At 47.2% G+C, this 144,179-nt stretch overlaps 1 protein-coding gene and 1 pseudogene across 1 annotated transcript; both read right to left on the reverse strand.

Moving 5' to 3' along the window:
* Positions 1 to 27,002: 27,002 nt before the first annotated feature.
* Positions 27,003 to 96,122, reverse strand: LOC144167967 (sodium/nucleoside cotransporter 1-like). Its single transcript, XM_077697078.1, has 12 exons — positions 95,841 to 96,122; positions 94,354 to 94,830; positions 87,557 to 87,906; positions 83,079 to 83,336; positions 71,841 to 71,946; positions 68,616 to 68,777; positions 62,113 to 62,238; positions 51,706 to 51,833; positions 48,422 to 48,590; positions 41,077 to 41,235; positions 35,666 to 35,846; positions 27,003 to 27,073 (listed from the first exon to the last, which is right to left on the reverse strand). The coding sequence occupies exons 1-12, from the start codon at positions 96,120 to 96,122 to the stop codon at positions 27,003 to 27,005; spliced, it is 2,469 nt and encodes an 822-aa protein (XP_077553204.1).
* Positions 96,123 to 128,954: 32,832 nt separating this feature from the next.
* Positions 128,955 to 131,685, reverse strand: LOC144167968 (putative ubiquitin-conjugating enzyme E2 C pseudogene; annotated as a pseudogene).
* Positions 131,686 to 144,179: the final 12,494 nt, after the last annotated feature.

Below are 144,179 nucleotides of genomic sequence, written 5' to 3' on the forward strand. Positions count from 1 at the left end.
CGCGTCATTTATACCGTGGAGCTACAGTGGCGGCCCCAGCTGAGTATGCAGCGGCTGCCATCGCGTCTCTAACCCTAAGTTGCTTCGCATTATCGCACTCGGAGGCGCAGGTGTTGCATTCGTTGCGCGATCCCGGAGAGGAGAGGAGCTTCGGAGAAGAGAGGAGGAATGCCGGAGAGGAGAGGAGCGTCGGAGAGGAGAGGAGGAATGCCTCGCATACTACTCGGGGTTCCCCTACGTGAAGCTGACGACGGTGGTTAAACACGAAGGCATCTCGGGATGGATTCTTTGTTTGGCCAATCTCTAGGGGCATCCTGCCACAATCATCATCAGCGGTGCCTGGCCAGGCATGCGGAGTGGGGGTGTGGACACCGCACAACGGCGGAGGGAACAGGCTCGACCATAAGCTGCCTCGCATCTAAAAACCCTTCATGGAATTTTTTGTGCTAGTCTGACTTGTTTGTTCGCACGTCTTCCCAGATTCTTCTGCGCTCTTTTCCCCACCACCACTCTAACCTTCTCTTACTCTACTGCTGTCCAATTCACTTTTCCGTTGACCTAACAACCGAGGACTTCCGGAAGCTTGGTGTCTTCCTCAGTGAGGACGGGACGGATACTTTTTTACTCCGTTACAACATGGCGCATGGTTTATTTGTCAAGGATTGTATTCCCCCGCCACCCCCCGGCGTGATTTTAGCTATTTCTCGCCGCGCTGGCTCATGTAGGCGGCGGTTACGATGGGCAGGTTACTACAGCCATAGAGCAGGTCGTGCCTGCTGCAGAAAGAGGAAGCGTGCATTCCTTTCGTAGGTAGGAATAAAAACCAGACAAGGTCACGCGCACGTAAAAAACGCAAATAACACGTATCTCATGGCATAGTACATGGCAATATAGCGTGATTGGCCAGCAGCCATTAGGGCGGCACTCTAGCTGATCGCTGCAGACATGGCTAGAGTGCTGTCCTACGACATTAGAATATATAAGGCCAGGCAAGCTCTGGTTAAAGCGCCTGTCGTTGCAGTGTAGAGGATCTGTCTTTGCTTAATTGAAGAGACGGAGGTTCGATACCGGCTATTCTGTCGGTTGTTTTTTCATCTTTAAATTGAACTATACATTTTATGGCTTAGGTTAGTTTTGGTGTTTTAAATGATTTCTTTGTGTGCGTTAGGTCATGTTATGTTTAGGTTAGGTTGTCTAGCTCTACGTTATCTAGAGCGATGTAGTGCCAGACGCGGTAATTTTGTCATAAAACGCTAGTGGACGTCGATATAATGGAACGCTTGTAATACTACCTGACGGCACTCTAGACATGGCCAAAATGAAACATTTAATTTGGACTTGTTGCTAAGCATAGCGCTAAAATTCGAAAGGCAAAATACTACAGCGTGAATGAACAGATGACTCATATATTACCCTTCTATCAAAAGAGATGGATCCATAGACAAACGAATATATTGAAAGAGTCGGCATGAACGCTTGAGGTCCGCTTTATTTGCGAACGCCGGGCACGGCCACAAAAGAACAGCAACTGTTCCAGCAGCGGAGATGATCAACCGCGGAGAAGGAAGATGAAATGAGATGATGACGAACACGCACAATGTAGAAACGACAACGAAGCATAAAAGGGATATTGGCCGCTCACATTTCTAAGCCTCTCGTATGCCAAGTTCAGGCTCACAATATCAAAGTTGCTTCAGGTAAAGTGGTTGCTAACAGTGGAACCACCTTGCAATTTTATGGGTAATATCATTAGGCAAATAACGACGATTGTCTTATGCAACTTCTTCACTTAAATTCCAGTCACTTCTGACTCCAAAGACGTCATCTTCATCATTATCAACCAGGGTACACTACAATCGAGCGGTAGAAGCCGGCTGACTGGGCCACCCCGGGGAAGTATACGCGCAGCCACAACCAAGTTGGCCGTGGCTGCACTTACCTCTCGAATACAAGAGGCATGCAATCAAGACCAACTTGATGAATGAAAAAAAAAAATGTTTGTTAAAGTGTAAAGGAGGGAGAGTGAGGAAGCGGAGCAGAAAATGGCTGCGATTAGGTCAGATAACCCTGCATATGCAAAGCGATATCTTGACTTACCTGTAATTATTACCGTGCCATTATTATCATTATGACCACCCTCCTCGCCCGCCCCCATTTAGGCAGAGTCCCTGTACATTATGCAATTCTATCATTCCCTCTCTCATCCAAACCCTGTCTTTGTCTACAGGTTGCGAGCCCGCTTCCGCCGCTTTCGGAGCCGAACTGCTCGCCTGGCGATATCGCTGGGAGGTCAGACGCCGCTTGACGAAGACGGCTGAAAACCTCCATCTCTGGCGCAACGCTCAGAGAAGACGGCCCGGCCTCGCTCTCATTCACGGCCAAGCTCGCATGCAGGTGGCCAGTCGAGTGGTCAGGCGCGAACCAGCTTCGGAGAGCGCATGCCGGCAGCGGCGGAGGCAGTAGGGTGCCTAGATGCACGCGCTCTCCACGAGCGCGTCCATCCAGGCACTGTAGGCAGAAGCGACGAACGCTGCCGTCGGCGAAGCTCGGCCAGGCGAGACACGTGATGTACTGCCAAGGATACAGGTCACCTGCGGTCAAACGAAGGTCAAACCTCCCGCGACGGTGGCTCCACTGGGCGAGACTAGTAAAGCTTTGCCTTAATAACAGAGTTCATAGGTGGAATCCGAGTTCTGGGCCTCCAGATGCAACGGCTGCTGCCTTAGCCTTCTGGATCAGTGAGCACTGATCATAAAGGGATGAGCTGGCCAGGGCCGGCTCCCACGTCTCTGTTGAAGTGTTGTGTGTGGCGTTTGTGCCTCCGCACCATCTCCTTTCACGGTGCCTTCCTCTGAGGAGGAGTAGGTGAAATGTAGTCTTGATAAACGGTGGCTAAAATAATTCGTGACATAGGAGTTCACGCGCCAGAGAAAGTAACCGTAAGAGTGCGTTTCCGCGTGACCTTGAAATCTAAAAAAGATGGTTCTACTCTCTGCGGTAGTGTTGCAGTCATGGTCATCTCGTTCGTGAAGCCAAAGTCATCGCACCAATAACGCGAAGGAGGCAGGGTAGGGTTTTGTTATGTTAACGCACACGTGGCTTACGCAGACAAAAGCGGCTTGTGTTTGCTGCAGAGTCTAGCGGTGTCTCATGATTGCGAGTAGTCTTACGGCGCCAGTAAACGCGCAGCGTCTCACAAAAGAATGAAGGAATAAACAAATCAATTTTGTAATACTGGAGCTTCGATTAAAGGGGAGGTGGAAAAAACAAGAGTTGCACATTTCTATTCCCAGGGCTTTCACACAAGTTCCGCCTCCGTGGCCAGGGGCCACATCATGAGTAGCGTGTCTTCAAGTTGGCCATTTCGGCGTATCCACTTCTTGAGGCTTTGTATCCTCAAAGGCTTGTGCTTTTGTCACTGCGATCGGTCAGTCGCGGCGGACGTTTAAGGGATGCAAACTAACCAATCCCTCCTCATACGGGCAACAGGGATGCACGTGATGCTGGTCCAACCCCGCCACACCGTAACCGAATCCCTTGTGAAATCCCTCTCAAATCAAATTCCCAGCCCTGACCAACCTCAGATCAACTCTTGTCCTATCTGCCTTGAAGCGAGCGCCAATGCCCCGTGTTTGTGTTTCGGTATGTGTTGTTTTATGGGCCGAGGTTGTGGTTTGGTATGTGACGTCTGTGGCCGGTTTCGGCGATTATAAGTTCACTCACAGTGACCGGGCAGCCGGCGAGAAACGGCGCGTGCGGATAGAGCTGACCCTTGTGTCACTTCTCCGGAGGGAGGAAGCGTCTGCGATTGTCTGGGAGTATGGCGCGATCCGGCGCGCCAGTTGTGAGGGCGAAGGGTTTCCGGCCGGCAGCTGCGGGTGACGACGGAGACCTATCAAACGCCGGCGCAGGCGCAAGTCCAATCCACCACTTATAAACCGGTTTCTGCACCTGTGAACCCTATGAACACGACTTAGTTTTTTGGCAAACAGAAATACAGACGGCAACACAAGTTCGTAAACAGAAGCTTCGCCTGAAAGAAAAGAAAAAAAAGGGTGCTTGTAATGGCGTCATATTTGCTAAGGAAAATAGCGGGAGGAAGGACGCAGGGTGGCGGTACCCTGATATCAAGTGCTATGTGCGTACTCTAGGCCTCGGGTGTAGCCTTGTGTGCGGTGAAAAATGGTTCAATGCGTAGAAACAAACAGTACATGACAAAAACGCAAATCCAGGTTCAGGGGACAAAAATAATATTATATCCAAAGCACACACAAAGCCAATAGTAAAAATCACTTGCGACGCTTTTTCATTGTGGCTGCAGAATCGGGTGTTCGCGCTTTTTCTTAGGTTTTGAAGCTTTCCCCGCTTTGGAGAGTATATATTGTAGGTGTCAGCTGAGTCCAGCCGACTTAGGGCGCTTGAGGACCACTGGCCCTGTGCACCAACAGACCGAAATAAAGTGACAGCAATGCTGCGGCTCGCGAAAAACCGGTACTATATGGAAAAATTTTCCAATAACAAAAAAGCACAAAAAATACCTGGGGAGTAATAAAACACGTTATCGCTAAACAAAAGAAGAGGTCTATTGACGACACCATTATTAGTAACCTTATGAAAGGTATACGTCCGCTCCTTGAATGATACATTCAATCACCACTTCGCACAGGCTATTGAAGGCGTTAGGGGAAATAAGGAAGTACCATCTTCGGACGAAATAATTAGTCGGTCTACATGCTCCTAATCGGCTTATTTGCCGGAAATGACTGACGACGATCTTTGATATACTGTTTACCAAATACCAATATTTACCGGTTCATGCGGAACAGTTCGACCCTCCGTTGTTGATATTGCACAGTCAATGCAATTCAGGCCTTTTTTTCTTTCACGTACCACCAACTTCGTACTCGCTCGCACACTTTCAACTCCAGACAACTGAGCATTATCACTGTCAATGTAACAACAGGAGAATGTAACAACACGGCGGCGGCAGCAGTAGCGGCACACACGTAGAGGCTTGCCTCTTACACCCCATGTTTCTTCATTGACAGACGATTCATCGCCACGTGCCTTTGCTGCGCACGCCGCCCACTGGTAGCCCATCTGCAAGCTATCTCGCAGCATCAGCCCTGCGGCCACGTGAAACATGCGCACCGCAGCGCTACCAGAAGGGGAAGCAGTCTACAAGAGGACGGGCGGGAGGCTCGATGGATCACACGGCGGCGGCAGTAGTAGCGGCACACACGCAGAGGCTTGCCTCTTACACCCCATGTTTCTTCATTGACAGGTAGAAATGAAAAAAATCAAATCATATACAGTTCATTTTTTTATTGTTGTTACTACTACTACTGCTGCTGCTGCTGCTGCTGCTGCCGGTGTATTGGGTGCTGTGCTGGCGCTTGTTTATTTTGAAAAACGTGGTTATGTCAACGCGCCAAGGGAAACCCATGACGGCTCGTGAATTTTCGAAGATATGTGACGAGATGAAAAATGGTTTTCGTGAGGAATTTAAGGAATTCAGTCAAAAACTGAATAGCGAAATGCAGGAGCTTAAGGAAAGAGTGCAATTCATGAGTGATAAGCGCGACGAGGTTCTCGTCGAAATGAAGGCTCTCAGACACGAAAATACTGAGTTGAAAGCAGCGAACCAAGCGCTCGCTGATAGATTGCACCTACTGACAGCACAAGCAAGAGAGAATGATAAAAGAATAGTAGCTTTTGAACAGTGCACTAAAAACCGAAACGTAGAAATAAATGGCGTTCCACACAGTTCAAACGAAAACCTCCAAAGCTTGGTTGAAAAGATTGGAAAAGCGATTGCTGAACCGATCAAACCTGAGGATGTTGAAATATGTCACCATGTACCAACAAAAAATGTCACATCTGCCCCTAACATCGTCCTACAACTTAAACACCGATCCAAGTGCAACTCGATCTTGCAAAAAGCACGGGAAGCGCGGATCAGCACAGTTGACTCTGGATTCACCGAAACAGCCCCAGTATTCGTCAATGAACATCATTGCCCGCAGTTGAAACGGCTGATGGGCATGACAGTGTTCCAAAAAAAAAACAAGCTTGTTGGAAGCATGCCTGCTGTCGGGACGGTAAAAATTTTTCTAAAAAAGAAGATAATTCACACAAGGTCCGCATCGTAAACGAGCAAGACTTAGCGAAAATTGCCTAAAGTAGCGTAGAAGTAATGCGTATAAAGATTTTGCCATGGCGGAACCCTTACGACTTCCCGACACATGCTCTTTCTCAAATATAAGTCTGAATAACGCAGTAAAGATCGTTTCCCCGAAGTCCGGTGTCGATCAGGAACCCAATCGCCCAGGCTCCGGTTGATTTGGCAGGAGGCTGGCAGGGCGATGGTGTTGAAGTTCTTGGAGACGGCGGTCGAATTGACGAAGTCGAGGCGTTGAGGTTGATTAAATGAAACGGAAGTTTATATACAGCTATTTACAGTAGGAAAACTGGGTACATGAGTAATGAAAAGAAAAACTTCGAACTTCCGCTAGACGCTAGCTCCGAGTGCGCACAAATCACTCGAGCTTCTCAACTACGTCTAACTCTCCTATTCTCGGAGCGTACACAAACCACTCGAGAAACCACGGCCGAGACTCTGTCTGGCCGCAAGATCCGTCTAGTTGCCCGGTGCGCGCTGCACCCTAAACCTCCGACGCGATCTTAACCTCGACTAGGGGGCTCCCAAATCCCAACCTAGCTTTAATGGTCGAGACTCCTTGTCCGCCGGGAACTGCCAGCTCAGCGCTCAGAAAAGAACCATTTACCCGCCGCGGTGGCTCAGTGGCTAAGGCGTTGCGCTGCTGAGCACGAGGTCGCGGGTTCGATTCCCGGCCGCGGCGGCCGCTTTTCTGATGGAGGCGAAAAGCAAAAACGCCCGTGTGTACGAGATTTCGGCGCACGATAAAGATCCCCAGGTGGTCAAAATTAATCCGGAGCCCTCCACTACGGCGCGCCTCATCGCCTGCGTTGCGTCGGCGCGTTAAACCCTACAATCAATCAAGAAAAGAACCATTTCCAACGGCCAAGTTCGGCCTTATAAAACCTCGAGATCACCCTCTCTCGGGAACGCCCCTGTAGCCTTCGTACACGCGTATGGGAGTGCCCAAATTCACGTAGACAACTGTGACTGTCACTCAGCACGTCACGGAATATTCAATGAGGCGCCGCTATCTCGGTCCAACGGACCGCCCGCGGGCCAGCCCGCGCGTACGACCCCGAGGGATGACCGCGAAAGACGCTGGCGCAGTGCACTGCGCCGGCGGGGGCGCTTTAACAATAGTTTCTTGCACGGCGCGCGCTCGTCCCGACGCCGGTAATCCCTCCACCTCCGCTCGTCTAGCAGACGGTCCCGGAATCCGGCGGCGCTGTCTGCTCTCTCAATGGGGAATCATCCTTGTGGTATGCGGTGGGCAAGATAATCCGTCTCCCGTGCACGCCGTGACGAATTGGCGGCGGTTGCAGCGCAGTGTTGGAAGTGCTACGTCGCTAGATAGAGCGGCGGGTTCCCACGCGCAGCCCGGGCGCCCGGCCGCTAGTCTCATAAGTGGACCTTACAAACGCCTCGCTAACAATTTTTCAAGTTAATGCACAGTCAGCGCGGAACAAATACGAAGTATGGTTGACTTATTGCAGAGCTTTACACGCAACTTTGATATCATCATTCTTACTGAAACGTGGTACGCAAGTGATGCTGAAGAAGCTATCATATCGGGGTATAAATTCTTTTTTTCTAAATCGCTCAGGAAAGAGAGGTGGTGGTGTTTTTATTGCCATAAGTGACGTCCTTCCTGCCTATATTGTGCAAGAATTACCTTTAATAACGAAGGATTTCGAAGTACTCACAATCCAGCACGCAGCGTACTTGATATCTGTCGTATGCTGCCCGCCTCAGGGTAATGCTACTCCCTTTTTTTAATTTTTAGACCATTCTTTTCAGTATGCAACTAGATACAGATATGACATTATCTTGGGTATTGACTTCAATGTTAACCTACTCGCACCTTCTGCTAATAGAACCGAGGTCTTAAATTTATTGCGGGAGAATAATTTGAGCAATGTAATTCACTGTCCCACACATATAACAGCTTCGCACTCGTCTCTGCTTGATCTTTTTTAACCAATATTAAACTCGATAATGTATCGGCTGGAACAATAAATTGCGCTATCAGCGACTATTTACCTATATATTTCGCCCTCAAAAAAGCTCCCGTAAACCGTAAGCAAAGACATACTATGCCCTATCGAAATATTACCCAGGTAACGCTGACTCGCTTCCGGAACTTAGTAGCGAATGAAGTGTGGGAAGATGTTTACCACGCAAGTGACGTTAAAAGGGCCTATGACATATATTTCGCTAAATTAGAAGCCATTTACAACGAATGTTTCCCTGTAAAAATGTTTAAGCAAGGTTGTAAAGCACAGAAGCCTTGGGTAAGCGAAGAATGCGTAAAAATGATACAAGAAAAAAACGCCCTCTTTGCAAAATTTATGAAAAGAAGAGATATAGGCGATCTTAAACGATTCAGAAAATGTAGAAACAAACTAAACAAAGCCATCCGCCATTCCAAGAAACGCTGCGTAAGTGATAGTTTCTCCCCCACCACATTGTCTAGTCCCAACAAAACCTGGAAACATATAAATAGTTTGCTGGGTCGCTCAGTGCCGCACGGCATACAGATAATTCAGAATGGGGATGTGGTACCAGACGGGACTCTTGCCAACATGATTAACGAACACTTTATTAACTTGACACAACAAAGCAATAGCAAAACACCAAACAACTATCTTCCTGAACATAGCATGAAAAGTTTCCACCTCCATCCTGCCACTGAAGCAGAAGTGTTTGTAGCCTACCAAACTCTCCGAAACACGAATAGCAAAGATGTCGATGGCATTCAGCTACGACCGGTTAAATTTATGCTGGATATAATAACGCCCATTACAACGTATATATGCAACCTGTGTTTCGCCTCTGGAATTTTTCCAAAAAAGCTTCAGGTAGCTAAAGTCAGCGCGGTATTTAAAAGTGGTGGCAAAAACGACTTTACAAACTATAGACCCATATCAGTGTTGCCAACGTTCTCTGAAGGCATAGAAAAAATAATTTATTCGAGAATTACTTCCTTTCGTGATAAGTTTCTCATTTTTTCGGACGCACAGTATGGATTTCGACTAGGAAAGTCTACGACACATGCGCTACTTCAACAAAAAGAAATCGTAATGGATGGTTTTGATTCAAAGCTACTAACTCTTGGAATTTTTGTGGGTTTTTCGAAAGCGTTCGACGGACTTAATCATGCGACGTTACTAACCAAACTTGAACGATATGGTATCCGAGGGACGGCCTTAAATCTAATCAGAAGTTACTTGCAATTTCGTAGTCAGTGTGTCGTCATTAACAAAGCCCATTCCAATTTTCTTTCTATCAGTGCAGGGGTTCCACAGGGCAGCATTTTAGGGCCGTTATTATTTTTTCTCTACGCCAACGACATTATCAAAATCAACACTGATGCAAAATATGTAATATATGCGGATGACACCAGCCTTTTTCGCACTGCTAATATCACTGAAGAATTAACACGTGCAGCACATACTACCTTGGAAAAACTGTATGAATGGAGTAAGGCTAACTCCCTAGCTATCAACGCATTAAAAACTAAATCAGTTGTTTTCAGAACTAGAAATGCAATAATGCGCGGCCCTGTGAATTTATTCCTTGGTGGCTCTAAAATACCCTGTGTTCCGAATGTCAAAACCCTGGGTGTTGCAATTAGCGAGCATTTATTTTAGGACCCGCATATTGATCAAGTGAAAACTAATCTTTCGAAGTGGTGAGGGTTATCGGCAAGGTCCGGTACGTTCTTCCGCAAAATGTGAAATTGCTTATTTACAACTCATTGTTTTACAGTCAACTAACCTATGCTCTATTGGTGGGGACGACGACTGCACAAAGCCATCTAAACAAACTGCAAACATTGCAAATCAAGGTATTACGAAATGTAACAAACCGCTCTCGTGATTCGCCGTCTAAGGACCTATACCGCGATCTAAAAATGATTCCAATCAAACACCTATATTCATACATACTTGTACGACACTACATAAAGGAAATGAAGACTGGTAGTAGGTTCTTGGAGGATACTGCTAAATTAACAAAAAACACAATAAGTCGAACGCTCCGGCCCATCCCGCATTGGCTTATCCCCCTCTCCAGGACAAACTACGGAAAGCAAAGAGTGCAATATCAGCTACCTTACAACTTAAACCAACTACACTCTTAGGCAAAAACGACTAATACAGGGACTAAAATACAGCTGTTAGTCTTCGCGGGCAACAGTTCATCTTTACTTGGAGCGTCTGTCGCAAAGTGTGAGCCGTGTGCACAAATGCAGACTAACTGTTCGTCCCCGCCGATCTATAAGGAGTAACGGGAAGACGAAACGCATGCATTTAGTCTCTTGGCTGCGTCGTTAATCCCCTAATGGCGTCGTCGTTGCCAATTCGCGTATATGACTGTGGACAGTTCCAGATTTCGAAAACACAAGTCATTGCAGTCAGTGGGTCATTTACATGGTGCCACTGGAAAAAATATCGATGTTAATTATAAGAAAGGCGCCTAGGGTTAATAGAACGGCGGGTAATGGCAAGGAGCGGCGATGCCTTATCGACAGACGCTTCTCGGCGAGGTATTGTTCATACACTGTGTTGAATCCGATTCAAGCGAGGTAATAACGGCTAATGAAAGATTTCCAGCCCGTCAACAATAACACAAATATTAGTGGCAATAGCAAATGTTGATCCCCAAGCGTAGTGAATATGTATGTTTTACAGACGAGACAAAACTCATTAGTTGCTGATGACAACTCCAAAATAAAATTGCTCGCTACAGGTAAGCGTCTTGAAGTTATCTTTTACACTCGGTACATAACTGCCTTATGCACCAAAGCTATGACAATACTGCAACTGCTGTAAAACCCAGTTGCATCTCCCAGTCCCGATCGTCTAGCGACACTAACTTGAAGAACTCAGGCTAAGCAACACCAAATTTGATTTCGCCGATGCAGGAAATTATGGTCTCTTTCCTTATTGCGACACTCACACAGACGACCGCTTTCACGCACGATACCTAGAGCACTTAACGCATGTACCCAGCACTAAGAATACACTTAGCTTGCGCTAATTTGTGCGGAAACAAATCAGTCGTCCGATCACCCAGCCATCTACCTCAACAGGCGACGAGTTGATTGCTCTTTACGAGAAAAAACTGATTGTGATGCTGTACTTAGAATCGAAATGAGCAAAGGTCCCTCAGGTTAGCAAAGCGCTAAGCTCAAAGCGCAAATAGCGGTCACGGTCGCTTGCACGGATAGGAATTCCGGGACCAGTTGCAATGAAATCATCACCTGGCACAGCACTACACTCTCTACACTTGAGAAGTATCTGCCTGTCAATGCGTCCGGCGGCGTGGTGTCGTGGTAGCGCGCCGGGTTCAGATTTTGCGTACAATTGCGGGCGTCGGTGTGCCTGCTGGTGGACTAAAATTTTTTTTGCGACTCTCGCCAGTTCGTCCTTGGGGAGTATCGGAACGGACCAACCGAGTGGCAGACTAACCGTTCGTCCCCTCACATTTAGTCCCCAAAGGGACAAATGATTGTGGCAAAGGCCGTTAGTCCCCCAAAGGACGAACTTTTAGTCCTTTTTGCCTAAGAGTGTATACATATGTAAAATACAGTCAGAAAACCTAACGCTTAAATCGTGGAAGCAATACAATGTTGATTTGGCGCTCTTCGGCTAAATGTGCATACGTGTTATCTGATTTTTCATTCATGCTTGTTTTTATGTTGGACCATGGCGCAAGTTGTGAAATTCTGTAGGATGTAAATAAGGTACATATTTGTTTCGTATGAACTGTGCATTGTATACTGTACCATTTAGAAATTGTCCTGTTCATTTTTTTTCATGTTTTTATTTCGTTTTTCGCACTTGGTTAGTCGACTGAGGTTCTACTTGTTTCTGTTAATATTTTTAACGCATGACACTTGCTTTGTAATTAGAGAATGGCAGTGCTGGGCTGCCGTTGACGTGTGTACACGGGGTAGGGTCCTCGTCAAGCCAGCGCCTGTGCTGGCTTTTTGACCACTATCCTTGCAACGTGACATGTAAATACATAAATGAATAAATTTGAATTTGAATAAATTTGAATTTCAATTTGAAATGAATGAGCACAAATGTAGCAATGGTCTCTTGCTGCTGGAGGCCCGAGCGTAGTACAAGCTGACCGAACGAAATGTCATTCTCGGCAGCTTGCAGGAGATATAAAACGACTTTGCGCTTCCCTAGCTGGGACTTATTGGAGCAACCAGGCTGCAGGAGTGCTCCACTGCGCAACAGCGAAAGCCCAGACCCTATGTCTGCAACCTTTTTGCATTTCATAATTTGTTTAAAAGGTCGTACACCTGCAAATTATTAATACTTGACAAGTGTGACCGCAGGAGCTGCTCAGTGTCTAAGCCGTTTGCTGCTGACCAGAAGTAGCCTTGATCTCCTTTCCCCACGACCGTTTTCTGAAGTTGATGTAAATCGAGAACGTCCGTGTATCGCCATTTTGATCCACATTTAATATCACCAGCTGGGTAAAATAAGTCTGCCGGCCTGCAACATAAGCTGCGCCTCGGAGCAGAGATGTAGCACGGGGCATCAAATGCGCCAGTTTTTTATTGCGTTTATGCGGAAAGCAACAAAAAGAAAAGGCGAATCACGTTGTTTTAAAATATTACGCAAAATGTAAGTAAAACCGAATTAGTAAAAAAAAGTTATATAATTAGGAACAAAGAAGCGACAAAGAAGAAACACTAAATGAAAACATCCCCCTCGCGAGGGGCACGATCAAATGCAGAGCATTTCCGCGGGGGGTGCGCCTGCAAGTCGCATGGATTACGTATTGGTTGTTGTTGTAATTGTTGTCTTCCAGCGTAGACATTGTCGATGAAGTCGATGGTGAAACGTGCCGTGAACCCCCTGCCGCAGCTATGACGCAACGTGGAGCGGCTATGACGCAACACAATCCAACACAATCCACTTTAATCCAATCCAATCCAATCCAAGCCAAGCCAAGCCAAGCCAATCCAAGCCAATCCAATCGAATCCAATCCAATGCTCCTCGCGAGAGAGTGTTATAGCGCCAAAATCGCGCCACCACACGAACGCGTGATGTTGACGTCATGATCACGCCACAGATGTTTCCGACCGGAGCGCGCGCGAACGACATATGTGGTTTAAGCGCGAACCGACCGCGGCGAGAGAGCGCGATGCGAGCGCCCCCTCCTGTTCTTTCGGGCGAACCGACTGTTGCTCAGCGCGAACCCAACGCGGCGAGAGAGGATGTTGCGCACGTCCCCACCTGTTGTGCGCCCGAACCGAATGCGGCGAGAGAGGGCGTTGCGAGCGGAGAGAAGGCGAGGAGGACGCGGGGGAGAGGGCGCACCTGTGGCCGACGGTTGAATGAGTCAAGGATATAAGGCGTGTTCGTAACCTTCCATTCTGTGTCGGCTTTGTGGCGCAGTGGGTAGAGCACCATGTACCTTGCGTTCCGCCCGCAGAGTCGTGGGATCGAAACCTGGCGCCGGTAAGTATTATTTTTTTATATAGTGTAGGGGGAGCGATGCGGACTACGGACGTCAACGCGGGTGACATCGTGAGTTACTGAAATGCTCTACATTTAAAACAGCACCAAAACGTGGATATTGCTTTATACTTTTCTTTGCCTTGCTTTTCACAACCAAGCGTGTCATCAATGCGAATGAAATGAGTTCCCTGGTCAGTTTTTGAGAACAGGAGGAGGAGGAGGAGGAGGAAGTGGTAGTTGGGGGTGGGGGAAGGGGAGATAGAGGCCGGTAACTGTCTGGTGTTTCGCCGACACCTCAACCGGCCGAACGGAAGCGAGAGGGGGGACAGTAAAAAGAGTAGAGAAGGAGGGATGGAGGAAGGGAGGGAGAATAAAAATTCGGCACGCGACTCTTTTTTGTAGCACGCACCCGTCCCTGCAGACAGGGGAAACGCGCGGCACACAGCAACCCGCCCAGGGAACATCACCACGAAGCCAGGGGTGCGCCAGGAAGAGATCAGAACTCCGGTAAGTGGCAGTACAGTGGAAAAGTTCCGTTTTTCACAGATACAAATAGCAACTGATATGTCAGGGAAAACTGTTAGGGTGCGCACTAATCCCTTGGCAAAACAATGCAGCCCTCGACCTTGTCTTGGGAGCAGAAACAGTAATAAAGCAGATGACACGTGCAGAAAAGCAGGCCGGTACCTCACACTGCCCCATTCGCCCACCGGTCATCTTTTATGCTTGTTGTGCAGTTTTGTTTCTTTCAGATCTGCTTTTTTTCGAAGGCGCACATGCACTGACTGCCCAACTCGATACATTACTTCTACTGCAAGTCGTTCCGGAGGGGAGTACTGCTGTGGACGAATTAAAGAGCGTCTACCCAAAAAAGTCCCATCTCATGCTCCGCGCGTGAACTTTCCCTTTGATTTTGTAGCAGCATACATTCCGCAATGTAGCGCACGGAACGATGGCCGGGGGTCAGTCGGTACGATGACATACTGATTGTAATGCACACATCCATTATAGCTATCGCCAAAGGAATTGCAGTGTTCAGAGCAATAATGCAGGGACTGAGCGATAACTAAAGCTTGCTTTTAACAAAAGTGTGGCTAACACATTAGATGTAGTTACAGCTAACAAATTATTAAGGGTGACCAAATATTCTAATTCATTGGTAGTATTTATGCGGCTGTTGTAGGATTTTCTGTTTTGTTACAAATATAAAAATGTGCGCCATTGGTATTAGCGCTGGTATTTGAACGCTCCAGTACGCACGCCTAAATTTAAGGCTTCAAGGTTAGCGTGATGGGCGATTCCATAGCGACAATTGCGATTTCAACAAAAAGGAAATGGCAGAAAATATAGCCCACCGTCATATCTTCTGGCGGTGGCTTTGTGAATCGTCGGTGGGACAACATAAAGTCTGGGTGAGAAAGTAGGTAGTAAATCGTCGCCACTTCATCTGCTTTTCTAATATCTCGTAATTGTTTAAAGTGTGCTCTTCAATTGTACCACTGCCCTTGGAGAACAGCTGCATTTCGAATGTTTTTTTTTGTATTTTGATTTGATTGTCGTTTTAAACTTATAATTTCTTTTTTTCTTATTTCAGTGATAAGTCAACTCATCGAACCGGTTCGCAAACCGGTTCAAGCTCCGGAACCGGTTGGCGAACGGGTTCGGTACGTGATTTTGTCGAACAGGAACTGAACCGGAACGAAATGATTTCGCCTGAACCAGAACGGTAACCGAACCGGTATTTTTTACGGTTCGACACACTGCTGGAAACGATATGAAATGTAGTTGCTGCGTGTACTGGTTGTTTGTTTCAAAGTGTCTCGATGGAAAAACGTGAACTCTGTAGGGAAATGTTCACTTTGATTTTCGAGTTCAGTTTTTATGTTGTTAATACGAAAAGTATAATGAATTATCCGTACAAGTTTTTTTTTATGAACAAGTTTATCTCATGTACCCCCTGTGATATATTCTTCGTATTGTTGCTCACCGCTGTGGTTAATCTCGTCCAATGCCTATTTGGGTAGCGTTCTTTTGTATATGCGTTATACGAATATATTGAACTTTTGGTGCTTCCAAGTATTTATTTGTTGAAAAGTTTCAAAATTCATTATGTGCGTGAGTGGCCGTGTTTTCTTGCACTCCAGTTAACTATGCTGGCTGCCTGTGCCGCACTGAAGCACGCTGGTACTTAAAGGGACACTGAAGTGATACGTAAACATTGCGGGATTACTAGCGAAAATTGTAGTCCGGAGTCCCCAGGCCATGTTTCGACCACTCTGGGCGCGTTTACGCGATTTTATTTAGTAGAAAAATTGTTTCGAAAATGCTGTCCTCCTCTCTTTACGCTCGCCCATTTTCTGTCGCGTTTTCGTGTTACGTCGGAAGGAGCCGAGCTCGCAATTGGCTCCCCGGCCTTCAGACAGCGTCAGTCGGCCCAGCGTTTCGTCCACCGGCCGCCGACGGGTCGTCGCAATTCGTTCGCTGAGTTGAAACGAAGCCAGGACACGTTTGTGAATGGAAGAATGTGCCTTTCTTTACTTGGTTAGTTTGTACACTGTATCGAGCTCCAAGTCAAGGTCGCTTCACACAAGCGCTGCACAAGCGCACATGCGACGCCTCGCTGACTGGTACGCCAGTAGGAAAATATAAGGCCTCTCGAAGGCAAGCGAAGAGTAAGCGAAGTCAATATAGGTACTAAGGAAATAAAATCAACTGATATGTTTACCGTACAGCGTAAAACTAGGGTGCGGGAAGCACGTTTTTGCGCTGGGCGAACAAGCACAGCGGTCAGCAGCACGACTACGCATCTGCGAACGCTTCTCCGTCTAAGAAATGCAATTGGTAGACGTGAGATATTGTAGGAACTTTGGGGATGCGTACTGCACGAGCGCAAAACAATAAATAGTCACCTAAGCTGCTTGGAATGCTAAAACTGAATAAAAGTGTAAACAGGTTATACATTATACACCTTATATTTCCTGGTTCAGCCGCGCCCGCCTGTGGCCTTGTGGTTTGGAGCGCTAGGTATGTCATCGCGAGTGTTTTGCAAGTCACAAGTTCGAATCCCCGCGGGTACGCGTTTTTTTTTTATAATTTAACTTTTTCGTTTTCGGCCGATGTTTTCTATACTGAGTTCACCTTTTTTTGGGCCGCAACGTTCATTGCTCCACGAAGGAGTTCACAGAACGCGGTCAGGCTGGCACTGGCGCGCTAGCGAGTTCTGGTTGGCGTGCTGTTGCCATAAGCACCGACTGCTTGCGGGCAGTGGGCACAGGCCAGAATGAACAGACCCTTGGCCTTGTGCGAACACGCTTTTTACGATACAGGCATGAGTGAGGCAAGCTCCAAATATGGGGGAAAAGCGCATGGCATTTGAGCGTCTGTGGGGACGCGGAGGGCGTTCATGCACTGCGTAGGCCTCGGCTAGTGAATGCTACGATTCCAAGCCGTCCTGGGAGGCTTATCTTATGCATTTTACAGCCGACAACATGGCAGAAGGGCGGTACGATGATTACTGAGATATTGAGAATGCCCATCCAACAGCGCCATCGGTTATGTTTTACAGAACCGAAACCGAAACCGAAACTTGTTTGATTGCTAACCTTGGGTATCGTCCAATCACGGTGCCCCTCCTCCCAACGTCACAGCCTTAGTTGGTGCGGCCGCCGCAAACCGCGCATGGTAGTTTTTCTTATTTCGCGCTTTGTAAAATAATTACCGATTTGTCAACCGGATAAACGATGAAAAGTGTGCTAATTTGAGCCAGTCTACGCAATGCAAGCAAAAACGGGAGCTTGACAAATTCACTTCAGTGTCCCTTTAAGCGACGCAGAATTAGGAATGTCTGTGATGTACAGTGCACAAAACTTTACTTGCTTTCTTACTTGCTTACTTGTTTGCTTGCTTGCTTACTTACTTTACTCCCTTACTCGCTGACTCACTGGCTCGCTTGCTCTCTCACTCACTCACTCACTGACTTAGTCACTCAATCACTCACTCACTTTACTTACCCACTTGCTCGCTCGCTCACTCACTCACTCTTGCACTCACTCACCCCCTCATTTTAAATACTGACTTTCTCGCTCGCTCGCTCGGTCGCTCGCTCGCTCACTCACTCACTCACTCACTCACTCACTCACTCACTCACTCACTCACTCACTCACTCACTCACTCACACCTTCACTCACTCACTCACTTTACTTACTGAATTGCTCGCTCGCTCGGTCACTCACTCACTCCACTCACTTTACTACTGACTAGCTCACTCACTTGCTCACTCGCCGACTCACTCACTCACCCACACTCACTTTATTTACTGACTTGCTCGCTCGCTTGCACACTCGTTCACTCATTCAATCACTCAGTCTATTAACTGACTTTCTCACTCACTCACTCACTCACTCACTCACTCACTCACTCACTCACTCACTCACTCACTCACTCACTCACTCACTCACTCACTCACTCACTCAGCCACCCACTCACTTTACTTACTGACTTGCTCGCTCGCTCCCTCCCCCTCCCTGCCACCCTCTCTCCCTCCCTCCCTCCCTCCCTCCCTCCCTCCATCACTCACTCACTCACTTTACTTACTGAATTGCTCTCTCGCTCGCTCATTCAGTTGTTAATCTCAGAGTAAATATTTCTGCTACAGCACCCGCAATCAAAAATTTTGGCACATTCCATTCTGCCGTACAGATTACGGTCGTCAAATGCTGCTTATTACAGTCCCACACCTTAGAAATAAGTAGCGATCCCAAAATATAGACTTAGATAGCAGCAATTTTTATGTTATTAAGCAGTTATTCTTAATGTGAATACTGTTCACGCCTATGCTTACTTTTAGTTTTCTGTTTTTCCTATTTTTAAGTACATGATATTACATATTACTGCTGCTAGTGCCATGCTGTAAAAAAAAGCCTCCGAACTGATGTATATCCTTGTGTATGTTAACCTAACCATGTATAAAGTTTGGAGACCACACTGTATTTACACTTGACGGTTGGCCTGTATAGTTCTCATTGATTACATGTTTTTTCTGTTGTTTCTCTGTATTTGTTTCTTGTACTTATGTTGATTTTTTCTGCTGTGTTCGGGTGACTCCTGTGATTTAAACACATGATTGTATACAAATACGTACCCTGATTTGACGTATTAACGGAAACTACGCCAGAAACTCTGTATCGAAAAGGTTTCGTTTTTTTGCTTTTTTATACCTCACTGTTTTGTATTGAAGAAGCACTGTTTGCTGACGTTGCATGCCAGTAGGGGGGGCCCGGTCTTTCTTCAAGTGAAGCAGTTCACTTTTCGCCCGGGCCTACCGCATCGAAAGGATGCAAACAAATAAACTAAAACTGAAACTCACTGACTGACTGACTGACTCACTCACTCACTCACTTTATTACTTACTGACTTGCTCACTCACTCACTCACTCACTCACTCACTCACTCACTCACTCACTCACTCACTCACTCACTCACTCACTCACTCACTCACTCACTCACTCACTTTACTCACTGTCTTGCTCGCTCGGTAACTCACTCACACACGTACCACATCCACATTGTTTGTGTTGCACGTATTCTGCAGCGTACGCCTTCGTCCGCTAAGCAGATGACGGCATGTATGTCCGGGGCCACTCCATTTCGTGTACGGTTAAAAAGTGAGAGCTCCTAGCACCATGTACTCATTCGCTTTCAACACTAGGGACATTCCTTTGACCAAAGAAGGCCCGCAGTTTGATTTTCATCCGGAGAAGGTGATATGCCATTGATTCCTTTTTAGATGCAGAGCATCTGATTCACTCGCCTTGTCCCTCCGGCGTCGTCGTCGTCGGCGTTGTCCGCCCCTCCCCCATTCTCCTCGCCGCGCCAGCTGCGCTCTCCGCCGCTCACCCCCTCTCCTCTCCGATAGCGAACACTCTCTCGCCAGGGGCATTGGATTGGATTGGCTTGGATTGGATTAAATTGGCTTGGCTTGTCTTGGCTTGGCTTGGCTTGGCTTGGCTTGTCTTGGCTTGGATTGGATTTGGATTGGATTGTGTTGCGTCATAGCCGCGGCACGTCGCGTCATAGCCGCGGCAGACGCGCTGGGGCCGGCGCATGTGCAGTACTCTCTCTTCCGCGGTTTCCTCTCCTTCGGGCGCGCTGCGCATATAACCGGTGTGCCGTTCTAGGGCGAAGCAACATTCACGCCTGGCTCAAACACCTAGAGTCCACGCCGCTTTACAAGTACGCCAACGTCATCATCGACTGGGACCGGCTTACGCAGTCCCCTCAACGTTATGCGCGCTATAAAACGCGGTCCTTTCGCCGCTTCGCCTGCGTCGCATCTACACAGGGGTTCCCGCGAGGGGAGGTGGGAGGTTTTCGTAATAACTTTGCATAGCTTGTACGAAACAAGAAGGCTGGTTCAACGGGCTGAACTTGGGGTTTCTTGGAGATCTGACTTTTACCAAATGATTATTAACTTTAAAGTTGTCTACGACCAAAATGACTGCCGCCCTAACTGCTGTCCCCTTCTTAATGGGTGTTCACTGCTTTCCCCGTGTTAACCCAAGTGTACAGAAGTGCTAATTATGCTTAGTATTGCTCGTCATCTTGAATTCAAAAAATAACTTGGAAATATTTGTACATTTCTTGTAGAAGAATTGATGTTTTCTATTAAACGGCTACGCCCATCATGGCGCCGGCTGTAGGGCTCCCCACTGTTAGCCGCAGAAAAGATCCCGAAATTGCGCAACGTCAGGGGGGAGAGAGACTCCGTGCGTAGCGACTCAGAAAAGAGGTGGAGGGCAATATAAAGAGGGGCTGCGACTATGCATCCTTCACAGATGGCCATGCTTTACTCTGCAACACGCAATGTGGGAAAGGCAGCCCACAAAGTTCAAGATTACACCAATGCCGTCGAAGCAGGCTTCACCTTTCCGAATAAATGCAATCGTGAGAAGAAACTTGGTTGGAAGACAATGTGGGCAATTGTATATCAAAATATGGACGCCATTGGACCGTTTCTTATTTCGTATGGATTTTTACCAGAACCTAAAGCCATTTGGTCTACGCTCCGTTTCTCGCCGGAGACGATCTGCTTTCTCTTAGTGATAGACACCTCGCTGTTAAAAATTGCCCGCGCCTCTGCTCACTTTGCTGCGAATGTCGTCGCAAGAAGTCGTCCGTCACTGCCGCGTGAATGCCTCTCTTCTCTTTCCCGTTCACCTCTCACGCTCTCCCCCTCTCATCTCGCTCCAACCGCGGTTTTCGCTCGGGTTTCGCCGCGGTTTCGCTCGTGTGTGTCACCTTCTCCTTCTTGTGTTTTGTCTGAGTTTGCGCTGTTCCCCTCTCTGTAATCATGCACCAACTCGCCCAAGCCTTACCCCTTACTCTGGAGGCTTTTTCTCAAGTCAATTCAATTTTACCGCATTTCACTGTTCACGTGCCATTTACTGGAACGCTTCGTTACTGTTAGACTTCTTGCAATGAAGCCAAGAGGGCTGATGTCGCGCTCGAGCCCTTTTTGTATTTTCGGACCAAGCCACATTTTCAAGGTGCTTCTTTGTTTGCTATCACAAAAAATAGTGAGCCATGCATTCTTATTTAAAAGAACACTGCAATGATCACTCATGTATTGATTTTTTATCTCAAATACGCCTAATGTCTTCCGTGTGCTCAAGAACATTGACAAGTGCGAACATTGCCGCCCAGTGTATTGGTTTATAAATGTTTTGTCTGTATAAGCGTCTCATTCAAATACATGGCTAAGATACCAAAATTGCATGGGGTAGATGCGGTTTAAACCTCTGTGTTCTCAAGATGTTATTGATCATTACTTTAGTTGTCTGCATATTAATTTTCAGGCCCATGGTTCTACTCTGTTCGTTCAGTGCGGTAAGCATGCGTTGCAATTCGTCCCCCGAGTTACTTTGCAAGGCAACGTCATCGGCAAATCTGAGATTACTGAGGTATTCTCGATTAACCCTTAATCCCACCTATTCCCACTCCAATGCTCTGAATACTTCTTGCAAACATACAGTGAAAAACATTGGCGAGATTGTGTCTCTTTGTCTGACGCCCTTCCATATAGGCATTTTACTGCACTCTTTACGTTGGACGATGGTAGAATTGTAAATATCCTCTAGTATCCTTCCGTAATGCTCGTCTATACCCTGATTCCGAAATGCCTGAATGACTGCTGAGGTTTCGATCGAGTCAACTGGTTTCTCATAATCTATGAAGGCTATATATAGGGATTGAGTATATTCCGCGCATTTCTCTATCACCTGATTGATTGTGTGAATATGGTTCATCGTTGAAAACCATAACGAAACCCTGCTTGTTCATTAGGCTCCCTGAAACCTAAGGTGGAAGAAATTCTGTTAGCGATAACTTTGGTACCTTGTTGACGACTGACAGTAAGCTCATCCGGCTGTAATTTTTTAAGTCATTCATGTCACCTTTCTTATGAATTAGGATGATTTTCGCGTTCTTGCAAGATTCCGGTACACTTGCGGTCAATAAGCATTGCGTATACAAGTTTGCCAGTTTTCAAGTACAATTTTTCCGCCATACTTCAAAAGATAGGTTTGAGATAGGTGGGAAGGCAGTTGAAGTGGTAAGCGAATATGTCTACTTAGGCCAAGCTGTGACCCCGGATCCGAAACATGAGGCAGAGATCATTAGAAGGATGAGAATGGGGTGGAATGCCTTCAGCAGGTATTCTCAGATAATGAAGGGCAGCCTACCAAGAATGTGTATGAAAGATGCATCTTACCGGTATTCACATAAGGGGCAGCAACTTAGAGGCTCTCTAAAAGGGTTGAGGACGGCTCAGCGGACGACTCAATTGAGGACGACTCAGCGAGCAATGGAACGGAAGATGATAGGTGTAACATTAAAGGATAAGAAGACAACGGAGTGGATCAGGCAACAAACGCGTGTTAAGGACATATTACTAGAAAAAACGAAGAAATGGCTGTGGGCAGGGCATGTAATGCGAAGGCAAGACAACTGTCGGTCATTAAGGGCAACAGAGTGGATCCCTAAGAGAAGGCAATTGGGGCAGGGGGTGGCAGAAAGGTAGATGGGCAGATAAGACCCAGAAGTTTGCGGGAATAAATTGGCCGCAGTTCGCATAGGACCGGGATAATGGGAGATCTATGGGAGAGGCGTTTGCCCCGCAGTGGGCGTAGATAGGCTGGTGATGATGATCATGACGAGATGCGGTTCAGAAATATTTTGTGTGCGTATGTGTTTGTTTGGAGGCGTCGAAATATCACGCTGTCTTGTTGACATCGGGGCGTGGTGGGTGATATCTTCTCCGCTCGAGTCGGTAGTGCTACAATATGGCCCTATCACGTTTGTTGCTGCTGTTAAAATATGGCCTATAATATGGCCCTACAATAGTGCTACAAAGTGCTACAATATGGCCCTATACGTTTGTTGCTCCTGTTTCAGCACGCAATTTGGGTTGCCGGAATGCCGGCAGGTATGTTCTCGGGCTACAGGGTGCGATGCTTCGTTTTCCGCCATCGCTGGTTGCCCCGGGATACAGGTGACGAAAGTGTCAGGAAGTTGGGGGCACGTCTTTAAGATTTTAAGTGCCGTCGTGGATTCGCGTCCTTTTTGGTATTTCCGACATGCCGTTTGGTAGCTGTGAATATGAGGGCTCTGTCGCAGCAGGTGGTAATTGCCAAGGCGATGGTTGCTTCTTCCGCTGTTCCTGGGTTACCAACCAGTATTGTTGGCGACGTCAGTCCCCTGCCTCGTTAGTCCGTGACGCTTGTTGCGAAAGCAGCATTGTCTGGGTATCGAGCAGCGTCTGGTGTTTGGAACTTTTGCAAATTTTCAGAGGAGTGCCACCAGAATAAGAAAAAGACGCCGCGTAGACAGAAACCGTCATTGAGGCGCCTTTTCGGGAAACGCGTCAAGGCATTGAAAAGAGTCGGAAGGCAAAACTGATACTTAAATAAGTTTGTGATTACAGGGCTCAAGAAAGATGATCGTCTGTAAAAATTGGCAGCGTACCTGCTCGCTCCGGTGGCTGCGTATCTGCCACCGCATATCATCGCGGCATGCGCCCTGCGACAATTGGGTCTCAGCACACCGCATAGTCATGGTCGGCGAGAAAGCCCTAACCAGGGTCGCAAAACGAGAAGAGCGGGTGTATGGTGGCGGTTTCAAGCAATAAAAGCAGCCAAGCTTCTTGTCTTATCGACCTGAAGGGGTTTAGGCCAACCTTAGCGGATAATACTTGGTGACAGTTTTCACCACCGGAGCGAGTGGTGACTTCTGATGCGATTCTTGTCCATACTACTGATTCCACCCTAATCTGGAACTGTGTTTCCGCCGGTGTCGCCCATAGCTGCGGTGGTTACCTGCATTAGTTCTCGGTCACTGCCAGGGCTGTGTCACCGCCGTCCGAGTCACGTGGGTAAAGTGGCGTAAAGGATTCTGGCCTTGTGGCCTAGAGACTTAATGGTCTCTCCTTGTAGCATTGCCTTCATGGTGGCCTCGCCTTCAGAAAAAAAGCTGAGGAGAGGCGCCGTTCATCGTCTGGTGCTTTGAAAATGTGTGGCGGAAGTCCCGTGACTTTTCGTTGGTCTCAGGAGGTCACTGCACACGTGTCATAGCAACGGCGACCAAAGGCCGGCTCATGAAAACCCTACGTCAGGGCGCCATCCAACCGGTATCTAATGGTTTACAGACGCAAAAGTAGCCGACGCTAGGAGCAGCAAGTAAATGTGGAGGAGATGGCGATATGTGCTTAATACAAAGAAATTAGCCAACTACATTTACTTAACGGGAATGGATAGTGGACGTGTGTGTCCAATGACGCCTGCGGCTAACGTCGCTGCTTTTCTAGCAGTCAGTGTGAAATGTTAGAGTGTGTGTATAATATCTACAACCGTGGAGGCACAATTTCATACAGAAATAATAATTTTATAGAATAAAATTATACACTTTTCTAGTTTTTTCTAGGCTTAAGGTGCATTTACAAAAATGTTTTTACAGGCGCAGAGCTGAAATAGTTCCTATTCGTGTTTAATAGTTCAAGCTTATTTCTGAACTAGAATAATATTAGTGGCAATGACCATTGCTATAGAAAAATATATATATATATATTTAGATAACAAAAGCTCAAATTCTATTTTTGCATAGCAGAATCCCAAATTTTATTAATTTCTGATAGCAAAAAGGGTGAATAAAAATTGTCGCAGCTTGCACTAATGGTGCAAGGCTGGAGAAACAGCAGAGCTGGCGGCCCCTCTCCCTTCTTCGGGGGCCCGGGTGTTGCATCTCACATGGATCTCCGACATTGCCGCTGAAAGTTCTACATGACTGGAAGGCCCGGATAGTTTTGTCCGCTGGCTTTCACATCTCTCCCAAAGTGGGCCGTGTTGGCCTGAGCTAGAATCACGGCAGCCGGCTTAGCGAACTCGGTGTCTGTAGCGAGAATTCGGCGTCTGTGCTCCTACTCCAGGTGCGAACGCACGTGAACTGGCGAGCAGAAAATCTCGGGAGATCACGCCACGAACGCCTGGCAATGTATTCTTGAAGGTGCCGACGCCAGGCGGTCTTTACGGCACGTGGGTGAGCGCTCAGCGTTTTTGGTATTTTTATTTGCGAGCTCCTCACGTGGCGTAAGCCCGGACAGCTCCGGTCGCTGCTTGTGAGGTGCACGCTCACATTGCCTCAGTATCTTTTCTAGGTAGTTTTTTTCCGGTAGCGCTAGGCAGCGGCATTAAGAGTAAACAGCTCTGCTGTTAGAAAACAAATTGTTGTGACAACATAGTTATTTGGGTAAAGAGTGTGTAGCTAGTACTGAGAAAATCGCAAAAATGGTTTTGCGAACTTGAATAGTTGAAGAGAAATTGTTCCTTCTAAGAAGAAATGGTGTTTTGAAAAATCCCACTTCGATGTTTTGTTTCATTTTTTGAAATTGTCGCTTCTTGCGCAGATTTCGAGAAAGGCGAGGCAAGCTAGTAGTAGAGTGCGCTTCAGCCGTAAAAGGTCGCTCTGGTTTGTCAAAAACGAAACAAATTACGTGCAGACAAACAGAATTACAGACGGCTAACCAGACGCAAAGAAAACTTTCGCAATTCATGCTCAGTGCTATTTCAGCAACGCAAAAATGAAAGTAACTAGGCGATATATTTCTATGCAGTTATGAAAGTAAACGTTATTATGCCCTTTAAGATAAAAAATAAAGGAAATACGTCTGTGCATCACACATAGCATGCAGTGACTGAGCGGGGCTACATGGGGACGTTATTGGCACCATTTTGAAATGAATTGTGGTGCGCGTTGGAGGATGCCACTTCGTCTAGATATGTTAGAAGAATGCTAACATATTGTAGCACTATAATAAAATCATCCATTATTCGGTTTTGACCGTTATCCGCCAATAACGTCGCGAACGCTTATTTTAACGGCAAAGATGTCTTGAGTTTCTTAATTGCAAGGCTGAGCTTCATAGAACTTCTCAAAGCCTCCAGATCGGTTTCCGTTTCAGCTAATTCATTTGTTCCGTGTTCCACTGCTCTTATTCTACGTGTTATATTTGTTGAACGTTTTGTTACTTTTTAAGTTGGAACACCGCCTAGAGGGTGCACCGCGAGCGTTCTTGTTTTTTCACGGCGTATTTTTTATTTGATACTGACAAATTATTCTTCTAGTCAGCTCAAACACTCTTGGTCATGTGCCTACCAAGCCAAAATGTACACTTCATGGCGAGAAAAAAATGAAATAACCCCTCGCAGTGAACTACAAACGTCGTTTTCCAGACAGTCTTTCCAGATTGGGAAGCAGCAATCTTCCTTTTTGCAGCCGGAAGATTGGCGCTGTTTAAATTGGACAGAAGAAATTCACATTCACAACGCACAACCATTGCCCGATAGGGAAGTGAACACTGCAGCTAGCGTTTATTGTACTCCAGAGCGTCACTCCGTTGAAAAAATGCCTGCGAATTCCTCTAGATACGATGTTTGAGCAAAGTTTAGCCGATACCAAAGTTTCACTAGAGTGGTAGCACGAAAAGTAAATACTGGAGTCATACGCAGTTCAAGGAAGCAAATGAAATTTTATAAAAAGTGACAAACAGTACTCTTCAAGTGAATATTGTTTATACATCGTAAGCGACATGCATATTTATATCTAAATAAGAGAATAACAGCCATCATACACTGCTTAACAACATGGGGCCAGTGAACAGTGAGGTGTTCACAAACGCGAACAGTCTATCAAAATTGGCGATTGTAAAAAATTGCGTAAGCTAGGCGTAGAAAACATTTCGTGTGTCCTTTCTATAATAGTGTTGATTGCCGCATCACACTTGTATTCTTGGTTGTGCACAGTCTTCTCAACCATGGAGGAAGTCAGTGGCAATAAATCTTCCCAGGACTGGGTTCGCTGTGGCTGTTATTATGGTACCTGCAAAAACAGAAACGAAAGAGCACGTTTCAACTATTTTGTGTATTAGTGCAGGCCGTACAAAGGCAATGAAAATTAAATAAAAGTATCATATAAAAGGACTGCTTTGTCCCGAAAGCGATGGCACACATTTTATTACAAGCTTCCAGTGACTAAGCTAGATAATAATAAAAGAAAATTACCCCTGCACACTGCACAGCCACGGTTAGGAGATCCTTATGACGTCGCAGAACGATGTTTTATGATTAGCACTAGCGCACCAAAGCCACTGTCAAGAAACATTACTTGTGGCGCTGTATGGCCGCAGACGCTCTTCCGCCATTAGGATCAACATATTACAAGCATATTTAATTCGCGATCGCAGCGGGGCCTGACTTTTATTTGTGGGGTCACCTAAGGGCAAACGTGCAGGTAAAGTATTGATTCGTATTGTTTTTTTTCTGTTACCTCTATCTCTGCTGAGGACTTTGAAAAGTTTTCCAATTGTTTTTCCTTTGGCAAAAGTTTTTTTCTGACTGAAATAGAGCTGCGTGATTTACCGGAGGCTAGTTCTTTCAAAATAAAGAGTTGTATTTTATCATCGTAGCCTTTAAAGTGGCCTTTTATTACAACTACGATCCTTTCGTTGGTGAGTAGAAATTTTGTGCACGTAGGCATACATAGCTACCTTGGAAAGAGATTGTTGTATTGCTATAACCACGAAACAAGTGTTACGCTGTGCTGTGTTGCGCTGTGTTGCCCATGATAGCATCGAAGGCTATCATGCGCCAAAGAGAAGGTTTTGTGTTTTGTCTTCTCTATAATGACTCATTGCTTTAAACATAGTAGATCCTTTAGGAGCGCTGTTTCTTTAAAAAGCTATAAACAGTGGAAAATTTAACTATTGCCTTGTCCCTTCGGAGTAGGCTGGGGATAAATGGAATTCGTTGTAGAATAGCCTAAAATGTGTTTTTTTTTTCTCAGGAACTCAAAAATCCTATATAAGAGTGAGATAAGGTTTACTGTAAGCTCTTGGTCACATTCTTGACATGTCAGATTATCTTGTTCGTCAGAAAAAAATTGTGTCTCAGATGTGGATCTCCCATTCGGAGACGACATAAATTAACTTCTATGCGTCGTTATTTATATGTGCTTGATGCCCACTCTGCTAGAGTGGGTTTAACTATGAGAAGTTTGTTGTTAGTTTCTTGAACCCATGAGGACTGTCATTTTTCTGTCAGTTTGCTCCGTATCAATCTCATAAAGTCGCCCTGAGGAATCTGTACATGTTTTATTATGCAATTACCTGCCTGTGTGGCACAACATGCATCTGCTCGCTCATTTACAATTGTTCCAATACGGCTACAATCCCAGCACCACGTAATTTCCCGTCCTTGCGTTTTGTCTGTTACTAAACTGCGTATTGTTCCCGCTATCAAGGTTTTAGCTGCATTTTTGTAATGTAGTACTATGATTGCGCTGAGAGAGCCTGTGTAGATAACACTGTTTCTAGATTTAAAATATTCTTTCTGCAGCCACAGCAATGACGCAACATTCCGCTGTAAAAATTCAGGCGCATTGAGGAAGGCTGATCACCGTCTCCCATGTTTATTGCTCTAATGCACTCCCAACACAGCATGGTGTTCTGGAACCATCTGTGTAAAAGGCCTTGTGTTCTTTGTATTTTTCGTTTAGCGCCAAAAACTCCTGTACGATTTGTTCGCGTGGTGTCTGCTTTACTGAAGGTGGGTTAATGTGAAGTCACAGACATTTTTGATTGTAGGGTTTTAACGCGCCGACGCAACGCAGGCGATGAGGCGCGCCGTAGTGGAGGGCTCCGGATTAATTTTGACCACCTGGGGATCTTTAACGTGCGCCGAAATCTCGTACACACGGGCGTTTTTGCTTTTCGCCTCCATCAGAAAAGCGGCCGCCGCGGCCGGGAATCGAACCCGCGACCTCGTGCTCAGTAGCGCAACGCCTTAGCCACGAAGTCACAGACAGACGAAATGTATACAAACATTGCTGTCGGTCATATTTCTGAGTAAGTTGAGATAACGTGTCCAGCATACTGAGTTCTTGGCATTTTTCTTCAAACCGAAGGAGCAATGTTCTGGTAGCTTGAGGTTTATTATTAAACAGTGTCCTATACAGGAATTTTGTAACTATAAGGTAACACAGATGTTTTGGCAGTGAACAGGTCTTTAGGATGCATGAGCTTGTCAGCATCGTCCTTCGACCCGTGAGAGGTGGTTCATTAGTTTCGACGTAAAGACTGTTTATGGGTGACGTCCTATTTGCCCAAGACGAGAGACGCAAACCTAAATTGTGAAGTTGGTACAAGGTTGCAAGGAGGATTGTACGGCTGAAACATACATAAACAATGGTCTAAGCAGAAGCGTAAAGCTGAAGTATAAATTTGCAAAAAGCAGACCCTGCCGCAACCCCAATGTTTATGTGACAGGACTTTAAATATGCTTAGAGCTGTGTATACCTTCTTTTTAGCATATTCATTTGAGCAGCAAAGTAAATTTTCGTCAAACCTAATGCTGCGAAATTTTTGTTCTTTTTGTATGAGTAAGATGATTTCCTTGAGGTGTAGGGTGGGATTAGTCTGTAAGCCTCGTTTGAGTGAGAAAGGAGTAGGAACTGTTTTGTGTGGTGAAAACTGAAAACCATTTCGGTCTGCATACTTTGTTAGTCTGTTGATAGTAAACTGAACGTTCTCACAGCTCGCTTTATTGGAAGATGTGCAAGTTATCTAGGATCATCAACATAGAGGGAACATATAGACGCATTAGTTTTGATATGGAGTTAATTTTTATGATAAATAATGTTGTGCTTACAATACAGCTCTGAGGCACCCCATTCTGCTGTTCAAGTATCTTCCAGAGGGTTGAACTTAGGCGCCCTTAATGAACGGTTTGCCATGAAGTCCTTCAGGCAATTGAGCTTTCTTGTTCGGTTGCCTAATTCTGCTAGATCATGCATGATTCCAAACCTTCATGGTGTGTCGTAAGCCATGTCTAGGTTGAAGAATGTGGCAAGGCAGTGTTGTTTGTGTATGAATGCTTCTCGTACGGCATTTTTGAGGCTGAAAGATGTTGCAATGTTGACCACGTTTTTTCAAACCGCACTAGTGAACATGCATCAGTGCTTTTGATTGTAGGGCAAAGCGTAATCTGGTGTTCACGACAAGTTGACACGTTTTTGCTAGACAGCTGGTAAAGGTCTATAACTACTAGGAGCGGGTGGCAGCTTTTCAGGTTTCCAGAATGATACAATAAATGCTTTTTTTCCAAGCTTCCAGCATCTTTTCCGGTTCTCAAATTTTGTTGAAAGACTTCAGAAGTGCTTCAACAGAAGAAACCACGAGATGTGCGAGCATTTCGTAATGTATATATCTGGGCCGGGGGCGGTCAGCTCACCGGTCGATGAAGCTCTTTTCAGAATTTGCTGCGCAAACTGTTGTATGATTCGTCTGTGCACCACAAGTTGGCACTCTTTGTTTCTCTGTTGTGTTTCTGTACTTTAAGAACGATCCTGCGTAGTGTGGGAAAGTCGGAACTCTGGAGAAATGTTCACACATTATATCTGCCGGTTCTTCTATGCTTTTTTGTAGATGCAGTGGTAATAATAGGAAAAGTTTGGAGAGGGAGTGTGTCCCGTTCAGCTTATGAAGTGGCTCTCGTAATTTGTTTATGTGACTGATCTGTTTATGGACGAGACAATTTTACTATTGGGCTTTCTCGGTATTGCGGTAGTGGTACCTTGTTTTGTCTATTTTCTTTTTTAAATGTGTGAGGTTTTTTGCCTTGGGTACCTTCGAAAGACTGTCCATGGTTTATTTTGCTGCAGTTTCGCCTCCATAGATTCTCGGGTTCACCACACTTTGGGGTTTTGCGTTACCACTCCCGTGGACTGTGGAATAGTAAGCGTGCTGCATTAAGGATGCAGGACGTAAACACTTCATTAGGTTCTTCAATGCTTACAGTATCAGAAAATAGTTTGCCTAAATTCACTTCGGAAGTCCCCAGTCGGCAGACTGAAGTTTCCCGCGGCATGCTTTTGTTGTCACAATTGTTGGTTCTGATGTTACGTTGACGACCACAAGTATATAACTCCCATATGGATTGTCAATGATAGCCCAATTAAAATAGCCGCAGACAGAGGGCGAAATAAAGGGCAGATCTATAGTGATCATCTTATCTGAGCTTGGAGAGCAGTATGTTGGCTTGCCGGTGTTGAGAAGACAGGCATTACTGAAAAAAAAACCTATAAAATCTGGCCTTTACGTAAGTCTTTTCACGCCCCCAAAAAGAAGTCTGGTCATTAAAATGTCCAACTATTAAAAACGGCTCTTGAAATGGGATTAGTAGGCCTTCTAAGGCTTGTAGTGTTATTAAACTTGCATAAAGAAACCTAGCAAAAATGAGTGATAATACGAGTGTGGAGCTTTTGCTACTTAACTGCTCATTCCGTTTTCTTCCAACACACTATGTACTAAGTACAAGCCTCCTTAACCCACATTCATTTTATTTTGAGGCCTGTGCGAGGCTTCAGTTGGCTCTATATATAGTGCGAATGTAGTTTGCATATGTACCAACATCTTGTGTTTTGTATATGTGCAATGTATATTCTTTAAAAGCCCATGTTCTTGTATAGTCGGTGTATAAGCCTACCTCGCCTGTAATTATGTGTGTGAATATTTATGCCTGTGTGTATGTGCGTGTATAAATAAATAACATAACATAACATAACAAAACTTTATTTCAGAAGGTGGACGCGTCGGTCAGCATTGCGGGCATTTTTTCTCCGCTTTCTTTCTTTCTTTCCAAGTTCTTTATCTGTTTCAATGACCTATCACAACCTCCCCTTTGCTTTCCGAGGTTTTTCTTGACTGCCAACCCTTATTTCTGTGTTATTTCTACGAGCCCCTCATGGCCTATTCTGATTCGCTATATATATATATATATATATATATATATATATATATATATATATATATATATATATATATATAAATACTTGATGTTTGTTGAACACTAATTAGGAAGCTACGATTTCATGCGACCGAAGTGACACCATTGTATTTTGTTTGTGAACCTAAAACTAGCCTCTGGCTATTGGGTACAACACTGTTTTTGCGTATGTTGTTCTACAAAAAATGAATAAAGCTTCAATCAATTAATCAATTGTAAGGTGTGGTTCGAGGTAGAAGCAGCACATTGTTAATGTGGCCGCTTCTGCGCCTAACCTAGCAGTTCGTGTTCTCGCACTGCGATACCTTTTCTGGCAACTATTGCAGCGCCACCAGAGAGCCTGCTGGTCTGCTCTCGGTCGCAACGGAAGAGGTGGTACCCTTTTAGTAAGTTCTTGTGTTTAGGACCCAAGTTTCTTTCTTGAACAGTTAAGGCCACAGGTGAGTCAGTGGTGAATGTCTTTGACGTTATTTAATTTGTTTAACACTCCTCCGCAATTCCAGTGCACTAATTATGCCATTTGCTTTCTATGAAGTGATAATTAGGTTTTTGGTCCTGTTTTTCGATGCTTGTTTCTTTTTGCATTTTCTAGGAAGTTTCCTGCGCCCTTACAAAGTGCACGACCTATAACCTCCTTCACTTGTGCCCATGGTCTCGTCAAAGACTCTGGAGGTTCGTGCAGGACGCACGGGTCTTGAAGTGTTCGCCCTTGCCGTATGGGGTGAGTCCTTGGAGACTGCCGAACAGGAGGTCAGTGCAGCAAGCTTTGGAGGCGGTGGCGCAGCGCTAGCCTCTTTCACCGGGGCGCGGGGGGCTTTGCTTCAGCCTCACATTGTGTGGCCTCAGAAGGCGCCGAAGACCGCTGTGATGCCGCGCTGTGTAGCACCAAAATGGAGTTGGCGTGGTACTGCACCGGTGAAAGTCGTTTCTTTGCTTTTAGAAATGTCATGTTTTCTGACACTTTGAAAGTGAGTATTTTTTTTTCGTCTTTCATGCTGGGCAAACACGAGAATATGCTGCGTGGCTGCCCTCTCAGCCCACACAGAGGTATGGTGCCTTTTCACCATTTTCAGCAGGGTGCTCGCGGGAGGCCCATTTGGCGCATGTCCATTGGCCATGGCAGCTCTGCGAGCCGGGACCGTATTGTTGGCATTTCTAGCATAGGCGTGTATTTAGTGTGTAGTGTCTAAGTTTTATTGTAGGGTAGCCTACTTCCACAGATTCTGTAAGTATGCTTGATGCAAAGATTAGTACGACGTGCTTAGTCTCGATTTCTTTGGTTTCCTGTTTGATTTTGATTTGATAGACAATCCTGACGTACTGCTCTTCCTTCTGGACGTTCTAAGAGCTCCTTTTCAGTCAGATAATTTAAGTCGTCGTCTGAGATCACCCCACCGACTTTATTTAGTGACCGGTGTTTACTGACCGAAACGAGGATTTCTCCAAAAGACATTAGTTATGGCAGCTTGTCATGCTGATGTTTGTAGAGCACTTCCAGAAGGATGTCTCCGTTTGCAATCTTCTTAACCTTGTAGCCTTCACCAATGGTGATCATTAGTGTTTGCCACTACAAATGGCGTGACAGGTCGGGCGGTTTTCTCTGCGTCATTACTGTGTACCACGTGGGAGCGTGGAAAGTTGCTTACATTTTTAGTGAAAAACTTAGTGGTAACAACCGTGCCCCCTCTTTTGCGAGAGAGATCATTTGAACGAAAAAGGAAGCCGTGAAATGAAAAATTGGTTCCCCCATGCTCTCATCCACCAACCATGGAGCCCAACAAGGGGACGGGCCAGGAACTCGGGAGCAAGTAGCGCCCACGCCCGCACTACCCCATGACTATAACCGAATATGGCAGGACTAACGGTTGCTCACCACACAAGGTTAACCCTATCCTCCGGGAAAAATGGAAACTTAAAAGGAATGAGACGACAGAAAAGTTGTTAGAAAGAATATAGGAAAGTCAAAGATGAAGCGGGGGCAGGGAAAGGCGACGGCGATTCCTCCCGGACGGGTCAGACCAAAGGTGCCGCCTGCGAGAAGTGGAGGCCAGATTGGTGTGTTGCCTTCACCAAGGGGCATAAAAGGTCCAAGCACTCGGCGTTGGCTAAACCACCAGGATCTCTCTTTTCCCGGACATGGCGTTGCCTCGCACAGAAGTGGGTGCTCGGCGTCCGTGGTGTCGCACAGTACACGCAAACATCGGCTGTAACAGGTGCCTCGTGCTGGGTCCCAGAGGGAGCCCGAAAAGTCGGCTATCCTTTGCTTTACTGAATATGTATGTCAAAAACTGAGGCAGCTGAGAAAAGTCACGCGTGCAAAACAGATCGGGACCCGCAGGGAACAGTACAAAACCACGCGTCGCCCACGTGTCTGTTTTGCGCTCAGGCAGATTTTATACTTCCGTCTCTGTCACCAAATGAAGCCACATCATCGACTTTCACTTTGAGCGAACAGTTTCCACGTATTTAGAACTTGTGTTTGCTACCTCATTGCTGCCGCACCTCAAATAATTTATTCTGAGCCTATCATTCCGCTAATGTGCTTTGAAGGCCAACGCATAATGAATTTTTTTTGCGATGCGTATCGAGGAGTTCCACACTACTATACGGCGTCTGCGTATCTTTCTTCGCTCTTGTTTTTTTCTCTTTTGGCCCGAACTACATCGACAGACAGACTGGCTACACTTAATTTTACCGCTTCCCTAGAACCAGACAATGGGTGGGGAGCACTTGTAATAGTCGCGTGCTGTCACGTTCGGCCACGCGATATGACGTCATAGACGCACGTACCAGAATAACTCTCTTACCCCCCGCTCGCCACGTGCAGATGGTCACGTATGCAGTGCACTCGGATCTAACAATGGACACCCGTGTTCGATTCCCGTATGAACACCAATGTCACTCAATTTGCGTTCAGCCTAAACGATTTGTATATGAATATTGCCATGAACTAGGCATTGGGTTTGTTTGTTTATGTTTTGTTTTTAGTGCCGGGCCGCGCCCGGCTGCGTTATCTGTGGCCCAAGCGAAGCGCGTGTTCCATTCTTTATTTTTATGCCGCACGGGTTATCTCATTCCGATAAGGAGAGCGTTTCGTCCTACCTTCACTAGCCTCGAATAGTCTTCTTTGATCTACAATGTTCTAGATGTAAATCGACGCTTCGAGAAATACTCGCGCCGAAAGATAAAAGCTTGTAGAGCAGACGCCGCGGCAATCAGATTGCCGACGCTCGCTTGCGTACGTCACTTTGTCGACTGCTGCCTCGCCGCCTGTGTATTCTTTGAGTGATTAGGGGAGCACAAGCTCGCTCCAAGAAACTTGTTTTTCTTGAAGGCAACTGCGTCGTCTTTGGTATCGTGACAATATGTATCTACGTATGCTCTGGGACACCGATTCCTACATTTTCAGTTTGTCATTATTTACTGCCGTGGTAATTGTTCTACCTGACAACAACACCTCTTTTGCGCGCACATCTCGTCACTTAGGTCTTTCGCCTTAAGCAAACCTATTTCACATCCTGTTTCCGCCGAAATTGCTGCCCAGTATATCTATCCATGATCCCACAAGTCAACATGCAGTCAGAGTGTCTGAAGTGGAGAGGAAGAATTTCCGTGTCGTGGTTATACTTGCCGATGGTGCAGGCGGTAAGATAGTTTGCCACGCAGCCGGCGACCAGGGCACTGAAGCCGATACTAGCCAGGTCGGTGGACCGGTTGGGTGCAATGGTGCTGATCACGCCAAATGCCACCCCCAGTGAGCTGACGTTGGCGAATCCACACAGCGCGAATGTGATCACACGCCGGGTCCGCATCTGGGATGGCATGCACGAATTACTGGTCAACGGTAAATGTACTTCACGTAGGACTAAGTAACATAGTCTTCTCTCGCCGAATAAACACTTCTGTTTCCTCGTTTTATTCACTGACAGCAAATTTATGTCTTGCGATGTCTCGGTCCGGTGGCTTCGTACTGCCACTTTTAAAATGAGGAAACTATTTAAATTAAGCATCGTGTGGACGATTATAGATTACATCATGGTTGATGGCATCAGTTATGGTTACTTCCGCTGAGAGCTCGGTATCAGGGGCGGGAGGTTCCGTTCCGCTAACCTGACGGCACTTCTTTTGGTCCAAGCAAGCCGTCCTTCTTTTCATTGGCTTCAAAACAATTTAGGACAAGCTTATATATTACCAACCAGCTCAATTAAAAATTACTTCCCCCGCATCCAGACCGTCTGAAACAAGAAAATTTACACCATCTTCCCGCGAGGAGAACCATGGGTAGATGCGACGCATTGGGGGGTTTCCGTTGCGCTTCCGTTATGTTGTTTCCATTTAGCGTGTCAATTTGTTGTGGCTAGCAATTTGTTGTGCTAGCATTTCTGGTATCGGGTTGGCCGGTGCTTGTTACGGTTGCGCCGACCATCGCGATAGCAGGGCTGTTAGTCTCCATTGAAATCATCGGTGGTCATCGGATGTCATCGAAGCGGCGGAACGACTGAGCGGAGCGGCGCAGTTACCGCGTTTATATGTACCGCGCGTTAACGGCGAGGGGAATGAGAGAGAGCAGCGCACGCGCATGTGTTGGATGTTTAACCGAGCGCTAACGCGCTCTGACGCACAGCTGGCACGGCGACGGGAGCGAGCACTAACACGCAGCGCCATTTTCAATTGAATTGAATTGAAAATGGCGCTGCGGTGAGAGCGGCGTTAGCGCGCATTTGGCGCGGCGAGGAGAATGGGGGAGGGATGCGGACTACGCACTACGGAAGACGCCGGAGGGACAAGGCGAGTTAAAGAGATGCGTCGCATCTAACAAAAAGTGCCAGAAGCACCATAAAAAAGTGTGCGCTTTGATGTACTTTTGCCGCGCATGCGCTTAATATGCGTGGTGCCGGTCGAGGGAGAAGGAACGCATCGTTTTCAGTTTGACCGGCTCAAACCCACGCAGGTCTCGAAGCTAGCTGGATGTCAGAGCAGTTGTGCCGCAGAGTTCGGCGGCCTTCCAAACAGATGCAAGAATATCGATTTAGGATTGGTTCAAAGCGACATGTGGTGATCATAATCGGGGCAAGGCACCTTAAATCTTCATAAAGTGTGAAACGTCAGTGTCATTACGCCACAATTAATGCGCCTTTTTGCCCGTGTGCGTCCCCTGAAAAGAAGTGAGCGGAAATAGTTTCAAAGAAATTAAGAGGACTTGAAAGCCTGAGCTTGAACCCCCTTTACCAGTGCCTCAAAACGCCTTCATTGTATTCCTTTTTAGGAGCCAAAGAGCTACAAGGTTCTTCTTGAAGACTTTCTACAAAATTTGACAGTGTAATCGCAAGCTATAGCATCCATCATCATCATCCATGCCATCTATGCCTTAGCGTCGTCACCATAGCTGTAATAAGTTCCAGTGTTAAATAGTCGTGTAGAGCTAGTTCATACTCCTTGGTGCAGACCCTTAAGCGCGAAAAAATTAAAATTGTTGGTGGCAAGGACAAGGACAGGAGCCAACTTCCAACTAATTGCGTCTTCCAACACGAATTACATGTAGGCCAAAGCAATAGCACTTACAGGTAAATAAACAGTCTAACTGCGAAGTGTAAGGCGCAGACTCCAAACTTATCCAATTATGTTTTGCCTGTACCCCAATACCATCTGCTCTTTCACAGTCAAAGGTATGCAGGTCGTGCTAACGCAGTTGCTTCCCTCGCGCTGCATTTCATCGGCTTCCACAGTATCTCGTTAACGCTGATTCGTGTCATGGAACACAACACTGCATTCTTCAAAGTGCGGCGTGCACTCGCAATCGTGGCAATTGATGGCCAAATGCACATCTGTGCTCTTTTCTACTCGATTTTTATGCTCCCCTAGCCGTTGATTCATCCACCCAATCATTCAGTTACGACAATACAAGATCATGACCGGTCCGGATCCAGACCGGTCATGATAAGGCATATCACATGATGGCGACAGCTTATACTGGACTCCTCCATTGGAGTCTACGTGCTGGTTTTGGTGTTCATCATTGAAGTCCACTACGGGGACTAATATATGAACATACGTAAAGTGTTGGGAAATATTGTTTGCTCCAGCAAAATGTGTTATGAATGAATGAGTTGTGAATGTGGCCGAGATGTAAAGTGTCCATACTATATTTACGATATGTTAGAACATAAGCTGGCATCCTTGAATACTTGGCTGTGTGCAGTCGGGTAAACCGCTCTTTTGATGCCCCGCGCTTTGTCTTGTCGCCTGAAATCGGGCATGTGTCAGCGTAGAGCCCGGATAGTTTTTCAGGCTCAGATATGTTGAATTTAACACCGGCCCACTTACCAAATATTACAAATTTTGTGAAATGATAGGGGGCTGCAGCCGTCTGCTTAGATTTGTGGGCCACTTTGTGCGAATCGCGCCAGCTGGCCTACCTTAAAGACCGGCCTACCTTTGGAGAAACGCCTGGAATTCGGAACTGGTGTCAGTAAGGTGATTCCATGTTTTCTTCAGCGCACCACGGTGACCGCTTTTGGCAGTGGCTCTCTTAACCAGTTCTTGTGAGTGGAGCTAAACGGCAGTAGCGGTTTCCGGCTGGAAAGGTCGTATCTGACTGACGTGACAGTGAGAACGGAAGGTTTACGTCCGAGATGTTGAGACTACATTGCTAAAGCACTTTGTGCGAAACCTCCAGGAAGCTAATACCCCCTGATTACCTCCGATATTTGCGACGCATCCAGGAAAACGCCTCTTTATCTCTGCTACCCGAAACCAAAAAGTCATCAACATACAAAAAAAACCTAAATGCACACGGAAGCGATCTGTAAACATCGTGGAATTATTTTAGCAAATTGCGGTATGGATTCCTAGGCCATGTTTTGACCCCGTTCGGAGCATTTACGGGACTTTATTTAAATAAAAAGTAGTTCGAAAGTTCTGTCCTTGTCTCTGCATCCTCCCTACCAATTGTCTATGATGTTTCGTATGACTTTTACTCGGTGAGGCTCGGCTTCACTGCGCTACTGCTTGGTTTACCGACCCTCCGACAGAGTGAGTCGGCCGAACACCAGAGCGTCGTCGCAATTGGTTCGCTCGGTGGAAACTAAGCGCCTGAAAGAATGGGCCCTTAGTTTGTTACTTCGTATACTGCATCGAGCTTAGTAAAGTCTGTGCAGTCAAAGTAGCTCCACAAAAGTGCACGGGCTAGGGTTCGCGTAAAATATCTACGGCCAATTAAAGGCGGGAAAAGAGACAACAGAGTTAATATAGGTACTAATAAGTTAAACACAACCGAAACTTTTATTGTAAAGCCTAAAACCAATGTACAAGAGTATTTTTGTGTGCGGGTAACTAGTACAGCGGTCGCCGGCACGACGGCGCATTTGCGATTGCTTTTGCTGCCTAAGGAACACATTCACTTGAGAAAAGATATGCATAAAAATTTGGGGTACGGTTATGGCACAAGCGTTATTTAGAAATAGTCATTTAAGCTGCTAGAAATGCTGAAACCACAAAAATATCCAACAGGATATACGATATACACTTTATATTTCCATACCAAACATCGCTCAGACTATGCCGGAGGGGACTAAAGTACTAGGTGCACTATGTCGCGATTGGAAAGTTTGTATTCATGATAGGTCATGTTTTTAGTGTTTTTCTCTACTTAGGGAATGTGCTTTACTCGCAGTTTTGCGCTGGCACATTCATTGCTAAACAAAGTAGTTTGCAGACTGCGCGCAGAGTGACACTGACAAGCTGGCGAGTTCTCGTTGGCGTGGTGTTGAGATAACCAGCGATTGCTTGCGGGAACAGTACTAAATCAGCCTACTCTCAGCTTGGTGCCAAGAAGCCTCTTGCGACACATGGACGAACCAGGAAAGCTCCCAAAGTAGGGGCGAATTGCCTCGCAGTTCAGTGTTTGCGATGACGCGGAGAGCGTTCAACCATTGTACCCGCCTCAGCTATTGAACATTACTATACTAAGCGTTCCTCGCAGGCTTATCTGACCCATTCTACAGCCGACAACGTGTCATAAGCAGAATAGGCGGATTCCTGAGATGTCCAGATTGTCTAACCAAGGGTAATGTCGAATTCCAATAGTGTTGTTCACAGAACCGAAACCGAAGGTGGTTTGAATTACAATCTTCTACATTGTCCAATCACATCCGAACTCGAGTACGGGTTACTGCTGGACGTTGTTGCGGCCGTCACAGATGTCGCAGGGTACTTTGTTTCTACCAGGCTTTGTAAATAAATGCTGCTTTACCGAGTAGATAAACGTTGAAAAACGTGTTGATTTGAGCGATCGAGTCTATGCAACGGAAACAGAAATAGTTTGACAAATTCGATTCGCAATGTATGGCTTTGTATTTGTTCCTGTGTAGTGGCTTCTACATCACAACTAGATATGATGATATTTTAGCTGACAAAGTGGTTAGTCAGAAATTCATTTTATTCCTTAGTCGCAGAGAAAGTGGCCCTTGTCAGGCTTATGAAGACGCTGCTGGGAAGAAGGCAAAAATTTCATGTACAAAATGGTATTGCTGTTAAACCGGTCCACTGAAATTTGCGAATCTCAGATGGGAAGATTACCGTGAACAATGTTGCAACTTGCGCTTAGTGTAAAGTGATTGTGTAATAAAGATGTTTTTTTCTACTGTAACAAACAGTACTTTAAGAGGGGATGCTATATATACCTCTAGCCTCTACGTGCATCGCCCGCATTCCCGCCCAGGAGGTTCCCGAGATGGGAAATGTCGGCGAAACGAACGCGTCCATGTGCAGAAAATATCAATAAACACAACATTTTGACGTATACGTTCAGGTACGTCTATTGAAAGTCTTGTGGGATGCCTTAGCATGGAACATCACTGATCCATTATACAGCAGATACATTGTTACCTACATTCATGCATAGTGTTGTATGTGCATGTGTGCGATTGCATTATTTGAAGTCAAGAAATATGTACAAAAGCTATATCGCCATCCACTTTTATATGCATCGGCAAAAGGGGTTGCCAGCTGTCTATTGGCGGTGATACGAGGCTGACATCGTACCGACAAGGCTCCGTTGCCCACGTGCGACGTGAGGTCCCGGTACGCGACGACTTCGCTTGAGAGCAGCTCCGTCGCCAGCAGGCGGGCCCCGAAGTGTACCTCGTCCAGGCCCACGCCCATGAGCAGCACCATTGGCTCCAACAGCGTCGTCAGGATGGCCTGCATCAGCGGAGGTGGCTTCGATTGGCTTGCTTTGCCTACCATTCCGCCTCTGCTAAAGAAGCTCCGAGCATACAATAAAAGCATAGGAAACATGGGTTCAGCGACGTCATGGTTGGGGTTAGTGGCGGTGCCACATGCTAGATACTTGGACTTCGCCGTTTGTCTACTGCAGTAAAAATGGTTTATTGGTATAGCCGTACAATCAGTTGCTATAGTAACGCAAATAGCACCGCTATATCTATAGCATCAAAAATAGCACCGCTACTCATAATATTCGGGCATGGGTTTTTCTATATACAACAGGCAGCGTCATTCTTTCTCAATAATGTTATAGAAAAACGCTTTTAGTGTGTACGTCAGCATTATTCATTCATTTATACAATTTCTACTGTCAAAAGGTAAATTGAGTAGTTATCAACTCTTCATGTCAGAAGAATATGAAGCCAATATATCGGAAATATCGAAGAAATTCATGGGAGCAGTAAATTATGCGTACCTGCTTTGAAGGGGCAAATCAGTAGGGCATCGAAAGCTTCGCTTTAATGAACATCGTCAACGGCGCATTTATGAAAAGCGTTATGGCTGCCCGAGGCGATGCGTGTTGCTCAATCGTTGTTGCTCAATCGTTGGCGCTTTCCCTCGTCATTGTGCCAGCGCGGGTTCCAAATAAGGCGCATTTTGGGAGCGAAGCCCCTTAGGGAGTGACTGGAACTGTTGGCGTCTCTTGTCGTCGTCGTCGTAATCGTCGTTGCATGAAGTCACGGTACTACAACGTCGAGAAACGTGATCATCCAAGATAAGGTAATCATCCCAGGGCGGCAGCACATGATCGGACGCAAGGTCCAACGTTTATAGTTGCCAAGATCTCTCAAATTAAGGCCAACTTCTATTCAGTGAAATGTCGGCGGAGATGCAGCGAACGATGCCCGGCGGCAACGTAGTGAAAACGGCTGTTCGCCGACAACATACTTAGGCGGCGAACGCGACCGGAAGAGTCAAAGTGTATTGTAAAGCTTCAGCCAATCACAGCTACCTACGTTCTGTCTGCGCGGAGCGCCTGCGCATTCAGTAGCCGAAAAGAAGGCGCTCTTTTCGCTCTTCTTTTCCGTATTGGCGGTGAGCGCGACCACAGGCGGCGCTGCAAAGGGCGTCTTCGTGACGTCAACTTAGGGATTCACGCATTTGTCGTCTGCTTCACTCGGGCTCGCTCTACCTGCTGTTTCTTTGCGCTCGGTCGACTTTTGATGTTTGTCCGCACCAGATGTTTTGTATGCGCAACTTTTTATTACAATAAAAGACTTACAATCCCATACACTAGCTCAAGGCGTGATTTAGTGTATAGTTTTCGACAAGGCTTCGGAAGAAACATTGACGGTGTGGCCACATTCCTGTGAAGCCCGTGTTGTGCGGAGAGTCGGAGCTATAGGCGTCAGCTTCTGTATTTACAAATCTTTCGAACAAAGGGAACATCCAGAGTCTAAAAACCCACAACAGCGAAATGCAAGAGCAAAACAAACTTCAGGCCTTCGGGGCTCTCGGCTTTGGCAGAAGGCACTACGATTCCTGGTAATCGATAGTATGTAAGGTAAAACTGTTTTTGCAACCTGCCGAACGCTCGAAAGTATTGTATCACATCACTTTACGTTGTCATAGCATGAAAGTGTGACGACAAGCACTATGGGGCGCAAAAATGTAAGTTGAGTTCCAAATAACCTACGGTGTGTATAGGCGCGTGCTGGTGCAGCCTTCTAACCAGTATGGATGCTTTTTGATCAGAACGGGTAACAATTACAGTAAAAATACAGCAACAATATGTTTCTTCTGATCTTGACGGAGATTTCGGTTCATATTTCCGACAGCCATGCCTTCCCAATGTTCACATATGCGGTATAGTAACACTGCACTCAAGAGTACGAGGCGGAGGCGGAGGAGGAGAAAACGTTTGCAGTAAAATCGAGCTGGTTAGTGGGCGGGATCCTCAGTCCAGGACAGAGAGTAAGAGTAATTTTCTACAGTTCGTGGAACATCACCCCGAGTAGGCCAGCATTTGTTCTTTACGCCTGAAGGGGTTGGAAAACAATAAATAGCTGCTTGGAGATATTCATCGGTTATGCTTCTTTATGACACTGAAAACCGGCACGTACAATATTTCTTGCGTTTCTTAGAAAGTATATCAAGCATTCAACGCTGTAATCATGTCGTAACTGTTCGCTTTGAGATTCAGTTCATTAGTTACGATAGAAATTCGGGGCGGAAAAGTCGCCTTCGAGTACTCTGGACAACGTCGTCTGCGCCGTTTCGCGGAGACGTAGCACAAACCTTCTCATTGCATTTGCATGGGAATAAACGCACGCTGCGAATATGCACGTTGTACGCAGCCATACCGAAAGCCAATTTCTGAAGAAGGTAGTGCATGCCTTACAGCCTGAAGAAAATATCCACACAAACTATGTGCGCCTCTCAAACCTCCACAAACGTCCTAATAAGATATGTGTGACGGTGCAGGAAAATTAATTCGTTGGGCATAGAAAAAACATTTACCTGATACAAGTCAACAACAACGAAAGAAATAGACGACAACCGCTTTACCCGCCGCGGTGGCTCAGTGGCTAAGGCGTTGCGCTGCTGAGCACGAGGTCTCGGGCTCGATTCCCGGCCGCGGCGGCCGCTTTTCTGGTAGTGGCGAAAAGCAAAAACGCCCGTGTGTACGAGATTTCGGCGCACGTTAAAGATGCCCAGGTGGTCAAAATTAATCCGGAGCCCTCCACTACGGCGCGCCTCATCGCCTGCGTTGCGTCGCCGCGTTAAACCCTGCAATCATCAACAACCGCTTTGTTTCCTGCTTTGCGATGCGCATGTATGGACGCGCCGCTTGGTGAGTAGCATTACACTGTTGAGTCTTCATAAGAACATCTCGGAAATACTTTAGGGGAGCTTACACATTTTGTATACCTATCGAGGAGCTCTGAGCCCTGAACCTCGCAAATAAGGTAGAAAAGACGAGTTACGCACGATTATCTGACCGATGCTCTGAAGCAAGTTGGTCTCTGTAGTTATTAAGAGTTGTCAGAAGCTGGAATAATAACTGAATTACTGGAAATACGCTTTTTCATGCCCTAAAAGATCGAAGCGGGCGATATTTAGCTTATGCTTTGCTGTCCCTTACAAGCGCACCACAGCGGCGCAAGTGTAGCAGACGACAGCGGCGCAAGTGTAGCAGACGACAGCGGCGCGAGTCCTTAAGCTGACGTCAGAGCCAGGGGGCGCCACTCAAACATCTCACCGCCAATGCGGCTTCTTTCTCGTGAAGCCCACGTCAAGAAAACTGCCAGAAAGTGCCAAAGCAGCGCGGTGGGTAAAATTGTAGCCGAAACGGAAGAATATATGGGGACTGCAGCGAAGTTCAGCGCACAAAACTAAAAGTAGCTGCAAAGATTGCAATCAAACGAACAACACGAACAGCGTCACTCATTTTTGCCATTTGGTAATATGTATGCGGGAACAATGACGCCACTTTAAAAAAAAAAACAGCGCCCTGACAAGTAAATAAACATTATTTAGGTCGTTCATATCAATTTTTAATAGTCAATAGATACTTTTTATTGAAGACAACTTATAAGCAGGGATACAATTACGCGCATCTTGCTTTGGATTTAGCATCTGGTAACCTTGACGCAGGCAGCTCGCACGTCGGCGGCGTTCGCCACTGCAAGTTGCGTGGATGTTGGGCTCGACGAAAACTGCGCGCCGCATTGATCCTTTGGCGGCCGCCGCGATAACTTTTCCATCAACTATCGCTGCATAGAGGTTGCCCTTTCGGCGTCACGAATTATATTTCGCATTCGCCTGTGCCATATAGGTTTCAATATTACCTAGAGTGGAAGCTGTCGCTGCAATCGCATGCCGCCATGGGAATTGTGGGTACCGGGAGAATCAGATTGGCAGTAAGTGGCTAGCGCGAAGTGCTATGGGTTAGGCTATCGTCTCTGAAGTGTTTGTTAGTTCTGTTTTCGGCATACCTTTCCCTTCCGGGCATGCGCCTTGCTAGCATTAAATGGCTTTCACAAATATGTCCAAATAACAGCGTGATTAACCCTCAACATGTGTTCGCGTTAGCGGGGAGTTTCTTAGGATGAAGGTGTGACCACATGCAGCAACGGCGACAGGCGACGAGGAAAACTCAACTCAAATGTTAAAACAAACAGATCGCGTGGGCGACAGCGACAAGCGAAAAAAATAATATACTGCCACTAATGCCCGCCGCCATTGTCGCTCGTCGCTGCAGCTCTCTGTATTGTAGCTGTCGCTCGCGTGTGGGCTGCTTCTGGCCAGCAAAATGCGAGTGATAGCAAGGGCGCCGGCGGGCTATTTATAAATTATTTTCGCTTGCCGCTGTTGCCCAGCCTATCCCTTTCCTTTACCCATTGAGTTAGAATTTTCGCATCGCTCGTCGCCGACGCTGCGTATGGCTACCCCTTGAAGCATGCACGCACTGCCTTAGACAGACGCAATGAGGCAACATACGTGGCGACTCGACAAGCCGGCATTTATTTACCATTCAAAGCATTTATGCAATTTTACAATGCTTTGCACGCGTGCTTGAAGACTTACTTGAGGTAATAGGATTCGCCTACAGGTTTGCTTACATCTGCTTGGACAAAAGAAATATACAACGCGACGACATCACTTGTGCATCTCTAGCTGTTGCATCTGCTTCGCCTGCAAAAGCCCATAGCAAACGAACGTAATACAGTTTTGAGAGGAAGCAAGGACACACAAGTGAGGCAATTAATTTTGTTCAGCTAAATATTACAAAATACGAGGAAAGCATCATCTAGTTTGGAGTATGGAATAATTTTAAAGTATATCCGGGACGGCCCAGTGTAACGGGAGCGGGAGCCATATGCAGAACTCCTGCTTTTTTTCTTTTCTAACCCCAAAGTTCATTTCTCAACCTAAGCGCTCTAGAGTATTTTATACAAATTAAAATTAAAATTTGTTAATGGCGGCACGTTTGCCAGCAATTTTTTAAACAAAAATTTAATTTGCGTCGCTGCAAAGTCGTTGCCAGCCATGCCACGCCGAACGTCCGGCCGAAATACAGGCTATAGCGGCACCTATGGAGACATGGAGCGCTTTGGCAGAATCACTTTGACAGTAGCTCCAAATTCTACTCTAGGTAAGCTAGTGGGAAACTCTGTGGCCTGTGCACCCCGAGGTCGGCCGATCGAATGCAAGTGCGTTCCGTCTGAACTGCGCGGGGGAAGTGTGTGCGAAATGAACATCTTCGAAACGCAGACAACCTGAGAATCCCGCCATAGATTACAGAAGATGATCCAGCACAGAGACTGAAATTCTCTATGGCTTCTAAACAATTGTTTTGAGTGTATAGAAAAACAAAACAAAACAGGATAATGTTCCAGACACATATTAGCTGTTGCGTAATGGGGCGGGCAGAAACGCAAGCATTTTGGAAACCTACGCTATCGGTCATATCTGTGACTCGTTGGTAAAAGATAACGCCACTTGCCAAAAACTATGCAACCATCACTGCTTTTTGCACAGCGAAGAAAGTTGCAAAAATCCCAATAAGCTCAACACAATTATAGACAAGCTAAGGCTTTTCAGCGTTTGGATGCATTATCTAAGGGGCTGTCATTAGTTCTCCTCTTATTAGTAATCTTACGCCTCTTTAGCGTGGATCCGAAAACGGCCGTTAGAAATTTTTGCAAGGGCATCACTTCGCCCTTCGCCCACAAGATTCCCTGCTTACAGCCGCCACCTGAGCGCAGCGTCTTTTTATTGTAGACTCCTGGCCATATGGGCTTCGGCGGCGCGGAGACTGCGTACGAGGCTGCCCGAGCTTTGATAGACTGGTACCCTAAAGGGAGCCCTTTGTCCGCATCCCTACCCCAACCTTATCTATAGCTATTACTCAACTTCCGTGATTTCACCCTCCATCACACGCTCTCGCGCACCACCCTTTCTCCCCTCCCTCCTCGTTATCCCCAGTAGAATCAACACTCCGGAGACTAATCCAAACGCACTCCCTCACAACTCCAGCCATCTTCACCAACATATCCCCACCCCTTTTGCCACCGCCACTTGCCCACGCTGCGGGGATCCCGAAGATACCCCCAAAGCCATCTGGAAATGCCACGCCCTGCTTCCTCTTCCCCTACCGACCCCAACCCCCGAACTGCAGGCTGTGTGCCCTCGTGCGTTCGTACGCACAGTCGCAGTGAGCCCTGGTTGCCATCTTTAATAGACAGCAGAGGTGCGCCCGATGGTCAGTGGTGTCATGGCGAGGTCCGCGTATTTTCCTCCTCCATTTATGCTTAACACCTAAGCTCTGACGTTCAAGCCGCGACTTTCAAAGGCTAATTTTTATGCGGAAAGTGGTGGTAAGAGACGGCCCTTCTCACCACGAGAAATAAAGCAGGAACTGAAATGTTTCCACGTTCCTTACCACCTAAAACTCCGACTTTTGCATATTCTGAAATAAAGCCGGGAAATTTTAGTTGTTGGTTCCATTCTTCAACCGCCTCGGCTATTTGTCTCTTAATTAACTCACGAGTTGGCGTAAACCTGCTTTACTTTTAGCTGCCTTGAAAATTAAGGTTTTTGTCAAATGGTTATGATATTGTGGAGCCAACGTAAGTTGAGCTATCAAAAATTGAAAACCGATTAAATAGTTCCAAATTCGGTGTTCAGTGGTAAGGTGTCAGCCAGCGTAAATTGTCATTTTTTAACGCATACTGCAGAAAACACCACCAGAAGAGAGTTGTGCATTCAGCACGGGTATGCCGCCTGTACGAACTACCCATAAGGGGTTATCAGCAGAAAACAGTTGACACATTGTGGGTGAAACGAATACCGACATGAAATGGTCCATAATAGAGGTATGAAGCTTGTGCCAACTTTGATAACAGCACAGAATAGCTAACTCGTAAATTATGAAGTGTCGTTTGGACCTTACGCTTTGTAGTGTGCATCAGACTGCATTGACTACTGAGATACTGCGCAAATACTTGCATGACTTCATCCCCTAAGTGCCCACTGCATTTGAATTGCTTGCAAGAGATGACCGTGACTACGGGGTTATTGTAAAAGAACCTGGGCGCTGAAGATGCGCCTGCATACAAGGGTCATCGTGACCCTTGTCGGGGCATCAGACACTCACGTGGGGCGTGAACTCTGCGACAGACACAAGCCTGCCGAGGCCAGCAAACACGTCGTTCACGAAGGCTGCGGCCGTGTGGAAGGCCACCAAGGTGTAGCCGATGGCGGGAACGATGGCGACCAGGGTGACCATACGGGTTGCCAAAGCCTCGACAGAGGTCTCGTTCGGACTGCGTTCGGCGCATTCCATGCCGGATCTTTTTGTGATTAAGCCGGACATGGACATGGTCACTCAGGAAGATGTATTAACTGCGGTCTCTTTATAAAAAAAGAATAAAATAAATACGCCTGTGCCACACATGCAGGTACAAACATCCACTTGGCTACAGCTACTACACAGCAATGTATACACTTCCAGGTGACAAGAAAAAAGGTAAAGATTGAAGAATGGTTGCGAATTTCGCTTAGAATGCCGCTTAAAAAGTGATATGGGCTATCAGAGAAAGCGGGAAACTTTTTGATTTTAGGGAACGATTGTGTGGACAGCTTCTCAGCAGAGAAAGAGGTAAAGGGTTGACCGTGCATTGCATAAAACAACGGTTCCACGCGTTTTAAAAGGCACTGCGGGCGACGCTTTCGCTTTGATAGTAACTACTGAAGCATCGATGGTGTCATTCCAGAGTGCTTGCATTTCGAGCGGGCCAAAATTCTTCGTATTGCTGAGAACAGTATCGTAATTACCCGATTCTAACGCGCCCCCGATTCTAACGCGCACCCTATTTTCCGGGCAGAAAAACCGAAAAAACTTGCACTTCCGATTGTAACGCGCACGGAACTTTGTGAGCAAGAAAAACAAATGCGAGATAAACGGGCGATTTATTTCTCGAAGCAATCTCACCCATGTCCCTCCTCGTCGCTTTCCGCTGACCACAACATCTCGTCCTTGGTGCCGTCAAGCGCGTTCGCGATGCCACACTTCATAACGAACATTCAACCATGTTTGATGTGATCGTGGCCCACGCCTCGCACGCCCATCCTGCGAACTTCTCCAGAGGCGCACGCTTCAGCCGACCACTCGTTTTGAACGCACGAGAGCCGCTGCTGCCATTGCTATATCAAGTGCGCAAGTGGAACGATTTGTGTGAACGCCGATAGAAAAGCCTGATATGCTTCCCGTGTCCGAAAAATCGTTGCTAAAAGCTTTGGCGCCATCTTGAGATGGCGATGGGCGAGACGAAATTTCCGTTGTTTCGGCAGCTTCGGTTTCGTATCCGATTCTAACGCGCATACGATTTTTCGACCTATTTTTCCGGAAAAGAGGTTCGCGTTAGAATCGGGTAATTACGGTACCCCGTTTTGGAATATCCATATGATAAGGCGAAGATGTATGGCTCTGGTGACATAACGTCGGCCAAACTGGCCCTTCTGAGATTCTTGCACGACGAATATACGGAGAAATCATGGCTATGTTACTATCCAAGCTCCAGGCACCAAGGCGAGACAGCTAATTAAAATTTCTTATTCAAGACGTCGTCAGCCAAGAACTTCAAAACTTGGCATTCCGGCCACTTTGCTCAATTAGTCATCATCAGATGGACCGGCTTCACTGGTAGCTACGAACTTCTTGACACTTTTGTTGATGGAGTTCCTGCACAGGCTATAATCCATAGAGGTGCGAACGTATCTGTGATAAGGGGGAATAGCTGCATCATGCAAGAAATGCTAACGTCTGCTCCCGACCCGCGTCCTTGACGTTGCTGAAGCAACCGCTTTTATACCATTGGTTTATAACTGCCGCCCTGCCCCCATGACCTCCTCCTTAGGCTTGGCCTTCTTTTTGAACGTTCTCAGCTTATTGATAAATCGGAGGTAGACATCAGTCTGGAGCTACCTTGTCCGGAGAATGTTGCAGACGCCGTGCAGTGTCTCCCGTATTCAATAGAGTTAATTTGACTCTCTCTAAAGCCGCAGACATTCTATCATGGAGAGGACCTTAATTGCAGCATTCTTTAAAAAAGCGCCGTAGTAGCAGCAGCTGTTCTCCGGTTAAGTAAATGTCCTCCGCAGCAAAAACTGAATAAAAAAAACACATGTTATCTGATGGGATTTGAGCCCGCGTCTACAGATTAGCAAACAAATGTCCCACAATCTTTGCAATGTACGCATGTTGCCAGCACAGAACGAATGTTGGGGTGTATATTGCTCTTTAGTGGCGCATAGATACTTGGGGAATTGGCCCATGATCCAATGTTTTATGGGGAAATGTGTCCCTTCACAATATTCACAAAACTTGGAATTGGAGAAGTAAAAGTTTCAGATTAGTGCGTGTCGGGTGACACCTTAATGCGAATTAAGTCACGACAGTGGCACACTATCACAACAGAGCCCTGATTTTAGGGAAGCTGTGGTATGTGGTAGTTTTCTTGCTGATGTACTTCTCGCCATAAGACGAAGGAACAGAAGCAAAGAAAGAGGCGCAAACGCGGTGTAGCAGAAGAGAAGGTTAAGCAATTCGTGCCAAAAGATAACGAATCTTTGGCAGACTTCTGCCGAGGTAATAAAAATTTCGAGAAATCCCAGCTGCACCACGATCATGTGTTTGTGGACAACGTCCGGTATTTTTGAGATGACAGCAAAAAGTTATCGTAAACAGAGCCGGTTGACCATCACACACAATGATTGTCGGTCTCATGCGCCAAACTTTAAGCTTTTCAACCTAAATGTGCGTAGCCTCAATAATAAAACAACATACAACTTTCACTGCTTCGTTAAATGATTCTAAAGGCGGTGTCCCATGCTGCTTTTTTCACCTAGCTAGTATGCTAGTGACACTACTTTAAAGATGGCAACATACTTGTCTGCAACAGTTTTCGTACTTTTAAGTCTTATCCTGCCTCGCCCGGAGGGATTTAAAGACAACTACGGGGTTGTTCTGATGTCGAAGTCCACAGCTGTTGTCTCCAATATTTTTGTAAAAAGTTTGTTTCGGCAGTTTGCAGACGTACCCAATTGCATTTGAATTTGCTGTTGTAGAAACTGTGTTGCGCAATGTACGACCAGATCTCTCACGTCTCATCATTGAAACACACCTCAACAGCGCACCAAGCCTACCAGTAGTTCATGTTTATCAGCGTCACGTGGGTCTCTGCATAACTACTTTTTCGCTTCAGCGGATGTCACAGTGTGTTGCTCCGCTCTCTGCCCCTCCTACCACAGAACCTGGTCACGTGGCCTGGCTTGAGCCTGATCACACCAGCCTTTCCTCTTTAAGCATTCGCAATAACTTGAAAACATTAGTGACAAGGCTACAGACTTGTTACAAATGACAGGCACTCTGTGCTGTACCTTTTGTACTCCTCGAGGTTTTTCTGCGCTGTGGCAGAGTCCTCCGTCTCCGGGTAGAGCAGCTTCGAGGACGCGATGGCCGCCAGCGTCGACAGTAGCGGAGAAATCATCACGTCCACCAAGCTGAGCTGCAGGAAGCAAACATTAAGAACGAATTATCGAAGCACGTGCACACCGCGGGAAGCTTGCTGAATTTGAAGTGTCCGGGATTGATTTGAAGGCAACTTTAGTTTCTTCCTGTTGCAAGGGAAATGAAGATTGCGATACATTAACTTGGCGTCGTTGGCTTGGCTGTAAGTTATATGCGGGTTTATTATAGCGCGTGCAATGGATGTGGCGTGGAAGCAACATGTTACCGTTGCTAAGTCAACAGAGCCGGTGGCATGAGAGCTGAAGGATAGAGTGTAGAGAGCCCAAGGGAAGAGCTTCCTTCGACAAGTGAGCTTGGGACGTTGCCAAGAAAACGCCAATCGAAGCGCGTCTCCTGTTCCAAGGCCACCGCTCCCTACAAGCAACCGCTTTGACCTTCTGTCCAGGTCACACGAACGGAGCAAGAGCCGGGATCATTCAAACCACCGCAGCTGTAGCGGTAACCACCGTGCGGGCACATCGAGCAAGCTTCCTCAACAAACGAAGAGGCATAGGCAGAACAAGGTTCCCATGGAGCTCTCCCAACAGGCTCGCTCCATTGTCCATGCGACGTCGGCTTCCCAGCCCCATCAAGATCCGCTACAAGACATGTAAGATCCACCACATGTGAGTAGCCCAGCAAAGCCCCCTCACTCCTCTCCCAATTGTTAAACCCCCGATTTTCAAGCTACCCACGTTAAACCCAATATGCAAAAAACAAAGCCCAATATGCACAAATAGCACAGCAGGTGCACGAGATCTTTCAACGGACGCTCCCAGGGCTGTTACAGCAAATACGCGCCTCCCTTATTCAACAAGCTCTCGCCCCTCTCGAGAACATGCTACAACAGTTAACAGTGCGCCTTCAAGTTGTAGAAGAGTAGCTACTTCACCGCAAGCGCCATGCCCCTGTTCCCCCCCCCCCAGAACCAACGAATGCAGAATATGTCTATGATGCACACCCAATCACCTCCAACCTCTACATCACTCACAATATGGCAATGGAACTGTAGAGGTCCCCGCTGAAAACGCAATGCCTTACTTCAACACATGCTCATCACCAACAACAAACCGGATAATATTACCTTACAAGAAACGAACACAGACTGTTCCCTCCCGGGATATGATAGCTACGTTCATCCAAGAACTATCCCGAATGGGAAAGGGAGGAAACCGCTATTTACGCCGCCTACCATGACTATTGCCTGCGTAGACAACACGCTCTCCTGCATCCCGCTGGACACGACGCATCCTAATACCTCTGAAAAGGAGCACGGAGCTACAACTACAATGGTTGACGATCATAACATCACTATTGTATACTGCTATTGGCCGACCAAACAAACAACCGCTACGCTGCCCGCCTTTCATAGGGTGTATAATGCAACTCGTAGCTGAACCATACTCTTATTGCTTGGAGATTTCTACTCTTCTCATCCAACCTGGGGCTACGTTAGAACATCCCCTTTAGTGTGTAAATTGGAAGAATATACCAGCCTCCTTCAATTCGCCACTATGAATGACACCACATCTCCAACGAGGCTCTGCTTCAATCAGGAGGCTGACACAAATCGTGATCTTACCTGGATTCGAGGTCCTCTAATCGCCGCCTGGGACAACACCAAGAAAAATCTCTGGAGCGACCACAAAACTATCCAAATAAGTGTCCCTCTCACCCGGTCATCAAAAAGAAACCGATCAAACAGGCCCACAACAAGTATAACGAATTGGCCGAATGTCCGTAAACACCTGCAAGAAATTGGCACAAGCGGCTTGTGCCAATTGGCACAAGTAGACTTGACAGTGGTACGAAAACACACCAAAAGAATAGCCTGCACCAAATACACTTCGTACGTTGACCAACGCCTTCTTACCTTCTAGAGAAATCACTTTACTATTGTCAAATGCTGGAAACATGACAATCATAACGGCTTGCTCAAAGAACGTGTTTACTGCCTCAATCACGAAGCCCAAGAGTATACCCAAGTTAGCCACACAGAATTGGCTTCAAGTATGCAAAGGGTGCAACGGCAAGCTTCATATGGCAAGGGCCTGGCGACTGTTTCTCACACTACTGGGACAACAAAAACCAAAATACACCGTCCAGCGGCTTGACTTGCCGATGGGAGACACACCACATGATATCACAGAACAGAACCGTAACACACTCTACCCCTCTTGTAGTACGGCACGCATCGACATCATTTCCACAAAATCAGCCCCAGAAGAAGAGGATGAAGGAATGAACTCGGACTTTTCACCTGGAGAACTAAATATAGCAATGCATCAACTCACTCGCAACACGGCCCCGGGACCCGCATAAAATTACACGCGGAATGATCCGCAACCTGCCTGACAGGAAATTTGCAGAACTTCTCGACCATGTCAATCGGGCTTGGAGATCAGGAAACCCATCCCCGAATGGAAAAATAATGTTACCCTCATCCCCAAATCAGGAAAACCACCCAACACACCCTACAACCTCCGCCCTATCTCCATGACATTGTGTGTTGGAAAACATATGAAGAAGGTGGTGCTCGCTAGACTGGAATGGCACCTGGAAAACAACGGCCACCTACTAGCCACAAAGGTGGGATTTCGAAAGCATGTGAGCACACAGGACATTGCCAAGCGCATTAATGAGGACGGGTACGCACAGTGGAGTGCACCCCAATTACGCACCATCGTAGGAATAGATATAAAGCTTTTCACAATGTGGTGCATGACGCGACACTTCTCAGCGTCAAGAAAACTAGACCGGGTATGCGTACTTTCAATTACGTTAAACGTTTTTTCACAGACGGAACCATCTGCATCTTGGGACCCGATGGGGAACCCTCTGGGCCTTAGCCACTTCATAGGGGTACACCACAAGGATCCATATTATCACCAACGCTCTTCAATCTGGTGATGAAGAATCTCCTCGCCAAACTAAACGTTATACCAAATCTTCAACACGCCATATACGCTGACAACGTCACACTCTGGTGTACAAAGGGTAGGCATGGCGAGCAGGAATACACGTTACAACAGGGCCCCGATCTCATCAGCGGGCACGCCCCCGACGTCGGACTCACCTGCTCAAACGAGAAATCAGAATATGTAGTGATATTGGACAACAGAACCAAGAAAAAGAACCAATATCGAAACCAGAACACTCTTACAGTAAACAACTTATCCATCCCTCGCCGTAGCCACATCAAGGTGCTGGGCTTCATCCTACAACAATATGCTAAAAGTACAGAATGGCTCAAATCCATCATTGCCCAAATTAACCATATTCACCAAATGCTCCGCCGCATGACGCGACACCATCAAGCCCTCCAAGAAAATGAATTACGCAAAAGTAGTCGAAGCCCTCGTGTTCTCATGCGTCATGTATGCATACCGTTTTCAGCGCCTTACCAAGACACAAGCCAACAAAATAGAAAGAGCCATCAGAAAATGCATCCGCATAGAAATGGGAGTGCCTCTCTACGCCCCACATGGCATTAATTATTGATGCTGCCCTCCACAACACTCCTGAAGAACAAGCCTCAGTTTATCGTGAAGCTCAGCACCATCGACTAACAACTTCAATGCAAGGGTGGGAAATTCTTCGCTCCCTCCGGTATCCCCCCACCGATCACCTCCCATCCATCACTCCCCCGCCGCCACCCTGGGAGAGCATACCAAGAATCACTGTGCTACCTATACCGAACACATGAGTCAAGCCACAAATTAAGAATGTAGAGCATCTCCCTCTCAACACGTGCCCGAACCAATCCATGACACCTACTACACGGACGCCCGTATTGTGGACTATACGACTACGGCATCGGTTAGCCCCTGAACAGCTCACGTACACCATCACGTCAACATCCCCTCGCCCACAGCTGCAGATACTCAAGCCATCGCAGAAATCATTATACTTCACCAGCATCGGACCACACACAATACAGACTGCACGGACAGTCAGGGAGCACGACGAAACTTCGCCTCGAATGACATTCCATCCCCTGCCCACACTAGCCTGACAACATATATGCATGTTTATCCCCACCTACACGTTTTCCTCGAATGGATCCCTGGCCACCAAAGCATGAGGGCAATGAACGAGCCCATGGTCTAGCCCGCGACGCTCATTTCCCGGGCAGCCCTCATCTGTGGCCCGAGGAATAGAATGCAAAAAAGGATAGAGCAATGCACCACAAAAGGCACCGCGAATATCGGCAACCTCCAAACAGCAAGAATAATACTTCCCTCCCCATCTAAATTCGTGTCACAAAGACACGCTACATATATTAGACAGGCGCAGACATTGTCCCCCTGTGATTTGTTGCTCCATTACATACAGAAGTCACGAGGTCGTCCGCACTGTCAGGTATGTGGTGGCTACCCGGACAATGAACATACGTACGTGTGACCTCGGCTTCCACAATTCTTTCGTCCAACTCCTTCCCCCCTGACATTCCCTACTCGTGGTCTAGCTCTACCCGCCGTGGAGGGTCAGTGGCTAAGGCGTTGTGCTGCTGAGGACGAGGCCGCCTTTCTGATGGAGGTGAAAAGCAAAAACGCCCGCGTGTACGAGATTTTAGCGCACGTTAAAGATCCCCAGGTGGTCAAAATTATTCCGGAACCTCATCGCCTGCGTTGCGTCGGCGCGTAAACCCTACAATCAATCAATCGTGGTCTAGCTGGTACGCTCCGCACGAAAACCTACGGGCCGCCCTGTGGTCCCTCTTGGCTGCCCACATTGAAACTCTGTGCACCTCCGCCAAGCCCACCACCGTCTGAGGACCATGGGACACCCCCTTCCTGTGAGGATTGATAATTCTGCGGCTCGGACTTGAGTTGCAGAATAAAGGTTGATTTCTGTCTCTCCTGCTCCCAACTCGTCAGTCCTTTCGCGTACTCCTAGCTTGGGCAGTGTCCTCCGGTGCGCGCGGCACTACGGATGAGCAGCCCAACTAGACGTACAGACTGAACCGGTGGCGTTGCTCGGGTAACATACGTTCGGGTGCTGTCGGTGGCGTTCTTGCATGTGTTCGGATATTTCGCGCCTGCTTAACGCCATTCATTCGTAGTGTGGAACCTAGTTGGCAGCCACTACAGGCCCAAGTAGACGTCAAAAATTTCAAAGCCAGCTTGCACAACCGTGCAAGCCTCATGTCACTGGAGAGCTGTGTCTCACTATAATTAACTCCACTAGCGCCATAAAAGTCACTGAGAACCGTTTACCCAGTGTATGCGTACGGCTCTCGTCACTGAAAGACCAAGTGAATTGCGAAGTAACGCATTTAAATGCTTTATTTGTACAGTGTCCACTTCAGTCTTCGTATACTTCATCGTCCACCGCCACAAAGTCTCTGTCGAGCACTCCCGCACCGTTCAAGCCGTGCACTACTAGTTTTCCTTCTTTTCCTTCTAGACCATTGCGTTCTCACCTAGAAGAGCAGCGCACTTCCTGATTAGCCGCCTCTTTTTTGGGCGTCTGAATCGTCTTTGGTCGCGACGTTCCCCACGTCCACGGAGCAGAGTCGGAGATAGTTCTGTTGCTACCTCCGCGGCATCCGAGCTTTATGTGCGCAGGTGGTTGAGCCTAGCAACAAAGTCAGGCGCACACGGCCTTCATTTCGTCGACGACACTGTTTTCTAGAATGCTGGTTGGCATGTGCGCTCACGATTTTTTCTTTTCTTTTGGCGATCCCCTCACGTGGTAAAACCCCACACGCAAGCCTGGATACGTATGAGACTAGGCCCCTTCCCTGCATTCTTTTCTTGTTGAAAAACCTTTTTCTTTTGTTTGAACTTCTACTTCCAAATTTTTTACCAATTCTCGGTCGTGATTGTACGCCCTTTTTTCGTTCAAATGGTGAAGTTTCCAACTTGTAGTTCTGTGTAGTGGGAACGTTATTTGTGCTTGCGGCCGATTCCTGGCCAATCCCCCACGTAGGTACGTGCTTTGGGCATTTTGTTGGTATGCTTTTCTTTTCATTTACGGCAAAACCAAAAGCTTCAACAGCCATACTGTTAGAACGTGTTCGACGGCAGCAGTGTGCCGAAACGTTTTAACAACAGAAGGGGCGAGATGCCCAAGCATTTGTAGAGATAAAGCAGTGGATGGTTCTTCATTTTTGCTTCAGTGCTTAGCTTGTGTTCCTCCAATCGAGCTGAGCAGTATCGGGACAGTCAAAGAGCAAACTAAAATTGCGCGCTACTTGTTTGCGATCACAGGTTTCCACCCGTAAATGCGTATAGAGTTTTCTGAAGCTTTGATGAAGGGCGTGACCGCAAACGCTGTCGTCATATAATAAAGGCTACCTACACGCCTCTGAATTGTGAGCACTTAATCGGACGGCGGTAACAATAACACAATATTTGTCGTCCATGCATCAAAAACTATTTTTCAGGCTAAAACAACACCCTTTATACAGCCCTAAAAATGAAGCCGCATCCCCGAAGAAAGACACCGTCTACGGAGAAGCCATTCTTTCATATACAATACGGTGGACAGTGAAGACGTTGGGTGTACCAAACCAAGAATTGATGAAATCGATTCAGGTTAAAAAAACGGCGTCCGAAAAGCTTCACTTCATAGTAACTAACGAGAACGCCCTTAGGGTCGAAGGGATGCTCTCCAATCGGCTTGTCGTGGTTGCGCTCAATCGCGATCCGATCACGCACAAACATCAGGAAGAATGGCTGCATTTGCTGACATACTTTGCCATTGAAAGTACAATGACACTAGGTTGCCCCCACTTTGTGACTGGACTCCCAAATACGCGGTCATAAATGTTTTTAGTGTGCGCCTTTGATGAACAAGAGCTGGTGGACACAGGGGAGTAGAAACTTCGTATCTCCTCCGGACGGCACATACGTCCCCGTGATTGGTGGCTGGACTGTGTGGTTGCAGAAACTGTGTGCGAAGCTCACAGGAATAAACAATACGGAGGTGACGGGGTCGCGCTGTCCAACCAAAAGTCATTGGTCCTGGCGTTTCTGGCAAACAATGCCAGTGCATTGCTGATCTAGGAGGAGTTTAGTCCCGTTTGTGATGGGCGTGGGAGAGGCACGTCCTTGAAGGTGAACTAATGCGTGACGTCCAGAGAATAAAATACAGATAAAAACTTTTATTGAAAACAACTGATATTCAAAACCGTTTCTTCAAAGCCCAAGGCGGACCTAGCTGCCCGCCATGGCCATCCGAAAGATTGTCACAAGCGCTTCTGCACGGGGGACCAGTGAATGCTGGGACGATTCTTTCAAACGGCCCCAAGGCTCCTCTTAGTGGTCTGGCGAGGTTACGGCTTGTTGGGATATTAAGGGAATACCCACGTGAGGTGCTGCACTGTATAATTAGCGCCACATTGTGGGAAGAGGGGAGATGGGAAGGCTGATGAGTGGATGTGATGAAGAAGGGCTCTATTTTAAGTGATTAAGTTTGAAGATGGCGCCTTGGCTGTTCCTTTGAGGGGGAAGGAGTGGGTGAGCCGGAGTAGCGTCTTGTGAAAGAGACGGTAGCGGTAAGTGACCTCCCTATAAGTGGTGAGGGTGCCCCAGGCTATATATTGTCCCCGATGGCAAAAGCTCTCGCCCAGTGCATGGGAGGCCAGTGCCTATCCTGCTGCCTTGTGAGCCCTCTGTGCGCCATTTAGCGCCATCTAGCTCTGATATTTCTTTTGAGCTTGTAAACCTCAGATTTATTATATAGTCCTGTCTATTATGGTAATGATTACTGTTATTGCTAGAGACATTAAGAAATTTTGTTCGACTTTGCGTTACCCTGTCACTGGCTGTTATATTGGAATGTACTTACGCCTGTTTGGTTTAATAGATTTTATATGTCTAAGCGTGTCAGGAAATTGTTTTTAAATTGATTTTAATTGTTGTTATCTCGAACATAATATGACTTTAGTTCAATGTATGTTTTATGAGTAAGTGTAGCAGACAATTGTTTTTTGTCCTGACGTACTTATGCCTGTTTCCTTCAAGTATAATTATGGCTAATTGTACCATAAAACCGCTGTTGTATAAAAACGTTCCCTTTTATCTTCTTTGAATTATTATGCCAAATGGTATGTTTACTCTACATGAATGTACATTGCAACTGCTGTTTGAACTGTATAAGGGACACAGGCCTCGTCAAGCCCAAGATGGCTTTTTCCCTGTGCCCTTAGTATATCAGCCTATCTAATGTTGAAATAAACACAAACTTTGACTTTGACTTTGACTTTGATCTATCCCCGTGTTCCACGGGAAGCAGAGGAGCTCAGTTGGTTGCAGGGGGTCGATGTTTTCTGATACTGTTGTAAGCAAGGCGCTAGCAAAGTTTGGGTGGTCGTTTTAGGAACGGGATATTATTAGACTAGGCAAAGGGCGTTCTGTGCGAGTCAGGGTTATGACTACCACTTTCGCAACATGAGGGGTTGTGAAAATTGTGAGTGACGAGAAAGGAATTGTGCATATTTATACAGTGTCACCTGCTCAAGTAAATGGGGCCACGGGGCGCGCTTTTGAACTTTCCCGGGAACGCTGGACTGGCCCTTAGGACATGCCGTGCTGAATAAAAGGGAAGTAATTGACAAGCCTGTGAACGTTCAGACGACAAGGTCGCCACGTTCGGGCTCGGACAAAGTGAAAGTCTCGTATTGAGCATTTCGTGATGTGATGTTATTTGATTGCGTGTTTTAGTTGGTAAATCCACCAGCTACGCTGGACATCCACTAGTGTAAGCGAACCAGATGGCTCCTGAGCATTTTCCTCCCAGATGAGCTAACCTTTTTATATACACTCGTGAGTCCCTTCACACGTACCTCACGCGTCGGGCTGGAGCGGGAAGAGACCGCTGCTTTCATGTGGCGGCTGGCATTGTGATGCTGCAATCTGTCTCTATAAATTTTCTACATTGTACAGAGAAGCCACGAAGTCTGCGACATTTGCAACCAACAGGCAATCGCTGAAATCGAGGCTTCGACGGACGCCCGTCTGGTCGGGAATGACACTGAAGTTTTTTTAGTGTGAACAAGGCTCCCGTTCGGGGTGCCGAAACGTCATTGTTTTAGTTGTTTTATTTTCTCTGGTGGTCGGCGTATTCTTTATTATGTACTTCAGGCAATCGCTCTGTTGGGGCTCCATGCCGCTCATTCAGGAGTAGAGTAATTATGGGGGCACGCAGCTGAAGACACTATATAAATACCGCTTGGAAACATCAGTGTTCCTGTACCATACACTGGGGTGTCTCTTGGGTTGGCGGACGAGGTGTACCGGGAATCACGCGTCTGTGGGCTGGTCAGCTTTGCCTCTGCATCATCGCCGGAAATTTTGTTCGCGCGAATTAAAAATTCTCTTTCCCATCGCCACACGTTCTGCGTGATCTCGTAGCCACGCGTAACGTGCAGGCAGTGGATTCGTGCTCCCGACTAATTCATCGGTGAGTGACTATAAAAAACAGCTGCCAGGTCGAAGCGTTGGTCCTCTTCAATTGATTGCGATATGCCGTGAGGGCACGTCTCACTTAACCTGAAGCTATAAAGACTTTTCTGTTTGAAGACTTTCTTTCTTTGCATATGTTCTTTGTTATGTAATGTAATGAAATTTATTTTATAAAGCCCTAATTGTCATAGTATCAGCCAGGTCTACAACTTGTCAATGCGGCCGCATCTCCAGGCACATCACCCAGCTGAGCCGCCTGCCAAACCAACCGTAGCTGGGACGGAGGTCCATCCATCTCTCTGTCTGTCTGTCTGTCTGGCTGCCTGTCTGTCTGTCTGCCTGCCTGCCTGTCGGCCAGTGTCTGTCTGTGTGTCGTGGATTGAGCGACGCGGAAGGGCCAGAGGCGTTATAGTGGAGGGCGTGTTTTGTTGGAGACGCGGGAGAATACTGCCGGCTTTCGACAGATTTGCATTGGCGCAAATAGATGCGATACCCATTTTTTATTAGGGACATCTGCTACTGCGGGAAATGGCTGCATGTGCATGCAATAAGGCGTTATAACCTGCCATGGTCGGTGCTAAGACGAGTGATCGTAATCCTTTTAATTAGCAGGGAGAATGGCGCCTGATGAGCTCCTCTCGGATGTGAGGAAAAGATTGAATTTGCGTGTTTTTGATGATGTCATGAATGCCCCCTCAACCTATCTTCGCATGTAACGATATTGCATTAAAAAAAGTAAGCCCAGTTTTCGTTTCTCTTGCCTTTTAACCCTTATTGTCGTGTCCCTGTGCCCTGAAACGTTTATTGTTTTTCTGTACGCTCAGATATTAGCACCACCGAACCATGCGGAATGGTGCAGCTCACATTGAGGTGTTGGAGTGCTGGCAAGAGGGCAGCTGAGATAGTGGCGAAGCCGGTGGACATAAAGCAGTGAAGCTCTGACCGAGTCATGCGCTCCAGGTACGGAACCACCAGCAGCGGAGCTTCGCCCTGTAAAGTGCACAGTAGAAATGATAGGTCACAAAAGTGTAACTCGCGGGCTTTGCAACGAAGCACATTTCACACCCATTCGAAAGTTATAGCACCTGCGCGAAGCAGTAGTTGTCAATAATTAAAGCGTGGTGGACTAGCAGATATTTCTAAGGTAACTGGGATGGCATCCCAACGTAACGTCGCCTCAAAAGATTTGCAGAGTTACAGGCTATAGTTATGGCCAGCACATGACAACACTGTCTTGATTCGCACGCCGCAGCAGATACGTACGTATTTTATTTCTTCTTGCTTTTGGTGCAGTTTTTTATAAAGAAGTTATCGACTGTTATTGACAACCGCAGATAAATTGATCCTGAACGTTGCGGCGCTAAATGTGGTGCCCGTCACACAAGCACACCAAAAATTCTCGGAATTTTCCAGGACACTGAAAAGCGAAAAAAGTGTTAGGTTACTTTATGTACGTGAGGGTTACGTTACCTTAGTTACCTCATTGTAATCTGAACGTGGCAACGTTTAACACGAGAACTTTATCTATCAAGGCGAGTCTAGAGGTGTTCTTCGAGCAATTATAGGGCAATAAATGGGATGTCGAGGACGGGTGAAGCCTTAGTGCTGAAAAAATGGACATGTCCTATGTTATCTTGGCCTCGTGGAAAGAAGAGAACTGGGAGTGGGATTTCTAGCCAAGAAAAGCATAGCCGGCAACATAGACGAATACTGTAGCATTAACGAACGGGTATCCGGTCTTGTAATTAGGCCTAATAAAAGGTACAAGCTGAAGGTGGCACAGGACTACGCACCAACATCCTGCCACGACGACCCCAGCAAGTAGAACGCTTCTATTATGACGTGGAAACGACAATGGCTAAAGTGAAAACACAGTGTGCCGTAGTTATGGAAGGCTTCGCTGCTAAAGTAGGCAAGAAACAGGCTGGAGACAAGGCGTTGGGGAACTATGGTCTCGGTTGCAGAAATAACAGAGGGGACCTACCAGTAGAGTTCGCCGGACGGAATAATCTACACATGATGAATACCTTCTGCAAACGGGCGAGCCGGAAGTGGTTATGGAGGAGCCCGAATGGGTACCATAAAAATGAAATTGACTTTTTACTGTACGATAACCCTGGCGTTGTGAATGACGTGGAAATGCTCGCAAGGGTCAGGTGTAGTTACCAACATACGGTAAGATCTCTATGTAGGCTAGATTTTAGGAGGAACTGTAGCATGCTAGTACGAAAGAAGCCCATCAAAGAGTTAACAGTAAGACGTAAAGTGGAATTCAGAATCGCGCTACAGAACCAATATTCAGCTCTTACCGAGGAAGCAGAGTTTACAACACCGGAAGCCAGCGACAATCTCACACGCATTATCCCAAGTGGGCAGTAGAATTCGGAGGCACGATGGCTAGGCAGGGGGCTGGTAAACGTTCCAGGAGGCGGAAGATTTATTTGGGAAACAGCGAAGCATGACAATCACCACACTAGTTGACAGGATAGAACCAGCGAAGCTTTCGAAATTAATAAAGGTAAGACAGCTGACATACGGAAGTATATTATGGAAAGCATCGAGCATGCTGTAAAGAACGGAGGTAGCATGAAAGCAGCAGTAAAGAGGCGTCTAGGCATGGGGAATATCAGATGTATGCACTTAAAGACAAGCTAGGCAATGCAATAACAAACAGGGCAAAATAGTTATAGTAGCCGAAGAGTTCTATAAAGATCTGTACAGTAGTCTGGACATCCAGGATAATACCGAACGACAAACTAGTTTAGAATAGATAGACATCGTAAAGGGAAACAGCGAAGCATGACAATCACCACACTAGTTGACAGGATAGAACCAGCGAAGCTTTCGAAATTAATAAAGGTAAGACAGCTGACATACGGAAGTATATTATGGAAAGCATCGAGCATGCTGTAAAGAACGGAGGTAGCATGAAAGCAGCAGTAAAGAGGCGTCTAGGCATGGGGGAATATCAGATGTGTGCACTTAAAGACAAGCTAGGCAATGCAATAACAAACAGGGCAAAATAGTTATAGTAGCCGAAGAGTTCTATAAAGATCTGTGCAGTAGTCTGGACATCCAGGATAATACCGAACGACAAACTAGTTTAGAACAGATAGACAAATCGTAAAGAAGTCGTTGAAAAAAATGCAAAGGGGCAAAGCACCTGTTGAAGATCAGATAACGTCAGACCTCTTGAAGGATGGAAGGTAAATTGTACTATTAAACTGGCAAACCTGTATACGCAATGCCTAACGGCCGCTAGTGTACCGGAATCTTAAAAGAACGCGAACATCATCTTACTCCATAAGAAAGGAGACATGAAGAACTTGAAAAATTACAAGACGATCAGCTTGCAGTGAGTAGTCTACAAGGTAATTAATAAGGTAATCGCTAACGGGATTTCCGCCACCTTAAATTGCCGTAAACCTAATGAACAAGCAGTGTTTCGTAAGGGCTATTTAACAATGGACTATTGTTACAGGATCAATCAGGTCATAGAGAAGTGCGCGGCCTATACCCAACCACCATATATGTAGCCTTTATATATTATGAGAAACCATTTGACTCGGTTTAAACCTCAGCAGTAATTCAGGCATTTCCGAACCAGGGTGCAGACGAGCATTACGTGAGAATACTAGAGGATATTTCTAATCGGTCCACAGCTACCACCGTCATCCATAAAGAGCAGCAAAATACCCATAAGGAAGGGCGTCGGAATAGCACACAATCTTTCCAATGTTATTCACAGCATGTTTACAAGAATTATTCAGAACATTGGATTGTGAACAGGTGGGCGTAAGGTTTAATGAAGAATGCCTCAGTAACCTGAAAATCCCTGATGACGTTGCCTTGATAAGTAACTCGGGGGACGAATTGCAAAGTATGCTTACCGCACTTGAGAAGCAGAGTAGGACCGTGGGCCTGAAAATTATTGTGCAGAAAACTCAAGTAATGATCAATAACATCAGAAAAGCACAGCAGTTTGAGATAGGGGGCGAGGCAGTTGAACTGGTAGGCGAATATATCTACTTAGCCCAAGTTGTGACCCGGGATCTCAACCTTGAGGCAGACGTAATTAGAAGAATAAGAATTTAGAGGAGTGCAATCGGCCGGCATTCTCGGATAATGAATGGCAGACTACAATTGTCCATGAAGAAAGTGTACGAGAGCTCCCTCTTACCGCTACCTCTCACCTACCGGGCCGAAACTCTGAAGTTCTCTAAGAGGGTTAATCTTAAATTGAGGACGACTCAGCGAGCAATGGAATGAAGATTATAGGTGTAACATAACGGGACAAGAAGAGAGCAGAGTGGGTCATAGAAGAAACGCGTGTGCAGGACATATTAGTAGAAATTAAGAAGAAATAGTCATGGGAAGGGCATGTGATGCGAAGCTAAGATAACAGTTAGTCATTAAAGGCTCAGAGTGGATGCCTAAAGAAGGCAAGCCTGGCAGGGGGCGGCACAAAGTTAGATGGGCAGGCGAGAACAAGAAGTTTGCGGGGATAAATTGGTCACAGTTAGCACAGGACCGGGATAACTGGAGATGAATGGTAGAAGCGTTTGCACTGCAGTGGTCGTAGATAGGCTGATGATGATTATGATGATGCTCATGCAGCAGAATGCATTGTTTCATTAATGTATGGCTACATAACCAAAAACGGGAGAGGAGTGGCAGCTACGTTTTGGACTGTTGCAGGGCCCCTCGAGTGCGGTCCCATTAGCAAGTAGCTCGGAGAATGCGAGGCTACGAAAATGTTTATATACCCGTACATCAACTGTCTACCATACTTGTTGGGGTGGGCGGTTTAGAAATCCAGATGGTCTTGTTCTTCTTTGCTTGGCTGCAGCTTTTTGGAAGAAGTAATAGGTGTAATAAGTGAGCTCAGCGATTTGATTGCAAAACCGCCTGATTTAAGGAGCACAGACTCAATTTGTTTGCCGTGGGACTTAGACGCAGAACATGGAAGAGAAAAAATATTCATCAAAAGGATCCATCCCCCTCCACCGGTATTGCACAGGTGCACTGTTATAGCCCGAGTGGTTGCAGTTGCCTCATCGCACACGAGGGGAACTGACGAAAAGGGGAACCGAAGCGCCTTGAAGACTTTAGGAATACGCTTATACTACAGTTAGAACTTCATCTAACAAAGTCACCAGGAACCGCGAAGTATTTCGTTAAATCGAGAACTTTGTGAAATCGGGACTCTCATATTTCAAGCAGTTGATTTTATTGATTCAGTGTCTAAAGGGACTCGCATCCCAGCCGCTACCACGACATCGTAATTGAGGCAGCCAAGGCACTCGCCTGCCGATAGTTTAGCACTGCGCTTAAAGTTAGCCGTGAAAATAGGCCAGCCGGGGATTGGTCCGAAGCCGTCCAACTCCAGAAGACGCCCGAAACAAATTTCTTTGTGTTGTACCCCTTCCCCCCTGAGTGGAACATTCTTGGCTCTCATATCTCTGGATCACATAAACAGGGCTTCCTGCAACTTCTCGTGGGGGGGGGGGGGGGCAGAGTTAGGGGGGTCATGATGCTACTTTTCCTCGACGCAATTCGAGGCGAACTAGCATGGATGATGGCGCCCTTTCCTTTCAGCATTGTGGTAAGCCAGCTGCTCGGGACAGCGTTGTCCGCGACCAAGGCACTGCTGAGTTTATATTGTAGAGCCCCGTAAAAACAAAACTAGGTACCTCGTATTTTTCAGACGTGGCGCAATAATCTTCATATCGTTCTAACGAAATACATTCAACATTTGGCTTGTCCTAAATGTGGCTGTTTATCGATATACTTCGTTAAATCGGCAATGGGGTTAAATGTTTCGTTAGTTTGAGTTCATAAAAGCATTGAGCCGTATAAGCACCTGCGGGGGAATCCAACTTTGTTCTTTACATCAGGAAATTCGTAAGACCGGGTTTTGTTAGAGTTTTGACTGTAGACCTGTTGCTTTGTCATTCAACGTCAAAGCTCCCGCTTGGCTGGTGTGATTACGGGGTTTACCTCCAGAGCAACCGTCGCAGGAAACTTTTGTAAAACAGTAACCTAGGGTTGAAGCGATGCCCTCGGAAGAGAAAATAGACTTCCTTGTAAGAGGTGCTTCATTAAATGTAACGGTGTTTACTCGTGTGAAACTGCAGTACCAATTTTGAAAAACGTCGAATAAATCGATGGCGTTGTAGCGAAGGTTTACGGTATTTTATTTTCCAGGAGATGCTTAAGGACGTGTGTACAACATGCTGATAGCCAGGCGATGATCCATACGGCCTGCCACATAATAAGGCAGTGACGAAAAATTGGCTCTTATCCACGCTGTGAAGGTGGTTGGAAAGTAAAGCTGTGAACGACCCCCGCAACAATTATACATGCGAAGTCACTTGAATTCTCACACGTGGCTTTAGAAAGAGTGAAACCAGAGGAGATTCTGCCAGCCGTTACGTGGCAATGGCGGGGGTGCCGTCCCGAGCGCAGTAGCGTTGGGGCTGTGCTCGAGCGTCGGACGCGGCCGCTGGAGCACGGCCGTGCTTCGGAAAAAGTAAAACAGAGAGGAGCGTGTTTCGAAAAGGAAGGCAGTGGAACCAAGCCATCCTGGTGACCTGCTCGGGGCTACACCAGCGTTCGACACAAGCGGCAGACGCTGAAACAAACCGGCATGTCAGTTGAGTCACTCCCAGTTATACAAATTTAAACTAAATAGTTCCGCAAGTTTGAGAATTGCGAGAAAGCTGACATAACGTTTATATTCGCTATTTATCAGAACCAGTTGCTCCATACGTCTTTTGTAATACCTGTTAAAACAGAACCGAATTGGTATTCAGCAATTTAGAACACGCAGTCTCATTTGTGACAAGCAGTGACCAAAAGGTTTCGTTGCTCTAGTGGCCAGATGTCTATAAATGGTCTCTACATTTTGTTTTCCCGCCCAGCCTTAACGTATGTTTGCCGTACAACCACTTAATTCTGTCGGGTCCGGGTTAACCTGGAGGTGCTGGCGAACTAGTTAAGCCGTGCGAAGTAAGCGCGCAATGGACGCGAACCTGCGCCAAACCAGGCCCAACACCGTCGCTAAAGCAGACAAAGCCGACTGAAGGGTCCCGCCGACCCGTCAGCCTTGGTGATCACGGGGAATACTTGGTAATAGCGCCCTATCCCCGCACCACATACACTGAGCTCTGTGTGTGAAAAGCGCCTTCCGCCTCCCCAGCGGCGTTGGCAGTTTCTTGTCCCAAACACCACGAAAGAACCGTTGGCTGGTGTAGGTAGAAAACTTTGCTTTAAAAAGGCCACGTAACCGCAGGGAATCGCGAAAGCATTTTTTTGGTGGCCATAGCTGGAAGCCCCGCCGTAACGTTCGTGTAGAGTGGACTCGCCATTCCGAAGAAGACGTTCGCTAGGGCGACGATGGCCTCGCAGCTGGTGATGCCCAAGACGTGGTGCGCCATCCATCCCGTGTTGGCGATGATGAACGGGGTGAGACCGCAGCAGACAAGCAGGATGGCCACGGTGCCCGCAAACAATACTCCCGGAAGCACCTGCACTCGTAAAAGACATAGGTCTCGTTTTCAAACGAACACGGCTAAAAATTTTGGCGCAATTTGCGCCCACATTATCATTTCATTTTTCGTGCGTGCATCTTGATTTCCACTTTGACGAACGGTAAAACGCTGTCGAATGTGGGGTGCCTAGATGCACGCCAGTCTCTGTTGGACTTCCGTATTCTACACGGCCAATGAAACACTAAAGAGGCTGGGGATATACAACTCGTTCAATGAATATAGAGAAGTTCTCATCATTTCGCAGAAAGAATGATTACAATAAACGAAGACAGGCAGGGCTATTACGTCCAGAGTGGGCTCCCCTGCAAGACGTACGCCTGATCAACGACAAATACTGAAGGACGGACGTAATACGTAACTGAGGGTGCTTCCCAATGGTGAAATCATGGCCCCACTTTACACAAACAGCGGCGGCAAGCAAGGGTTCCTTCATTAAAAACAGCTAACAAACGACACCAACGTCGTATGCACGGGCGCTGCCTTCGACGACGCAAAAAACACCCTTGTTGTCGTAGACCCAGCTGGAGGCATTAAAGACCGTATTTCTCTAAACACTTGTACAGAAGGAGGCTGAAACCGGTGCTCTCCTCCTTGCCGTAAGGTACGGGGAACGCCAAAAAGAAAGCCTTCAAATTGTGACTGATTCGGCCTTATTGACGGCCGAGTGCCCAAGCGAGTCAGAATGCTGCAGCCGAAAAGAGCCAGCTGCCCTCACCGCATTATCTGTACTCCGGGACGCAAATATGCGGAATAAAAAGACGGAGTGGAGAGAGATGGGCGAGAAGTTAGAAAACGCACAGCACACAGCCCCAAATCCTTCCAAACCCTGCCCAACAAACTTCGAAGAAATGCTCATTATCCAAAGAGAATCTCGAGCTTCTCTCCACAGGCCTGACAAACGTCTGATGGCCACAGAAGCTCAGGTACTGCTAAGTATACAAACCAACAGCTTTCCTAGCAAAAAAACGCTATCCCAAATGTTTTCAGAAAAATACGACAATGTAATAAGTGCGGAAAACCCTCGAACCTGCTCCATGGAACCTCGAGGTGCCCCATCATATAGCCCTCAGCTGCCAACACAACAGACACTCTCCAGCTATGGGAGGCAGCTCTGACCACTTCCACCTCGCGGGTTCAGGCGTACTTGGAATGTTTGGTTTTGGCTCAACAATGTTGAAATGTATGAACATTGCAACCGCACATACGTTTTTACAAATGGATGTTGGTATATAAACGCTTCGTTCAACATCTTAACTTTAGCTGGGCGGCTGAATCAAGGGACAGACAGACAGACAGACAGACAGACCTACAGACAGACAGACCAAAATTTCTTCGTTAAAGTAGCCCATGAAAGACTGCCGTCTTTAATAAATGATTTTGTCTCTTTCTCTCTTTTTGTTGAACAGTGGAGGCGTGGGTGCATCGAGGCAGCCCAGGCGATCGGAGCTATCTGCGCCTCCTTACGGCAGCCGCTGGCAGCGTGGCGTTCCATGCAGGCGGTATCCGCGGATTGTTCAGTGCCACGGAGCAGGAATAAATACAGGAGTCGTAACCGCCCGTTGCGGCGCGTGCGGGCGAGCGACCACACGAAAAAAAAAAAAAAAAAACCAACGCGGAATTCGAAAATCCGTATCTGCGTCGGCGAAGGAGAGGGTAGCGGAACCTGATGGACAAAATAGCGGCAACAATTCATTCCGGTGCGTCGCAGTGACATTCCGAACGCAGCGTCCACGCAGTTTCTCATTTGGCGCACAGATACGGCTAGTTTAAACTGGGACAAACGCTTATGACTACATGGCCACACCAAGAAGCGTCGTTCCCCTCCTTTCTTGTTCTCTTGCCGTGGTCAGAGCCCTTGTGTGCGCAGCAATTTAGCCCTAACTCGTTCGCAATGACTATTTCTAAAGGCACAGGGGTGCTAAGGTTTCTCGTAATGTTTGGCAGTTTTCGGCTTTTGTGAGATCAGACAAAGGGCCTCAGCGGGCTCTTCGTGGCCCAATTTGCAATAATAAGAATTTTCTTAAAAATACAAAAATAAATCTTTTTTACAACAATGCAGGAGCATAAATTTAGTTTTTCTAGTTCGACAAAATCGGCTCAAATGTGAACGATTTCTCGGGCTGGTTTTGCTGATAAGAGGAAACATTACCCGCCTCCAACATACTTTATTTTCGGCTCTAAGTTATCCCCCGTAGACTCCTATAGGTATTAAGGTATAAACATAACTCCCGATCTTAATTGGACACCCCGCATAATAAATATCTGTAACGAAGCAAATAAAGTTCTTGGCTACCTCAGACGAAACTTAGGACTTGCCCCTCCTCCTGTAAAACATTTAGCCTACCTAACATTAGTACGCCCGAAACTCGAATACGCTTGCGCCGTCTGGGACCCGCACCAATCTAATCTATCTAAAATGTTGGAATCTATTCAGAATAGGGCAGCAAGGTTTATTTACTCTGATTATTCATATACCTCAAGTGTCACTAATCTGAAAAGCCAAGCCCAACTTCAGAATCTAGAATTGCGACGCAAGGCCGCTAGACTACCATTTTTTCACAAATTCTTTCATTCATCGTCGGACGCATCCAGTATCATGCCCGGATATCGAATCTCTTCTCGTACTAGCCACCGCAACACTATTCATCCTGCGCATGCTCGTACAACTGCCCACCGTCGCTCGTTTTTGGTTCAAACAGCAAAGGATTGGAATGATCTTCCACCCGACGTCGTGCACCACTCAAGCCCGGTACTGTTCAAAACCCACATCGAAAGAAATTTGTACCACAGCCCACCCCTCATGTAAAACCCCGTACTGTGGCATTTGAGGTATAATAAATAAATAAATAAATAAATAAATAAATAAATAAATAAATAAATAAATAAATAAATAAATAAATAAATAAATAAATAAATAAATAAATAAATAAATAAATAAATAAATAAATAAATAAATAAATAAATAAATAAATAAATAAATACATAAATAAATAAACAAATAAATAAATAAATATGAAGACATCCCGTGGGCACACTTACAATGTAGGCGACGCCGACTGGAGCAGCTTCATCCAGGCCAACGATCTCCCCAGTGCTCAGGTAGCCCAGCGTGGATAAAGCCCCGTCTTGGGAGAAGCTCATCAACCTGCAAGCAAACAAGTGTTGGTCACTGTCACTTGTTCACTGAGAGCATTTTTGGAAAAGGCTGCACTACGCGAAATAAGATATCTGGAATAGCCGAGAGAATCGGAAAGCGGGGTCAGCTTCGACGACTAAGAGAGAGAGAGAATGCTCTGTAATGTGAACTGGTGAATTCGACGACTAAGGCGTATAAAAAGAGGACGAAGAAGTTAAATATAAGAAGTAGCAGCACCTCTGCGGAAAGGTGGCCTCCTGCGTTCCTTCTCTTCGCCGGACCAGCTTTATCATGTGGTGGCAAAGTCCTGTGTGGAAACTTCTGGAATCTCTACAGAGAAATGGTAGGGTGTCATGTCTCCTCTATTCCGCCACTTCGGCCTTCGATGGGGGAGGAATCGTCTGAAACGTACGGTTCCGAATGTCATGGGCGAAGTTAGGTAACGAACTGCGCAATGATGGTACGACTCCATATAAAACTTTCCGTTCCAATACCCTGCATGAGGAGACTGCTAACTAAAGCAAGCATTTATGCTCTACGACGAAGACGACAGCGTGAAACTCCTCGGTTTGCACGATCGGCTCTTTGCTACTAACGCCGAGCTCTTCAAGTGCTACGGTGAGTTTATACCACGTGTTACGGTGGATGGTGCAGAGCTCGAAGCTAAAGTCTAGCACAACTACCTGGCCATCAAAGTGCTGTCGTAGCTTCGGTCTAAGATGGTCCCACTAGAACCACTTTGGTAATGCATCCTGGAGTGCCGGTTGCCAGAATCATCCCGGTCACTCAAGAAAGCATGCAAACGACCGGTGAACCTCGGCTGCTTCCCTTCCAGGCGCGCCAACAACGCTTACAATCGGTGCAGGACTTGGAAAGGAGCTGTCCAAAAAGTTGTGCGAGCTTCTTCTACACATGTTGGTCGCACAGGAAAGTTCGGCCAAGAAAGAAGCACTGAACTCGGGCAAGCGTGCCTACGGCAACGGCGTTTCGAGGGAGATGGACGTGTTGGATCAGCGGGCCTACGGACAGGGACGTCTGGCCACAACATTTTATGCAGTTCATTCCTGCGGCTTCCCGAGCGAGGATGCGCAAAACTACGATGTGGTGGACATTGGCCTTCATCTTCTCGGCAGGAGGATGTAGAAAAAGAGGTTGTGAGGTTGTGGGAATAGGGCGTGCATATTCCCGGTTAAGGGAGGGGGTCGCGGTAGGAGGAGAATATATAAAGATGGGATAAATAACAATCCATACAAGTAGCAGCAGCTTTCAAGAACAGTGGCCTCCGGCCCCTATTCTTTTCGCCATACCGGGTTTAGTGTACGGAATATACTGCGAAAGCAACATACTAAATTACGTATATACGTACGACGCACCACGGGAGCCATGGGCTACTTACTCCCTTGGAATGTAACACTTTGGTACGCACGGGGCAACTGCACAGTCGGCGGCCTGGTTTAGGCCTGGAGTTTGTTTCCGTCAAGGCCTTAACGTTGTATAAGACATCGTTGTTGATGTTGTGAGCACGTTCTGAGTATCGTGTACTATGCAGTGAGCGGCTCGTACATGAAGGGCACCATCCTGAGCTAAATCTTCTTCCCCTCATAACCATACTCATCAATATCCATCCCAGTGCCTTTTTCGCGAATATCATCATCATCGCAGGCTGGTTCGGAATCCGTAGCGGTTGCAACACTTCGAATTAAAGTCCTGCTGCACCTGTCTCTCAACGTCCTTCTGAAGTGGTGCACGTCGACATCGATCTCGTCCTGTACGCCTTGCGGTCACCCCTCCTAGAGCTCCGTTCCGGTCACCGTTTGTGGTCACAAGCCATGCAGCGTGAAGGCGGGCGCAACCCCACTGGCGCTGTTGCTGAGGCTCTGGCCTTTGCTGGCGGCAGCCGGGAGCGTGAACCACCATTTTTTTCCTGGCTTTGTGGCGAGAACGCCGATCATTAGATCGACAAATACGCCCTGATCAGTGCATTCAATTTATGGGACGTTACGTCCAAGCACGAAAACTCTACTTACCTTACGGAAGTGGAAAAACTAGTTTTACAGCAATGAAGCCGGCATTGCTCCAGCTTCGCCCAGCAACACCGTAAGATTTTCGGCAATCCAACCATTCGTTCAGACGTGGCCAAAAAGGAAGCTGTCTGCTTGCGTTCAACGCCCTGAAGGGGCGAATGGCTCATACATGGAGGAAATACTTGTCCTGTGTCGTCGCGTTGAAGAAAGCATGCCAGAGGCCGACAATATACGCCACCTCTAAAGGGCATCTCTTCATTTGCATTTAACGCACTTGCTGTTCGAAATCCTACAAAGGTCAGCGATGGGTCAGCAACTGGTCAGCGCCTAGATGAACTGCACTTAATTTGCTTGCCACAGGACGTTCTGACTAGTCAGCCACATGGGGACTTAAAGTTAAACACTCTCATGCGCGAAATCTACGAAGAGCTGCAGCTCCATGGACCGCCTATCCTTACACGTGGTCAGTTTCAGATGGATCGACCTGAGTGGCACGACCTTTTAAATGTGTCTGCAGCCATGGCAACGAGGTGCTACTGTGGATGGCCACACGCGGATCGGGGCTGCGCGAAAAATTTCGTTATCATTTCACAGGCCCGTATACCGCCTCAGAAGAAACTTCAACGGTGAGCTACCGCGTCGCTTCGTGCAGTGCTCCTGTGGATCGTTGCTACCATGGCAGAAAAGTACTGATTGATTGTAGGGTTTAACGCGCCGACGTAACGCAGGTGATGAGGCGTGCGGTAGTGGAGGGCTACTGATTAATTTTGGCCTCCTGGAGATCTTGAACGCGCGCTGAAATCTTGTACACACGGGCGTTTTTGCTTTTCGCCTGCATCAGAAAAGCGCGAGCTGAACTGGTAGCCCCGCAGGGTAGTAGCAAGCCGATTGGGCTGGCAGATCGCGATGCCCAAGCTGTACGCGTAACCGCTCGACATAGAAGCGGTATGAATGCTCTGGCAGATCACGCAGAGTGGGCTGAGCCCGCAGTCGCTCAAAGTAGAAGCGAGCAGTTTGCGTCAGCAGATCACGAAGCGCGAGCTAAATCCGTAGCCGCGCAAACAAGTAGCGAGTCGACTGTATCGACAGATCGCGGAGCCCGAGCTAGCTTTTTAGACGCGCACAAAAGAAGCGAGCCGACTGCGTCGGCCGATCGTGAAGCGCGACTTAAGTCCGTAGGCGCGCAGAGAAGTAGCGAGTCGACTGCGTCGGCGGATCGCAGAGCGCGAGCCGAACCAATACCCGCGCAGGTTAGCAGCGAGCTGCTTGTGTCGGTAGATCGCAATGTGTGAAACGAAGGAAGAATATCGTCAACCGGCATGTGCAGTGTACGGACCGCGATGAAAGCCCAGTTTTGTTCACCTCATTGGAAACTTCTCAGCAGTTTACCAACGCTGAGAAGGAGACGCTTTTCGTAAAACAGAACACGTGTTTGACACGAAGCCTTCTCCACGATAACGTAGAAGGCTCAGCAGCTTCACGCAGGGGTGCGCCAAAGCGGAACGCCAGTGAAGCCGTAGATCTTGGGGCGCTGATGAAGCCAGCGAGATCACAACCCATTGGTAAGGGCATTGGCCAGGCTTTGGAGATTGCGGAAGTTAGGCATGACTCATGTCACTAAGCGGGGCTATTCCCTGGTCCGCTGTTTTCTGCAGAGAAACGCAGGAAAGATGATACGCTCGCAATCCGTACCGCATAGAATGTTACGTGCGAGTAGCGGCTCAGCAAACGAAACTAGGCTATGCTAGCTTGGAAGTATTCGTAGGCCTGGGTAGGCAGAGAACCAAAGGCGGCTACACGCCGCAGATGTTCGATTGTAAGTCGCCGATGGGCATTGTGCCAGAAAGGGCAGAAGCGAGTGACTAGGTTTCGCAGGAATTCACGGACAGCTGTGGGGAAGACGTTTCGGGGATAGAGTATTCCCCGCCGACGCGTTCGTCAGGGTCGGCGTCCCATTCTCTGGGTTCCCTTCATTTAAATACTCTCCGCAGGCGTTTCGCGCATTTTCCCCTTCAGTGTCATAGACGTCCCTCAGACAACGCATGGTGTACCTTGCAACAGATGAGCAGAGCAGGTTGGCCTGAGTAGCAGCTGCGTTTCCGCAAACTGCACCGGGAAGTATTTGTTTTGAGAAGAGCTAAGGTTGATCAGACGAATCCGTGTGCGCTTGTATAATTGCGTACTTTACTTATTCTGTTTCGTTATTTAAGTGTTTACCGAGTTTTCGTAAGACGGAGAGAAATTAAGCGTCGATTTGTTTTGGTTAGTAGTTGTCACGTCACGGCTCCTCATTTAGTTATTGAAAGCCGCCGGTGGCTCATGTATCGGCGTCGCCTCCGCTTGTAGCCGTCATGCCCCGTTCTTTCCATGCAACCGCAGGGATGCGAAGTTGGGGGTCGCTGAATGCATGCTTTGTGCTCTTTCCTTTTGTGCAGTAAAAGACGGGGGTGTTTAGCCCGAGTACCTCTGTTGGTATGCGGTTGTTCGGTGACGAGCTGACCGGAAGCGAAAGGATGCTGCGCGGCGCAGACTTTGAGGATGTGCGAAGCCGGTGTAGGTGCTGTTCGTTCATGGGTCATTCGCCTCGAAAATGGTGGCCTGCGCTTAGAGCAGCTCTTTCCCGCGGGTCAGACGGCGGGCAGCGGCGTCCCTTAGTCTGGGAGGGGATTAGCAACGACTCCCTCATTGTGCCGGCGAGCGCGCGCGGACAAGTGCGAGGCGGCAAGGCGAGGAGACTAAGATGTTAGCCGCCCTAGGACCGCTCTAAGCGTTCGGCTTTGGCTGTGAGCAGGCGTCGCCCGATTAACGTAATGGTTTGACCACTCCGCGCGGTCAGTGACTTTAGGTGGCTGGTGCCTTCTATTTGCTTGTCGGTTGCAATAACGTGCGCACGAAACGTACTATGAGTGCATGTGAAACAGCGTCAGGTCACGTGACCACAGGTGGGGACAGGTGTAGGATTGGTTGGTTCTTGTGGCCAATCAATGGTTCATATTAATTATTTTGAAAGGGGTTTTCGCTCTTTCTTGAATGCCCCCTTAGGAGGCGTAGTTTTTGGTATCAAAACCAGAGTGTTGGGTTTAGTCCGAGGTCGGTCGAGAGGGATCGAGTTCAGTATAGACCTTGGCCGAACCGGATGCTTGGAGTTATGTAAATAGTGCAATTTAACCTCATATACAGCAAGAAAAGCAGTCCTCATCCCTCACCTGCTTCAAGCATCGGACGTCGGTCATCGCAGCGAGTCGAGATTGTCCTCTCGGGTCGAGCTTCTTCAAGAACCTCATTTTTTCGTCTTCATCAGTCACCAAGAACATGGAGAGGCGAAATCTAACTGCAGTGTGTCAATAATGGTGATTTAACACCGGGTGAAATACGCGTAAATCCGTAAATTTTGTAAGTTCGATTGGAGAAGTGGTTCATGGGCGTTATCTAATACCCCTGTCACACGGCAGATTTAATGACATTTAGAGCAAATGTCATTCGCTCTAAATGACATTAATTTGGCGCTACACGAGAATACCGAATGACATTTGAGGCGAATGACATTTAGCGGTTAACTGAGGTCCCGGACCTCAGTTAGTGGCCAAATGAGTAGCCTCGACAGAAAAATTCAGCAATAAACCAGAGAATATTGTTTCTAAAAACTGTCAGTAAACTTATATTTTCTTTTTTGTGTTGTTGTTCAAATAAAGAAAGATAAACAAGTACTAACAAAAAAGAAAATCTCGTACCCAGTGCGTGCGCTAGCCTAATCCGGATTTTTTGCAGACTTGTCTCGGCTAGTAAGGTCTACTGATGTCACTTAAATCAGTGGTTTTCTTGTAGACGGAATCTGCGTGTCAGTGTTCATTTTATCTCACCCTGATGGAGTATAGGAGGTTGTTGTACATGAACACTGAAAGTGGGTGCATTTAGTACTGCGTGTTTACGTGCAGTTGGCATTTTGAGGCATTTGTGTGTGCCAGTTTGGTTGTCTTGCGTAAAGGTAACCCAACACAATTTTGTAGTGGAATGTGCTACAGATTGTTGATTGGCGTAGAGTGTGCTACAGATTGTTGTGAGCGAGGTATCTGTAGGGTATCTTTCAGATAACTTGTCGAGTATCTGGGGTTTTCAATATCGTCACTGGTTTCATTTTCGTAAGTGTACGTATGAAATGTTTGTTCAACAAGAAGCCGTATTAAAGGTAATACTTTGTTTTGTTGTACCGTCATATCGGTCCCGCAGACGTAGACTTTGTGCTCCGTTGCCTCGGTCACCTCGTAAGGGCAGTTGTAGCTGAGTAGTTTTGACACATGGTATTGGGAAAAAAAGGGGAATGCCTTTCGAATTCCTTTTGGCTTCTTCGTTCATTTGCTTCATCTGCCCCATAGAGCTCCTATTGCATAGTTATGATTCTTTTGCTCTGCTGTAGTTGTTTAACAACACCAGGAATTGAGGCCTGATTTTGAACTTCTTCTACGGGATAAGCGCTTCGAATCGTTTTCAAAGGGTGTAATATTTTAGCAGTTAGTTTCATTTTTGCTATCAAGGTCTGGTAGTCTGATTTGTGTTCAAAGGGCCCTTTCCGCATTGAGTGTGGTTCGACAATGGTTCCTCTCTCGAGTTCGTCATTTCTGCAGGAGCCTTCTATTCGGGTCCTCTTTGGGTTCATTGGGGAGGCCAGAAAAAGGAAGTAGCCCTTCGGGGAACTCCGCCTAAATCTATAGATGCAGCTACTAACTACCTGCATCAATTCCAGCCGAGCCGCGATGAGCCGCTCGTCCTCCTGAAGTATTGTCTGGCATCGGGGGTGCTGTTGTGAAACCGGTATTCGGTATTTCTCGGATCTAGCACCAAAGCCTGCCGTCCCCTGGGTGCCTTCCCTCATTGGCGTTCGACGACCCGGTGTGCTGACGATGACGTCGCGGCGAACGATGCTGCCACTGGACAATACCCTTTTTAACGAACTCGCGGCCCATCAAGCATCAACCGGTTAGCGGCGGTGCTGAAAATAGCATCGCTTCGCGCCTCGCACGGCAAGTTTTGGCGGCGTGCCTCGCACCATTGTCAAACCTTTCCAAGCAAAGCTTCCTAGCTCTACCAGCAAATGGTTCTTTCGTGGCGTGCGGGACAACAAACTCTTAACGCGTCGGAGGTGGCTGCGGGGGAGGGGGTGGCGGAGAACTTCACTCAGGGAGCACACTTGATATGTCGCCACGAATTTACACAGCGTTCCCCGCGCGGGAGTGCCTGCTGACCGGAGGCGGCATCGGCGGTACGACTTTGTCGTCTGCTTCAGCGATGGTTATTTTGGGCCTGTTTTGGTGCAGCTTCGCGTCCACTGCGGGTGCCTTCGCACGGCCCTTATTAAATTTTTAGACACCACCTCCAGGGTAACCCGCACCCGACGGAATTAAGTGGTCGTACGGCCAACATACGTTAAGGATTCATTTGCAGGTTGGGAAAACAAAATGTACAAACCCCATACAGACATCTGGCCGGTAGAGAAACGCTACGTTTTGCGCACTGCTTGCCACGGAACTACGCTTTTTAAAGCGGTGATTATCAATTCGGTTGTGCTTTACGAGGTATTACAAAATGCGAATGTAGCAACAGCTTCTGATAAGTAGGAATCATAAAAGATCTCTAAGCTTTCTTGCAATTCTCAAACCTACTAAACTAACTAGTTTAAATTGGTATAAATGGGAGTCACTAAGCTCACATGCTGAATTATTTCGGTACCTGCGCTTGTGTCACGCGGTGGTGTAGCCCCAAGCTAGCACATCAGGATGGCTAGGTTCCGCTCTCTCACCCTTCGAAAGACGCTCCTCTATGTTTTCTCTCCCGACTCCCGGCCGGGCTACAGCGGCGGCGTCCGCTGCCGACGCTGTTGCTGCGTTTGGGACGCTGCCTTTGCGAGTTCCTGGTAACTCTGGCTGAATCTCTGGTTTCACTTTTTTAGAGGGACGTGTGTAAATTCAAGTGACGTCGCATGGGCAATTATTGTGGGGGCCGTTTAAAGCTTTGCTTTGCACCACCTTTACAGCGAAAATTGGAGCAAATTTTTGTTGCGTGTCCGACGACGCTGGAGATGTCTTGAACGAGTCACCCGACGGATATTACGAGAGAGGAACGCAAGGCATCTTCCCGGCGCTTAAACATCGAGAGGACAAAGGGGGTTCCTACCTGAGGAGGATCGCCTCAGCAGGGGCAACCTAACGCTCTCCTGCGCAAGAGAAAAGCATGTCTGTCAGTGTTTGTGTGTGTGCGTGTGTGGACGTCACTCTCAGCGCCATTAATTTGGTGCGTCCTGACATCAGCCGAGAAGGAGGGTTAAAGGGGACGGACCCAACGCGCCTATTTAATCTCTCGCGCGCAGTGGCGCACTGCCTGTTCTCTGAGATTGAGATGTGAATACTTGTACATAAAGTTTTCTTCTCCTTCAACTTCGTCTTCATGACTTCCCCGGCCAGACTCCAACCCCGATCCACTTCGACCACGCTACGCCGGTTCCCAACACCCACTATATTCAGGGTGTTCGGATGCTCCTGTACACCTGTTCCACTCACGTTCCATGAAGTTCAGGTTACACGGGGCAGGTACAATTCTTCCACTTATACGTTTCCAAAACACAGTTTTGTGAATGTTGTCAGTAGGGGGCACTTTACCCTTATAGCTTCCAATTCCGGTCCAATCCAACAATTGGGCATATCATATGGAGAAAGGGAGAACAACGACAACATGTTTTGTTCTACTTCCCGTGACGTGCTGTATAGCCCAATCGGTAGAGCAATGATATAGTAATGTGGCCAGCATAGTAAAAACCCAATTGGATCACACGCGTGTTTTGATTTAATTTACTGTCTACAACAGCGACCATTTTTGGGCGTACAACAAGGGCGCATTTTCACAGAATGGGCCACTTAAAGCCTTCATGTTAATAGAATTTATGCCTCCCTAGCAACCATTCCTTTCGAACGCGGAAATTCGACAACGCTATTGACTAACGCGATAACTATATCATCCAGACTCCGATGGGTCCATGTAAGAAGGCATAGTATTCACGATGCTTCAGCAACAATAACAACACACACACACACGCACACACGCACACACACACGCACACGCACACACACCCCCACACACACACACACCCCCCCCCCCACACACACACACACACACACACACACACACACACACACACACACACACACACACACACACACGCACGCACGCACGCACGCGCACACACACACACACACAGCCAACATGCCCTCCAACCCACTTTTTACTACCACTCTACCCTCACTGCGAAGTCCCACCCATTCCTTCGCACATTGTCTGAGAAAGCCACAAAACCCACGTCTTTTTCCATTTATAACCTCTTACGTTTCAAGCGCGAAAGAAAGCCGGAGACCGCCGGCCGGACCAGCGGGATTTTGTAATGCAGAGCCCAACCACGTACATCCCTGCTTCATTAAAAGTTTTCTGTTCCTCTCGAAAGAGATCCTCCTCATAGTGGGCTCACATGTGACGCGGCCCCTTGACAAAATGCCAGTGGTTGCTTTATCGAGGAACCCGCAGTAGTGTACTCCTGGTTTTTATATAAAGTTGAAAAAAAAGCTCACCGCTCGGTGAGTAATAAGAATTCAACAGTTGGCCGGTTGACCGAGGCCAAGAACTAAGAGACAAACGGCAGTTACTGCAGAATGGCAGTGCACTTGACAGTTCTAGAAAACTGTGATGGAGCTCACAAACTGGAAGTATCAGATTGGCTTGGCCATTCATGTCGGAATTTATCATGGTTACTGCGTTGCCAAGGCTCCCAAAAACATCAAACGAGGGTTTTCGTTTTTTAAAACTAAATTGTCTTTTCCCCTTCTCCTTGAATCTGAGTGACTGCTGCTGTTGCTGATTCATGGGCTGGTGTGCGCCCGGTTTTCATCTCACAGCAGATAACGGTGCCCGGTATCCGATTGTAGCTCCCGCGTGGCACAGGAAGCGGTTCGCGGGAATTGACCAGGCGAAGTTACGCGAGATATCGCTGGCCTTATCGGTCTACGCCCAAGGGGTCGTGCGAAAATGACTTGTGGGATAGTGTCACTTGAACAAGGACCGATTCCGGCGTGCATTACGTCCTCATTCCTTCGAGCGATATGAACGTTATATCCTCTTATGGCCTCACCACACCAATGTCTTCGTTGCAGGGTCAAGCTGAGCGTTTCTTGTCACGTCTTACATTTATCGACGCGCTCGCCATGCTTAACCGTTGTAAAATTGGGTAACTAAGACAATCAGAATGAAATGAAGGTTTACCCCGACTGGTTTCTTTCATTTCAAACTAGGCATGGCGCGATGAAAGTTTCGCGTTATGTTGATTCCAAGTTATGCCTGGGATTTGTCAGTTATGTTTTATCTAAATTACGCCGACGTGGTCAAAATGAGCATCTGATCCGCAATTTTATTATCAGTCGACGTCACCTGATGAATTTCTGGGCGTTTGTTCTGTCGAGGTTGGTGGGCCGGTCCGTCGGTCGGCCTAGGGATAATTTGTCTGGCTATGCGCATTTCGCGTAAACTAGAGAACGCTGGTTTCAAATATTTCCTAGTTTCATCGGAGGCTAGCTGTAAGTACTCCAAATGAACACACCTGGCGTCGCAGGGATGTTTTGTCAGGCGACAATTTTCACGGGACAATGGTGAACGATTTAAACTCTTTTGTAAGAATTATTACCCTTTATGTGTAATTGTCAGCGTATCATTCAGAGTTTGTCGTTGACTTTCTATAGCTCCTACACTGTGTCCTTTCAAAGCATTTTTTCTAACATTTATCGAATGCACTAGTCTTGGAGTTGGCAACAGTTCGCCAGCCCTTTCCCAGGTCCACTATTCAAGGGGACATAGATAGAGTCTTCCTCATCGCTTTAGTACTGCAACTTCTACTGCAATTCTGTCTATTACGCTAGCCATAAAGACACCTGGTGTTCTTCCGTCGAGGTAGAATTTTGGTCCCTTGTACATACATCAAGTGATGCATTGCATCGGGCTATAGAAAAGCTATTAAAAGGGCTCAACAATAACCCACCGCTCTCAGAAGGGCCACGCCGTAAGCTAATGTTCAAAAGGCTTGCTTGCCTGGCGATTAGGGGCTTGGTACAGGCAAGCAGCTCATGTCCCGCACCCAGGTGGACAAACAGGAGCGCCAACAAGTAGTGGGCGAGGAGGGCGGACATCGGAATCGTCCAGCGGATGCTCTTCGGGTGTCGAGAGTAGGCGCAGCAGCCGGCCAACAGAACTAGCTGTCCGGCTGCACAGATGGGGCCCTCCATGGCGGCGCTACTGTTCAGTGTCGCCCTGGCCAGTAGCGCAGCGAAGCACGCCGTCCACAGCACCCTGCGGCACGAGCGCGCACCAGCGGACAGAAAGAGAAAACAACTTAATTGTACTGGACAGGTGGTAGGAGGGCGGGGACCTTAGTCCAGGACTCCTTTGGTTCTACCAGCAATCTTTGCCAGTTTAGTCAACCACAGTTGTCTATATCGGGTCAGAGCCAATGCCTTCAACAGTTTCTTTTTCTGTAACGCATGTACCACATGAATCCGCATTCCATCGTTTTCCTCACTCATTTTTAAAAGCCATCGGAATAACTAAATCACCTTTGCAATTACTGAAAAGCTACTTGTGTGATAGGACAAATTACTTCCATTTCTGTAGTTTTCTCTAACGCTACTAATACAAACAGCGGTGGTTTTCAAGGCTCAACACTAGGAGGACTCGTTATTTTAATTTACATAAATGATTTACCTAATTGCCTTTCAGCTTCAGAGTCCCTTTTGTATGCTGACTACACGACTATTTTCAATTCGGGCAAACGTATGAAGACTTTACTGAAAAAATTAAACACTGACCTCAATAGTGTAATTATTGGTGTCATAGCAACCTGCTACACATCAATCCATCGAAAACAAAATGTCTTGTATTCAACTCCAATCAACGAAACACAACCTCACTTCTGTGACTTTACGTTGAACAGCACCCTGTAACAACAACCAACAGCTCAAAATTTCTTGGTGTTCAGTTACTCTTACTTGAAGTATGCTTTTCGTGCTGCTCACATTAAAAGAAAATGGTATATGGCATATGCGTAATGATCAAGCCCCGCCATATTTCCGTCGTCAGACACTCACCAGGCTTTACATTCCTTTTTTCACTCTCATATTACTGATTGTATCAGTTCTTGGGGCAAAAATACAAAAGTCATATCACGTCGGTCCAAACAATCTAGAATCAAGTGCTTCTTACAATCATAACATCCAGTCCCTACCTTGCTCAGGCCAAGCCTCTACTGTAACATTACCGCATTTTGACAGTTGGGAACCTCCTCAGGCATAGTCTTTGTATCTTCCTCTATCGAGCTATTAACTTACTTCCTGTGGTAATTTTTTCCGCCCCATCTCTTTCCAACGACAACCTCACGAGATTTTCGGACAACAGTAATTTTTTTCTGCCTAAATTTCGAGCTAACTACGGTAAGCAAACGGCCCATTTCTTTGAATTTACCATTTGGAAAGAAATTCCGAAGGAAATTAGCGATTCAAAACCCTGCATTCTCTCAAAAGTGCGTTGAAATCCCATCTCCTCAAAAAGAATTCACAACCTTTTGTAATATTTATTGCATTGGCAGGGATATGGACAGCACTGAGGGTGAGAGAGAGAGAACAACTTTATTGAGAGCCTGCAGTTATGAAGACGCGGCCACGACGTCGTAGCAGTGTACCCCGTGCCGTGGCCTACTTTCACTCCCCCTGGAGAGGTTGCACTTTCGGGCCGTTGGCGAGCGAGCGCGGCTGCCACCTGCTGGGCGGCCTGGAGTTGGGTAGTGTAGTCACATGAGTTCATGGCGGTTGTGATGTTGGGAGGGAGCTCCTCTTGCAGAGCTTCGATGGGTGAAAAAGTTCGAATACGCTCTGCTCTCTGCTAATTTTTATTACGAAATTATTATTAGTATTCTTTATTTAGGTGCTTCTTCTTTCTCTGTTTTTTATTTAGTAGTAATTGATACTCGTTGTTTCATTGTTCATTTTTGCAGACATTTGTACTTGAGTGTTTTTCTTATATTTGATTGATTGTAGGGTTTAACACGCCAACGCAACGAAGGCGATGAGGCGCACCGTAGTGGAGGGCTCCGGATTAATTTTGACCACCTCGGGATCTTTATCGTGCGCCGAAATCTCGAACACACGGGCGTTTTTGCTTTTCGCCTCCATCAGAAAAGCGGCCGCGGCGGCCAGGAATCTTATATTTATATGTATGTTCACTGGCATTGTCTGCAACATAGCATGTGCAATATTGGTAATAAAATTGTAATTGTCAAGATATTCATGCTAAAAATACCCTTTTCAATAAATCTACTCTTTGCTGCACTTCGTAAAATCACGGATATTCATTTCATAGGAGGTCCGTTGCAGTCTGTGACTTTGGGATCTTCTTCGGTATATGCTAAGGATGTACTCAACCGTCTGTTTACAATAAAATACTTTTACTTGACTTGACTGGAGAGCTGGTTAGCTCACTATCGCGCTGCTCGTACGTAGAACTGGGAATTGGATTCAAGTCTGGGTTGGTCTGGCGCTCCCAGACCATGTGATTAGAGTAGCACGTTGGCCGCAGTAATTGCACAGGGGGGTATTGAGTGTGGAGTGGGTGGCGTGCAGTCTCATGGGCTGTGGGAACGTGTTCGTTTCGTAGTCGACCAGGGGCCACTTCAATTCACACCGGGTCAGCTCCCGGTGGGTAGGTGCGTCGGGATAGCCTGTAGTGTTGGGTTATTTCGCCTGAAGTAGGGAAAGGGTGATCTTCCCGGTCGTCATCCTCCAGCGGTGACCTGTTTCCAAAGACTTCGGGTGCATGCACGGGCTGCTTGATTGTCGCGGTGTAATTATTGATGGCTTTTTTGGTGGGAGTCGGGCCTAGAACCGGCATTGCTTTTTTTGGAAATTCTTGTCATGTGCGCACGACGCACCGCTTGAGAGTCGGTGATGATGGTACTAGCTCAAGTCTGTGCAAACAAGCAGGAGAGGATGGAGACTGGTCTCGTTGAGATTCTGGTACCTGCACTCTTTTGCCATAAATATACCCAAATGTACCCAACTTACTCAAATCTAGAATACTATTACCACTATAAGATGTACATCATTCCCTTCCTTCTATAGTGAAAGCGAGGCGTCTTTTGTTTGTTTGCTGTTCACAGTTTTGGAAGTTTTGTTATCGGACTTTTTCAATGTCGATTTTCCCACAAACTGCCAGAATTTCGTCAAGCCTTCGGTGTGCCGTGGTTGGTCCCATATCGGCCAGACATGTCAGCGACTGAATGAGGCATCCCGTCAGCTCACTGAATGCTGGAACGGGCAGCTGGCTCGCTCTGCATGCCAAGGCTTGCAGGTGTAGGCCAAAGTTTCAAGAGTGCAGTATTAGAAAAGGTTACGAACACCAGTGCACCAGGAAAACTTTTGAAGCGTTCGTCACTCACAATACTGGATGGCAGTTTCTTAGCACTCCGTCACTGCGACATTTCAAAAAGGAATGCCCTGCATAGCAAGGGAGGTTTTTTCGTAAATATGTAGAACCCATCCGCATTTATTAGTTTTTTCTCTTGTGTTTCTTTCATGTCTCAGAAAAGATAGCTAGCTTCTTCGACCATTTGACTACATTTTTGACAGGTTCTAAAGAAAAAAGCAGTCAGTCATAGCATTTGTACATGGCTTCTTTTTCCTGTCCTGTTTCTTGCAATGTTCTGTTCAGTTTTCTGTTCTCCCTTGTACTAACTCGCTGCGGAACTCGCTGCTGCTTGCTGACTTGCTGAGCACCGACTAAGTGCCTGGGCAGAATATTCTGGAGTGCAATCAGCGTTAAGTGCCTTTATCCTCTCGTGGCTTGTCCGCTTGCAAAGAAAAATGCATACACTGTAGAATGCTTGACCGGCCTGGATCGAAATTTACGGTATTCAACGTATACACCGGCAGACTCGTAAGAGCGACCCCAACAATATAGGAAAAGTAGTCGGCACATTCTGTTGGAAGTAGCTGCAAAAAGTTGTTATTGTGAGTAGGTTTAAAACAAGACTCTCGCGATGGTTCAGTGGCTAAGCTATTGTGCTCGAGAACCCAGGTCGACCGTTCTATTCGCGGAAATGACGTTTTTTTGGTGATTGTGAAAACACCCACGTGAATGTGATTTTGGCCCACGTTGAATACCCAACGGTTTTGTAAATCAGTGAACCTTCACTTAGGGCCGCATCGTGAACCCAGGTTTCATCTTCAGCCCACGAGACACCAAAATCACATGACAGCTCGCAAGCCCGCGTTGAATACCCAACGGTGTTGTAAATCAGTGAACCTTCACTTAGGGCCGCATCGTGAACCCAGGTTTCATCTTCAGCCCACGAGACACCAAAATCACATGACAGCTCGCAAGCCCGCGTTGAATACCCAACGGTGTTGTAAATCAGTGAACCTTCACTTAGGGCCGCATCGTAAGCCCAGGTTGCATCGTCTGCCCACGAGACAACAATATTACAAGACAGCTCGAATGCTTGTTAGAGGACAGCATCTCACGGCTTGATGCTCGAGCATCCTTTTATGGCGACTCCGGTGAGCTTGGCCGCCGTGGCGAGTGTGTCCACGAGGGGTTCCCAGAGGCCCGTTTTCCGCAGCACGAGGAGAGCCGTGTACGAGTGCGTGGCGACCAGCATGGCGACGAGCAGGCCGGTGTCCGGGCAGCGGTCACCGGCCAGCGACAGGGGCTCGTGCACCACCCAGAAGCGCCACGCGAGCCAGCCGGTGTACACGTGAGCCGCAGCCAACGCCGCCCATCCGAGGGCGGAGAGCAGGCGCTGAACAGTGTCGCTGGACGGAGCCTCGGGACCGGCGGGGCCTGCGAAAGCGAACACTCCCGTACAGGTTGACTACCACAGAAGACATCGCGGGAGCAAAAGTAGTACTTGAAGGGCCCTGCAACACCTGTTAAATTGAAAACTTTGAGCGTTCGAAATGATGGTAGAGCGAGTTGAATAAGGGAACGTACGCCATAGAATATCTGGATATGAAACACCCGATAAAATATAACTGCGCCACGCGTGCCAGAAAGCGTAGAAAGTTACAAATGTTTGTTTTTCTTGCCCAGAGGCTCCCAGACTAGCCCCATTGCCCCCACTGTCACCTCAACCGCTGTGTTTTGTCGTGCTGTCCTACCAGACCGCGGAAATTCAGTTCAGCATCAGAGCAGGTTGAGCATCTGATGACCACGGCTGCATATTGGCCGCTCAAGAGTTGCAGGAACCGTTTCAGAAAATTACCAAATAAAAAAACATGTACTACTCACTTAGGCACAGGCCAGACTTTCGTGATTCCATCCTCTCTATTACAAAATAAATAAATAAATATTGAAATAAATAAATAAATAAATAAATAAATAAATAAATAAATAAATAAATAAATAAATAAATAAATAAATAAATAAATAAATAAATAAATAAATAAATAAATCCTCCTCGCCAATGCCTGCGGCATTGAATGGCGCTACAAAATACAAATCGTTGGTTTTTTGGTTCGATTCCTTACAGTTACAGGAATAAACGCATTCAATAACCACTTTTGGGCAAATCGCAACTAAAGGGAAGCGGATAATAGAGGTATGCACTCCGGCCAGCAGACAACGATGTGCTGGTTGTTGCTGTCGATAACTGCAGCTTTCCAAGTTCTTTTACGAAAAGGAAGGAGTTAAAGTGTTTGTCAGCCTTCTTTGCGCAACCCATCTAACTAAAGAACCGACCGTCGACTTAACAGAACGGAGCCCAAATAAACGGAAGCTTGGGTGGTTGCGTGAACGAGTGTTCTTTCTTATAGACCATTTTCGAGATTGGACTCGTTGAAGATACACGTTGAAGAATTACTCCGGCTACCGCGCCACTACCTCCACTCAGTCTGCAAGCACTCTGAAATTGTGGGCGAAATTACTGATGCATGCTGTTTTATTTGTGTTGTATTTTATCCACCCTTTCTTAAACGCTAGGAAAGCAATACAAATTGAATGTGCGCTGACTGTGTCTGTGTTTTATTAAAGCGTAGCATTTTTTTCCGTGTACCCTTTTCCGTGTAGTTGTTAATTAACCCATCTAAGACAAAATTTGTGGTTTTTAGCACGCCCACAAAGCCTCGTGACGATCTCAACCCTGTGTACATCAATAATCACGCCATCACACCGACTGATGAATGCACATTCTTAGGAATTGAACTTGACCGTTTTCTGAAATTTGATGCACACATTAACCTAATCAGAAAGAAAGTTGCATATGGTGTTCGAGTACTAATAAAAGCACGCCATTACTTTGAGAAACGGATTCTAATCACCTTATACTATGTTTTTTTCCACAGTCACATAAGCTATTATATTGGGTCATGGGGTCTGACTTACAACTCCCACATAGCACCATTACAGCAAATTCAAAACCGGGTACTGCGTATAATCACCTGTAGTGGTTTTGATGCTCCTGTTGCCCCCCTTTTTCTTGATCTTAAACTTCTTCCGATTACTGACACTATAGCATTTATGGTTGCCACAACTGCCTTTCGCCTTTTCAATGAACCCGACCTTCTCTATATTATTGGTAGAACTAAACTAGAAAACACGAACCAAACTCGTTTTTCATTGCAAAATAACTTTTTACTTCCAAAGGTACGCACGAACTACGGTAAACAGACATTCGCTTTTACTTCAATAAAAATATGGAACGAGCTACCTTGTACGGTTAAAACACAAGTACGTCCATCAACCTTTAAACGTTCCCTCAGATCATTTTTGACGAACCATCACATAGACTTTTCACGTCATTTCGCCTAGTGTAGTGTTTTTTTTTATCTTTTACACACCTAAGCATTGCATTTATACAACTGCTATGTATGTATATGGATTGATTGCACTTATAGGATGCTTTATTTTGTTTAAATATTCTTGTGTTTAAATGCTGTGTGCTTTATTTGTTCAATATGTTCCTTATTTATTCCTGAAATATGCAATGTTAACAATTCACTATTTACGCGTACTCTCGTTATTTCTTTGTATAAGATAGGTAATAAAAAATTATGTATCATTCCTGCTAGCAGCTGCAATTAAGCTATTTCTGTGTATGCTATCAATAACAAGGGGTACCACTACAGTTCATTACTCTGGGACCCCTTTCTGTATTGACTATATTCTGGTGATGTACCATTCTGTAACAACAATAAAGTTCTATTCTTAAGGTTCTTAAAGTTCTAAACCAAGACTACGTAACCCCGTGAATTTGCACAAAAATTCACATATCGCGAAAGTTTCACTTCTAATCTCTCTCATGGCGTAAATGGAGTTAACTGGTCGCAAGAAATTTCTAAAAATTAAAAAATGAAAAAAAAGAAAAAGTTATGAAAAATGGCGAAACGTGCAACGCCGTGCATTTCCACAAAAATGCCGATTTCGCAAAAGTTCCACCTGTAATCGTTATAATAGCGTAAATGAAGCTAATTGGTCGAAAAAAATATATATAAAAAATATAAAATAACTGCGAAAATGGCGAACAGTCTAATGCCGAGCATTTCCGCAATAATACAAGTTTCGAGAAGTTCTAAATGTAATCGTTACAACACCGTCAATGGAGAATGTTAGTGGAAAAAACTTTGAAGAACTAAAAAATAAAAAAATATATTAAAAATTTACCACAAATGCAAAACGGCAACACATGGAATTTGCACAATAATGCAGATTTCGCGCAATTTCCACCTGTAATCATTTTAACAGCGTAAATGAAGATAATTGGTCAAAAAAAAGTTTTAAAAATAAAAAAATAAGAGAAATATCAAATAATTACGAAAATTGGCGAACCGTTTAGCGCCCTGCATTTTCACAACAATTCACATTTCGCAAAAAATCAAGCGTAATCGTCAAAACAACGTCAGTGGAGATAATTGGTTGGGTGAAAACTTCAAAAATAGAAAAAAATAGAAAAAATTACGGACGATGGCAAAACATGTAACGCCCTGAATTTCCACAATATTGCAGATTTCGCGAAAGTCCTACCTGTAATCGTTATATTAGCGTAAATTAAAATGACTCGTCAAACGAAATTTTGAAAAACTAAAATTAAGACAAATTTAAAAATAACGGAAAATCCAAAACGTATAACGCATGGCATTTCCACAATAATGGAGATTTCAGAAGAGTTTCACCTGTATCGCTGTAATAGCGTAAACGAATATAATTGGTCGAATAAAACTTTGAAAATAAAAAATAAGAAATATATAAAAGCATTACGGAAAATGACGAACCGTGTAATGCACTGCATACCACAATATTCATGTTCCACGAATGTTCCAGATGCATCCATTGTAATTGCCTAAACTGAGATAATTGGACGATATTTCGAAAATTAAAAATAAGACACATATTAAAAATTTACAGAAAATGGCAAAAACGTATAACGCATGGCAGTTTTACAATAATGCAGATTTCGGAAAAGTTTCACCTGTAATCGTTATAATGGCGTAAATAGAGATAATTGATCTAACAAAATTTCAGAAAACTAAAAAAATAGGAAAAATATAAAAAAAAAATTACAGAAAATTGTGAACCATGTAACGCCCTTCATTTACACAATAATGCAGTTTTCGGGAAAGTTACACCTGTAGTCGTTATATAGCGTAAATGGAGATAATCGGTCGAACAAAACTTTGAAGAATAATTAAGAAAATACGTCTAAAAACATGGAATATGGCAAATCGTATGACGACCTAAATTTCAACAACAATGGAGATTTCGCGGAAGTTTTTTCTATAATCGTTATAGTATCATAAATGAGATAACTGGTAGAAAGACATTTTGAAGATAAAAATAAGAAAAACAAAAAATAACGAAAAATGGCGAACCCTGCAATGCCCTCCATATCCACAATAATGCCAGTTTCGCGAAAGTTCCACTTCTAATCGTTATAGAAGCTTAAATGGAGATGATTGGTCGGAGAGTATTTAAAAAAACTAAAACTTTTGGCTGGAAAATCTCCCACTCAAGACAAGTGGCATAAGAATGCTACGCATTAGTAGATAATTCTCCAAATACGTGCAGACTTTTTGCTTTGTGGTGGAACGAGTGGGAGTCAATGGGAATTGATTTGACACGGAAGTTTCGCTGATTTACAGGCTTTCTTTCATACGTAAGCCATGTCCGCTTTCACGGGAAAGGCCTTGGGTGCCTCACGATACGTAAAACATTCGTTATTGCTGTTGTTCAGAAAGAAAAATTCGCAGCTCCTGCGAACAGCGAGGGACAAACATTCAATTTGGGATTTAAACCCATATGTACGCAATAGGCGCCCATCGCTTTACCGTTGCAATACAGCCGCCCATTGCCAACGTTGGAAGAAAACGGTGGCTGCGTATCGGCTCCTTTCTCCGCAAATGTGGACACAAGGCGATAGTCTTTGTCGACATTTGCCAAGTAAATGCACCCCTTCGCTTCCCCGCTCACCTCTCATGTTGTCGCTCTTGCGTCGCGCTCCTGCCAAGGTAAACACGCTAAAGGTTTGCTCAAGCCAATTTAAATTTGCCGCGTTCAGCTGCTCCAGGCCGGGTGGTGCCTCGATTCCAGCCCTGCCGTACGGCGGAGACGCGCGGGAATCGATGTGCCCTACTTTAACGTTTATAGAACCGTGTAGCCCTACTCCACGTGTGTACCAAAAAAAACGTGGAACCTATCCAGTGGGACCTTTCGTAACTGTTGCCGCTTGAATTCTTAAAATGCCGCCAGAAGCAATAGTGGCGCGAACGACAGTCGGAGACAGTATGAATTTTTTTCTGGAGTAAATGTAGTATTTCATTTCGCAAAAATCAAGCATCTATGAATTCTTTTACAAAAGAACACTGTAAATATCTCTGGTGTATTATTTTCTGCCTTATATTGGCGTAATGTGTTGTTCTTGTTCAACAATGTGGACAGGTAGGAACATATAAACCGGACTTAGACGTTACACTTCGCTTCACTTTGGCCGGGTGGCTGAATCGAGTCACAGGCAGACAGACAGACAGACAGACCAAAATGTCTCGGTTTAAGTACCCAAGAAAGACTGTCATCTTTCGAAGTTGGCCACTGCACCCCGCGTAAAAGTGAGGGTGACGGACGTGCGTATAAATGGTGTGTGATACCCTGACAGCCCTGGCATTCTGAGAAGACGGTGGCTGTGGCCACGAGTCTGCCTGTTTTATTATTTCACTCCAAATGGGGCAGATACGAAGGCGATGAAAGACGCGCAAATACGCGGTAGCTCTTTAGTCGTTTATATGTATTACCGGTCTTTTTCTTTCAAACATGCAAGCAGACTTTAACGCCTCGAGAAATGTTTCTTCTGTCTTCAAAGATGTTGGTTAGAATGCACAACGTGGTGATCACCGTGAACGCACTCTCTTTAAAGAGGTGTATAGTAGCGGAGTGAGCTGTTTAATAAAAAAACTTACATAGCAAACGTTTCAAGTAGCGAATTCAAAAAGCACATCATGTGTCGCGTTAGCTTCTATACTTAGGCGGTAATACAATTTTTTTCTAACGCTGATGATATGGGAATTTCGTAATAGTTTGTTTTTTAGGACTTGTACACATTTATTCTTTGCTTCCTACACATGTCAGTTACGTGTAGCCCCACTTACGCTGTTTATGGGACCTTTGGTACATTGTACACATTTACGGCCAAGTCATCTTTGAAAGGAATCGTTTTGAATGCAGAATTTGATGATCCTGAAATAAGCCTCATAAGCCAGCAGATTAAACACATTTGATAAGGAACGCTTAAGCACCCTAGCACATCTGCAGTCCACACTAGTTTTACATCAAGGCACTACACCACTACGGTCGATGTCAAGCGGGATGCAGCTTAGATGAAATGACTTCAGGACGAAATACGTATATACGCAAACATTTTTGCTCATTGGTACAGGCGCAGACCAATACTTGGACGATAAATAACCGCAATACATAATCATGGGCCGTATTTAATTTTTGTGGTAAGTATGGCCCGGGGAATATTTCTGAAACAACTACTGTGAGGAAGGCCCTTCTTAAAGCGGTACCACTCGAAGGCCTTGCTTTACTCCCGCCTGCACGGCCACTTCGCGTTACATAACCTAATTTTGACGTGGCGCAAGAACCACAATGTAGGATGCACAGTGCCTTGTGTCCCCACCACCACCATCATCATCATCATCATCATCCTAATAATCATCATTATCATCATCACCCTGGGTCCAGTGCAGGACGAGAGCCTCTCCACAAAATCTCGCGACCTTTACCCTCGCGGTGGTTTGTGGAAATGTGCCGTAAATCTCGCGCGCTTTACAGCGGCATTATGATCGGAAACGCAGGCGTAGCTCTCCTCACCAGTCGGCTTGGGGATTCCCGGCGAGGGTGGTTGATCCGTGCTTTTGCTGCTGAATTCACTGGGCTGACGCGTCGAGCTGGTGGCGTCTCTTTCACAGCCACCCCGCAACTGGTCCAGAAAACCAGGCAGCAAAGACAAGCCCTGGGGAGGCTTCGCAGCCACCTCGTGGGGCACCGCGCAACCCTCGTTTGGCTCCGCTACTTCGGCTGCTTGTGTGTCCTCGGCCTGGTGGGTGGACGTCGAAGGCGGCGCCTGAAATCCGCTCTCTTGCAGCAAATTGGGCTTGCCGGTACCAGGCGATGGGCGGTGGTACGGCTCCGAAGTGGTGGTGGCCGAACGCGACGCATCTTTACCCGGCGGGGAGGTGGCTTGCGCAGCGGTGCTGATGGTAGGATGGGTTGGCCCAGTACTCTGCACCGCCATGGCGTGCGGCGTCTGTATGAATCCAAAACAGTTCTCTGTCGGTTATTAACGGCTGACGCACAATACAGACACGCCCGAAGTCTTACGTCAACTGCAAGGAAATGCCCAGCTTCAAGTAAAACTTAGCACTATTTTGTACAACTGACGTACAAAGCGACATAAATAGGGCACACCCTTGAATTTATTCACTACGACATACACTTCTTGTCTGATATCTTTGTTTCATTCCACCCCATTCGCATCATTTATGAAACCGCGTTGTTATTACCGATTACTGAGAATTTCATGAGCATTCTATAACGTTATGTCGCTTAGTTAGCGTCAAAGTTAAATTCGCTTAGGTGTGTTTGAAGAATGAAAACCGCAGCTATTCCCACAAACGTTTACTGCTAAAGCAGTATTATGGACTGAACTCATTGACTAAATATACAAGCATCGTAGTGATCTATACAAATAATTCATGTTAGTATTACACAAAAATGCTTGGTTGCCGTCTTACTAATCGACTTATCTACAGTACGACGTAAACCTATAAGTGTGGAATGCATAAAGGCGGACTGAGCGACTTCAAAGCTGGAAATAGGTTTGCCGTTAGCATATCTCCACTAAGAAGTTGTAAACGAGTAGCACGATGTGTGCCGCGCTACGGACGGGATTGGTCAGTTAAAATGTCCGCGATCAGCTATTGTGAGGTCAGACGCTGCGCCCCCCCCCCCCCCCGTACATAATGCTCTCTCCAGAAAGGGTAAAGTAGAAAAAAGATGATGGAAACCAGTGGAAAAAAGGATAATTTCCGTCGGCACGGACCCTAGCAACAGATTTTCTTCGCACTGTATCAACTCATCAAAGTGCGCACTCTGCCTAGAGAAATTTACAACGGTAATAACCTCTCCTTCAAGAATGTTTCTCAAGACAAACAGGGCCAAGTCAGTTACGTAGCGACATACCAAAGGGACCAGCACGTGACCCCGTTCCGATCACAAAGAAAGGTGAATAGAGGCTTCACGCAGACTTGCGCTCACCCGAGGAGCTGGCCTTTCAGCGGTTGCGCTATGCGGTGAGTCACTGTGGTTACCGCTCGCCACTGTAGCGAGGGCGCCGCTAGGAGGGTCGGCCAGGGCGTCGCCAGTGACGGCACTGGGGACGATGTGAGCGGCGCTGGGAGTGGACATCTTGGAAGAGGCTCGACGCGGCGACTTGGTGCGGTGCTTCTTGCGAGACGTCGCGTTCTTGTTGGCCGTGGTCGGCTGCGGGTCCTGGCGCCCCGCACGCCCCTTGCCCTTGCTCTTCCTTGCGGGTCCCATGGGTTGGCCACAGGGGTAATCACAGGAACGGCCGGGCTGTCGTCAACAAGGAGCTACTTTACACGTTCGTCGCGTGAATGTTTCCGGTGTGAGGGAGGTGATTCGCTAGCTGGCGGCTATTGTCGCCGTTGTGAACCAAGCTAAAGATGAGGGCATTCCAAAGCAGAAGACGAAAATGGCGCGAGTGGAAGCGCGTGTCTGCTGGCTCGTCTTCATCCCTTGATAACGTGCTTCGGCATCACTCGTTGGAGGAAAAGCGATTAAAATGTTTTGAATCACTTAGGTATGCTTAAATTAATCAAACACGCCAGCACGGCGCACTCACTTCTTTACTGCTTCATCGTATTTGCGTCTCTTCCTTTCCTTTCATCTGTCTTTCTTTTGGCGCTAATTACTTCGTCTGACTCCTTTTCGGCTACACCGTCTTTGCCTCACTTCGCTTTCGCATCCTCGGCTAACTGAGAAAATCACGCCACCAAACAGATTGACACACGCCACAGACTCCGCAGAATCAGGCTCCTGCGTGACTGGTGCACCCCTGTTCTACCCACGTGTCGTGGGTGTTAAGGTGTGACGCCACATGCCCGATTCCATATATGTCACGTTTGCATTCGAGAGTTTTCTGAATTTTGTAGAGCAGGCAAATTATTCCTTCAAGGCTCATAATTCGTGGGCAATTATCCAAGTCACTATGTGTCACGAAGAAGAAAGAAACAAGGACAACCAGTTGTGATTCGCTGCTGGGAACGTGCGGGGCAGAAAGCAAGATAAAAAGAACAGTTAGTTGGTGCCTTGTTCCGATCAGAATATGGAGCACTGCGAAACGACTGGAAATTTATCCATTTCAAACATTCCAAATGGAAAGGTAAAGTGCGCACGCTTGAAAATTTGAATTAAGTCTAAATGTATTAGTGATTATTTATAGTAAATATTAATAATTACTAATGATGCCTATGACCAGAGATAATAGGGCTAACCTTTTAAGAGAAAAGAAAATTTTAACTAGTGCAGAATGACTGAGCTTGAGCTGCGTTTGTAATTCACTGCCCAGAGGCCCGTGAGGGCAGGTGGGCTAAAAAAGGTAGGAGGGTGGGTGAAAACTTACCTTGGGTATTAAATGGCGATGGGTTTGCGTTTGGTTTTACTCATTCGTGAGAACTCTCAAAACGGTAGGGCTAGAACGTGGGTAGCCGTCCCCTTCCACACTTCCCGTCCGGAACTGCTGAAGAATTCGAACAGTTGAGGAGGCAGACGGCGAAAGTGCCCACGCAGTGATGGTTTATCGGTATCGCGAGGGGAAGGGAAATTTCGATAACTACTTCATTCGTTCTTAGCCAACTCAGGTTATCGGGTGTGCGTAGATACATTTTGTTGCTACAGGACATTTTCATCATAATATCACCCAACATTCAGTGAGCAGAACACTAATCCTCGACACTAGATTCGAAAACGGCGCCAGAAATGTTCTTAAAACCTTTATTTTTCAGCATTGACGACAAAATGTGGCGAAAGGCTCGGATAACAAGTTCGATATCTTGGAAAATTACCTATTCGCCGCGAGCTCGACATGTAGGTGGCGACAGCGTCCCGCTGCTAATGTGGATGCTCCGCTGAGCGGCCCGTAAGAATGCACACTGTGGGCGCGCTTCGTGCCTTTTTCCCGCCGTATGTGCGCACGAAAGGTGCAAACAAGAGTGGCATGCTGTAGTTCGGTTCCTCAACGTTCAATGTATAGCATGGAAGCGGCAGTCAGTTTTTATTACTACGCCAAAAGCAACGACTCATCGGGAATCTCAGAATGGCCGTAATTGTGTCAATGAACTTGTACGCTGTGGCTCGTAGCAAGCTCGATCTTTCCAGACTACACCTTTGAGCATTCAATAAGAGCATTAATAGAAACAAATGAGGAAGCCTCGATCTCTGAAATTTAGTTTACAACGGCAATCTCAACCGCTTTCACTGGTAGCATGACGCATTCTTGCATTTGTGGGATGCCCTAAAATAATAACACTACTTAACTGCCCCGAAATTCTTTCTAAGAGCTTACGATATTTTTTGTGTGTTCAAAAGGCAACATAAAATGACTGAATTTTGATCAGTGCAGAGACATAAATGTACCCGCTCTAACGGGTCTTTTAAATAAAATTTTAACGACTCTGAAGAAAGGTTTGATGAATAACGGTGTCGGATCAATTATTTACGGCTTTTGTCGCAAGTGAACTTGCGAATTGAATTGTCAGCGCACGCAGTACAATCAACATCTCATGTTTAGCTAGGTTTTCGCAAAGTGACAAGCAGCTGCTTACAGTGTGCAGACCAAGCTTCTGGGACCTCACAGTGAGCACAAATTTTCTGTTACGGCTGCTATGTTGACCATTTGCGTTCCTTTTAAAATCTAACATTTGCCTGCAACAGCGAGTTGTTTGCATTCTTGCGTATAAGGTCGCTTACGAACCCTAAAGATGGCAATAAATAAAGTTGCGCTGTTGCAGATGTAGTAAAACATTTCCTTTTTATTTCTCGTTGCGAATCAGAGCAACGGGCTCCCGGTAACTACTTTGTTTTGTAAACTGAATATCGCCTTTGTCTTGGCATTTAATTCTTGAGGATTGGTTAAAAAATGAAATTCTGTGCGTTTAGTTTTTTTTTTTTTCTGGGAAGGGGGGGGGGGTGTCCTGCTGACGTTGCAAGAGCAGCTGGAAGAGAACGCATGTAACGCGAAAAGCCAAACTATGGTTATAAGTATTACATACAATCGAAACTACACTAGGCGCCGTGTTCTGTAGCGGTGAAAAAGCAGTACGTATTTTCAAAACTGATTAACCCCCCTTTGGTCCGGGATTGTCCAGGAATTGTGGCTCGCCTTTTTCAAAATTGTATTGAAAGCAAGCATTGTGGGAAAAAAATTAAAAAAAAAACAGCGAGTCATGGCGCACACCCCTCAGACATGTGGGCAATAACGTGCATTATATTACGCGTTTTCTCCTCTTTCTTTAAACTTAGGTCCACCTTAAGAGGTTAAGACGTGAAAATATTAGGCATTTGGTTATGCAGAGTGAGACACGTTTCTGGACAAGGTGATTCATGTCGGATTTGAAAATGATACATATGAAAATGACATGACAGACGCAAACTCACAACTGCCTAATTTTACCGAAACATCTCCCCTAAATACTCTTCCGCATCCATAGAAACGCATTTTAAATATTACGTAAAATTAGCAACTCGATAAAGTTGAATAAATGCTTATTCCTCCTTTTCAGTGTAAACAAAGACTGTCCAAAAATGGTATTTATTATAGAAAAGGTACGGGAAGGACACGATAACACAGGCGCTTGCGGGTGTAAAATACGTGTCCGGTAATGTATGGGCGATAGCGCACGGGTCGTGTGCAGTGTAAACGTTTTTGTTTGTTTCTTCTTTCTATAAGCACGCATATGCACAGGTCTTGTCGCTTCTTACCCGTTTCGCGTACTAAACCTTCATCCTTTAAATAATCACCACGCCGCCTTCAAAAAGCACCCTTCGACGTTCCCGAAACGGCAGACGACTGCACTCAACAATGGGAAAAGTGCAATGTGTGGAAGCAAACACTCAAGCGGTAACCAGGGCGAAGATGTTTCGTGGAATTAAACCAGCGCATTAACCCGCAACGGCCGCTGATTATTGTGTTTCTAGAGGAAATGCGCAAGCAGAGATAAATTATGTCATTGCTTACTGCCAAACGAGCGCACATATTGGTTGTTTTGTCGTGTGCAGCACGCGTCTTGCGCCGCACGCAACGTGAAAAAGCAGACAACGCGAGAGCGCCATCCACACTAGGAGCGGTTCGTCCCGCCACCGCCAGGGGCCGACTGTGTTCGCGCTGGGGGCGAATATTGTTGGAAACCGCAATTCTCTCATGGCGTTTCGTAATTTTTTTTATACATATGGGCAGCCTCTCTAGTAGAACGTTAGCCATGAGAATTGATATATTTGCACAACTCTAACGCGCACATTTTTTGCTAAAGGTAGCCGTCAAATTTGTGTGTGCGTTGCAAGAGGATTTAAAACCGAAATTCGCTTCAAACGGCCAGCAACACGCCATGGACACATGCTGCTGCCGAAATCCAACTTGCTGGGCACGGGAGCAGTCTGCGCAGCATGGCTCACGCGTCCAAACTTTACGTTTTGCAGGCATTTTTCGTGCCTGCAGTGCTGCTTCGTTTACCGGGTGTGTCTGCTTCGGTAGGCGCTCCTACAGTGTTTGCAGTGCTGATGAAGATAAGCAGCCACCACTCCTGGGATTATAGCGTTCCCTTGAACGAGGCTTTCGTCATGCGCACGGACTTCGGCGCATCAAATTCCTCTACGTCAACACCGTCCAGCCCAGCCTTTATAAACCCTGACCTGCCAGCCAGCCACCTCAGTGAACACGGGAGCAGTCTACGCAGCATGGCTCACGCGTCTCAACTTCACGTTTTGCAGGTGCGTCGTACTTGCTCGTTATATGCGACAAAAAGCGACAACCGTTTGCTGTAGCTCCCGTGCCCCGGGGTAGTGTGTGAAATTATCGCCGACTGTTTCTCAATGACGTTTTTGCTGTTATGCTCTGGGGATGTGAGAACTAATCCCGGTCCCACGACACTCTTCACTGCCCTTCTTGCCCTCGAAACTTTGCCTGATGACCCCGCCGAGCATATGAACCTTATGTTTCACCTTCTTAAAGGAGCCATGAAGACAAAATACAAGTTGGGTTTATTAGAAAGACTGCTTAGGCCCGATAACAATGATGCCAATATCATCGCAATCTTTGAACAAATAACGGAGATATTAAAGCAAACGTGTGAAGCCAAGGCGACCCCCTAGCCAATTTCCCGCAACTTTTCTATGACGTCACGGAACCTTGTTTGTGAGATTGGCGGCCGCCTAACTGACCTGTCGCGACGACACATGACTGGACGTCTGTAATGGGGCCTCTAGTTCCATTTGACCGCATCACTTGAATGCTAACCTGCAGTTAACGCACTGAAAATTATTTTTTTTGTTGGTCCGTATGACGTCATTCTTGCTCATAACACGTCACTGTGGCGCAAAATTTGAAAGTTTTTAAATACTTCTTGCTTTTTTCCGTTAAAAACATCTTTTGTGGCTCTAATGGAGCTGAGTGAGATACTGAATCCTAGTTCTTTCAAATTAAATGAAGTTGTATTTTCTCTTCATGGCTTCTTTAGGATCTACATTCGCGTTCCACACAAGCGGAAAAGAGTCAGGCTGTTTTGGAGGATGGCCTTAAAATGCTCCAAAAAGGTTAAGAGAAAATTGAAGCCAGCATGCAGAACATTCAAACGCGTCTCTTGGCACTAGAAGAAAAAACAGTAGCGTTTGAGCATATTAAACATAAGATGGTGACGCTAGCCACTCAGCGTGATTCTTTGCTATCTCGTATGGATGAGCTAGAGAAAAGATCCCGCCGTGATAACCTAATCTTTTATGGTTTTTCTGACTCTCCCCGTGAGACTTGGGAGCAATGAGAATCGCTCGTGAAGGGTGTCCTTAGTAACGTTCTTCCCACTTTTTCAGAAGACGCGTTCGAACGTGCTCATCGCTTAGGGTCTTTCTCACTGAGTAAATTCCATCAAATAATTGTGAAATTTGCAAGCTTCAACGTGAAGGATCAAATACTTTCTGCGCGCAAGAAGCTGAGAGAAAAGAACATTACGGTGTCTGAAGATTTCTGTCCTGCAACGCGGGAAATTCGTAACCAACTAACCGCCTTTGCGAAAAGACAACCTGGGGGACCACTTTTTCACCTGCGTTACAAAAGGCTCGTCATTAACAAGACCCACTACATCTACAACCCGGCTACTAATGAAATATCCGAAGGCGTACGACGACCCACGACCACTTACGATCAGCCTCGCTTGAGCCCGCGTACGTCCCACTAGCATGGAGGAAGAAAAATGCTCGGAGGGAGCATGACGGCAGGCGGCCCAGCTTTGGCAAGCCAACCTCCTCTGACGCCGCATTCTCATCTCCTGAGGCTCCTCCCGCGCAATGCATCATGGAAGATGCACCACTCTCAGGCCCGCGGTAGCATTTAGTGGTTCCGGCTGGCTGCCGGTGGAGGTGTAGCGTTGCCGAAGGCGCCGCACGAGATTTTTTGCCAGCGTTGCGCTCTCACCCTCGTAATCGTACAAGTACTGTCGCTGTTCAAAGCGACACGAGACGTAGATCACATGCTCAGGAAGCACCTTCAATAGCTGCGAGCCGCATTTGACGCTTACCGCTGGAACCACGACCGGCTTTGCTCGAACGCGCCAATGTAAACATTCACAAGCACGGAGCGGCCTACGGGTGCGTGGTGTTTGCCAGGCGTGCTTTGACGATTGCGTTTGGAATTCGGCTGGGAGTTATCGCACCACCTTTCCTTTACATCATACCGCTGTAAGGAGTGTCCCATTAGCTGAGGGGTGGTGCGAAAAGCTTTGGTTTCGCTCGCGTGCGCATTTGCATACGTTCGCTTATCGGTGCTCCGGCGTGGTGGCACGTTGTACGTGCCACATAGTCGTGACGACGTCTGTGTTGCGTTGCTGCCTCCTTTAGTGCATTATAAACAAAAGGTGCAGAACCATTGATGTTGGGTGCGGGCGCGGGAAGAAGGAATCATTTTCCGCCTCGCGTCGCAGGCAGAACGCGGGCTGGTTGTCCGAGTACTGCTTAATCCGTGGGATAGGTATATGGGTAACGAACGCCAAGTTACGCCTGTGAGGTGAAAAGATACAATGACCAGAACCAAGAAAGTGAGGTGTGTTGTGTGAAATAAAATTTAAGGCCCGGATGTCGTACTCTGTAATCTCCACTTTTGCACGGCGGCGGAACACAACACTTCGACTGCGGCGTCAACTTCGACGGATCGCAAAGCGCAATAAATAAAGATGTTTACTGTCTCTCCCGTCCGACCACTTTGCCTGCACGTTCAGCCCGCTGTGCGTTTCGGGTTGCAGGCAGCGCTGCGCGCAACGCCCGTACGGGTACTCGGCGCCGAAACCCGAATACCCGAACGGCCCGGCAACCGAACTTCGACGCACGCAGCGCAGGCGGGGTGCCGCATGAGGCGCAAAGAACTACCGCTTGCCTGTCACGTGAGGGGGCATCTCCCACCAGTTTTTTCTTTTTATTTTTTATGACTAGGCTTGACAATAGTCACGTGACGCCCCCTCCTAAACTTGTCTTTCCCCCGTGCCCACTAGAGACGCGCCAAGAGAAGTAGTCAAGGTCAGTAGCCTGTATCGGTTCTTATTGGCGGTGAGCACGACCACAGGCGGCGCTGCGAAGCGCGCCTCCGTGACGGCGGCTTAGGGACTCTCGCATTTGTCGTCTTCTTCACTCGAGCTCACTCGCTCTGCTGTTTGGTTGCATGCAGTTGACTTTTGAAGCTTGTCCGCACCAGATTTGACGTATGTGTAACTTCTTTTTGTAACAAAAGACTTCAAATCGCATACACTAGCTACAGGCGTGATTCAAAGTTATAGCTTTTGATACCGCTCCGGAAGAAACATCGCCAGCGTCACCCCATTACAGCGAAGCCGGTCCTTTGCGGAGCGCCAATAGTCGGAGCTAGGCGTCAGCTTCAGTATTCAGCAATATTTCGAACAACGGTAACAGCCAGAGTCTAACAACAGACAACAGAGAAAATTCAAGGCCCAAACAAATTCCAGGCCTTCGGGGTTGCCGGATTTGGCAGAAGGCATTACGATTCCAGCTAATCGTATGTAAGGCAAAAGAGATTTTGCACCTTTGGCTAACGCTCGAAAGTATTGTATCACGTTACTTTACGTTGTCACAGTATGAAAGTGTGCCGGCATGCACCATGGGGCAAAAAATAAGTAGGTTCATTTCCAAACAACTTACTGTGTGTGTAGGCGCGCGCTGGCTTTGTACCAGGCTTCCAACCAGTATAAAAGCTTGAGCAAAACGAGTCACGTCACGTGTATGGTAAACGTACAGTAACACTGTTTGCTCAGACTTGGAGGGATATTTCGGTACAATTCCCACAGCCATATCTTCCCAATATTCAGGTAGGCGTTATAGTAAACCTGCACTCAAGAGAAGGAGGAGGACGAGGAAAAGGAAACTTTATTTAGGAGTAAAATCGAGCCGGTTAGTTGTCGGGCTTCTCACTTCAGTATGAGAGAGCAAGAGTAGTTTTCTTTTATTCATCGAACGTCATCCCGAGTAGGCCAGGTTTTGTTCTTTGCGCCTGAAGCGTTTGGAAAACAATAAAGAGCTGCTTGGAGATATTTATCGTTTCCGAATTGTGTTATACTGAAAACCGGCACGTATATTATTTATTAAGTTTGTTATCAAGTATACCAAGCCTTCAACACCGTGATAATGTTATAACTGTTCCGGTTGAGATTTAGTTCGTTACGATAACGATGGATACGATAGGAATGCGGGGCACAATTCAAAGCCGCCTTCGAGTACTCAAGACAACGTTGTTTGCGCATTTCGCGGTGGCGTAGGCCAAGCCTTCTCATTGAATTCGCATGTGAACAAACAGCGCACGCTGTGGGTATGTGGTCTTGGACACAGCCATAAGGAAACCCAGTTTCGGAAGAAGGTACTGTATGCCTTACAGCTTGAATAAAATATCCATACGAACTTTGTAAGCCTTCAAACATCCCCGTTTGACGGTGCAGGAAAATGAATGCATTGGACACACACACACACACACACACACACACACACACACACACACACACACACACACACACACACACACACACACACACACACACACACACACACACACACACACACACACACACACACACACACACACACACACACACACACACACACACACACCCACACCCACGCACACGCACACGCACACACACACACACATTCATGATACAACTCAGCAACAACGAGAGAGAGAGAGAGAGAGAGAGAGAGAGAGAGAGAGAGAGAGAGAGAGAGAGAGAGAGAGAGAGAAACTTTATTGCTTGTCCGGCAGAGTGAATTAGGCCGTGGGGGTCGGCCCCGATCCCGGGCGGGTCGAGCCCGTAATGGTTTACGCCACCGCAGGTCCTTCCCGCTGTCGGGTCAGGGCTTCCTCCACCAGCCGGACGGCCTGGAGTTGTGTGTTGTAGTCTGAGGAGGTGATGGCTTCACGCACTTTTGGTGGCAATTCTTGTGCTTCAGAGTGTGTTTGTAGGTGAGAGCAATCGTTGAGGATGTGCGCTGTCGTAGCGGGGGCAGTCTTGCAGATGATGCAACGGTCGGTGTTGTATAGCGTTGGGCAGATGTGTCTGGCGAGCACGGGTGTCAGGATTGAGTCCGTCTGTAGCTGGCGGTATAGCACGCCTTCGCGGCGCGTTAGTTGCGGGTGTGGGGCAGGGAGTCGGTGCCTGTTGTGGCGGTACCATCTCAGGATGTCTCCGTACGTCTCCAGTGGTACTGGTTCGCTCTCTTCGGCTCGCAGTTAGCTGTTCCGATTGCGGTCCGAGTGTTGGCTGGTGTGCGTCGCGCGGTACGTACGTCCTCGCGCTGCGCGGTCAGCCTCCTAATAAATAAAAGACAGCCCTTGACAGCCGTTTTATTTCCTGCTGGGTGACCCGCTGCTTGGTGAAGTAGCATTAGACTGTTGAATCTCTGTAGGAGCATCTCAAAAATATTTTAGGGAAGCCTACGCATTTTGAATACTTATTGAAGACTTCTGAGCACTGAAACTCGAAAATACGCCAGAAAGGACGAGGTACACATGATAGTCTGCGCGATGCTCTAAAAAAAAGTCGTTCTCTCTTTCCCCGTGTGTTACAAACTTGTGTGGGTACAGCTTAACATTACTCATAGGTGTCAGAAGCTGGCAAAAAATAAGCTTTTTAAAGCACTGAATCACCAAAGCGGACGATTTCTAGCACAGGAACTGCTGCCAGTCACAAGTGGACGACCGCAGGGTGAGTGTAGTAGCGGCGCGCATGTAGCAGACGACACAGGAGCGAGACCTTAGGTCAACGTCAGAGCCAGGGGGCGCCACTCATACATCTCACCGCCAATATTTAAAGGGGCACTGACACAAAATTTTGATGGCGAGATAACGTCGGAGATACATTGGTGGGAACACATATACATCATCTGCAAAATATCAGCGGCGAATACAGCCTAGAACATATTTAAAATCAATTTTAAAGTGTGCGAAACGCAACCGAGCAGCCAGCAGAGGACCACGCGCAATCGACATCCCGAGGATATGGTGTAAATAAACAACATCTAAACACGTCACGAGTTTGCGTTTGCCGCTTCCGCACTGCCGGCGTTTTTCGCCGGCTCGCCCGGCTCGCCGCTCCAATCGGAGGGCCGGAGGGCGGAGCTTCTGCTCTCTAGAACGAACGACCCGATCGTTGGCGGCGGAGGCGCCGTGATTTCGTCAGCTAATCGGGCAGCTGGCCGTGACCAAAGTTCTTCAGCGATTCCAGGCACTCTGTTTCTATTACTGTTTATTACCATTGGATGCGAAAACGCGCCGGAGGCGCGAAAAGGCCACTGAGCTAGCCGCACGGTCGCTGTGCAGGCGGCGGCCACGGCCGCGAAGTGGCCCAGGCCGGCGCAGGTAGCTCGAGTGATAGCTTGTTACCGCTGCGCGAAATTGTCCCCAAGTTCCGACCATGGTGGCTTACTCCTTATGACGGGTTGCATTAAAAATTCTTATCTGCACCGCTTACGAGAGTGGCACTCGAATATCCGCCGCAGTGCTAAGCCGAACACATCTGTAGGCGGACCTGTAGGCAGACCGGCCGGCTGCTCCCAGCGCGCGTCTTGCCACCCACCGTCTCGAGCGTCGCGCGTCGTTCTTTAGCCGCGGTAGCATTTGCACTCGCAGTGCCTGCGTAACATCCACGGTCGCTTTTTAATTAAGCGCCTCACGAGATCAGTACGTGGGGGCATTCGCAGAAACTGCCGTCGATGCGGATTCGACAATGCTACGGCGGCTCTCCTCTGTGATATCCCTCCGATGGTCACGTGGTCATCTTTGTTCACACAAAATCCACAAAATCCATCGTTTCGCGGCACTCGCTGAAACCGAAACTGCGACTGGCCGCATTGAAAATGCCTCTAATTAAACAACCGTCGCACGCTGAAGCAAATGAGGTTTCTACAGGTTATAAGTAGGTCACTAGCTACTTATCGCAACAAAAAAAACAAGATGCAAAATTTTTGTGTCGGTGCCCCTTTAACATTCGTAGTATTCTTAACAAGCGAGACTCGCTAACATCGGCACTTGGTACAATTACACCTTACATTTTAGTATTAACTGAGACCTAGCTACGGCCGCTGATTTCAGATCATGATTAATTTTGTCCTGCACACCGCTTTTCTGTTTTCCCTGGAACCGCACTTTGCGATCGGGTGGCGCTGTCCTTCTAGTCATTAAAAAAGGCATCCCACCAAAACGTATTCATGTGCAAAGCAATCTAGAAATAACTTGGGCTATCGTCGAACTAAAATACCGGAAACTTATTATCGGTGTCTGTTACCGTCCTCCCCATAACTCCCGCACTTTTATCAATGAGTTATGTGATGTTATCAACCTCGTTTGCGCACGTTATACTAACACCCCATTATTTCTACTGGGTGACTTGAACATTACAAATATATCTGGGGAAAAGGAATCGCCAACATTGCACCCTTTTCAACCCTAGCTAAACACTTCCTAGATACGTCGTTCGTTTTTTTCTTCAACCCAGCTTATCAAGCAGCCGACTAGAGACACACAAACAACCGCCAACATTCTTGATCTTGTAATAAGCTCCCGGCCAGATTACGTTTACAGTATTACACACTTACCCGGCTTGGGCGACCACTGGATGTTATCGTTTGACATTAACTTACGTCGTCCGAGGAGGAGGAGGAGGAATAAACGTTTATTGATTCCTATAAAAGGAAGATTGAGAGCTGGATGATCTTCATTGTAGTAGCGTTGACCATCCATGGTGGGCGGCGTCCCTAGTCCAGGATGCCATGTCCCTCAGCTGCTTGTGTGGCCCGGATCACCAGGCCGCGCTGGCCATCCAGGACCTCTCCAGACAGCACGGCCTCCCACTGCTCCGTCGATGGCGCCAGGACCTCTGGGAGTTCCTTCACACCGTTGCACTCCCACACCATGTGGTAGAGAGTGTTGGGGCTGCCGCAGAATTGGCAGTCGTAACTGTACAGGCTGGGATGAATCATGTGTAACTGTGAGGCGTGCGGGAAAGAGTTAGTTTGGAGTCTTCTTAACTGCGTCGCTTCTTCTTTGGTGAGTTGTGGATGAGGAGGTGGATATTTCCGTCTGCTCAATCTGTCGTCCGAAATGAAAAATTAAGAACAAACCGATTCGGCTTTACGAAAAAGGAAATTTTAGAGCAATTAGCGAAGAACTGTCATGTTTTCTTGGCACTTTCCTCGCAGATTTAGACTGTCACTCCGTACAGACTACTTGGGGAATGTTGTGTGGCAACATTAATGAACTAACGGATAAGTATTGTTGGTATCGCTGTGGTAAAGTAGGTTAGTTACTCTTCCTACGCAATAGCAAAACCAGCGACGAGAGAGACCAGTCAGTCTTTCTCTTCTCGTTTCGCCCAGCTAGCCAGCTATCTCCCACCCCGCGACCGCGCGCTGTACCGCGCCAGCCGCGGTGGGCCGTGGCTCGACAGAACAAAGGAAGTGACAAGTGTTTTCGCTCATTGACATTTATTACTGAATAATAAACACAAAGAGCATGCAGGCTAGCTGGTTGGCGGCGAGGATCTAGTTCCTCACCCGGGCAATTTAAGGGAATCCATAGGTTCGGCTCACCGCGACAACAGTCATCTCAGGGAGCGCCTCAGCGTGCTCGCGTTTGCCTCGCCGGGACGCCGAAGGCAGCCATTGTCGCCCTCCTTTTTGCCCAATCCTCAAAGGAAGGAGGTCGCTGGGCACGTCGTTCCGCCTCGCTTCCCGAGGTCCAACTTTTCGCCACTTGCATCCCGCGCGCTCTCACCGGCCACAAGACACTCCTTCGGCGAGGGGGCAGATCCCCCTCGCCGACATCTCGCCAAGCAAATTTCCGGGGAGCAAGCAGTGCGGCGAAGCCGAACGAAAGGGAATGCGCTAAGGGAACGCATCCCTCCAACCTTAAACCTTTCCGTTCGGTGGCAAGAATGCAACGTGGGGACATCTAGACGCAATGTTCGTAACACTAAACAAAACATGAAGGTTCGCCCCGCGTAGTAGGTGTCCTCGCACTCGCCGTCATCAAACAGGTATCGCCAGCTGCATGCACTATCTAACGGCCATGCACGATCTAACAATGTAACGCTCAGGTGTCGCAGGTAACACCGAGGTTAACACAGCTGCTCTGGACTCTGAGGTGACGGCAAACAAGTTGGCTAGAACAGGCATGCCAAGCACAGATGCACTCTCGTCGTCGACAGCTGTGTCCGGGGCTGCTTTCGTCAAGATGGGCTGAGAAGGCATCAGCTGGCCCAATGCAACGGGGGCCGCAAAGGTCTCAGCCAAAGGTTCGACGTAGCACAGCACAGATCAGGCCAACACGAGCATCGTTGTCCGCACTGGCGCTCTTGTCAGTCGGTGGTGATGATCAGCAGGTCCCGTCCGGCCATGGCCGGAGACAGCAGGCCAGGGTTTCGAAAGGTAGGGCTGAAGCCAGCCCAAGCAAGTGCAGCGACGGCGCTAACAGATGACATCCGTACAGCCACTGCTTTCAGCCCGGATGTGCCGAGGAAGTATCAGCAGGCCCAGGAGCCTCCCGACCGCGAAGTGCGGTCCAGCGCCGAAGTGTCGCCATCCGAGGCAGCACAGCACAGCACCGTCCGCACCGACACGCCCTCCATCATGAAGGAGACAGCAGCCGTAGGGAGCTCCCACGGAGCCGCAGCTAGGCCGCCTCGAAGTAGCTGCCACGCCAGGACAGCCGCCAATGGTCCCCAGCTCTCGAACGCTCGCAAATCCGGAGCAGCAGGTGGCAGCACAGACACCGCGTAGCAAGCAAGCCTGGGTGACTCAACTCCCATTGCGTATCACAACAAGCATCCCCTCAAGTCCTGAACTTAGGCAAGGAAGAAATGCTATCCGTCAGCATCGGCCGCGAGGCACGAAGCTAAACAATTGCGGCTGTCAAAAGACGGTTTTCACCGCACACACAAAAATTTCACTTTCTCGAGGCGAAGGAGATATTCCCCCGCTACGTACAGAACCACTTAAAACGAGCATTCCGATGGCGCGCACCCCGCCATAGGCTCCGGAACGATCGCCGGGTGCCGCTGCACTCTCCCCTCCGCGGGTGTACGCGGTGGCTGCCGCCGCTTCGGCACGTGCTTTTTTTTGCTGCGCGCGTGCTGCATTTATCGCGATACGGTGAGGTCCGGGTAAAATTTTTTTTCGACTTATGAAAGCATACCCGTTAGCACGTGTCCAGCAAGTTCGGTTTACACGTAGAGTAGCTACTCGGTCCATTTTTGCCGGCGCTTGTCTTGTCGTCTGCTAGAGACGCGTCGTCTGCTACGCGCAGCTCGAACGGCCGAGCGCCCCGGCGGTTTCACGGTATAAAGCGTGCTCTTGGGTGGTCGTCAGATGTCGTCTTTTTGTCGTCCAGGCGACAGCTGTGCAACTTGTCAGAGCGCATTTTTCTCTTGTTTGCTACTTTCTTCACGGGCTCCCACTTTGAACATCCGGATTTTATGGACGGCAGAAACATTGAGGCTTACAATAATTCCCGTTAATTCATTGTTTCTAATCCCTGAAATGATCAGCTGCCTCCTAGGAAAGACGCATTAAAAAGGCACATGCTGTTAAAGGGGTACGCTGACAACACCGCATTTCTATTTTGCTTATCTCTGGAGGAATTTTGTTCACAACGTTCGTCCCACAGATTTACCTGCTGGGAGTGAGGGTGATACTGTGGCGGGAACAACAGAACATCTTGTCAGGACTCGGGACTCCGCCAACGTTCCACGCCTGTTTTGTGTTATGTTCCCGTGTTTTATGACCATGTACACACTGCTGCGACAAAACATGGTTGCCTTGTGTGCATTAAGCAAAACTGCTATAAGCCGGGACGGATTCAGATAGATTTTTGCCCTTTTGTTGTTGTTCTCACCGTCTGCACAAAAAAGAAAGGCAGAAGGTGCAGCTGGTACGAGGGCGATGCATTTGCGCCTGTGCAGTGTTGCCGCCTGCATAAACGAAAACATGTGGCCCTTCAGTCGTGCACGGCATCGACCAAAGAGTGGAGAACAGCTGTGGCGCGTCCAGAACAGCTTGGCTCCCAAAGCTGCCTCCGCTGCTAATCAGACGGGCAAAGCTAAATGGGAAAAACGGGATTTTGCAGAAGAGAACACTAGTTCTCTGTTGCTCGAGCTGCCTGGAAATAGATAGGGAGTGGGGGGTCCTCCCCTATACACTTTTTTTAATGCATGCTGCCGATGATTGTTTTCCGCTATAATAAATGAAATTTGGAGCTCTGGTCAGTCTTGTCATTGTGATTTGTGTTCTGGACGGGATTGCTGCGTTGTTCGTTTTGTTTTTTCCCACATTTACAAATACAGGTAATTAAAAGAGGTATACACCAAATTCTGTTTATTAATAGTAATTAAAAGTTATACGCCACAAGCTGTTCAGTTGTTTCCGCGAACTGTCACTCTAACTCATACTTGTACTCCAAGCGGGTGACAAACATTGCGAACAAAAATTCCTTCAAGGACAAGTAAAATGGAAATGCCGCGCTCTCAGCGCACCCCTTAATTAGCGTGTGCTTTTCTAATGCGTTTTTATAAGATGCAGCTGATTGTTTCAAGAGTACGAAATACCCTATTACTATAATCAATCACGTTTATCTTACATTTCTTGCAAGCCTCACTGTTGCTGAAGTCGAGAAAATCCGGATGTCCGAACCGCGAGCACGCGAGGGGAGTAACAAACAAGAGAAAAGTACTCTGTGACAAGCTGAACATCTGTCGCCTTGCAGACAAAAAAACAGCAGCCGGCGACCGCCGAACATCGCGTTTCCCCCCTTAACATCGTCGGGGCAGTTTGCCGGTCGAGCGGCGGGTCTGTAGCAACGACAAGACAAACGTCGACACAAAGGAACTCAGTAACTACTCTACGTTTAAACCGAACTTGCTGGACATGTGCTGACGCGTATGGTTTCATAAGTCAAAAGAAAATTTTACCCAGCCCTCTTCCTAGCGCGAAAAATGCAGCACGCGCGCAGCGAAAAAAGCACGTGCCATAGCGGCGGCAGGCACCGCGTACTCCCGCGGAGGGGAGAGTGCAGCGCTGCCCTCGCCCGGCCAACTTTAACTTCGCCTCCCTACTCAGTGGAGAAGAGGGGCCGTTCCCCGTCCGTCTGCTCCCGAGCTACGTCCCCTCTGTCGTGCCCTCTCCCACGCGGTGCCGGCTCCGAAAAGCCTTCGTGCTACACACATCTTTGGCAACGACCGGCAACCCAGAGGCTTGCTCTACTGCTCCATTCGCACAGCCGTGAAGTAGACAGCGGCTTTGTCGTCGGCCCTACCCACTCACTGCAACACAATCAGCCTGATGAGCGGCGGCGCCCATCGCGTCTTGCGATGTCGAAACGTCCGGTGCCGAGCCGCAATACCAAACAGTCCTTACGGCACCCGTGGCCCTGGCCACACGGCTCCCAGAGCTCTGACTCCCGGAGTCGATAAAAGAGACAGCAGAGAAAGAGAAAATCGGGCCAAACAACGCAGTTCGCCGACTCGCTCACTTCGGCCTACAATTACAGCGCAGGTCTTGTTCCCTAGCGCTTCAATGGTGCGGACTTGTTTTCCGTACCGCAGCGGGAACGTCCCGCCTAAACAACGCACTGAGAAAACTCGGCGCTCACATGTTCTAGCACGATGTAGCAACGTTCACTCCACTCTCAAGAAAGTACGCCTGTCTCCGCTAGCGATCCGGTTCACGCTACCAGTAACACTTGTCCGGTTCGGACAAAGAACTTTTCTCACACCGAACAAAGACATGTTCCATGTTCCAAGAGCCAGCCCCACGTTAATAAGCCAGATGTGGGTCGCAGGGGTAAAAGTAGGTTTGGGTTACTTTCCCAACGTAATAGCAAAACCGGCGACGAGAGAGACTAGTCAGTCTTTGTCTTCTCGTTTCGCCCAGCTAGCAAGCTATCTCGCACACCGCGGCTGCGTGCTGTACCGCGCCAGCCGCGGCTCGACAGAACAAAGGAAGTGACAAGTGTTTTCACTCATTGACAATTATTACTGAATAATAAATACACAAAGAGAATGCAGGCTAGCCGGTTGACGGCGAGGATCTAGTTCCTTGCCCGGGCAATTTAAGGGAATCGACATGTTCGACTCACCGCGACAACAGTCATTTCCCGGGCGCCTCAGCGCGCTCGCGTTTGCCTCTCCGGGACGTCGATGGCAGCCCTTGTCGCTCCCCTTTTTGCCTGATCCTCAAAGGAAGGAGGTAGCTAGGCACGTCCTCTCGCCTCGCTTCCCGAGCTCCAACTTTTCCCCGCTTGGATCCCGCGCGCTGTCACCGGCCACCAGACACTCCTTCGGCGAGGAGGTAGATCCTCTTCGCCGACATCTCGCCAAGCAAGTTTCCGGGGCGAAAGCAGTGCGGCGAAGCCGGACGAAAGACAACGCGCTAGGGTCGCGTTCCCACAGTATATACCCACTCGCACTATACTCTCCAATAATAACGCACCCTGGTATTCAAAACACTTTAAGCACCTGTGTAATAGAAAAAAGCGTTTATACAAATTAGATAGGCTGTCCCCTAGTTCTGTTAGCTGGTCTGCCTACAAGGCGTCTCTAAAGATTTCGTTAATGCTCTAAGAAATGCCAAAGAAAATTGTTTCATTAATACATTGCCATCGATGCTAGCCACTGACACAAAGTTTTGGCGCGTTATAAATTCTCCTAAAGATGGCGACTCTTTAACAGTTTGTGATAATAGTAAAACTTCTATTCCATCTAACCAGTGTGCTGAAGTTTTGAACAAAGTATTTGCATCTAACTTCTCCGAAACTACCAATGTCCTACTACCCTCACCTTGAAATTATAGTCACAGGCAGATGCCACCAAATACCATCGATTCCTATAGTGTCGAAAAACTTATCAGGTCATTAACACCATTAACTGCTCCTGGTTACGACCTGATCTGTTCAAAAAATCTGATCAGTACTTTTTCATATTTTTCCACAATACTAACAAAAATTTATCAATGTTAGCTTGATCATGGTGTCCTACCAGGTAAGTTTAAAATCGGGAAGGTGATACCAATTTAGAAATCTGGTAACATCCACTTACCCCTTTATTATCGCACTACTTCATTAACTAGTATTCCGTGTAAACTAATTGAACATATATTGTTTTCTAATTTAGTTAAATTTCTTGAATCTAATTCCTATTTTTCTGTATCACAACATGGCTTCAGAAAAACGTATTCCTGTGAAACGCAGCTTGCATTGTTCACCCATAAACTGCATACTTTTCTTGACCAGTCCTCTTTCTCCGATTGCATTTTTCTTGATTTTTCCAAAGCATTTGATAAGGTGTGTCAGAAATTATTGTTGTTTAAACTGCATCAGATTAAGCATCATTCCAAACTTATATCTTGGTTTGAGTTTTTTCTTACCAACCGTTTGCAATTTGTATTCGCTAATAAATTTAACTCTTGAGCTAACACGAGTCCACTCCGGCGTGCCGCAATGCTCAGTGCTGTGTCCTCTTCTTTTTCTTAGCTACATTAACGATTTGCCAGCATCCATTTCTTCTAACATAATTTATTCGCCGACGACTGTGTTGTGTACCAACAAATAACTTGTGACAATGACATAACCGCCTTGCCATCTGATCTTAACGCTATTTCTTCCTGGTGTGAAGCTTGGCTCATGAAACGGAACGTTAACAAATGTAAGCACTTACGTGTCGCCACAATTGCTCATCAGTTACTTACCTACTTTATTAATAACTCCCGTTTAGATCATGTGTCATTTCACAAATACCTGGGTGTTCACATTTCAGCCGATTTAACGTGGACCAATCACACCGAGTATGTGATTGCCAATGCTAACCGCACGTGAGCATACCGGCGACGCAACGTTTGAAAGGTCCTTTCATCACTTAAATTACTAATGTACAAAACACTAGTTCGTTCTAAACTCGAGTATGCCGCATCAGTGTTGGATCCAAGTCTCGCTACTTTAACACAATCGGTAGAAATGGTACAAAATAATTCTGTTCGTTTCATTCTCTCCAATTATATTCGCACTGCTAGCATATCTTTGATAAAAGTAGCCTTAAACTGCCCACGTTATCTTGCCGCTGCAAAGTTTCCCGTATCTGTTTGTTTCATAAAATTTTTCATTACCCGCTCCTACTTCATCACCTTATTTGGCCTCCCCATTTTATCTCGTCTCGTTTGGATCATGCTAGCAAAGTTGGAATACCATCGTCAAGAACCGATGCATTTTTTCAGTCCTTGATACCCAGAACTTAAAGGGGCACTGACACAAAAATTTTGCATCTTGATTTTTTTGTTGCGATAAGTACCTAGTCACCTACTTATCACCTGTAGACACCTCATTTGCTTCATTGTGCGACGGTTGTTTAATTAGAGGCATTTTCAACGCGGCCATTCGCAGTTTCGGTTTCAGCGGGTGCCGCGAAACGATGGATTTTATGTGAACAAAGCTGACCACGTGACTGTCGCAGGGATATTAGAGAGCAGAGCTGCCGTTGCACTGTAGAATCCGCATCGCCGGCAGTTTCTGCGAATGCCCCCACGTACTGATCTCGTGAGCCACTTAATTAAAAGGCGACCGTGGATATGACGCAGGCGCTGCGAGTGGAAATGCTACCGCGGCTAAAGAACGACACGTGACGCTGGAGACAGTGGGTGGCAAGACGCGCGCTGCGAGCAGCCGGCCGGTCTGCCTACAGGTCCGCCTACAGATGTGTTCGGCTTAGCACTGCGGCGGATATTCGATTGCCGATATTGTAAGCGGTGCAAATAACAATTTTTAATGCGACCCACCTTCGCATTATTCACTCCTTTCTCATATAAGTTGCCATGGTTTCGACTTGGGGACAATTTCGTGCAGCGGTAACAAGCTATAACTCGAGGTACCTGCGCCAGCCTGGGCCACTTCGCGGCCGTTGCCGCCGCCTGCACAGTGACCGTGCGGCTCGCTCAGTGGGCTTTTTAAATGCAGAGCATTTCTTAGCCTCACCGGTTCCTGTGTCGGACGGTGTCAACAGTTCCGCGTCCGCAGCAGGTGCGCCTCTCCTTCCCTCCTCTCTCTCAACAGCACCTGGCGCGCGCATGCGTCGTAGTCAGCCCGTTCGCTCCGTCGCGGTCTCGGCGTAACAGGTGCGTGATAGCAGCGCGGTGGGGCGAGAAAGGGCGCGCGCTGCTTGCGCATGTGCGCTCTCCCCCCCGTACTGCTCTCCCTCTACTGCGCGCGCTGAAAATATAGCGGCTAGCGGTCGCTCGTGTTTCAGTCACTGCGTTGCTCCTTCCTTCCTTGGTTGACGCTCGTGCCCACGTTTACTCGTGTCTGCTACTCCAGCATCACGGAAGAAGCGATGGAAGCAACACTGCCTTCAATCAGTACTGAGGCCCCAATGCTCTGCATTTACTCGTGTTCCCCTCGCGGGAAGGCGCGGGAATTTCGTGTCTCCGGCGCGTTCTCGCATCCAATTTAAATAAGAAGTAATAGAAACAAAGTGCCTGGAATCACTCTAGAACTTTGGTCGCGGCCAACTGCCCGATGAGCTGACGAAATCACGGCGCCTCCGCTGCCTCCGCCGCCAACAATCGGGTCGTTCGTTCTCGAGAGCAGAAGCTCCACCCTCCGGCCCTCCGATTGGAGCGGCGAGCCGGGCAAGCCAGCGAAAAACGCCGGCAGTGCGGAAGTGGCAAACACAATCTCGTGACGTGTTCGGATGTTGTTTATTTACAAAATATCCTCGGGATGTCGATTGCGCGTGGTCCTTTGGTGGCTGCTCGGTTGTGTTTCGCACACTTTAAAATTGATTTTAAATATGTTCTAGGCTGTATTCGCCACTGATGTTTTGCAGATGATGTATGTGTGTTCACACCAATCTATTTCCGATGTTATCTCGCCTTTAAAATTTCGTGTCAGTAACCCTTTAAGTAGAGTGAAAACACCTTCCTTCAGCAACAGCTGTCAATATTGATCATGAGTTATTCAAACAATCTATAGCTAATATTGAATATTTATAGGTTCCTTTCTTGTCATTTCCCTTCATCGCCAATTGGCTAACATTGCATAATTGCATTGGCTAAGATTGCATAATTTGTCATTTCTATCGTTGCCTCTTTATGCGTCAGCTATAATTGTATGTTTAGAAGTCATTTTTGTAACTTTTTAATGCCATTAGCTGCTTTTGTCATTACTGTATTGTATCTAAACCACTCCGCTCTCCAATGCCTTATGGTCTTAGGAGTAATGTAAATAAATAAATAAATAAATAAATAAATAAATAAATAAATAAATAAATTCAATTCAACCCAAACAATCCATCCACATAACGTGAGCAATTTTCAGTGCAGCCGTTCTTCTATAGAGATACGTTAGCGAGCAGTTGCACATATTTCTGCTGCTGCAATGAGCATCTTGTTTGAGTCGTTATAGCTCCGAAGACGTACTACTATTTAGCGCCCATTAAGCGCAAGATAGATTAACTTATAGCCACCGAGGGCAACCGAGGAGCATCATGCACACTGGGCATCCTGGAGACGTGAGTGCGCGATCGCCGTAGACAACGCAAAGTCATATGTTCATGCAAGGCTGCACCGGCTCCCCGCACGGACGTTGTACAGAATTTTAAGAGTGCCAGGTGAAAATCATATATCAACAGTCCGTCACGTTTAAGCCATCAAGGTCAAAGCACTTGAAACTCAATGACTCCAAGCAGCTACAGGTTTAATGCCATCCGGAGCTTGATATACAAGTTGATTAGACACAACTGATTTCTGCTGCTGCATTTGCGTGCGTCAAATTATGTGACGTCTAGCAGGTACATGGTGTTATGTATTTTAAATATGCACAGGTTAAAACTTATTTTTTTAGAATTTTCTTGTGTGAACTCACCTGCGGATGACCATCGGGGGCGTGTTACAAGCCTGCAAACACGGTAAGCGTTGCTATTGGAGTGCATTGAACGTAGGTATTTCAGATTCGTGCTAATTTTAATTATGCGGCGTGTGCAGCTGAAAGCACAAAGAAACATGTCACCGTGACATAATAGTGAGCAAAAAACAGTAAAGTGAACAAAAAACAAGCACAACGACAAAACAGCAGAGTGTCAAAGCAGAACGTTTAGGTAGGACAACTATAGGGGCTAATTTACGTATTGATTGATTGAAAATATCTTTATTAAAAAAACAAAAAAAAGTGGGAGGAAAGAAGGTGGCTACCCTAATTCCGGGATTCCACTGGCCTCCATCGCCGCTATGGCTCTCACTACCAGCCATCTCTGGCAGACAGGGTCATCGCTGCTCAGGGTGGCCTCCCGCTGCTCCCTTGACGTGTTTGTGAGTGGGTGTACTATTGGTATGTACTTGCATGCCCACACTGTGTGGTACGCGTCCGCCCTCTCCCGGCAGTGCGGGCAAAAAGGTGAATATAACGTGGGGGACCAGTAGTCTAGTCTAGCCAGTGTGGGTAATGTGTCTGTCTGTAATCTCCTGAGAATGTGCTCTTCTTCTTAGCGAGGCTTTTGTAGTTTTACTGATCGCACAAAAACGTTTGAGCAGGTAAAATTCTCTTCATTGATTATTTGTTGCATTTCGCCTAGGACCTCGATCCCTACTATCAACTTCGAAGTAGGTAACGACGGTCCTTCTACAGTTCCTGAATTACACAGGCTTACAAGAAAGACTGTCCCCTCCTTTTCGCCTGCCCTTTCTTTCACCGTCTTAACACATCTCCCCCAGTGACAAGTGGCAAACCTTGCTCTACGCCTGGACGAGCCTAGGATGTTTCGGTGCAGGTCGTTTCGCTGCAGACATTTTGGGGCATGGAAATATCGGTGCACGGACATATCGGTGCATGGACATTTCGGTGCGCAAACGTTTCGGCGACCGAATTGTCGGGTGCATGCTGCTTTAAAACGGCCGTTACATTTCTTTTCACCATAACGTGCCTAATGGACAACCACCTAGCACAGGGATTTCATTCTGAGACTGATGCCGTATTTTATTTTTTCCAGGTATTTTTAGAATTTGAAGAATTGTATCTTTGTTTAATACTTCGTTCAGGGAACACCTTATGCAGCCAACTTATGGAATTCTTTTGCACATGTTTCTTTTTTAATTTACGACGAGGTGTTAATCTATATTATCTCTTTTTTCGGCATACAAATCAGCTAAGACAATCAGCCGGTGTTTACGATGGCACAACGCATTTTGTGTGCAATTTTATCTAAATAAAAGGCACACTCGCACTAAAGAAAGAAAGCAGCTTTAGAAACTTTCGGTTGCCCCCAAAAATGCAGAAAATGTTATGAAGAAATTTATGTAGGCTGCGCTGTCCCTGTAAAATGATTTTGAAAACATAATTGTGGCCAGTTTTTTTTACGGACAAGTGTAGGATATTGTCCTGGAGGGAGAACGGGTCTTTTTAAAAACAGCTGCAACCTCTATATGTCCTACCTGCTAAACCGGGCGCTTCCCGCTTATGCGCGCAAATAGCATATTTTCCCTTGTTCGAGCCAACTAACCTTTGTTTTTTTATTCCACGGTGACTTTCATTTTATTTTAATTCTTTGTACCAGCCGCCCGCTCCACTCCCCCCTCCCCCAAGGCCTAGTCTTCAAGATTCAATCTCCCCGATATTTCTTTTTCAGTCGTATTGTTTTAAATGCAGAGCATTTTAGTAACTCACGATGTCACCCGCGTTGGCGTCCGTAGTCCGCGTCCGCATCGCTCCCCCTACACTATATAAATACTTTCCGGCGCCAGGTTTCGATCCTACGACTGTGCGGGCGGAACGCAAGGTGCACGGTACTCTACCAACTGAGCCACAAACGGAAGGTTACGAACGTGCCTTATATCCTTGACTCATTCAACCGTCGGCCAGAGGTGCGCCCTCTCCCCCGCGTCCTCCTCGCCTTCTCTCCGCTCGAAACGCCCTCTCTCGCCGCGTTCGGTTCGGGCGCACAACAGGTGGGGACGTGCGCAACACCCTCTCTCGCCGCATTAGGTTCCCGCGCAAGAACCGGTGGGGCGCTCGCATCGCGCTCTCTCGCCGCGGTCGGTTCGCGCTTAAACCACATATGTCGTTCGCGCGCGCTGCGATCGCTAACATCTGTGGCGTGATCGTGACGTCAGCATCACGCGTTCGCGTGGTGGCGATTTCGGCGCTATAACACTCTCTCGCGAGGGGCATTGGATTGGATTCGATTGGATTGGCTTGGATTGGCTTGGATTTGGATTGGATTGGATTAAAGTGGATTGTGTTGGATTGTGTTGCGTCATAGCCCCGCCACGTTGCGTCATAGCCGCTCCACGTTGCGTCATAGCCGCGGCAGGGGGTTCACGGCACGTTTCACCATCGACTTCATCGACAATGTCTACGCTGGAAGACAACAATTACAACAACAACAACCAATACGTAATCCATACGACTTGCAGGCGCGCCCCCCCGCAGAAATGCTCTGCATTTGATCGTGCCCCTCGCGAGGGGGATGTTTCTTTTTCTACATGCAACCATTGCCCTTCGGAAGCGGAAGACATCAGAGGCAGAAGGCTGGACAACATTTATCAGTATTTCGGTGGAGAAGGGAGTTGATGAGGTCATTGATTTCGAGTTTATCTTGCACTGCAAGCAATTTGTTGAGGCTACGACACTGATACTAACGTCTACCTCTATCACTACGCCAAAACATTCGGTTTCCCATGAAAATGTTACAGGTCTAGTGAAGTTCGCAGTCTCCGAAGAGTCACCGCGTTGATGCAAGAAAAAGCGATACATTTACCATGAGCTCCCACAACCTCTCTAATACGCAACAAAAAGCCACCCAAAAGCCCCTGAAAACGGAATGACCAGATTTGTTGGCCCCTCTCTTTCCCCTCGAGGAACAAGCTTGCTGGCTGCACCCTTGCGCGCGTTGCGGTCATACTGGAGTTTGGCTGCGCCCCCTCTCCAGGAATCGCTCCTTCCTGGCCATCGGTCGCCCCATCGTTACTCAACTCCGAATTCGCTCATATCAGAGGCACCCCCGTCATTGCCCGCTTTCTTCCATTAAAAGAAGAAAAAAGTTGAATATGCTGGTTTCGCGAGAGCTGGGACAGTCCTGTTCAAGTTTTCGATGTTCAGTTTACACATTGGAGAAGCACCAGTGACACCCCCTCTCTGCCAAAGGGGCTTGCACTCCGTGCCCAGCCCCCCCCCCCTCACCCACCCCCCTCCAACCCTTTTAGCGGCATCACTGTAATTGCTGGTTAGTTTGTCGGTAGACCCGACACGGGTTTAGGTCTTTTCGGTACAGGGTGGTTCGGTACAGGGCGTTTCGGTACGGTCTTTTCGGTACACGGACATTTCGGGACACGGGCGTTTCGGGACACGGGCATTTCGGTACAGAACATTTCGGTACAGGGCGGTTCGGTACAGGTCGTTTCGGCACAAAAACGAATTCGAGCGAGCGTTTGAGGCAGCAAAATTCGCGTGCGTTTTTAGCATGGGACTTGCAAGCGCGCAAATCGAACCTGTTTATTATAACGGTTAATGCTCGTATTTCTGCGTTATTATAGGCCAGTAAAACGTTATGTGGCCATGCCAAGAAATGCCTCTCTATTTGCGTAACAGTAGCCAGAAAAAGTGCAGCCTCTTCATTACTTCGTCTCTTTAGCGACAGTATGATCATGAATTTTCTCTCGCTCATTTTATCAATAATCAGTAACAGTAACTATTTTTCGCACTGTGCAGAAACTACAATACCAGCTGCGTAATTAAGCGCCACCGCAGGGTAATAGAACCTTTCTCTTTTTAACGTAATGACGAAGAAGAATTTACAATATTTTTGCATTCCGCATTTGTTGGCGTTGCTTTCTCCTGATAACGCAATGCACATACCGAGTCATTATCAATTCATTACCGAAGGCACTTGTTGTACATTGTCGCAAGCTTCCGTCCCGGCGTTATCGTCGTTAGCAGTTACAGTCAAACCAGGCTATAACGACCCAGGATAGAGCGAATTATGCTATATATCGAACAAAAAAACTTCAGTTACGGAAATACATGGGAAAAATATTCCTTATAACGAAGTTCACATTCGATATATCGAACTCCGCGCGCCTAGAATGGCCGCCGAAATGCATGGTCTCGGAGCGGTGATTGAGATGTGGATTGGCCGCGACCACGGAGCAAGAGCCGCGACTGGGACATTGCGCCTTGCACGGAGCGCCGTGACGGCCGACACTTTCCGTAACTCTTTCCGACGCGTGGGACTTGCGATGGAACCCGCCCAGTCAGCGAATCCGCACCAAGACAGCAGCATCGGTGAACTGTGGGAAGAGCTCGCCAACGTTGACGATGGTGTCGCGAGTGAAAGACGTCCGATGCTTATAGTGAAGCGCTTTCGGCAGTTGATGTGCTCCGCCAATGCTTCTTCGATTTTGGAGAACGCAGACTCGTACTACTGCAAATATGTTTCGTGTAGAGAATGCTATGCTAATTGTAGCCGGCAAAACGAAAGTAAAAACAAAAAGCACCGCTTTTTTTTTTCAAAATAGGCAGTTAAGGCGGAAAGAAGCTGTATTAATTGCAATAAATGGATTATTTTGGGTATGGTTAATGGCTACCTTACTGTGTTCGTTTCTGCATGCGGGGATGGTGGAGTTGAGGAGGGGAGAGGGGAGGGGGCTAACGCGCAATGCGAACTCGTAACAATAAGCTAGTATCACGGTGCATATTACAGTTCGCTATAAACGGGTTTTGACTGTACTATGCTGGGTTTACTGTTTTTTGTGAATTGGGAGTTAAAAAGGCTCTTGTATAATATTCAAATCTATCGGCAATGTTTTCTGCAACCTACATAGATTTATTTTTTGCAAGAACTGGTCGCTTGTGATTTTAGATGCGACGCATCTCATTCACCCGCCTTGTCCATGAATGCATGCATCCCTCCATCCATCCGGCGCCGTCGTTGTCCGCGCCAGCTGCGCATGCGCTCTCCGCCGCTCTCACCGCAGCGTTATCTGCGGGTTAGCGCTCGCTCCTCGCAATGCCAGCTGTGCGTCGGCGCGCGCTAGCGCTCGGTTAACGCATGCGCATGCGCTGCTCTCTCTCATTCCCCTCACCGTTATGCGGCGGTATACAACGCGGTACCTGCGCCGCTCCGCTCCGTCGTTCCAGCGCCGGTGCTCCGATGTGCAACGCTGCTTTGAATGGAGACTAACAAGCCTGTCTTGATGAATTGAAGAGAGCTTTATATAATGGACATCAGTTTTCCCGCCTTCGCAGTGCTCGCGCTCCTTCTTCTGGGACCGCTCGCATCATTTTCTTTACCTTTTGGTTCTTGCTGTGCCTTTCACAGCACGAACGTGAGTTCCGTTCTTTTAGGGGAGAACCACCTTAGGGGCTGGGGCTGTTGGCGTCTCCTGCCCTCGTCGTCGTAATCGTCGTTCGTCTTATGTAGTCACGGTACTAAAACACCGGAAACCTCGTTTACGCCTCGCGCGAGAACGTAACGCGTGCTAAAAAACACCGGGACACTTGTTAACGCCTCGCGCTGGAGAGCTTCGTGCTTCAAAGCCAAGAGACTTTTGCAGCAAAGCTGTATACCTGTATTCTCCAACGGTTTCATCTCTCTTGGCAAAAGCGCCAAGGTGCGAAGAATACGCTTATACACTGCATACTTCGCCGGTCACCAGGTTTCACGTTAGTAGCGATGGCCGGGATTTTTCTTGTTGTGTCTGTCTTCTCGCAAGTACTGGAGCTTTCCCGCGCCATTTTGAACACATCGTGTTTTTTCTGCTTTCAGGCGGTTGCTCTTTTTTGCTTACGATTGCAAAAACAACGACATTAGCATTGTGAACTAAATGAACGCAGGTACGGCCGGTTAATTACATATATTTTGCCCTAAATGCACCTGTACGTTCTCTTACCACTAAATAATGGGGACATGTACGTCAAGTACCAGCGGTTCAGGAGTTTCGAATGGTTCTGCTTATATAAACGTCTTGATAAAGTATCATCTTAACTCTTTGCCTGTAGTCTAAATCGACGGACAAGCGGGTATCTTTTTCAAGCCTCTGTTTGGGCGCGTTGCTGCGGTGGCTGCAGACGCGCTAAGAGGACAAGCGGGGCCCCTCACGTGCCCTGCACTTCAATGACAGGTCGCACGCCACAAGTCTTCCCGAAAAGCTCGCTTTTACGGTTTTGAACCACTAAACGGGGCAGCATTCGCACAAAAGTACAGATCCTTCCGACGCATAGACTCAGTGACTAACACACGCGCATAGTACCTCGACGTGAAATGTCGCACCATGATCATGGTCTCTGTATTTTGCCTGAACAAGAGTTTCCTGAGCAGCCAACTCGTCAACGCCATGCGCAGCTAGGTCCGTACACTCGCATGGTACATCGTATTAAGGACGGGACGCACGACTAAACGCATGGGAGTACGGACAGGTACAGTCCGCTTTGTTTTATGTTACCTCCCAATATCCTGACCATCAGTGCAGATATGTTCAGGGCGGAGTACTGAGATAGTTTCCTTTATTTAGACGTCGAGAGCACAGCGCGTACTTTTCGCGTCTCGGGACGGGCTACGCGCTTTCGCCCGCAGCTGCATTAGACCAACACCATATAGCAGGCACGTACCCAGGATTTTTTTCAGGGGGGGGAGGGGGCGGGGAAGGGGTGCAACTGAAGGTAACTTTCTATGCAAATCAGGGGAGAGGGCGAGGGTGCCGGCCGTACTAGTACAAACACGATGAACACCCAGCGTTTACCATAAAGGCGCAGTAAGCTGCAAAGAGAAATAAAATTAATTGATTGATTGATTTCTTGTGGGGGTTTAACGCGCCGACGCAACGCAGGCGATGAGGCGCGCCGTAGTGGAGGGCTCCGGATTAATTTTGACCACCTGCGGATCTTTAACGTGCGCCGAAATCTCGTACACACGGGCGTTTTTGCTTTTCGCCTCCATCAGAAAAGCGGCCGCCGCGGCCGGGAATCGAACCCGCGACCTCGTGCTCAGCAGCGCAACGCCTTAGCCACTGAGCCACCGCGGCGGGTGAAGAAATAAAATTAAGTGTATCCGCTTTTGTAATGGAGGCGAAAAGCGCCAACACTCGCGTGTTCGAGACTTCGGCGCACGTTAAAGGTCTCTACGCGAGGTTTGCAAAATTCGAAAAAGAGCAGCAGTAATTCAAATATTTACACCAATAAATACGCGTACTGCACAGTAACTATACATTCCCTCTGCTACTGCTAAGGCATAATTCCGGATCATCCCACACGTTATAAGCAATCGAAGTCGGCAGAAACAGAAGTGTGCTAGATAAATCGGAAATTTCATACGCCTTATTCCGTGTGTTATTACCCCAGAACACCCTCAGAGTGCAACGTTTAACGGTCTGCCATTCAAAGCTCCAACGATTCTGGCCTCGGAAATTGCCGTATTCAGACGCACTGGACTGCAGTATCAGCAGATTAAAAAAAGCGGTTGCCAGCGTCAGCGTGTCTCCGCTTACCTATGGAGGTTTTGTAAAGAAGCTTGTTATTTCCAGGGATGCGCCTTGTCGCTTCCTCGGCGTCGCAGCGCGGCTTGTCCTGCTGTCTTTGCCCATAGCAAGGGCTCTGGATGGAAGGCGGGAATCACCTTCTTCTCCGTCCTCTCGTTCGGCCCGTTGATGAAGTAAACTCTTTGCTATCTGCTGACACCTGGACGGTATACCGACCTCGCGAGACTACGCTATGTTTAAGGCGCCTCGTATTTTCATCCTATGTACGAGGGGTTTTATAACCTCTCTAATACAAGGAAACAGTTCACAGCCCAATGTTGAAATCAAAATTTCTCTTAGCCAAACGTCTGGTTGGAGTCCGTCCAGACGTCCGGCCTGGGTGCATTTTCACCAATCTCACCGCTGCACACCCGTCCCTCTCATGTTTACCATTGGCCACCTTGACTCCGTGACCTTCCCCGTTCAAGCCCGATGTTCTCGAGGTCTGTTCATAGGAATGCAGCTCGGGTTCCGTAAACCCGCCGTTGTGCATAGCAGCCATTAACCACAATGGCTGTCAATCAACAATGGCCCTGTCACAGGCGTTAGTTCTCCGAAGGAATGCCGCCGGTGTCTCTTGCCGCCATACAACTGGGATGCGCGCCTTCACTTTGTCACCCTGCCGTCGTCGGCCTTGGTAACGTTCTTGCGCTTCGTTTGTGAGCCATCCTTCTTGTGCACACGGACGCGCCGTCTGTAGAACACAGTGTACCCATGGTAACTTTCCCTAGGCGGGCGTAACACTCGTTAGAGGCGCCGGGCGATGGAGTCGCGCATCCCCTCGCGACACTGCGCTCGTGGCCATCCAGCTTTAAGCCATTGTGCGCCTTCACTTGTTTAGCGGACGCTGCACACGTGCGTGAGCCGGACGTTGGAAGGCATTCCGTAGGAAAACCCTACATTGGGTTTATCTTTGGCAAGCAGACTTCTTACCTACAAACGCAAAAGCAGCCTTTCAACCAAAACTAGTTAAAAACGCGCTGTGAGTTCAGCTCAGGGAAGGAAACGGTTGAGCTACAAATACCAGGCATAGGTGACAGTATCTGCCGACATTCGGAGGAGGCAGGGATTTGTTGAATATTTAAAGACAAAACTTTTTTCCCCACCAAAGCTTATGCGACCCGAGCCGCTGAAACCGCCACCGTGGCGAAACAAGCGATAAGTTGCTGCTGCCCGAGAGGACCCAAGCACCGACTGCAGACTGCAGGGTAAAGGGGGTGCAGCGAATGGCAAGTGGCAGGCCGGCAGCCGAGCACGAAGCCAGTGTACAGCGGTACTGGCTTCCGTGTAAACGCAGCAAACACACCTCGCGTGTTTTTTTCGTTAAATCCCACTTTGACCCCCAAATGAGGCGTCTTTTTTTCGAAATGAACCTAATCCACAAGGTAAAACTAAGTCAGACAAAACTGCACTGCTGAGAAAATCCCGGCAGATTTCTCCTAGAAAAGATGTGGCAAGAAAATAGTTGAGACGATGCCCTCGCACACGTGTACGCAGATCTTACTTCGTATGGAAAATGAGCCAGGTCCTGCTGTGGCACGGATCAAAATGAGCCAAATTCGTTTGCCCAAAGGGATTTCGCTTTTGCTGTGACTGTCAGGGTTGTTTTGTTGGTTTTTTCATCGATTTTTATTTTTTTGCTTTCAAGAGCTGCCTTATTATGAGTTCCGAGAGCAACGAGGAGATCGGCGAATGATCTGCCGCCACACGTCTACAATATCGTGAACCAAAGTGAACGAACTGAAAGTGAGAGATGGGATATTATCATTTTATGTCGTCTCCTTCGTCCTTAGAGAATAAATATGGTTGTTATTATTGTTATTATTCACATATTTCCTATTCACATACCTAACAAATAAGCTGCCGCATACAAGCCATGGCAAATCCCCCCTCTCTGTGGGTACCAGCCACTTCATAAAGGTGAAGAAGATGATACGAGCAGGCTTCTTGTGAAACGTTTTGGAAATTTATGGCAAGGCAATGAAGAGCTTCATGAGTGTCCTCAGGCGCGCCCAAAAAAGCACCCTACGAAACAATTCAGAAAGAGCTGCTAATGTTGCGAAGAGGACGCACCGGCTCTTCATGTGTAGGTTTACTGTTCTTGAATCTCTGTTGCATGTTTATTGCATTTTTGCTTAATACGTTATCGTTATATTCTTGAAAGTCAATTGCAATAAAGATGCGCACCACCGAACTCAGATGCGTTTCAACTGAGTACGAGCCAAAGCCGAACTTATACTAATGTTGCTCAAATTCTCCGCATATTTCTTAATTACTTGTCTTGTCGCTATAGATTTTCGCTAGCTCACATGTCAAACCTGTCATTTAAAAGTTTTGACAGCATTGCATTTAGCTCGGGCTACAAACTTTCGTTTTTTCCACTCAAATTATCCGTACGTAAATTTGGCTAATTTCGAAAAAAAACGCCTCAAATAGCTATCAAGCCCATGATTTATATGGCGGCTCCATAGAATGTGTGCGAGGGGAGAGTAGATGTGGCGCGAGGAAGGGTAGGTATAGCCCAAAAAAGTTCGGTGGGGGGAGGAGGGGCGGGCCCCCCCTTTGGGTACGTCCCTTCCCTATAGACGAGTCCAGAGGGTGTTGGTTTGACAGACTAAGTTGCGCGTACGCTTACGAGTTGTAGCTCTCGAAGGCGCGCTCCCAGTGGTCCCCTGTGCTGCTTCCGCTGCTTCGGCGACGTCTATGATATGCTCGGACGTTTCTTGAGTGTCAGCCGACCCTGTATTCGACGTGTGCGAGGGCACGTGGCAATTTTGACACTGCGCGTCAAGTGTCGAAATCGTCGTCACCGGGAACAACGAGGCACCTTACATTCCAGGCGCACGTGTCCGTCCTTGTTGCAGTGGAGGCACTGCAGAGGCCGGCCCGGCGCCACCATGAGGACGAGCTCTCCGCAACTCTTATCTGATGTCAGGCGTCGTCCATCTTGAGATCCATTTTCAGCATTTTCAGCTTCAGCAGCACCGTCTTCGTTGTTGACCCGTTGTCCGTAACGCCACGGACACGCCAGCGCTCGCGGTTCACTTCGGCCACTTAGCCGAACGCCGCGAGGGCAGCTCCAATATCTTCGTCCGAGGCGCCGTCGAAGATCCAACGCAGCTTGACCTTCACCTGCTGGTCTTGCGGGTCGATGATGACACACCTACGGACCAATTCAGTTGATGCTCGGTGATTCCCAACATTTTCTTCGTCGGCTCGGCGCTGCTGAAGATTGTTGGCCATGCATGGCTGATCTAGTAGGCACCTAAGGCGACAACTTCAGGTAGCAACCAATCCGAGTGAGCGTGTGTTTTAAGACCTCGACCTTGAACAGTCTGACTTTCACATCACCGTGAAAAAATAGTTTGGTTACGACGATGCGTCCGGTGGGAAGTTGCTGCAGCATTATCTAATAGTGTCAGCTCCTATCGCTTTCCATTGGCCTGTTTCCGCGGCTCAGCAGAGCCACTATAACTGCTCCGCTGGAGCTCATAACGAAAACGTCCGTGCGCAAGCGTAACTGGAATTCAGTAGAATCGCGCCATTCTGACACGGTCTCGCCAGTTCGTATTTTAACGGGAACCTGAATGTTCCACTTTGAACGACGACGATGGGGAGGGGAAGCGGGGGGGGGCGCTCAGCATTCTCGTCAAGCATTTGTTGGCGGTCTTCTGAGTTTCGATTTTTGATTCGCAGGTAGTTTGCCGTTTGATCGTTGACGCTTTGACATTGATTGCAGCGGCTTTGACTTTATAACTTGGCCATTCGATTTCCGCACAGAAGAAAGCTTCGGGCTTCAACAATCGCCGCTTCTCCGACGAAGATAATTGTTTCACAATTTTTTTACTGCTATATCGTAGTCGCGTCTCTTTACTCGCTTGTGTGTATTCGTCGTATGGAGCTACTTACATCGATTAGCTATTTCTCCTGATCATTTTTATTACTATTATTACGTTGAAGTCTACGGCACGTGCAAACATGTCACAAAGCTGATTCGCAAGCTCAACATCTTCTTTAGAATCAGCGTTCTGCGCGGTTAAGGAGGACCTGTTCTACCCTGCCATCACCTTCGAATTCCCAATTTGTTTTTAATTTTCTGAAGTCGCACACGAGCATCTCAAACTTCCAGATTTCTTGCCAATCGATTATGCGTGTATGTACCCCAGAAATAACAAATAACATTGGTTTGCCGCTGTAAATGTGCGAATATAGCAGACCCGTAGCGTACAGGAGTGCTACTGTGTACATCCGGGTGAGAACCTCATCGGATCATATACGTGGTTCTCATTTAATCTTTACACGGCACCCAATTTCTTGACCGGACAACAACAGCAACGACGACGACGGGTTTTCGTAGAATGGGACACACAAGGCTCTCGCCTTAAAAAACGCGGCTGGCATCAGAATCATTCCAGAGCCCTTCAGAGGGCACGCCATACAGTCCAAGAGAAGTGATTGCGCACCACTTTACTTGGTTTGTTTTGTGCTTTGAAAGCAAAGCTGTTCATAAATTCACATTCATGCGTTCTTTGTGTGCCTAAAAATATATATCTCCGGGGGCTCAACGTGTCTTTCAAGCGCCAAGTGTTTTGTAGCGCCAGGAGTTCATGTGTGCGTGCATTTTTTATTCCTTTCTGTGCTTTCTTGGTTACGTTCAAAAGGCTTGCGTTGTCTTTATGCTTATGTCCCAAGTTTCTTGTCCACCCCCTCTTCCGTGCATGCGTCCAACTTTCTGCGGGGAGCCAGGACGTCGAAACGTCGTATTTGTCTATGCCGGTTCACGCAAACGCAGATAAAGCAAGGAAAATAGAAAAACAAATGTGTAGGCGGATATTCCATCAAGATGAGCACAGATCAAGATGGGTTCCTAGTTTTTTCGAAATTGTGGGTCACATCACCTTGTTTGTCATCCACCTTCACAATAATATGGTTGCTACCTAAAACTCGTGTTGTCTTCCAACCCAAACAGCATAAACGTCAGGCAGCAGAAGCTGCGGAATTAGGTGAGCAGCTGAAACACTTTAATTTATTTCCAAGCAGTAAGATGGGAAGAATAACGGGACATTTGTCGGTGCTTTCAGTGTTGATTATAAAATGTGAGAACACTTCTCGCAAACAAGCTTCACTACGCGACACCCAGGTTCAGTACTGCATTCAGACCACAGTAAGCCAGAAATGCGCCTGAACATGCAAGAGCAGTAGCTCCCAATGTGATCGAGGAAGCAAGTCAAAGTTTTTTTCCTCACGTTAACAGCGTTAGGGTGGTCGCTCACTCAGGAATTTCGCCCGTCGCCTTGGCAGCCATCTCATACTTATCCAGCACAGCTTTTTTGTACAGTTCCTGGTTCGTCCAGATCTCGGCGGCGTAGGCGTTCAACGGACTGGCCACATTGGGCTCGGCCAGCAGGGACTGGATGGAAAGCAGCACAGTGCGCACGTCCAGAAGGGCCGTCCACTGGTCCTTGAGAATGTCGAGGCAGATGTTTCCCACTTCGTCGACGTTCGGATGGAAGCAGGGCGTCTCGAACTGCACCACGGGGCCGGAGCACGGGTAGTTCGGAGGGAATTTCATCCGCAGGCGGTAAACCAAGTTCTCGTACGCGGTTCCTGCAGGTCCGTGAATGGTAGCAACCCAGTCGAAAATATCTTGGTCTTCAGGGAAGGCGGAAACCATAGCGTCTCCGCACGTCATAAGCGCGAGTAGCTCTTGCCTTAGCCTGTTGGCAGCAGCCGGGACATTGTATCGGGAGGCCTGACCTGGTTGGTTGCCGTCGCCGGTTGCCATTCCTGCTCTAGCGGTTTCGTCGACGTTCTGGGAAGCCATTTTGAGAAACGAGTCCCTGCGCATGATGATGATAGTTGCGAAATTTTTTATTGTTCGCACGATCTACAGGACCTCCCAAAGGTGCTCCAGCTCAGCGCTTCAGACCTGGTTAGTATGCCCTCCCGCAGCATTCACGTTTTAGCCTAGGTTGGAGAGGTGCGTGACGTCCTGCATACCGGTTACGTCGTAGCTTCTTGGTCCAGGTTTTAGTCCTGTGGTTTGGTGGTTGTTGTTTCGCTTTTGATGTGTATATTTCGATAAATATTTTCTTCATTTCGGGTAGTATTTAGTTTGTAATTGTTTTCTACTATCAGTTCTATTGGTTAGATAACGTTACATCAGGTATAGGTGCGTTTGCAAAAGTTAAAGTTGATTAGGTAAAACCAGGACGTCACCTTGTTGGAGTGCTTATAGTGAAGTCGGACGTAAATACGGACTCGGCGGTAATACTACTTCAGCAATTCTCCAGTGCACTATAATGACGAATATGATGATGTGTAAGGGCTTCTCTTTTAAGTGGTGTTGACGGCCGATGTCATCTCGTAGGTTTAACAAACTGAACTCCTGCAAGTTACCGTTTTTAAATTGAGGCTCAGTATTTTTTTGTTCATTCTCCGATTAAATTACCTTTCGTTGCGCCCATCGTGTACCCATCATTCGCTTGTTGTGGAGGCCTTCTTGAAGATAGTGCACCTCTCTTTCCTTGACACATCGTCTTTCACTGTTGCCACTGCAACTGCTGCGAATTCCAACCTGTCGTTATTAACTTTGGGGGGTAAACAAGAAGGCGAATGTGCGGAAAAAACAACAACAAATAAAAAAGATTCCTCCGATGCTTGGTAAATATGCAAAGCAAACGTTACGCGAATGGCCTTTTATAACTTCCAGTCCTGTTGCCAGCAGGGCAAGTTGCAGCATATTTATCTGGGAAGTGCAGCAGAAAGTTGCACATACCAAAAAAGACGACGACTCCTCTGGTCGCTAGTTTCTCTCGGCGAGCGTCCCTTTGCTGGGCAATCCCCCTGAGTAGTATCAGCTTCTCCCTAGAAACACGCAAAAATTCGGTGTGCCATCGAATGAGCTGAGTACAGAGAGGGGTCCCTGAAACATTCAGAGAAGACTGAGTTTAGAGCGACCACACCATTGGTCATGAGCTGGCGAAGCAAGTTTGTTGTCACGACTTTCCGGAGGTGGTCCGGGCCAAGCAGAAGGCATATCCCACGAACAGCGGCCATGCCTAGCCGAAGAAGTTAGTCCCCAATATAAGTAACAAAGACACTATCAGTTTCTACTTTCACTATGTCCTTCCAAATAAAACTTCAACTGCTTCTGGAGGAAACAATGCATCGCTGTACTGATTGCGTACAAACCCTTGCAATGTGTGGCATTCTCTTTTAGAGCGAGCTTTCCTGTAGCCGTTACCAGAGTCCTTCAATGTAAAGCATTGAAGGACTCTGCCATTACCTATGTTTCGCGGCGGCGGCTGCGCAATTGAGTGACCGAACGCAGCAGCGACAGAGGAAAGAAAATTGAGAGGATTGTCTGGTGAAGGGTCAGGTGGTGAGCAGCAGGCGCGGCTAGGCGTAATCTCTCTCACTGCCTGTCCCTCACTCTTGTTTCATGCGTGGGAGTGAAAACCCTGACACTTTACGCAAACACTGTTGTGCTGAGCAGTAATCCAAACCAGAGTTACTTGATATAGGAGTTGCGAAACTCCCCATGGGCCCCATGTATCAAAAAGTGGCCCTAAGATTGGTCCACTGCTTTAAATCTTTTTTTACAGTGGCGCCATCTTTTGGTGACAAAACAAACTATACAACTTGCTTTGACGTTGGACGACCTGTGCGAAAAAAGGTATTCGAATGCTTACGTAAATTTGTTATGCCAAAGGAGCCCAATGTGCTCAACTATGCAAGTGTTTTATATATATGGGAAGCAAAAGTAGTAAAAAGAAATGCGACGATGGGGTCAACCGTCGCTTGAGCACTGTCGTCTGCTGCGTGTCCTTTTCGGTCTTTTGGCGGCAAAAAAATAAATAAGTCGCTTCGACGGCCTTATCCAAGCTGGATTTGATTATTTAGAGCCGCTTGATAGGCTACTAGGTTAGTGTTGGCATACAATGGGTTGTAGGCCAAATGACAACTGCGGTTTTAGTACTTCAGTTGTGCCCTATTTTGTGCCGGAGTGCCCGCACGCAGATGTACGGACGCAGAAACAATGGCAACCTAAAAACCGGAGTTAAGATAGCAATGAATAATTTATTAAAGCACAAAAATAAAGAAATGGGCAAGTTAAAACAAAATATAACGTTAGTTGTCAGATTTAATAATTCCTTTGTTTTTTGGATAGTGCATGCAGCGGCCGCAGTGGCGCCATGGTACGCACGATCCAAAGCAGGGGGGGTTCCAGGTGCGGGCCGTTTTTTGAGGCGAAGTTTCGCAACTGCCTACATCGAAGAGTTCTGATTCAAACCACGTGACACACGCGCGGGAGGCTCAAACACGATTTGCAAAAGCACGCTCGCTGCTCCCCGGACGTGGCTAATCTATAGCTAGTGAAATTTGCGCGGGAGGTTCAAACATGATTTGCACCAACACGCTTGCCTGCGGCGGCGACGCGGTGCGAGATAACAGCAGAGTAGTGCGCGCCGACATTGGTTGGCTGATCATGCGTCCACTTTCTGAGACGAAGCAGATATGCGCCGTGACCGAGAAGACTGCAGCTGCCGGGGCGCCCACATTTCGCATTAGGGAGTATAGTGAGCGTCAGTGCATTTTTGTTTTCGCAAGTCTCTCCATCCCTAGGTCCTACGGAGGCCAATTCATCTATGACTTTTTCTGCCTGAACGTGTGAAGGTGCACGCTTGTCTTCTTAAAGGAGCCATGAAGAGAAAACACAAGTTTGGTTCATTCAAAAGATTGTCTCGTTAGAATCATACTGACACCACTTTTAACGTAAACTTCGCTCAAATAAGCTACATAATTTGGAAAAACGGGAATGGTCATGCGACCCACCAGCTCATTTCCCGCAACAGAACCTGTGATGTCACATGGGCTAAGCTCTGCGATTGGCGGAGGCTGGCAGAAGCAGACGCAAATTAGGTAGAGCTTACAAACTAGACGAACGAGCGATTTGCGCTTAAATTTAGGGCACATTCTTTACAAAGCAATAGGAATGATGGGACAAACAGTGGAAGTTACGAAAGCACATGTAAACATAGAAGTACTGATGCGTTCTGCTGTTCGTACTGCGCACAGCATGCTTTGGTTTAGCTGCACAGCACTATGGGGCTTGGGGTTGTCTCAGACGACACTGGCCGATTGACGCAAGCAACGGTGTCTTACGTGACCCCATTTGTCGAGCGAGCACTGTTTCAGGGAACGAATATTTTCTCCCAGAACGAAAACAAGCCAGGTTTAAATGCGGGCAAAAACGGCAAAAACAAACCAAACGCTTGCCACGGTATGGTGGCGCCATCTAGGTTACGGAACGTAAAGAAACGCGGGAACAAACCAACACCGCTACAGGGTGAAGACAACCTTTGAACGGTCCCGTGCCGCCGCAATTGGGCCAACGGGCTCAACGCGTTATTCTTTTCGTTTCCCACGAAACCTAGCAACGCGAAACAGACAATATGATTCAAACTTCTTCAGTAAACCGCGTTGCGGCGATAATTTTAGCGCGGTTTTGACACAATGACTTGCTTCGGCGGCGAGCGAGCAACCGTACATGGCGGCGCCAGCGTTACGTGTCTCTACCCTGTACGGCGGATGCGTGAATGAAGGTACTCTAGGCTGCAGAGCGGTCGGTTCCCGTGATGTCACTTGGGACCACGAAAACGCACGATTGAGCGGGAAAATCAAAATTTTAACCTAAATTGTTTAATTTCTCAGTGAATAAAGCACTGTTTGTATCCGGACAAGCGCTGGGGGCACTATAAAACACGAAAGCTTTCGAATAAAACCAACTTGCATTTTCTCTTCATGGCTCCTTTAAGCTCCCGCAGAGGAAGGGTACAGGAGATATCTTCGCCTATAAAGGAGCGCTGACTGCCGCCATCCACTATGCAACAAACGTACGTCCATTGTTCTCTTCCGTTATTCCATAGCCAGCACGTGTGGAGCGGTAATTCCGTGTCGAGAATTGAACCAGTGTTGAGGTTCCGGGTGCTGGTGTTCAGTTTCCGCAATCTGTATGGCCCACTGAGCTGCCAGCAGGAGAGAAAACCAATGTCACGTGTCTGCCGGTGCAGTTCCCGCATTTGACATCGCGGCTGCAATATACAGAATTCCTCTCATGCTGCAACAAAAACTTTGTACGAAACTTTTTCTTTCGCATGCCAATCTTTTCAATTTACCTTGTTGGCTGGTGCTTCCCTCGCATGCTTCTCTTGGGTAGTTGCCTGTGTTACATAACCGACACTGAATTGAATGAGCTGCAGTAGCCGGCACGCGTAAAATTTTCATTGTTTCTATAGCTTGTTTCTATCTATTGCTGATCGGGCTTCGTTTCTACGCCACAATTCAATCAGAAAGTGTGCCAAAAGTTCATCAAGCTCGCAACCAAAAGACGTGGACGATGAGGTTGCTTTATCCACGCGTGACTTTTGCCATGTAATACTTGAACTGTGCAAGTTATGGGCTATTTGTTTGTGGAATACAACAGCAATAGCAAATGGTAACGATGGTACTTGAGTATTGAGATGAAGAAACTGTCAGCGCTACCAGTCTGCGCACATGACATTGGACGCTGTCCAGGAGTCCCTGTAACTTGCCACATCATTGTATGACACTATGGAATTAAGCGATTTCAACTGGGCCAAGCTTTCTTGTACAAATCGGATTGTGTGCCCATAACGCTGAGAAATTTCCACAGCGTCTTCGTAACAGTCCATTGATGGGATCAGCTCTTGAGCCACACAGAAGCGATCGAAGATATTCAAATTTCGGTCCTTTGTATAGGCAAGTGTTGTCATGAACAGATGTCTTAAACTGTGTCCGAAGCTTAGCAACTGGCACAACGCATCGCTGAATGTTTGCACATGTAGCGTCAGGAGCTTCCCCGAGTTTACGCGGCGATGGCACGCATTACAAGTAAGGTAAATCACAGGAGATGTTTGTACAGTCAACCACGGCTGGTGTTGTCCACTACGTATTGTAGCTCCATAGCCTGTAGCTGGTCCAGCATTCTCTTCGCGGCGCCCTCGAATGTTTTCACCGCAACAAACTCCCCAGCAAACTCTTATTCCGGCATTGCTGCCTCGAGCTCGCTCTTCAACTTCCTTAGTTCTGCGTGGTCGGACTGCAGTCACTGTATGAGCACATCTAAACCGTACAAATCAGCAGTATTCAAAAGAACCTTGGCTCCATTGATAACCCGTGTCTCTGTTAATGACGAGCCCTTCTCTTTAGTTTCAAGTTCTGTTCGCTTCACAAAACTTTACTGAGGTGTCCTTCACTTGTGAACACCCGTTGCTGCTTTCAGTCTGGTTGGTTCCTGATACGCCGTCTAGAGGGTTCCAAAATGGTTGCCAGGTTTCCAGGAACCATAAAATGTGGGAGGAAGGACTCCAAAACCGCATAAATGATAGCAACTGTATTTGCATGACACTGATCTCTTTGCTACTCATGAACCTGCTGACCGAAAATGCCCACCTTTTTTTCTTTTTCTTCTCTCTACCCACAGCTTCCCGAGACTGGTCCTCCCACCGCATATTCCCCTGCCCTTTATACTCTTCTCGATAATCCCCCTTTGATTGCCTTACGCTGGTGTGAATCCTGGGCCCCTTTGCTCGTACGCATAAGTTCCCGATTAAGTTCCCACTTACGAATAAGACGCCATTAAGTTGAAGTCGGCCACGGCAAACAAACTGGTTGACAGAAAACCAGACCAAAACGCTACTTTAACCAAGCGTTTGTATCAGTTTCGGTCAACCACTTATTACCTAGACAGTGCTGAAGTCGTAGTTGAGAACTTATTTCCACACTTATCGCGTTCGGGCAAACGGGCCCTGGTCCACTTTGGCGATGGAGCTAATGAGGCAGTACACGACGATGCCGAAGCTTTCGACTCTCCAGTAGGGCCCCTGAATATTTGAGGGTACTCACGGCGCAAAAAACCACTAACCCCTGAACCACGTTTAACTCACATGCCCACCGAAAATGCCCGAAAATGTCCATCTTTTTTTTCTTTCTTGTCTCTACCCACAGCTGCCCGAGACTGGTCCTCCCACCGCATATTTACCTGGCCTTAATATTCTTCTCGATAATCCCCCTGTGATTGCCTTACCCTGGTGTGAATCCTGGTCCACTTTGGCGATGCAGGTAATGAGGCAGTACATGACGATGCCGAAGCTTTCGACTCTCCAGTAGGGCCCCTGAATATTTGCGGCTACTCACGGCGCACAAAACCACTAACTCCTGAACCACGTTTAACTCACACAACAATCTCCTCCCCCATAAAGTCAAACAGAGCCTGCCCCCACCCCGCGCCCTTGCATGAAGCTCGCATTTGGCGACTTTTTCTCCATCGCGTCCATCATGTCCACACAACGCCCACTTTTTCACCTCTCCTAAATACCGCGTGTGGGAGGCTTTCGACACCCCCTACCATTCCATCTATGAGTGTCTATTTTCCTTTTTACCCTTCTCCCCACCCCCACACCCTGGGAACAGCCCTCGGAAGACCCGACATCGCTGATCAATTGTTGGTGACGTCGTGGGCACTGGACGTTGAGGAGGACTTTGGGCATTCGCCACCCCCTCGTTATTCCCAAAGTCTTCTTCTGTCTATCTTCTTCTGTCTATCTCTCCCTTTCTCTCAAGGTTAAAAAGTGAGCCTTCAGCGAAGGCTGCATTGAAAATGACACCTTTGCTGAGGCGATCGTTGTAAGTGTATGACTGGGGTATATTGTATAGATTGTATAGAATAACTGTAGTCTGCTAGGCTGCAGAAGAACTAATACTGTTTAGTTTGTAATTCATTACCGGAACACAGGCCGTCTTGAACTCTGTCTTTGTATGCCGCTGGCAATTTCGTCTTCTCGCCTTTTGTGTTGGCTGAGGCTGCGTGAAATAAAATACAACAATCTCCACAACCCCCGGATGAGGGTTTTCTTGCCCTCGTGGATTTTTTAGGTTCTAAACAATACAGCAACTGTACAGGCTGTATGATTTCTGCCCCCATTGGCTAGAGTAAGCTGCAAGACCGGACTAGTCCATCCCTTCCTTTGACGGTCGCCGGGATTCGGCGACCGTCAACCTAGATGCCTTTTTAGGTTATCTTCCTTTAGGAGCACCTTGTAGCTTAGTTGATACTGTAGGCTAGCTCAGGTGTGCCGATCTCAGCTCCAACAAGTACTCCTGGCGTCATCTTCTCCAGGAGGTTGCCGCGATGGTGCTGCGATACTACCAGCGCCGAAAAAGTTTCGGGCCGCCTTGAGATGTTTTGGCCGGCAAGCGGGGCGGCGGCAGCGCAGCGCGCGTTTTCGGCCCACGAGGAAGTGCACGGTGATAGCGGTTCCCGCTCTTCATCGTCAGAATAAAGAAATTTCAATCGACGCGGTTGATTACTGCCTCCACCTTGTTGAGAACTGCTGTCAATTCGTCAAAGTCTAAGCTCTGAACCAGCTCTTTGCGGAGCGAAAATTTTACTGACCGCAGAAAACGCTCCCCAAATCAACCCAACAAGCGACCCTCTAAACTATGTATGTTGGCAAAATAGGATAGCGTTTCTTCCGACTCCGGTGAGCTAAATATGAACTTGAGGTTTCTTGAAGATCTTTAGAATGTGAGTGCATTGTCAGAGTACACCGCAGTACTCATTCCTCGGCGTACCACGAAGGCTGTACCGAATAGTCACTGACGAGCTCAATGTAAATTGCATGCGTTACGGAACATATAAAGAGAGCGAGCACTTCTTTGTCCAACCGCTCTTCATGCACAATAGAGGGCCAACGAAGTCTACTCCAGCGACATCACACGGGTTCCCTTGTGTTACTCGATCGGCAGTAAGTGGGGCCACTTGCTTGGACACCGGGTGAAACCTTTGTTTCCGACACTTGACGCACTGATTCAAAACTTTTTAACTATGGACGATGGAGGATGATGGGATGCTTCGAACTTTCGCTATTCAGGCTGAATTGTAATCCCCCCCTATTCTCATGAACACTTCGCCTTCAATGTACGGTTTAAGTAGGGGCACAGGAGATTATTTGGCACGAGGTCTCTGAGAAAGCAGGTTCGAGATGTCATGATGTCGCAGCCGAAGGCTTCTTTTTGGGTGGTCTCCAACCAGTATCTTTCAGCCGTGATTATTTCTTCAGCGGTTAGTGATCCCTTCCTTCTTTCATTTTTATTCCAGCAGTTGTACACTACACGGAGGACCCAGGCAGTCTCTCAGGCTACCTTGTTTAACGGACTATTATGCTTGGGATTCAGGTTCTGTAACACAGTTACCCACGAATGGTTTCAATCGGTGTGTCGAACCCTTGACCCAGTACATATAGCGATAGTGGAGTCAGTCCAGAGTAGAACCTTCGCATGCTTCAATCGTATCGCCTTTGCGAGGTAATGGTAGAGTCACGCCCGGAGTACGGGTGGCTTTAACTCGAGTCGAAGAAACAAGAGTCACTTAAGACTTGCCACTCAGCATCTGGCCATTCCCAAGCTGAAGCATAACTATCCCGCCGTCAATGTAGTTAAGATGTACGCAACTGCGGCATAGGACTTGGGGCTTTCATGGCACAAAACGTGCAAGACTTTCGTCATTTGTGAACTCCGCGAAATCCGCGGTGATCATACGCGGTACTGCAATCTCTTGGATGAGCGGAAGCTCACTACACTACTGATCCCACTCGATCTGCAAAATACTTGGAGAATGGTCATCCTATTTGACTCCTAGCTCCCAAAGCCTTTAGAAAATCAGTTTAACATTCACTGTTGTGTGAGAAAAATAGGAAGGAGTCGTACACTTGCGCTGACACTTGGAGCCCAAATCTCTTATTGTCCATTCAGGCAGAGAGGAAACCGATGTGAGCGGTCAACCTGCATTAAACCACGTCCCTTTCGGGGTTCCAGCCCACACCCAGCACTTTCACGGCCGCAGCATGTCTGAAGTCGCTGCATTGGTGCTGAACAGAACGGGCTTCAAAGGAAAACAGCTCAGTATTGTTGGTCATACACTTTTGCAGTGTCATTCCTCCTGGTCCGATGATCGTGTTTGCGTCCTGACACAGCCTCGTCGTCTGTTTTTGGGTCTCCATTCCAGTCACGAGGTTGTCAACATATATTTGACAGCGTAGCATATCCTCCCTTCTGTCACACTTCCCAGGCAGGCTCCGTAGATGGTCTTCCAATATCTCTGCCAAAAGATATGGGTTTCAATTTACACAGAAAGCCACTCACGTCATTTCGTAGGTGGCGATTGAAGGAAATTCTTCACCGATCTTACTTGGTCTGCCATACCACAGGAAGCGCACCGAGCTCTCGTCTTTCCGATACAAAGATGTCTGCAAGAAGCCTTCTCGATGTCCGCAATAATGGCGATGTTATGGGTGCGGAATGTGGTCAGTACGTCAATAAGCGCAGGACTCAGATTTGGTCCGCTCTGAAAATGTCGTTCCGAGAGAAACGATTGTTGGTAATTGAAGGGGCATCAGAACAAAACAAGCTTCAGCCTTTTTGTCTGGCTGATATGACGTACAGTGGGTTGTTCTGGCATGTAGTACACTGAGTCTGTGCTGCCTATGTCTTCGTTGAACTCCTCCGCGAAACATCCAACTAGATCAGATTCTGGCTATTCTAATTTCTAAGCGTAGTAACAGATGGAGGCATCATTCTCCTGGATTAGCTTCTCACTTTTGCTTAGGCGTGTCGTGTGTGATTTTAGACGCGTGGCAGCACATTCGTGGTTCTCGTTCAATTTTGCTGCCGTTAGCTTCCACGGAAACGATACTCTGTACCAGCCATTTTTGAACCAGACCATTTCTTTATGATGTTGAAGCACGGCGTTTATGGCGTAAACTCGTTCTGTTTCGTTGATACCAAGGCACCCAAGCTCCCAAAAGGACCGGAAGTGGGATGCTCTCTTTCTCTGTTCCTCGCTCACGCTCAATCACATCACACTTCTTGCCCCCAACTCATCCGACTTGTCGCGGTGGAAGAAATTGCCATACATCGGGTCGTACCATCTTCGCCTTGCAGAGTCTACCCAAACGCAGTGTCCACTGCCATAAGCTCAGGGGCCAGATGTTTGACCGATCCCGTGACTATAGGCTAGTGGAAATGAGCCCCAATCAATAGACCGATCCCTTCGTCACTGTGAAAACCACTGGAAGCGCCTGCGATATTCATACCTTAGGCTATTCGCAAAATTGCGTCTGACGAAGCAGGCATGAGGTCTGCAGATATGCAGGGATCCTCTAAAATTTCAATCCGAGGTTCTGTTCGGTCATACTCGCTTCGGAGCCAGAGCTCCACTCGATGTTACTCGGTATGCTTCGCCGCTTCCGTGCCTCTGAAGAAAAAAAAATTAGCTTCTCTTGGCCCAGGACCTTCAACTGCAGATTCGTGGACAGGCAACTTCGTACGAATGTACGTTGGCTACCTCTATGAAGCAGAAGTCTCCACAGTGTCGGCCTTTGTAGGCCCTCGGCCCTGCCTGTCTCTGTCTGCAGAAACACCTGTGAGCCGTGATCGCAAGCACCCAGTGGTGACTGCAACACTGTTTCGGGCGCTGTCAGTGTTCTTACGGTTCCATTCTTTTTGTCGTGTTGTCAGCGCCCGACATGTTGGGACCACCCAGCGTGGTGAGATGTTTTCCTGCGCACATTGAGCAATTCAACCTTCTGGTTGTTCGGGAATCTTTAGCCCTTTCAGTCACCGTGTCACCGTATGGAGACGCGACTTACTTCGTCGTTTTCCTCGTGAAAACGAAAAGATTTCATGCTGCAGAGTGGTGCGGCTGATGTTCGAAACCTACGGAAGTGAAAGGTAGCACCATGTGATGTGGAATGGCGGAACCGCACTCATAAACATCGTTCCAAAATGAACGCCGCCAAATTTTGTGGGAGCTCCAGTGGGTCGCCGTCCTAAGTTCTATTTTACTGTGGCGTAAATCATTTATAAAGGCTAAAAACACCTCTTTCATGTGGAGAAATTATTATTTCAAGTCGTTGTTTGTAAACTGCTTCAGGATATTTATTATTTTTTATAGGGAAAAGCAGGATTGAGTAATGGTGTCTCTGTATGAGGACGCGACGCCATTTGCATGATTAGTATTCTAGAGAAAATGAACTTTTTGTTCTTACCTTTAGATACTTGACATTGCTAAACCTCCAATAATGGAATTTTTCTGCTGTGAATATAATAATTCGTGACTGAAAGGGTAAGACTTGTGTGCATTCTTTGTGCAGCCAAACCAACAATTTTGACGCTTGAGAACTTCCCGCCTTTCTGAAACCGACATTCCTGAATCACAACTCCCAGCGTCGTGGTTGGGAGAGCGGCACAACACGGATCCCCTACTTTCTTCGTCCATTACAGCGTCCAGTAAAGCAGAAGAAGGCACATGCTATCTATTGAAATCACTCTTGTTTATGTTGAGAGCACCGGAACCGTCGCGGAGTTTGAAGCCGGCTTCTTGTATCTTTTCTTGCAGTTCTACCTCTTTTCTAAGAAAAGCAAAAATGTTTCCACTTCGCTACCCTTTGTTTAGTCATGCTTTCTGTAGTATCCCAGGTAAAGGTCAGCTGGCACAGCATTCGAGAGCAGAGGTCGGTGAACTCACTCATGAGTCCACTTACTAAGACTCATTTGGACTCAAACTCACGCGTGAGTTTGAGTTTGAGTGAGCGCGAGGCTAGTGTGGCATGGTGAGTTTGAGCTTGAGTGAGTTTGAGCCGAGTGATCCCGACTGAGTTTGAGTCCGATTGAGTTTGAGTACTCCTGAGACCTAGTAAATTCTGAGTCCATTTTGAGTTCTGAGTACATTTTGATTTTGAGTCCATTTTGAGTTCTGAGTACATTTTGAGTTTGAGTCCATTTTGAGTTCTGAGTACATTTTGAGTTTGAGTCCATTTTGAGTTTTGAGTACACTTTGAGTTTTAGTCCATTTTGAGTTCTGAGTACATAGTCCATTTTGAGTTTGAGTCCATTTTGATTTCTGAGTACAATTTGAGTTTGAGTCCATTTTGAGTTCTGAGTACATTTTGAGTTTGAGTCCATTTTGAGTTCTGAGTACATTTTGAGTTTGAGTCCATTTTGAGTTCTGAGTACATTTTGAGTTTGAGTACATTTTGAGTCTGAGTACATATTGAGTTTTGAGTACATTTTGAGTTCTGAGTACATATGAGTTTTGAGACCATTTTGAGTGAGTACATATGAGTAGCCTAGCAGGCAGCTATGGTTGGCTGTTAAGTTTTATGCGTCAATGTGGGCTCGGAATTCAGGTTATCT

Source organism: Haemaphysalis longicornis, unplaced genomic scaffold (genome assembly GCF_048455015.1).
Source record: "Haemaphysalis longicornis isolate Haplotype H1 unplaced genomic scaffold, Haemaphysalis longicornis Haplotype H1 scaffold_2, whole genome shotgun sequence".
In the NCBI taxonomy this organism is placed as follows: Eukaryota; Metazoa; Arthropoda; class Arachnida; order Ixodida; family Ixodidae; genus Haemaphysalis; species Haemaphysalis longicornis.

Excerpts from the sequence above, each read along its gene's own strand:
- LOC144167967 (XM_077697078.1), bottom strand. The coding sequence starts at position 96,122 with ATGGGACCCGCAAGGAAGAGCAAGGGCAAGGGGCGTGCGGGGCGCCAG. Across the intron at positions 62,239-68,615 it reads CGAACGTCTTCTTCGGAATG|GGCGAAGCTCCGCTGCTGGT; the intron begins GCGAGTCCACTC and ends TGCACTTTACAG. Across the intron at positions 48,591-51,705 it reads AACCTCGAGGAGTACAAAAG|TCCGAACGAGACCTCTGTCG; the intron begins GTACAGCACAGA and ends CGCCGAACGCAG.